At 40.6% G+C, this 143,581-nt stretch overlaps 7 protein-coding genes, 1 long non-coding RNA gene and 2 other non-coding genes across 15 annotated transcripts; 5 read left to right on the top strand and 5 right to left on the bottom strand.

The window, feature by feature from the left end:
- Positions 1–3,818: 3,818 nt before the first annotated feature.
- krcp (kelch repeat-containing protein) lies at positions 3,819–10,134 on the bottom strand. The gene is made up of 14 exons (XM_058623561.1): positions 9,988–10,134; positions 9,828–9,899; positions 9,495–9,656; positions 9,065–9,146; positions 8,161–8,220; positions 7,668–7,899; positions 7,356–7,454; positions 6,780–6,911; positions 6,504–6,691; positions 6,218–6,414; positions 6,025–6,119; positions 5,855–5,909; positions 5,138–5,235; positions 3,819–4,592 (listed from the first exon to the last, which is right to left on the bottom strand). Exons 2-14 carry the CDS (start codon positions 9,887–9,889, stop codon positions 4,360–4,362), a joined length of 1,695 nt encoding a protein of 564 aa, XP_058479544.1. The 5' UTR covers positions 9,890–9,899; positions 9,988–10,134; the 3' UTR covers positions 3,819–4,359.
- A 5,204-nt stretch (positions 10,135–15,338) lies between these two features.
- Positions 15,339–20,848, top strand: cct7 (chaperonin containing TCP1, subunit 7 (eta)). The gene is made up of 12 exons (XM_058624929.1): positions 15,339–15,478; positions 16,727–16,810; positions 16,906–16,975; positions 17,069–17,175; positions 17,334–17,512; positions 17,653–17,824; positions 17,948–18,112; positions 18,215–18,403; positions 18,758–18,855; positions 18,963–19,095; positions 19,704–19,910; positions 20,005–20,848. The coding sequence occupies exons 1-12, from the start codon at positions 15,473–15,475 to the stop codon at positions 20,233–20,235; spliced, it is 1,641 nt and encodes a 546-aa protein (XP_058480912.1). The 5' UTR covers positions 15,339–15,472; the 3' UTR covers positions 20,236–20,848.
- An 885-nt stretch (positions 20,849–21,733) lies between these two features.
- On the bottom strand, positions 21,734–35,033 carry hspa12b (heat shock protein 12B). Of its 2 annotated transcripts, XM_058624928.1 has the most exons (15): positions 34,690–35,033; positions 34,287–34,418; positions 33,409–33,472; positions 32,583–32,665; positions 31,882–32,006; positions 31,611–31,797; positions 31,355–31,459; positions 31,002–31,118; positions 29,499–29,676; positions 26,584–26,670; positions 25,510–25,614; positions 24,882–25,140; positions 24,679–24,782; positions 23,699–23,889; positions 21,734–22,854 (listed from the first exon to the last, which is right to left on the bottom strand). In XM_058624928.1, exons 3-15 carry the CDS (start codon positions 33,452–33,454, stop codon positions 22,378–22,380), a joined length of 2,064 nt encoding a protein of 687 aa, XP_058480911.1. In that variant the 5' UTR covers positions 33,455–33,472; positions 34,287–34,418; positions 34,690–35,033; the 3' UTR covers positions 21,734–22,377. The 2 variants fall into 2 exon arrangements, with proteins under 2 accessions (XP_058480911.1, XP_058480910.1); XM_058624927.1 differs by lacking the exon at positions 34,287–34,418.
- A 6,633-nt stretch (positions 35,034–41,666) lies between these two features.
- Positions 41,667–52,438, top strand: paip2b (poly(A) binding protein interacting protein 2B). Of its 2 annotated transcripts, none has more exons than XM_058625889.1 (4): positions 41,667–41,880; positions 49,838–50,004; positions 51,039–51,221; positions 51,369–52,438. In XM_058625889.1, exons 2-4 carry the CDS (start codon positions 49,849–49,851, stop codon positions 51,423–51,425), a joined length of 396 nt encoding a protein of 131 aa, XP_058481872.1. In that variant the 5' UTR covers positions 41,667–41,880; positions 49,838–49,848; the 3' UTR covers positions 51,426–52,438. The 2 variants fall into 2 exon arrangements, with proteins under 2 accessions (XP_058481872.1, XP_058481871.1); XM_058625888.1 differs by lacking the exon at positions 41,667–41,880 and adding an exon at positions 44,218–44,379.
- A 2,646-nt stretch (positions 52,439–55,084) lies between these two features.
- nagk (N-acetylglucosamine kinase) lies at positions 55,085–57,924 on the bottom strand. Its single transcript, XM_058625298.1, has 10 exons — positions 57,862–57,924; positions 57,429–57,513; positions 57,233–57,331; positions 56,830–56,971; positions 56,586–56,696; positions 56,374–56,486; positions 56,173–56,260; positions 55,986–56,083; positions 55,730–55,808; positions 55,085–55,623 (listed from the first exon to the last, which is right to left on the bottom strand). The coding sequence occupies exons 1-10, from the start codon at positions 57,888–57,890 to the stop codon at positions 55,421–55,423; spliced, it is 1,047 nt and encodes a 348-aa protein (XP_058481281.1). The 5' UTR covers positions 57,891–57,924; the 3' UTR covers positions 55,085–55,420.
- Positions 57,925–61,263: 3,339 nt separating this feature from the next.
- dok1b (docking protein 1b) lies at positions 61,264–77,989 on the top strand. Of its 2 annotated transcripts, XM_058623523.1 has the most exons (6): positions 61,264–61,632; positions 73,591–73,914; positions 74,488–74,587; positions 74,722–74,894; positions 75,616–75,985; positions 76,157–77,989. In XM_058623523.1, exons 1-6 carry the CDS (start codon positions 61,576–61,578, stop codon positions 76,981–76,983), a joined length of 1,851 nt encoding a protein of 616 aa, XP_058479506.1. In that variant the 5' UTR covers positions 61,264–61,575; the 3' UTR covers positions 76,984–77,989. The 2 variants fall into 2 exon arrangements, with proteins under 2 accessions (XP_058479506.1, XP_058479505.1); XM_058623522.1 differs by having other exon boundaries at positions 75,616–77,989.
- Positions 77,990–83,268: 5,279 nt separating this feature from the next.
- m1ap (meiosis 1 associated protein) lies at positions 83,269–111,464 on the bottom strand. Of its 3 annotated transcripts, none has more exons than XM_058623556.1 (12): positions 111,086–111,464; positions 108,044–108,307; positions 107,686–107,883; positions 104,399–104,570; positions 90,352–90,507; positions 89,742–89,901; positions 88,712–88,853; positions 88,565–88,628; positions 88,331–88,473; positions 87,326–87,441; positions 87,157–87,238; positions 83,269–85,645 (listed from the first exon to the last, which is right to left on the bottom strand). In XM_058623556.1, the coding sequence occupies exons 2-12, from the start codon at positions 108,299–108,301 to the stop codon at positions 85,442–85,444; spliced, it is 1,695 nt and encodes a 564-aa protein (XP_058479539.1). In that variant the 5' UTR covers positions 108,302–108,307; positions 111,086–111,464; the 3' UTR covers positions 83,269–85,441. The 3 variants fall into 3 exon arrangements, with proteins under 3 accessions (XP_058479539.1, XP_058479538.1, XP_058479540.1); XM_058623555.1 differs by having other exon boundaries at positions 111,093–111,464; XM_058623557.1 differs by having other exon boundaries at positions 107,686–107,880; positions 111,093–111,464.
- On the top strand, positions 90,968–94,424 carry LOC131455778 (uncharacterized). Its single transcript, XR_009239841.1, has 3 exons — positions 90,968–91,340; positions 92,557–92,678; positions 93,667–94,424. It is a non-coding gene; the product is annotated as an uncharacterized LOC131455778 (long non-coding RNA).
- trnaa-cgc (transfer RNA alanine (anticodon CGC)) lies at positions 99,984–100,055 on the top strand. The gene has a single exon. It is a non-coding gene; the product is annotated as a tRNA-Ala (tRNA).
- A 28,709-nt stretch (positions 111,465–140,173) lies between the features above and the next one.
- Positions 140,174–140,245, bottom strand: trnaa-cgc (transfer RNA alanine (anticodon CGC)). Its single transcript has one exon. It is a non-coding gene; the product is annotated as a tRNA-Ala (tRNA).
- Positions 140,246–143,581: the final 3,336 nt, after the last annotated feature.

Below are 143,581 nucleotides of genomic sequence, written 5' to 3'. Positions count from 1 at the left end.
AAAAAGTGCCCAAGAAAAGCTTCAGAATTGGATTTTACTGCTAAAATAAACCTGGACATACAGTAGAACTTCACAATTGTTTTGTTTTTTTGGTTTGTTTTTTTATCATTAACATAATTTTAGCATTCCATTCAGTTGGCTTCACCAACTGTTGCGCATCTGTCAGTTTCCACACTATACAGCTCCAGGTTTCCAGGATGCAGTCTCACTGGAGCACTGAAGAAACAGAATCTAATGTCTTCCACAGCAGACAGCTCAGCTTCAAGAGGCGACATGGCAATAATTTGGTAATTATTAAGAAGTCCACAGGGGGGCGACAGCAGTTCAGCACTGGAGCTTTAAATCTGAAGGTAAAATCCAAATATTTCCAATAAAACAATGTAATTTTCCTTGACTTTGATGGAAATGTCTCAAGGACAAGGAAAGATGGTGAGGTCATAAGGATCTTGGGAAATCTGCATTTACTCTTGACTTAATTGTGCGTCAATAATGCACATCATTGACATAGGTCAGCTGTTATAAAACTACAATACACTGGTGCGGGTAATAAAAATATGGACAAAACAAAAAAAAGAACATTATTATTTATCATGATTATATAAAAATAAATAAGTTTATGCAAGATAGGGAAGATATTTACATTTAAAAACATCATCTGACCAAAAGGGTCTCATATTTGTTATACTCTTTGATGTTATATGAATATGCTAATTATGATCTGACCAGCTGTCGCATTGGATTGTGGGTCGGCATTATCTCCTTTTCCTTTGTAAAGGACGGTCCAGCGTATCCTATGCATAGGGAGACAGGGGAGCGCTTGGAGAATTTGAACAGCTCTTGAAATGGCTGCCACCTCCAGGTCACGTGACTCAGTGAGGAACCTTCCTAAGCAAATGTGACGTTGCAGATGCATCCTGGGAGTTTGGGTTGCTGTTGCTGCAGGGCAGCATGCCAGATTATGGACAGATCACCACCAACACATGCAGAACCTACCAAATTCCACAAATGCGGAACAAGCGTTCTGAACTCTGTTTTCTTTTACTGTGGCATTTGCATCACAATTTCCATGCGTGTGATTAAATTGCAGTGTTTGCAGCTGTCAGGGTCACCACAGGCTGGAGCTCTGCCTAAACACAATGCCCAAACGTGTGTTTGCACTTGTTGAAAAATCTGGAGAAGGCGCCTGTCTTTTTCTCTTGCAACTGATCTTTGAGACAGGTGACGAATAAATGTTCAACCCTTGAATCCTTCTGAGCTAAGCCCCGCAAGACGTTGTATTCACTACCACACTTCTTACACAGAGCCTTCAATAGTGCCACTACGCTGATCTTACTTTTGAGGAAATCGGAGACTTTGACGTCCACCAACACCATGTCAACCAGACGATGAACGATGGACTCGTGTTGCCTGTGGTAGACATGGCGGATGTTTTCAAAGTCCAGTTTGGGTACTTTTCTCACTAGCGTCAGCAGAGCTATTAACACGATTGTCTTGATTGGCTCTTTCTTTTTCTCGTCTGCCGTCACCGATGCTACCTTTCTCATCACGGCCTTAAAGTGTAAATCAGCTTGTGTCTTCACCCACCATGATATCAGTGTCTGGAAATGGGTCAGGCTGTTCCGTATGTTCGTATACAAGTGCTGAAGTAAGCGAGAAGCTCTTGTTTCCTCTAGATGACGAGATGTTAGGTAATGGAAGATGAGAATACTGAGATCTTCCCTAAATTTGAACGATTTACCGTACTCCAAGAGAGAGTCAAGCCTGGTAAAGAATCGCCGCATTTTCTCAGTGCTTTGCACTTTGGTGACTGTGGGGTGTTCTTTCCTTAGTTGTGCTAGTGTTCGATGGATTGATGCTTTGGCCAAACCCTTGACAAAGCACTTCTGGATGTTGATTTTTTTAACACCCATCTGCACCGACTTGGATGGATCAATGCCCTGCGTGGCCTTTTTTGTGTCCTCAACAGTTAACCTTTGCATCACCTGATACTCTAAGACTGGCACTAAGTTCAAGAGCGGGTTTGTAAGATGACATGCCTCCTGCGAAATTACCCTCTGGACACATGTTTGCCTCACGCTGCCGTTTAAGGTGGGGGATCTTTGTTGATTCTTGCACATAAACGACCTCCTAGCCACTAACCTTTGCAACACCTCATGAACAGATAGCACCATTTTGTAGAGGTCAAAGGGACCAATGGTGCAGGGTAGTATGGACGCCGTATGAGCGTTTTTTTCTGTGGGAGGGCGATTTCTGAGAGTGTCTGTAACATGCTTGCCAATCAAGTGTGTGAGTAATTTGGAGTAGTAACACGGCACTTTGTTTTCAACACCCAGAACTCTAGCAAAACAATAAAAGAGCTTGTCGCCCAAAGTGAACTCAATGAGTTCCTCACTCACAAACACATCCTGTTTCAAAGACTTTGAGAAGATTCTGGACACCACTGATATGAGATCTTGAACAAGCACCGCAAACAGAGCCCTGGTGCTAAAATCAACTTTGCTGGTTTGCAGTTTCACCCACTGCTCCTTGGTCAAACTTTTTAAACAGGGCTTAATCACAGTATCAAAGGTTTTGTGTGTAATCTGCGGTACTGTTACAACTGTCGTCTTCTCATTCATAGCCACTTTTTGTCACGTGTTTTCCATGAACTCCCTACGATCTCCTGGTATTATAGTGTATCGTTACGAACTCTAGCGATACAGTTGTCGGATAACTTACAGTTGGTTGGATGGTAGTGGCGCTGAATGACAGTTGGCATCCTTTGCTGCCTCCTTCCTCTCTTTCCTTGGCACACCTTAGCTCTATTGAATGTGATGTCAGTCTGCTTCTGATGACTCATCTCATACCCCAGATATTCCTTTGATCTGTGTCTTTTATGTCTATTCAAAGTTTACAGAGACCAGGTGTCAAATATAAACAAAATATGTGCTGACTTTTTTCACAAGTGAGCAGACAGTTGAGATCAATATCTTCCTAGAAAGAATAAATAGAAGTCACAGTCATATTTCAGTCAGCGGTTTGTTAATGACTTTACTTACTTTCTCTAATGTCACCAGAACCATCTGTTGTCCATTTGACAAGAATGATGTAACACTGTATTCTTCTGTAAGGATTTAAATAAGCAATTCACCAGTGATTTCTGTCATAATGTCATTTTTTCAACTATTGAGATCTTGAACAAAGTCTCACACGTTGCAGGTAAATAAACATAAACATATAATTCTAAAAAAAGGGGGTTGATTGTTTTTGTTTTTGCATCATTAGATGCATTAGACGATGCAATACATCCCATGTATACATCACAATATCATCTAACCCAGAGGGGGTAGAACGTAAACTCAAATTTACGTTGCTTTTGGGTGTGTATCTGCGTCATTTCCTTGTCTATAAATCCCTAAAGTTTCACAAAAAACACACAATCCTGAGCCGATCTCAAAAGTGTCTGCTAGTTACGTAACTAGACAAACGTCTCGTTCCTTTCTGGACATATGAGCTGCAAATTAGCATTTTACATGCAACGTATTATATCCTATTCAGGTGTATATTCTTAACTTATTCAAACTATAAGTAACTGAACCTACAAAATAAGTTTATGGTCACATCATTAAAGTGAGGCCACAGAGATGAAAACATGAGAAACATGCCGAATACTGGGTGAAGCAAAACCAAACCTGCCTTCACTAATAACTGATCATCACGACCAATAACTGAATAAATAAGAAAGATCTTCACAGATGAGCAACAACATGAAAGTCAGTCATCTACTGGCTGATCTGGGGCTGATGTTCAAAAATAATTGATACATGAGAGCAACTGTGTAGATGTTTACATGTTTATTAAGTAAAGAGAGTGCGAACCCGGACAGCACAGAAACATGATCAAAAAGAAGAGATTCTTTGACTAAATCACACAGTAGTTTGCAGGTCATGAACTTTGAACATTATAAAAACAGGTAATACACCTGTTGCTACCCAGAGGCAACATCAGGGATAACGAAGGCCTCATTTATTCACAAGAAACAGAGGAAGACACAAATAAAAATATTTATTTTAACTGAGGAAAATCTTGAGGTGCTTTAAACTATGTACAATCAAGTGACTTAAATCTGAAAAGGGTTTAAGATCAAAACCTATTTAGTAGATAAATGTCTTCATCCTGTTTGACACTTGGACATATTTATACTGAATATCTCTTCTGAGATCTGTATTTAAAAAAAGGAAATGCCCAAAATGCACACGTACTAAACAAGTTCAAAACGTTTTTAAAGTATAACAGAGAGGAAAGGGGCACGTTGACAGAAAAATAATAAAAGACCAACTTTACGAATATAAATAATAAAGATCACCTAACTCTCTCTCTTTAAACAGAACTGAGCAGTTCCTCCACAGCAACAGTTGTCAGGTCCGAGTAGAAGTTGCCCTCGTTGTCACCGCCTCCAAACACCAGCAGAGTTTTGCCGACAAAGTCCATGTCGACGTCTTCATCGTCCTCCGAGAAACGGTGGTGACCGACTGTATCCATGGTGATGAGGCAATGACCCGCCCTGGGTACAGAGAGCTGAGGGAGCTTCACTTCTGTCCAGCTGTTGGTGTCTGAACAAAGAACCAAAACACACAGTTGTCGTCATATTGATTCTGTAACAAATACAACCGCTTTGTTTGTCTGTTATAAAAGCTCATTTTCACTCAGTTTACATCCATGCAAGTGTGTGGTTTAAGGCTGTGTTCAGACTGTAGGAGAGTCTTGATCCGACTGGTGTGTCCAGACATACAGTATCTGCCCTATTTTCATGGGTTGCTTTGGTAATGATGTAGGCGTACCCACATTTGTGACGTGGGTGCACCTACTGTGAAGTAAGAGTTCTACACCAACCCCCTTGAAGCAGAATGGTATAGGCTGCGACGGTCAGTGCTGTAGTCACAGCTGGCTTTGCAGGGCACTTCTATCACTGGTTTTGATGTTGCCAATGAGTTTGTTTTATGTGTTGCTGAGGTATTTTTGGGGACTGGTAAGAGGGAGTCATAATGTTGAATGTTTAACATGAACTGATCAGATTAACTGATGAGGGAAAATGCAAGCAGAGGTGTTGAGCAGTCTTCCCTGGGGTCCACACAGGTATGTGTGAGTAGCAGCTCACCTATGTCAAAGATGAAGGTGTCACTGAGAGCGTTGTTTCCGTTGTAACCTCCGTGGATGAGAAACCTTGTGTCTGAGAGCACAGCACTGCCATGCCAGCTGTAACACACACACACACACACACACACACACAAACTAATGTTAATTATACATTTTTTTAAAGTGCTACGACACTGTTTGAAATGTCTTCAAACTCATCTATTTGTTACCATTTTTTGTAATCAACACCACAACAACTAGATGTGCAACAATGAATTGAATAGAATTAATCTACTCAGTTAATCAGGAAGTTCTCCAATTTGAGGTTTTTCCAATATTTCTTTGCTCCTTTATTATAGAAAACCGAATATCTTTGGGTTGAGGACAAAACATTTGAAGTTAATGAAACATTAATTAAAGCTTTTTTTTACTAATTTCCAGAGATAAATGTGTTATTTGATTATCAGACAGTGGATCTGAGATAGGCGGCTCACTCCCACAGCAACAGAGGAAGGTTGGGATTGAGAAAAATAACAAAATAACAAAAAGTCGACATCAAAGTCACTCCTTCAAAGGAAAAAAAAGCCCTACTCTGCTCTTTACTGTGTTTCTGTTGTTTTATGAGTAAAAGAGCTGGAAAAAACAAAAAAACTGGTGAATTAACAATTGTTTATTCTTCATTTGACCAGGTGAGGAAATAAATGGGTGAAACTACCCTTTAACAGTTTAGATGATTTACCTCCGAGGAGACGGGGCTTTACCAGTTGTTTTCACAGCAGCAAACTCCATCAGACCTAAGAGAAAAATGTTGTATTTACTATATGTGAAATAAACCGGTAATCTTTTATTATAAGCAGCTGCTGTGTGTGTGTGTGTGTGTGTGTGTGTGTGTGTGTGTGTGTATCTTACCAAGGTCCAACATGTACATGTCATTGTAGCAGACAGGAGTGTCCCATCCACCAAACACATAGATCTTCCTCCCCTGCATCACACACGCAGAATGACTGAAAGATAAATGCATAAATAGAGAGGAAGGTCAAGAACTGGGGGAAAAAAATATGCCAAAGACTGCTGCAATGTCTTCTGGACCAGGAAGTCTTACCCTGAGCGGGGAGAAGGTTTGTCGCCCGTCACAATGGGTTCGTACCAGATGGAGAGGTGGGGATCGAAGATGTACAGTGAGTCGCTGCAGCCGTCTGGCTCCGGGTTTGGACGAGGAAAAACTCCTCCCAGTACGAAGAGTTCCCCCCGAAACATGCTGCAGCTGTGGTACGCCAGAGGTGGCACCTTACCTTGAGCCTGAAAAGGACAGAGGAGACGTGGAGGAGAACATGAGGAAAGAAGTAAATAAAACAAGTCCACACAGGCACACTTATACACACACACACCTCCACCATAGTCCACTTCCAGCTCTGTGTGTCCAGAATGTGAACATCGTTGAACCACTTCCTGTTTTTGGAGCCTCCGAACACAAAGATCCGCTTCGAGTCGGGGTCGTAGACGGCTGTGTGGCCAATCCTGGCCTCGGGGGTTGGACCTTCTGCGAGAGTCTCTGCGGCCATCCAGGACATGTCCTCTGTGGGACAGAGTTCACAGGCAGTGACAAACAGACCAACAGGGAACTGCAACCTCCTCTGGCTCCAGTTGTGTTTTTAATGACTGACCTGTGCACAGCTTCCACATAGGATCTTTACAGAACTGCATCCTGGCTCCCTGTCCTCCGATCAGAATCGCTGTCTGAGCATCGACGGGGCAAAGAGTCTGTCCCCATCGACCCGACGGGCTCACTGGAGCGACTGTAGGAGAACCATTGATTTTATTAATTAATTATTAATTATTTTATGCCTAGTCCATCCGAGCACTGTGGACTGATGCCACATGCTTGTGATGGACATGTTGAGGTCTGTCCTTTTAGGACAATTAAAGGTGAACATCCTGCATTTTGAAAGGTCAAAGTGTCTTATGCTGCTTGTTTTGTCGTGCCAATGAAGAGCATCACCTGAATGCTCCAGACATTCTCCTGCTGTTGAACACTTAAACCAAGTTTCCAAAATATTAACCCTACTCTTTAGAGTCTAGACTCAGCAGTGGTCTACAAGTATGTGAATCTGTGTGCAGCAAAGAGAGAAAGATGAACAAAAAAAACACACAAATGTGTGAACTCTAGTGAGTGCTGAGATAATAAGAAGTGAATAAATGCTCCAGAGTAAAGATTGAATATAAAGTGACTGCACACTCACCGGTCTGTGTGGGAGTCTTGGCCTGTTTACTCTTTGTCCTTGATGCGCTCTGAGGAGGCGTCCTACCCACAGTCCTCTGGGCCTCTTCTGCTCCATTAGCTGCAGAGAAATTTGATTTCAAAACAAAGAAATGTACTTCTCCAGACTGTTTTCTTCTTTGATTCAGGGTTCCCACACCTTGGATGACATCAAATTCAAGGACTATTCAATGACTTTCCAGGACCAATTCCCTCAAAATTGGTCCTGGAAGAGCGAAAACAATAGTGATTTGGCCCTAATTAGCATTACCAACACAGAATGTGTGTCCCTGACCTTTTCCCTTCATCTTTGCTGCGTCTGCTCCACCGCTGAACAGCTTCTGTCCCCCTCTGCTTTGCCCTCTGGGTTTTCGCACAGGTGTGGTCTTCTCCACTGTTCCATTTGGACACACATTCTCATCTTCGCCTGCCTCCGCCACCTTAGTCTGGTCATCACCGTCCTCTACTGTCCGTCCTCTTTTCCTCTTGCCGTTGGGCTCTCGCGAGGCGGGAGGAACCGTGGTGTCCTGGAAGAGCAGTGCTCATTTTTTACAATTATATGGTGGTGAGCTTTCAGGTATCATACTTACGTCATTCCCAGGTGCTGAGAGAGCAACACAACCACTCAGGGCTAATTAGGAAAACAGCAGGTCTTTCAAAAGAACAACTAAACACACAGTACTTAAAACCCTGTACTCAAAATGGCAAGTTTGAACGTTAGATCAGGCAGTTGATGGGAGGCTACACGACTTCTTGCTAATATTATCAATTAATGATTTGTACCGTACCTTTGGTGTGTATTCCTTCACTGCGAGGATGAGTTCTGGTTCTGACCGACCCGCTTTTGACTAAAAAACACACACACATATAGGGTATAATATATGCAACTCTGTCCATGAAAAAGCCATATACAGTTTTCTACATTTATTTTAATATACATGAATAGAGCTGAAACTAAGTTAATTGATTTATTGACAGTTTAGGCCTGGATGAAATGTTTGGATCTGCGTTTCCCAAAATGTGGAAATGACCGTCTCAAACCAAACTTATTCAGTTATAATGATTTCTTTCTTATATGGAGCAAAGACACTTGAAAATATTCACCTTTAAGAAGCGGAAAAATCTGAATCATCCCTACACATTAATAATATGACAACATCTGCGCTGGCTTCCCGTGAGTCAAAGGACACATTTCAAAATCTTACTCTTGGTCTACAAAGCACTGAATGGTCTTGGACCAAAATACATAGTACATTTAATACATTTAATGACTATTCTAATTTTAATGTCATTTCAATGTCTTGCTTTTATTCTGTGATTTACTTCATGTATTTCTATGCCCTTGTAAAGCACTTTGAGTTGCCCTGTGTATGAATAGGGCAATACAAATAAACATGCCTTAATGATTTGTCTACCACAACTAGGGCAGCTGTGGATCAGGGGGCAGAGCAACTTGTTGGGTCTGTGGTTTGATCACAGGCTCTTTCATTCCCACATTCAGACTATCTGAACCCCAAATTACTCCTTGAAACAAGTGATTGGGCAGAAAGGCTATAATGAATCACAGACACATAAATAAGGCGTGATCTATCATCAGACTTTCTTATGGACCGGCTATTTCTTGGCATGGCATCGTTACCACTTCATCCCCAGTATCCCGCTCCAGTGTGTGAGTGTTTGTTCCGTATTTACCATGTCTCCTCCCTCCAGAGTGACGTTCAGTGTGACACTTTCTGTCCACGTCTCCTCTTCCCACTGTTCCCATGACAGACACCTGGACCAGAACAGATCAAACCACACCAGTACTTAGTGGGAGTTCACCAGTAAATGTGTATATTTAGTGGTTCGGTAGCTTTGCTTTCAAAAACAATAAATAAATAATAAATCGACATGCAGTTAGGTACAATATATTGATTCAGATGTTCAACTGACAGAGGTCAACTGACATGATGTAGTGCATGTAGTGTAAAATCTTGACTCATCATGTGATTTCTGGGGTTTGAGGGTGACAAGATGTGTTGCTGTTATTAGTGACATTTAACTGACTTTAGTAGTGTCTTATATGCACAATAAAATATTTTGCGACAAAACCAAAGTGTTAAACTCTCTTTTGTCAGTTCACCTGTTGTAAGGAGTCAGTTTGCCGATGGTGATGGGGATCCGCTCAGCATCGTTGAGCTCCGCGTTTACGCACACCCTCTCACCCCAGGGCCCGCTGCTGAACAGCACCACCTGGTGGACAGTCGGCGGTACTGCGACACACACCCTGCGAGACCCGTCAGCGCTAACACGAACAAACAAAAGCAGAAAGTGAATATTTTGACTTTGGCTGTTCACAGAAACAACACGTGGACATTTCTTTTTACAAACAACTCACAGCAGCACAATTTAATTTCTATCTTTGTGAGAAAAACTAGATAAACAAGTGAGAAGAACTAGCTAATGCTTTTCTTACCTTAACAGCTTTTGAGGTGGAGCGTTTAATCCAAACACCGCATAAACCCCGAAATCATCCATTTTTGCGTTTCTGTCCAGCAAATACACATATACAAATACTCTGTCCACGCACTTTATTCTGATGGTGTTTTAAAAACACGACATTGTCTCTAACCTACTTCACTGAACGTCTCCCGCCACCGCTGTGTGTATTTTCCAAACTCCGCGCGAGTTCTCGCTAACACATTGTGGACGCGTGTTTTGTTGTTAAGCGTCTCTGCACAGGTGGCGTCTACACTGAAAGAGTACACGTTAGCCAGCCAGCTAGCAATAGCCCCGCTCGCACGATAGAGCCTGATCAACAAATCGAACTGACTGAGTTGCGACTCTCAAGCCTGCGCACAACAGCCAACAGAGTGACGTAACAGAAGCTGCGTTCAAGAACACTTTGCCACCTCGGTCTTGCGGGGTTAAAAATAATAAACTCACACCGCTTTTTTATGTTTTGTTAAATGTAAACACAATTTACATTGTTTTTATTCATACAAGCGCCTTATACATATTAATAATCATTCGTTTTAGCGCCTGTAGACCTTATATAAAAAAGTGGACATTCTTCTGGTTTAACAAACGATACCAACCCCACAGTGACAATATTTTGAATAGACACCAGGGGGCGACACTGCTGGTTGGAAAATGAGCCTACTTCTCACTTCACTTTACAACATCACTAAATAGTTAGTCCCTTTTTCAGTCTGCTGTTTGGAAAAAGAATAGAAGTCTATGGGGAAAATGTGTCCTATTAACAAGCAAACATTAATAAACAAAACAATATCTCAAATAAGTAAGAAAGAAATATGATGAAATAAATAAATAAAATAGTCTGGTCATGATAGTAACATCATTGAAATGCAATCACTTTCCAATTGACTGGGCAAAATGATGCATATACTGTAAACAAACAAACAAAAAACAAAAAAATGCAGAATTGAACAAACTCAAATACAGACGCCTTTGTTAATGTGTGCAGGCAGATCACATCACACACTGTAAGCACCTTTTGTATTTCATTCTGATGCAAATGTGTACAATGCCTGTCATGCTCGATGATTGTGAAGTGTGTGTTCAAACCCAAACACACAAACTCTCAGTACAGCAGCACTCTCTCTGCGCTCTGGAAGGTTGGTCTCAGCTCCTTCATTACAAAGATTGATAAAGATTATTTGTGGGATTGTCAAGGATATCCAGGCAGGATAACCCCAGCAGATTTCTCTCTCCTACCTTCACTGCACCTTTCCAATGTTTTTCTTTCTTTCTTTTTTCCCCCTCCTCAAGAACTTAACTCCTTGACTACGTTATGAACGGATCAGCTTTAAACTCTTCCTTCTCAGCTTCATCATATCTTTGGAAAGCATGTGACCCATATGATGATGACGTTGGAGGACCATCGACGGGCCTCATCATCCTCTTCACCACCGGCATCTTTGATTTCCTCCTCAGCACCCCAGCAAACGTTTGGCTCATCCAACATATCCTCAGAAATATGTAAATATTCACAAACTGGTGACATGTAACAGTAAATGTAATCATTCTGTGGGTGACACTGTTCTTTTGCTTGTTATTTATTTATTTTTTTCTTCACAACATAAAGGTCAAAGGTCTCTGGCATCCTGCCCGCAGACTTCTTCCCGCTTCACCTGGCCATCATCCAGCTGTGCTTCTACCTGTTCTTTCCTATAATGCTTGTCAATCACTACTTGTGGCAGAGTCACAGCGTGAAGGTCATCATCAGCCTCACACTCTGTCTGATGTACAGCACGAAGCCGCTGCTCCTCTGTCTGGTGTGCGTGGAGAGGTACATGGCTGTGGTGCGACCCCACGACTATCTACGGTAACAAGCCGTCAAATTCATTTTAATAAATTCATTTTTTGTACATACACACACCTGTTCTTTTCCTAAAGATACTTGTAAATAGTTGATGTCTCATGACGATGAAGATTTTGCATGTGATATGGCGTCTGTGATGTCTTTCTCCTTGTTTTAATGGGTTTTGCAGAACTAATACAGACACATGGAGACAACTATTATAATATTTATGATATTACATTCAATATCAGTTTGAAAGAAAAAAGAAAGAAAAGCATTTAAGAAGTCTTTTTATTCAGACATTTCTTACACACAACATTAAAGGTATAGTGTGTCAAATTTAGCAACATTTATTGGTTTAGTGTTGTAATAGTGTGTTGGAGAATCCATGTATAGTCTTTAATTAGTGTTAAACCTCAAAAGATGTTTAGTTTGTCCAGTGTGGGCTACTGTAAATACACAATGGTCCAAAATAGCATTCTCTGTAGAGCTGACCTGGCTCCTGATAGAAATACAAAACAATTCACACAATCAGGTGATCGTAAACTTACTAAAAAATGAAAAATAATTTCAGCTAAACTTTCCACACTTATAAGATGGATATAAAGAGGCTACAAGAATGTGCAATATAGAGTGACTTACAGTATATCTTATATTAACAACCTAGCCAATCTCATGAACTATATAAACACAACTGAGCAAGAAGTACTACATTTTCTCTTAAATCAGATTGAATTTGTGAAATTTGGAAATACGTCACAGTTCAAAGTTTGCTTGGTTCATTTTTATTAACAACAATAACAAAAGACGATAACAATAATAAAAGAAAAACGATCTATTTTGTGACTACTCTTTTTTTAAACAATTGAATTTGTGACATTTGGAAATACGTCAAAGTTTGCTTGGCTTGTTTTTATGAACTAAAATAAAATAAAAATTGTCTATTTTTGTGACTTTTGCGCAATTATCGCTACTACTAAAAAATAATAATATGTGACATAAAAATGAATCCTAACTTTGACTCAACAATACATAACTGAAGAGGTGCCCTATAAACACACATCCCAGGATGTCCATATAAGAAGTGGTTCATTATTCCTTTTCAATTTACCAAGGGTGCACCTGCGGCACTGATCTATGCCGTGTGAGTATTGGGTTAAATTGAGATATATCAATATATAATTTGCTGTATTAAATGCCTGATGTTTGAAAGGATAAAAGTCACACACCATGACAATGCAAATTAATTTGCCTGCAACCTCGTTTGACCCTCTCCTCTGTGTCCTCCCCCTTTTCTTCCAGGTACAAAGAAGGCTGCTACAGAGGGAGCAGTATGGCTGTGATATGGTGCATTTATATCCTAACCACTGTATGTGATGTTTTCAGTAGCGTGACCACCCTAGTGTGGGTCCTGTTTGTCTGTGTTTTTGTTGTAAACACCTGGTTGAGCGTGGCTACTCTCAAAGCACTGAAGAAGCCTCCACCTGGGGACAGAGCGATGGCAGAGAAGGACAAGAAAGGGGAACACAAAGGAAAGACAAGCACGTCAAGAGGAAAAGGAGGGACGGATTCTAAGAAGAGGAGGGCCTTCATCACCATCGTCATCATCCAGGCTGTCCTTACGCTCAATTACCTCCCCTCCGTCATGTGTGTGCCTCTGAGCTTAGTGGTTTCACCTCGTGTGTTGAATTGCCAGTATATGCCCATGGTAGTAGCTGCTTCAACCAGCTGTGGTTACCTGGAGCCTCTGCTCCACCTGCACAGGCTGGTCAAATAAAATGTAATAATACAAATTTGGAGATTAGGCAAATACGTTAAAGTTTGGTGTGAGTGTGAGAGTGGATGGTTGTTTGTCTCTGTATGTGGCCCTGTGATGGACCGGTGGGGGTCCAGGGGGTCAAAAGTGCTAACACTACACCGTGTGGCCCTACTTTTTAATGTAATTTTTAAAAATTTGTAATTTTAATTTTACTTGAGTAAGTTTATTTTTGGAAGTACTGTACTTTGTACTAATTAAGAGTGAGAAAGTTAAAGCATTTGTGACCTTTGACCCATTTTAACCTTGTTAAAAACGTTTACTCAGTACTCTTTCTACATCTACATCTGGGTCACATTTTTATATATTATTTGAGTTGTCATTCAGTCGATATTTCCTGTTTTTATTTCGGTAATCATTTTGTTGTTTGCATATGAGATTACTTAGGTCCTGTTCCTGTGTCAATTTTCTACATGTCCCACCCTAATTGTCCAGTTTTGCACTCTTTCATTCAGTATATACTCACCTTGTCATTTCACCTGTGTTGCCAGTTTGTCTTATTGTTTAGACTGAGCTCCAGTTTTTCCTTGAGCCAGTTTTTTTCCCCCAGTGTATGATCTTTTCTGCTCCCTGGCAGAGCCTTTGTACCAGAATTGTTGTAATCTTCTTGGTATTCTTTGGTATCCCATTTTCTCAGTGTATATTTCCTTAGTACAGAAACTGTTGTACCCTTTGAGTTTGAGTCTTGTTTTGGGTCTCACACGTGTGAGTTCAGATCCATGTTTGGATCACCACCAATGTTTAATCATTTCTTTGCATCCCCAGAAAATGTATCCATTGTCCATTGACATCTTCTTGACAGCAATAAACTTAGAATTATACTTTATTGTCATTTGGTGTTGTTCACTACAACAAAGGAAATTCTGTTTCAGTGGCTCTGAAAAAAAGTGCAATATAAATTGAAAAAAAGAGAGTACAATGAAATATTGAAATACATAAGAAATAACAAATGTGGGTTCATTTGGAACAAAGACATGTTTTAAGCAATAGTTTGGCTCCAAATAAACATACATTTGAATAATCTATGTCCCATTTGCCTTGACTACCATTATGTAGTTTAAAAGTTGTTCTAGTGGTTAAAGGTTATGAGCTGATAGCTCTCTGCTCCTGATGCAGAAAAAACAAGCATAAAAGATTTAAATCACAGAGTAAATAGCACACTGAAGGTGGTTCATTGCACCCATAATAATTGCAAATTTTCCAAATGTACCGTTTCATTTAAAGCACCTTATGTAAAAACTGCTGCTCAGCGTGACACGTTAATGGGCAGTGACATGAAAAACATTTCACATGATCTTTGTGCAGGTTCCAATGGCAATGTTCCATTACTGAAGCAACCTGATATGACCTACAATTATATAATCATACAGATATCGTTGGATTTGATTTAGAATTAGAATTTTACAATATGACATTTCATTTTTACAATATGACATTTCATTATTACCAGTAAAGTCTGATTTCATTGAGGATTGATCATAATATGCAGTTAATGATATAAATGATCACTTTATCTACTATAAACACAATATTGTTTCCTCAGTTTTACATTAAATAACCTTGCAGTCAATGCCTTCCTTTCCAATTTTAACATAGATTATTTATAAAACATTACATTTCATAATAATGTGTGGTATTATTATTTTTATCAAATTAATAGTTTACTAAGTGCTTTGACTGACAGAATACTTGAATACAAAAGCAACCAAAGCAAATAATATTTTTTTAAAACACAAACTATGTTCTATAAATATACATGTGTGGTTTCTGGGCCTTCGTTGTGAAAGCTTTGATTGCACCAGAAAAGCTGGTTCATCAATAAGTCTTTGTTTTGATACAGGAAAGTGGTGAGTAAAAGGATTTTTCAAATCGTTGACGAAAACTCGCGACGTGTTCTTGAACGCACACACAGCGCCTGTTGAGTGCGAAATGCATTGTGGGCAGAAAAGCCGGCTGAAAGCTTCTCGAAGATACTGCAAAGATGATGGTGAGTGAGTTAGCATCCATGCTCGAAACTCAAACCTTTAATCCACGTCCATCGTGCTCTTTGTCTGTCATCTGTCACATCCAAATTACCTGCAATGTGCTATCACGTTTCCTGACAGTCACTTGAAGCTGTTATTTAATTTAAACTATGGTTAAAATTGTTAATTTTATGCTAGTCTGTGTTAGCATCGTAGGGTTTCCCGGTGTCAATGGGCGTATACGATGCGAGCTAACATGTTAGCAGTCAGTGCGTATACAATAAAGTGTGCTCGACTCGTTATTTTTATTGAATTAAGATTTTAGGATGATTTTAATGTAGTTTAAAATCGTCGTCAACTTGCTCAGCGCTTTTATTTACATCAGTGTTTGTTAACTGTTGGGTGGGTTAGCTGTGTCATTGTAAGACTATTGTCTGAATGGCTGCACTGGAAACGTTAGCGCTTCCTCTGTAGAGCAAATTAATGCCCAATAACTTAAATGTGTTGCTGTGGTTATTTGAGCATTGTGATTTGTCTTCTTGGGACTGAGCATCTCTTGGCTAAGTTTGGTAAAATGCTGACTATTAGACAAAGGCCTCAATTTATCAACACTCAGTTTGATAATCAATGGAGTTGCCATTAGCCATAATCTCATAATCTGTCAATTTACAAGTGATGTCTATCTTCAGGCTTGTATTCAGGAGTTGTAATCTGGAGTCTGTTACAGTCATTCAGCAGTGGTTATTAATATTTTGATCATGGGCAAAGTAGTAGTAGCATCATGCCCATGAATGACATCTCCATGCATCTTTCACAGCTTGAGGAAGGGCTGGGCAGTCATGCAATATAAACATACGCTAGGTTTTTTTTTTTCTTCAGGTAGACGGATATCGTGATGTATCTCAATATGATTGTCGTACAATGTATTGATTATAACAGAATTGTATCGTGGTATTATTGGTATTGTGGGCCATGTATTGCATATTGGATAGTGAGGTACCCCTGTGATTCCCATCCCTAATATACATCCACCCATCGTCAACCACTTATCCGAGATCAGGTAGCAGCTCTAGCAAGGGGCCCCAGACTTCTCTTTCCCTGGCCACATCGTCCTCCTTGTAGTCAATGTCTTCCTTGCCAACTTAAACAATTCTGTTTTGTCAGATGTGCATGAAGAATTAAACTGTCTGCATGTGTGCAAGTATTTTTGATGGTTGAATCAACTTTCTTTCTCTCCCCTTTTTTCCCTGTCATTAATTTCTTCTCTCCAGCCTACACCGGTTATCCTGCTGAAGGAGGGGACAGACTCGTCTCAGGGCATTCCCCAACTCATCAGTAACATCAATGCCTGCCAGGTTACAAAATTGTCCTTTCTCTCAAAGAAATCTGGAGCTATTTCCATTCCAATTTGGTGTGTAAACATGGCTGTCTTTTTTTTTTTCCCCTTCAGGTGATTGCAGAGGCTGTCAGGACCACCCTGGGGCCAAGAGGGATGGACAAACTGATGGTCGATGGCAGAGGTCGGCAGAGATATTGGGCACTATATGGATAAAAGGGAAATTTGGTTTAAAAACGCCTTGTTGTCAATGTGGGACTGTTTTATTTTTTTCAAGGTAAGGCCACGATCTCTAATGATGGAGCCACCATCCTGAAACTGCTGGACGTGGTTCACCCTGCAGCCAAGACCTTGGTGGACATTGCTCGCTCCCAGGATGCTGAGGTGAGAAATGTGTGCATGTGTGTTTTTAAAATCCTTAATATCCAGTTGCCAATCTAGCAATTAGACCTTAAGCTGATAGCGGTTTTTTTCAATCGATATTTCTCTATCTAAAAATTTAAATCTTAAAACTGATACATTTTCTTATTTACAATCCTCAGGTTGGAGACGGCACTACCTCTGTCACCCTCCTGGCTGCCGAGTTCCTGAAGCAGTTGAAGCCATATGTGGAGGAGGGTCTCCACCCTCAGACCATCATCAGAGCGTTCCGCACCGCCACCCACCTCGCTGTGAGCAAGATCAAGGAGGTCGCTGTCCCCGTGAAGAAAGATGATAAGCAGTGAGTGCTCAGTGATAGTTTAATGTATTTAGATTGTTGATCTACTTGAAGTTGTACTCATCCATTGAGCATAATACTCTGTATCCCTAAGTTTGAGTAATATGTAGCTTTTATAAACTCTCCTTTTTTCCCCCTTACAGTGAGCAGAGGCAGTTATTGGAGAAATGTGCAGCCACAGCCCTGAACTCCAAGCTTATTGCTGGTCAGAAGGATTTCTTCTCCAAGATGGTGGTGGATGCTGTTATGTCTCTGGACGAGCTGCTGTCTCTGAAGATGATTGGCATCAAGAAGGTCCAGGGAGGAGCACTTGAGGTTGGTAAATAACCTGTCAACAAGCAGCAATAAATACAATCTCCCCTTTCCTCCCCTTGTTACCTTATTTTTTCACTTTGCTATGTAAGAGTAGTACTCAGTACTTTTCTGTACTCTTTTTAGGATTCCCAGTTGGTTTCTGGGGTTGCATTCAAGAAAACCTTCTCCTACGCTGGGTTTGAGATGCAGCCTAAGCGCTATGAGAGTCCCAAGATTGCTTTGCTCAATGTGGAGCTGGAGCTCAAAGCTGAGAAGGATAACGCCGAGGTTCGCGTGAAGTCTGTGGAGGTATGAAGACTGCGGCACTGCATCAGGATGTTGGCAGAAAGCAGTAGAAATCTACCAGAAAAGCTGTATGAAATGTCCCCCTTTTTTCTCTTGTTTCTGCAGGATTATCAGGCCATTGTGGACGCAGAGTGGAACATCCTCTACGACAAACTGGAGAAGATCCATCTCTCAGGAGCCAAGGTGGTTCTGTCAAAGTTGCCAATCGGTGACGTGGCCACCCAGTATTTTGCTGACAGAGACCTGTTCTGTGCTGGCAGAGTCCAGGAGGAGGACCTGAGGAGGACCATGATGGTATGACTTAGTCCATGCAGGCGTTTCCCAAACTCTAACTGTACAAAAAACAACAGGAAACTTTTCTTTATAATTGCGTGAAAAAGAAAACATTTTTGATGACCTATCACGGTCCAAGTTCAGTACCTTCAATCATCCACTAGGGGGCGACAGCCCACATTTTTGGCATGAACTGATCAATTAAGATCAGTTCATGCCAAATAATGGACTTGCCCAGGGTTACAACTAGATGACCACAGATGTGTTGCTAAAGATGTTCTTTTTGGTTCATTTTTATTAGTGTTTACTGAACGGAACGTTATTTTGAGTCATTTTGCATCATATTCATAAATGTGTGTGTAATTTGACCTCCAGGCTTGTGGTGGCTCCATTCAGACGTCAGTGGGAGCATTGACAGAAGACGTCCTGGGACTGTGTGAACTGTTTGAGGAAGTCCAGGTTGGAGGAGAGAGGTCAGAGAGACATGTTCTATTTTATGCCTCCTTTTTTTTTTTTTTTATTTAAACGTAAACCATAACTGCCGTCTCACAGCTCACACCCATCACGTTTGCATCTACAGGTATAATTTCTTCAGAGGCTGCCCGAAGGCAAAGACGTGCACCATCATCCTGAGAGGCGGAGCAGAACAGTTCACAGAGGAGACGGAGCGATCACTGCATGATGCCATCATGATCGTACGCAGAGCCATTAAGGTCAGTGAACTCTGCAACTGCCCACTCCACCTTTTTGTAAAGATTTTAGTCAAAATAAAATCATTTGATCAGTTTGATACAAAGGATTTCGGGTTCTTTAGTTTGAGATGTTGATATATTGTGAGACTCCTCCGCTCACCCCCTCCCTTTACCATGTGTGATAACTCAATGATTTTTATTTTAAAGTAATTACACACTTGTATACAAAATACTTAGGTGTACCTTATTTTTCTGCTGACAAACCTCCTAAATGGTATACACTGGACTCTAAATGCAGATATTCATTAGCCTCAAATCTGTTTGAAGGCATCTGTGTGTAAGGAGTTAATTATAATTGTCAAAAATCATAACATGTATCGTACAGACAGTTTATTCACAGCTTAAATATAATTTATAGCCTACAAGTTCTGTTTATGTGGAAAATGTGTACGAGTGTCTTTCAGTCCATGTGGAATTTATTCCTCAAACTGTGGCAACCTCTAGTCCATGGGGTTGAAGGAATGGGAGGCAGTGCTCTCCAATAAAAACAAATAAAAATGCTATTGATGGGTTTGTTGTCAACCCCTCTAAATACACTAAAACAATCTAACTATTGATCCTGTTTCCAGAATGACTCTATTGTAGCGGGTGGAGGAGCCATCGAGATGGAGCTGTCGAGATACCTGCGGGATTATTCCAGGACCATCCCTGGAAAGCAGCAGCTCTTGATCGGAGCGTACGCCAAGGCTCTGGAGATCATTCCCCGACAGCTGTGTGACAACGCCGGCTTCGATGCCACCAACATCCTGAACAAACTACGCGCCAAACACGCTCAGGTACGACATGAAAACATGCTCACATATTTCCGCGCAACACTGCCCACGGTCACCTCTTTTAAAACTGTGCTTCTCCCGTCTTACCTTACTGCAGGGCGGCATGTGGTACGGTGTGGACATCAACAGTGAGGACATTTCAGACAACTTTGTTGGCTGCGTCTGGGAGCCGTCCATAGTGCGAATCAACGCCCTGACTTCCGCTTCAGAGGCAGCCTGCCTCATCCTGTCGGTCGACGAGACGATCAAGAACCCCCGCAGCTCCATGGATGGTCCTCCAGGTGGCGCCGGCAGGGGCAGAGGACGCGGGAGACCCCATGCTCATTAAGAGGCAGAAGGAACAAAACCCCCATTTTAGACTGGAATTGAAATCTAACTTCAGAGTGATGATTGTGTCTTTATAAATGGTCATGTTACATTGAAACAAAGATGTTTGAGCTGAATTTAGATTTGAATTCTAGATAAAATGAGCTGTTGTGTCCAGTCATACACAATTACAAATGGCAGGTGTGGTCAAATAAACAAAAGGCGAAATGGCAAAGTTCATTGTGCGATCGTGAATCATGACATGTTTGAATGATTTCAAAGATGGCTGACATTTCTTTTGTAATGTTTTTTTTTTTTCACCAGTAGTTCTTTTGGTAATGAAGCTTTGGCTAACGTCTGTTAAACATTTTACACACTGTATTTTACTGAATGGAATGAGATCAGTCCCCCTTGGTTTTGAAGTAAACACTCCCTGTCACCTTCAGGTCAGGTCGTCTTCTCTGAGCTGAAGGAGCCGTTGTCATTTCTAATCCAGTTGTTTCTGTTCAAACTGTAACATGGAGAGTAAAGCACTGATGGGATTGTGAGCAGATGTGTGAACCATTCTTTGCTTAAGCTGTGTGAAACTATTTATTGGATCATTCTTCATCAATAAAGTCACAGCTGAGATCACACCGAGTGTGTATGGTGAGGTGATAACGTGTCTATGCACTTGATAAACGATCAGTTACAGTCGTCTGAACTGTTTGAAAGACACTGAGAACAACGTTCGCTCAACATTCTGGAGTGGTTCATAAGTTGCTTTATACATAACAATAATACAGATATTTAAAGCATTCATGTTGTGGAAAGGTCAGTCTGACTGGGATGCATCAGGCTTAGAAACCAACACCAGCTGACTGTTTCTACTAGAGCACTAGTTGTCACTAAAATTCCCCCCGAATGCCAGTCTTTATGTTGTGGTGTAAGACAATGTTTCCCAATCGTGGTCCTCAAGGAACACTGCCTTGCATGTGTTAGATGTTGCCCTGCTCCAACACACCTGATTCAGATGGTCAGCTCGTCAACAAGCTCTGCAGAAGCCTGGTCACGAGCTGTTCATCTGAATCAGGTGTGTTGGAGCAGGGCACATGCAGGGCAGTGTTCCCTGAGGACCAGGGTTGGGAAACACTGGTGTAAGATGTCATATTGTCTTATTGCATCCTTATGTAATCACAAATCCAACATTCTGCACTGAACTCCCACTTGAGGAGTCCACCTGTGAGAAATTTAGCTGATTGGATGTGGTTTACTGATTTTCTGCATATAAGAGTGAAAAAATCACTCCAGTATGCATCTCTTTTAACTTTCAACTTGCGGTGCTGCTCAGTGCTGATTTATGGGGATGAATATATATATATATATATATTCAGCATCTACGTGGCCGTCTCACTATGTGAACAAAGTGAGAGGGTGTGTCAGTGTTGTGTTTACAGCTTGACCCATTGCCCCCATAATATTGTTATAGCAGTTGTGGAAAGTTAAAGCCTTTAAAGAAAAATCAACATAAATACAGCATGTTCCGCTTCACAGCCTAATTACAGACTGCATTTCTTTTTAATACTGAAGAGACATATTTGACATTTACATTTTTTTAAAGACTGTACGGCACATTCAAATTATGCAGTGTCAGTCCTTCCTACCGTGTGACTCGTGGTTCAGTCTTTGTGCCACTAGGTGGTACGCAATCAAAGCAACAGTCCAGGTAGTATCATCAATGTTATGAACGCTTAAGTAGGATTTAAATGAGGTAATGTTAATTGTATGAGAGAAAAGATAATAGACTTTGAATATACATAAGTGAGTCTCACTCCAGGTAGTATGCTGTGTTGGTAAAGTTTCTCCAGATGTTCCTCAGGTAGGATTCTTTGATTCCTCTTCCTCACAATTCACAACAGTGATTTACAACCAGCTGTTATGTGACTTTACACTTGTATGAATCAGTTCATTAGTAACATATGTATTTGTTCTTTGATGGACTTTCCCCCCCTCATCATCACTTCCCTGCTCTAATGAATGAATGAGAAGTCTGAATGTCTTGAATCATAAGGTGTGAATATTCACATCCAATTAAAAGGTCCAGGCCTTTTCCACTCCCACAGTACCGCTTTTTTCTTCTATCTTTGGAATCAGTTATTTCCTCGCCCCCACTTCCTGCTCCTCCTCAGTTAGACAGGAAGTCTATGGAAGCCCGAACAGAGCGGTTAGACATGATGTCAACGGCTGTGACTTTGATCTCTGTGTCTCCAAACTGCATGGTCGCTCTGATCTCCCTTCTCTCCGGGACTCCTCCCCCGGCTCCTCCCACTGCTCCTGGTGGTTGCGGCAATGGCTCTGGTAGGTCTAAGTTTATCGTCCCACATTTCCTGACACCGGGGTCAGAGATGTACGTGACGTCGTCTGTCGCGCTGCAGTAGATGTTGATGATGATCTTGCGCTGGCCGACACGAGCAGGCGTGTAACTGCGCCTCACGACCTCGCCGAGAGCCACCGACTGGTCGACAGATACAAAGCGGTCGAGGATGTCCGTGCACCATTCACGTCCATCTTTGACCAGGAGTTTATCCCTAGGGTGGCGCCCCTCCACAAAGCGGTTCAACACACCAACGCCGTAGCTCAAGGGGCAGCGACGCACTCGAACCTGTGGGGGAAAGGTTGTGAAATGCAGGTCATATAAAAAGAAATGAAAATATTTAAAAATCAATCCGAAAAATGGGGCCACATGGTTCGTGTAGTGGTTAGCACTGTTGCTTTTGCAACAAGAAGGCCCGGGTTCGCGATACGGTCGGAACAAGGGCCTTTCTGCATAGAGTTTGCATGTTCTCCTCGTGTGTGTGTGGGTTTTCTTCCTCCCACAGTCCAAAGACATGCAATATGTTGTTGGCTCTGTGATGGACTGGTCTGGTGAACTGTCCAGGGTGTACCCAGCCTATCGCACAGCACCCCCCGCGACCCTCATGTGGAGGATAAAGCGGTAGAAAATGGATGAATGGATGGAAATTGAAAATGAACTGGGAGCCAATGAAATGATGCTGAAACTTATTTTTCATACCAGTTCACAGCCGAGCAGCGGCGCTTTGAACAAACTGTAGTCGAGCAAGTGACGCCTGGCTAAGCCCAAGAAAGAGCGCTTTACGTATTACATATGCCGAGTCTTAGCGAGTTGTCTTCAATTGAAAAAAGGTGGACCTGACCACTGAGCTAATCTGTGCATCAAGTTTACCAAAAGTCATTTTCTGGTAAGCTACTTGTACTTATACTCAAGTATTCCTCTTTGGTACTTTATACAAGACTGTCTGGGGGCACGTTGTGCAACAGAGAGCTTAACTTTAAATGTAATTTGATCAGGTGACACTCAGAAACCTGAGCAAAGCAAAGCACAAACCCACAGTCCACAGTTTGTTTGCTGCTGCTTGTTTCAAAGTGAATGAGCAGGTTTTTTTGTGCGTGGGAATGAAGTGTAACAGGTTCTCTTGAGTCCTCACCACAGTGGGATCAAGCCCGAAGAGCACTGCGCCCTTCAGTATGGTCAGCCCAACGTCGTGGGGGATGATGATGCGACATGTCCGTCCTAATGCCTTCTGGACTGCTTTCTGCAGCATGGGCGACTCTGCGAAACCTCCAACCAGGAAGAGGAAACGCACACCTCGCACCTCCGGCTTTGCCATCAGCTCCTCTGTCAAGAAAACAAAAAAAGAAGAGATTTCTTTCTTCTTTCACATTTGGTTTTCACTAGTATTTCTCAGTCTCGAATGCCTCAGAGCCCCTTCTTTGCCCCTCACTCTCTGTTGCATGTTTTGTCGCTCTGAGGTTCACCAGCGAGGCTGAACACTTTTCAATGCACCACTGGAATGTGACTGATTTAAAACAGACATTCGACATTTTTCTTCCCTCTGTCTTGACAAGGCTGAACAAATAAACAAATAAATGAGGTCACATCGACTGTAATCGGATACTGAATTATGCCCGAGGTCTACATGCTGTAGCTGAACGTTTGTGCAACTGACGCTGCTCGTTTGAGAGAACATCACGTTTCACCAAAGTGACATTTGATGCCACTGAAGAAGAAGGAAGAAAGAAATAGAGATAGAGAGATTTCTGTATTGCCACCATGATGAGGTGTCACTAATTCTTACACATTGAACCTTTGATGGACTTGTTTGTATCTCTGTAGCCCAAAGCTGCATTAACCAAACTCTACATTTATAATAAGTGTGTGATCACTCTCTCATAGTGTTGAATCCCCTCAGCTCGCCACAGTGTTCTCGCTCCTTTGAGCTAATTGTTTTGCTTTTATGGTCCACAGCTGTTTCTGGTCTGATCCACGCAGACTTACTGCAGATACAGTATATCCACCATCATGTACTTCCTGCCCAGTAAGTAGCTAGTGATTAGTGCAACTTAATGTCAGACGTCTAAACTCTGGATCCTGCGGCTGTTGTTCCTTCTTGTTGCGGTTTCTTACCGATGTGTTTGACAATGTTGAAAACGGTGGGCTGGAAGAGCTCATTCATGGCTTCCTGTGTGAGACGCAGCATTCCCTGGGACGACCATTTCACTATGTTCATACTGATATACGGAGAAGAGAGAGACAGATCAGTTCAGTGTTCACACATCATCTCTCTCTCACACACACACACACACACACTCCTTGACCCTGGTGCTCACTTGCTTCTCCTCAGCGCGGCCTCCACACTCTGCCCTCTGTGCCTTTTGTAGTAATCAATGAAAGAGAAGGGCAGGGAGATGTTGAGGGCGTTGGCTCTGCCTGGTGCTGCCGTCCGCTTCCTCGCCTCAAATGCGATAGTGAGGTCCACCCAGGCGGCCGGACGCTTGGCCTTGAAGCTCTGGATGAAGTCCTCGCCAAAGATCTGGCAGAGCATGGCCTCAAAGGCCAAGTCCACACCAACGGCCCCGTAAGGACCACCTGCACAGGGGCAGAGGAGGAGGAGTTTCAATCATCAAGATATACAGGTCTATATTATTAATTTTAACTTAAAATTTAAAATAAATAACTTTTTTTAACTTAAAGGCCTAGTGTAACATGTAGGAGGGTTTATTATCAGAAATGTAATATACTACCCACATGTATAAAATGCCCTAGACAAGACATTTACACCACCATGACAAACAAGCCCGATACATACACAAATAAAAAAGAAGAGAATATCCTTTCTGATATATGAAAGCCAGAGGACTCCCTACACGTGTTGCATTCTGCAGTTTCACACCATTAGATGTCACTGTTTCCTACACACTGGACTCTTAGTTCCTGGACAGAACAGAAAAGAATGACCTGAAGCCTTGTAGAGCTCTTTGAGTGTTCCCTGCGGCTGCTCGATCTGATGGACAGTCAGGTCAACTGTTCCTCCTCCGCAGTCTGCAACAATGTACCTGTCACCTGTACACAGAGAGCACAGACACATGTTTAATCCATGAAAGCTTTTGTTTTGTGCAAGATTTATCGGAACGAATCCACGTAGGAGGAGATTGCATGTTGATTTTTGTGAAATGTGCAGGGTGTGTGTGTGTGTTAGTGAACGTTTTCCCCCTTTAATCCATCAACCGGCCGACTTGGAAACATAAACAACTATCAGGCATCTGTGATTTTTCTGCGCTCCCTCTGTGAGAGTGTGATATGATCAGCACTGGTGTACAGTTGGCTGGTTCGGCCGAGCACGCCCTGACCTAAGCACGACAGCATAGACGCCGAATAAGAGTGAGATAATGAGAGAACGCAAAAAAATGAGAGAGAAGTACATTAAATCTCATTTTCTGTTCATTTGGTTTATTTACAGAGCAGAGGCAGAGTCCCGTGGGCTGGGTCCTTCCTCTCTCTCTCTCTCTCTCTCTCTCTCTCAGCAGAAGAGGTCAGCAGGGACACTCATCTGGCTCCTCAAATTTTTTCAGTCTGTGAGAAAAACCAGCAAACTTTATGAGCCCAATTGATCATATTTATGATTATACCCTCTCTGGGATTGAATTTTGTGATTGAGAATACATTTTTGTGTTGAGGCTGTGATGACTTTGCAGCTTTTTCTTGTGAAATATAACATTTAGACCTTTTCCACATGCCACAGAGTGAGAGCACCAGGTAAAGAGCCACATTTCAAATGCTGAGTTGCAGTTTCATCATTTTTTTGGCAAGTTCAGTCACATTTTATGCCACAATTAGAGATTAGACAAAAAAGAAGCTTAGTATAAATTGAGGGTCAAACGAATGTGAAAGTAAATGAGTCCAATTCTCAACGTCAGTCTGCAGGGGTTAAAGGTCAAAACCATCAATAGCACTGTCCGATATGTGGGGTCTTTCTGTCTGACTGTTTGTGTTGAGAGTGACTTAAACACACACACACACATATAGCCTTACCAGTCTGCAGCTCTGACCACAGCTCTCCGGTTCCACTCTCCACCAGGAAGGTCCTGCTGTGTCTGGATCGCCTCAGCTGCTCCCTCGCTACAATGTCACACACACAAACAAATAAACACACAGGTGCACAAACAACATACGTTTGATAAAATATAAACTCACTTAGGAGCCTTTAAACACAGATTTTCCTGGAGAGAACGTGAAACTGATCATTTTTGAAGTGTGCCCATCTTTTTGTGGTTCCCCCTCTTTCCCTGACGGCTTCAGGGGCACAGTTATTATTTCCAGGCCCCAGGGGCACAAGGAGGAATTCCTAACCCCCTGGAATATTGTATAAGCCCAACTTTCCAAAAAATAAAATCATGTTTATGGACCGTCTCCAGCTGCAGGTCCTCAGAGACATCGCCACCGTTCACTACCTCGCACTGCTTAGCCTTCATGAAAACATTTTTTTCCTTTCTGTCTTTCTATGTTCGTACAGTGGGGGGCAGACACTTAAGCTTGTGTTTCACTAATATCCAATGCAAATGAAAACAGAACTTATCCTTTACATAGTATGTTTTTAAGAACTGTCATAATATTGCAGCTCCCGTCAACATCTCAGTCCAAGGAAAACAAGAGCAACATACCTTACTCTGGGGAAATTTGTTGGAAATGGAGATCACGCTCACTTTTTAGCTTTAACTTCTCCCTGACTGGCAGATAAAGGGATATGGACGAAGGCCAACAAAAGCAGAACGCTCTCAAACACATGTGACACACATACAAAGTACCTGACAGCCTGTTTGACAGAGCAAGCGCATGAACATGCCTCTGTGCAGGCACGTGAAGTCATAAAATGAGACATAATGGCTTTATGATGAGGACTTATTGTAGATCAAAGACACGAGGGGAGGATGTGAGAATAAAATATACCTCCCTCTCCGTCTTTTGATGGAACGGGCTCTTTAGGAACCCTCGTAGAGAGAAGCTGTGGCCCCGATGTCAACGTGCCTCTGTGTGTGTGTGTGTGAGAGTGTGTCGTAAGTCATAGGTTTGACAGTCTGGAGTGAAGGGTTTGCATAATTTAGGGAAAAGCGGTTTCTCCTATGTTCCCACAAACCCCTGCGAGTATTTGCACCACAAAGAAAGAAAGAAAGAAAGAAAAAACAGATTGTCATTGTGATTATATGCCTATTGAGCAACAATAACTTACATTGTTAGAACCCTTAATGACGCAGGAGGTAATGTATGTGTATTTGTGTTTGTGTGTGTGTGTGCGTGTGTGTGCACATAGTAAATGAAGTTGAGCAAAGAACATCACAATCGAGAGAGAGAGAGAGAGAGCACAGGGGTGATAAATTGAACCCATGTCTGGAAACCATTTACATAAGACAACAACAAAAAATGTTTTATCTATGTGTGCATGTGGGTCTATGTGTGTAAATTACATTGTGTGTGTGTGTGTGTGTAATGACTCCATTTGGAAAAGAAATGAGGTGGAAGAAAAGCTAAAGATAGTAAAAACTGTGTGCATGATGCCAAATATGTGTGTGTGTGTGCGTGCCATCATGCATGTGTGTTTACTCGTGTGTGCGTGTCTCCTTGCAGAAAACACAGGACGAAGCTCCTACAACTTACAACAAAAGGCAGAGAAAGTGACTCACAAACAAGAAAGTCGGGGAAAAGTCTGAGAGGAAGAGAGCGAGAGCAAATACTATAGGAAGAAGGAGGGAAAAGAGAGAACATTGAGAACGAGGGAAGGAGAGAGAGAGAGAGAATGACAGACCATGCAGGAGGGGGTGAGATCATAGTCTCACTGCACCTTGTTCCAATTACAATATCCTGTGTTTAGTGTGTGTCTTTGCATGTGTGTGTGTGTGTGTGTGTGTGTGTGTGTGTGTGTCACTGGCTGCATATGTATGAGTGAGTCTGTGCAGGGGATTTTGAACAGCATGTTTGCTCGCTGGGTTATTCGTCAGTCCCATTTTTCCCTTGCAGCCTTGAATCGCTCTTTGTTCCTTTGCAGCGTTTTGCCTTTTCACTTTCACACGTTTTGAATGTTAAGAGGTTTGGTCAAGACGCTGTTTACACTCATGAGCTGCGAGACAAAAGAGTCGCCGCAGGCTCTCATGCTATTGTTTCCCTTTATGAAATCACCAGTTGTAAACCTTTTTTTTTTTTGTTAAATCAACAATAAACCCAGTGGCGAGTATATGAAGTCACACAGACTTATGAGCAGACTCTGCAGCTCCAGTCTGCTCTGTGAGTCGTTTCTTTCATCTCACTGTTTTGGTTTTACAGGCGACATCTGTAATGTTCTATCTATCTATCTATCTATCTATCTATCTATCTATCTATCTATCTATCTATCTATCTATCTATCTATCTATCTATCTATCTATCTATCTATCTATCCATCCATCCATCCATCTATCTATCTATCTATCTATCTATCTATCTATCTATCTATGTTGTGTCTTGCTCTGCTGAGTCAGTACTTTTATCGCACAGTGAATCATTTTTAAAACTGTGAATTCAGCTCTTTTTTCCTGTCTCCCAGTGCATGTTTCCCTCCATCCCTCCATCCCTCATCCATTCTTCATTATTTCTGTCTGTACATGACATGTTTGGCTGCTCCACACAGTTGTTTGTTTCTTTGTACAGCTCCACACACAAACACACACAACCACAAAGTCATCTGAGAGAAAACCACCAGCTGTATGTCTCTCTCTCTCTCTCTCTCTCTCTCTCTCTCTCTCTCTCTCGCTCTCTCTCTCTCTCGCTCTCTCTCTCACACACACACACACACACACACACACACACAAACCACAATCCTCAACTTAGGTCAAACATCAACATTTCCAGGAACACACTGTGGTTTCATGCTCATGCTAATGACAGACTCTCTCTCTCGCTCTCTCTCTCTCTCGTACCCTGTCTGAAGCTGGAGTCAAAGGGCCGAGGCCCGTCCAGGTTGAGGCCATTTGTCATCGGCTGCAAGCTGAGGTCAAGCACCTGGTGGAGGCGGAGCTTGCGGCAGTAAATGGATGCAGCCTCTGGTTCTAGAGCAATGAGGAGCTGCTCTGGACACTCGGGGGACACCAGGCCGCCCTGAAGCAGACAAGAGAGACACAGAGATGACAATTCCCAAGTCCTTAAGGGGTGTATACATTAACGTCAACATATTTATACAATAACGTCACTGTCTACCTTCAAGTCCCAACTCAAAGCTCACTTATTCAGATTAGCTTACCCCATGTGACCCCCCCCCCCCCCCCCCACTATCACCTCAGCCTTCTTTTTCAGTATGTGTGGAGAGAAAAAAGAGAAAAATAATGTTCTTAGCTATTTTTAGATGGTTGGATGAGTGCTTGATTAGGCCCCCCATGGGTTTCATTTTTTTTTAAATGAAATGAATTGACAGGTTATGACATGACATCTTTACAACATAGAGCCCCTCGTAGAAGACAAATGAAACGATCCAAAAAACAGATGAGCACAATAAAAACCACACGTGAGCTGAAGGACAGCTGTACAACATAAACATATGAAATAAACACATGGTGAGGGGAGTGAGAGGAGAGGAGAGGAGAGGAGAGGAGAGGAGAGGAGAGGAGAGGAGAAGAGAGGAGAGGAGCGGAGAGGAGAGGAGAGGAGGGGAGAGGAGAGGAGAGGAGAGGAGAGGAGAGGAGAGGAGAGGAGGGGTTTATTAGTCTTGATGTATTAGGAGTAAAGTTGAATGGCTGGACTCTGTGTGTGTGTGTGTGTGCAGGGTGGGGGTCTGGACTTCCTGTGTTTGTACGCCGCTCTCCCTCATTGTTCGCTCCTGATGACATCATCACCAGCAGGAAGCACACACGCCCCGACGGCATCAAGCCAGGAGCCAGCACAGGGTGTGTGTGTGGGCATATATGGCACTGTACATGCTGGGAAAGTGTGTATGCATTAGAACATTTATGTATGTAACCGAGGGCGAGTGGATGGAAGATTATGGTTATGTGGACGTGCACGGAAGAGATTAAGGAAAGCCCGACATTAGGAGCGAAAGATTGTGTGCAGGTTTTCCCATGGACACACACACACACACACTGGTCTATTCTCATTGATGTGCATTATAATAGGACCCCCTGCAATCCTGTCTACGCACATACACACTTCCTACAAGTCACTGCAACATGTACAGGACACTGAGGAGGTTTGCACGTGCGTGTGTGCGTGTGTGTGTGTGTGTGTGTGTCTGCCTCATACACACACACTACTTTCTTCCTCTAGGTGAGTGAACATGTGTAAATCTTAAATTTACTGTGCACCTTTAAAAAAAATAAAAAAATAACATTCATAACAATAAACATATATGGAAACTACGTAAGTCATTACAAGTCATATATTAACCCATGACGCAGTAGTAATTAAAGTATTATATTGTGTGTGTGTACCAGGTATGCAGCCTCTCTCATGAACTGTTTGGCAGGTTGTCTCCACACAGCGGGGACAGTGATGACCCATCTGATCTGCTCTCCTTCCAGCACTGATGAAGACTGGTCCTTCACCTCCTGGAACAGAGAAAAGAAAAAAGTCATCCATTTAAATGAATGATTTAATGATTCTGCCTCTGGTCTTTGTGAACTGAAACTACACAACATGTTTTGTGTGCAGCACGGAAATGTCACCGGGCGTCACCAGCGAAACGCTAACAAACTGCACAGTACAGATTCAGAGTTAGTTCTTAAGTGTAACCTTGTGCACTCTGGGGCAACTACACAGCAATCTTCACACATTTAAAGTGTACCTTTAGAGCGTGCTCCCTGAAGAAGCGCAGAGCGTGAGCAAACACCTCGATGGCCCTGACCTTCCGACCGTTTACCGCCTCCAGCTCTGTCTCCATGGTGAGGTCCTGCATACCAAAAACAGCCACAACTGATGCTTACTGACTAATGTTACATCACCGTAAAAAGGGAAAGCAGTAAAACCCTGCTTTTAAATGTTTAAACTCTTTCCATCTCTCTGTAGCGTCTGCCCTTTTATTATCTTGGTCTGTCTCTTACACTTGTGCTGTGAATCTTCATTTTAAATTTATCAAAGTAGAGCCAGTGCCGGGCCTCCTCTGGGTCCAGGTCATGGTAGAAGTCTCGGGCTGCAAACCCAAAACTATGGAACCGTAAATCAGGAGTGAGCAGCAGGCACGTTGGGCTCTTCTGATTGGCCACTCCGGGGTCGCCGCCCTCCCAGCGCCTGCATGGATTAAAGGACAAATATGCCAAGAACAGGAAAAGGTAGAGGAGAATACGAGTGAAGAAAATGTACACAAACTCGTACTTCATCATGTGAATGGCTTCTGAGTCCTGGGAGAAGCTGAACGCGTAGCCACTGGAGGTCGTCCCGAAATCTATCGCCACGACGACGGAGAACGGACAGGCCATCCTCGGTCGGACCTCCACCCTCTGCAACAAAGACGCAAACAGGAGGAAAGGAATTCCTCTGTGTTTACACAACTCATTTATTTTGTTTTGTCTCCTTTGATCAGTCATCTCCTCCCTTCTTCATCAAAGAAATAAAATATCCACACAGTATTTACTAATCATGGGTTGGATTTAAACCAAGGTCTTTCAAGGACTTTAATTAAAACTGACTTGTTTTAGCAACTAGAGGCGTCGCCCTCTGGTGGCTGTAATTCTTACTTCCTTGTTGGCCTCATCAAGCAAACCGGAAGACTATGTCAAAATGACGCTAAGAGGCTGCCTGTTTTTCTACTCTCAAGTGCTCTCATGTTTCCTTCTCCCTCAGTGACATGTATGTATATATTCCTTCACAGGGAACTTGTTTTAAGTCTACACTTCACTTTAAACTCAGAGTGTGAGCGTTTTATCATAAACCACTAATAACACTGCAGAGTGGATGTCGGTTTACAAGTCATGTTTAAAAGCTCTATATTAAGAAAGAAGTAGGAAGAGGAAGGGTGTGTAGGAACATCTGTGGTGAGTGTGTGTGTGTGTGTGTGTGTGTGTGTGTGTAGTTACAGGCGAGGGTGACGGTGTGACTGGTGTGATGCTGCAGTCATTTCTAGCTGTGGCCGGCGATGAAGGCGCCGATAGATCGTCACCTGTATGTTAATTGAATAGAGGAAGAGAAAAGAGAACATTTAAAACTTGTCAGCACAAAACGTAATCATGCAAAAATGCTAGTCTTGTATAAGGTACCTAAAAGGGATACGTATATGACCTTTACTGTACTTAGGTATCAAAATCAAAACTTTTCTGATGTAAAATGTACTTAAGAATTAAAAAAGTGAGTTAGGATTGCGCCATGGAGTTACCATGATGTGTGAATGTGTGAATGGCAAAACCTTAGTGTAAAGCAGCTCATCAAGGCAAGAAAAGCGCTTTATAAATACAGACCATAACCAACTCTTCTTCTTCTGATTTTATTTGGTAGTGTAGCGAGTATAGTGAGAGAAAATGTAGTGGAGTAAAAATGAAAGTTGCCAGAAATATAAATAACAAAGTGAAGTACAGATAAGTGAATTTTGTACAACACTGCAAAATGCAGCACCAGCAAACATTCTAAACATTCTAATCACAAGAGAAGCGCTGTCATCAAACACAAATATGCAGAAACACCTTTATTTTTCACTGTGGAGATTGGAACGTCAGGGTATAAACACACTTGACCTGAGAGAGTGAATGTTTGTGATGAACTGGAACGACTGGAATGTCGAGTGGGACACGGAGAGGGCAGTGTGTACACGCTTCCACAGATACAGAGACAGAAGTGAGTCACTTTGATCGTAGTTAAGTGTGTGTGTGTGTGTGTGTGTGTATACAGTGTGTTTACACTGTGTCTCACCCGGGATCTGCAGGCTGTTTGGGTCTGGCTGCACCACGTCAGCCATCTTTACAGGAGCCAGGGTCTGCAGACAGACACATCAACATCAACATGATGCTAAATGTGGGATTGATACAGATTAACCCTGCTTCATGACTTCATAAATCTGACTTCATCCGGTAATAATCAATTTGACACTTAAGTTATTAAAGATAAATGGTAAATGGTTGCAAACTACAATTTAAGGCACACACAGAAACACAATAAAAGGATGAGGGCAGCATTTTGGTAGTTAGAGAGACATTTTAAACATTTGCTCGGAGGTCAAAACTTAAAAATAACATTAATATGGCATGTAACATGTACTGACTATGTGTGTGCGTGCGTGTGTGTTAAAAAGATTTGTACTGTGGTTATAAAGGTTATGGTTAGGCACTGTGTGCAAACCTGTGTGTGTTTGCGTGTGTGTGTGTGTGTGTGTGTGTGTGTATTGGACTGCAGGAATCATTGGATCAGCCTGTGATTGGAGCCAGGAGGAAACTGAACAGATGAGTGCAATGAAACAAAGATGTGTTTGTTTAAGCCGCTTTGTGTGTTCAAGTGTGCGTGAGTATGTGTGTTTGAGAGAGTGTGAAAGAGACCATAAATTGATTTGACATCCTTTTCTTGCCTACATGCATGCAACATCTTTGCACGTTCAATCGAGCATATGCCCGAAATATTTGACTACATGTGTTTGTGCATGTGTTTGTGCGTCATATTCGCTTTTGTTTCCCGCCACTGTCCTTGCACTTTGATGATAAAACCATGCACGGAGAGGACAAAACTCAGCAACGTCTCCTCTGCTCCATCTTTGTCCCCCTCGAACATTTTTTCTTTTGGCTCCCTCACTCCCTCACCTCTTTAAACCTGACATGCAGTTGAGGGGTGACACCCCCTTTTTCGTGTCTTGTTTTGATTGTCTGCTTCTCTCAGACACACACGACTGGAGTCTTGCTGGGCATCAGCAGAACAAACAGCTCAGACTCCCCCTGAGATGTGGGATAAGGGAGAGATTTTGCAACACACTCCAATTTTATGCTCCATTAACAAAGGAGATCTCTCACTTTCATGTACGTGGAGAAAGAGTGTGAACTTTACTGGTAATTACTGGGGGGGGCTTTATCATTACCATGTGCATTTGTTTCTGACATTTTGAACCATTCATGCAAAAAGTAGTGAGACATTTTTAGTTTAAAAGTGAAGACATTCAGGCTGCAAAAATTACACTATATTAATTTTAATACATGCAATCAAACTCACCTCTTTGTAATCGGTTGCAGCTCTATGCTCTTGTCCTTCTTTTTTTTTACCTCTTCAATTATATTCCCAAACTCCAATCCAATCTGCCTCCAGGGAAGAGATTAAAAGAAAGAGGAAGAAAGTGTAACTGGGATACAAGAGGATGCTTTGTAGAGGTCTGTTGTTGAACATGAACTAATTCTCAGCTGAGTTACAGGCAAATTTCCCACAGTTGAACTTTAAAAATAAAAGGAGGTTGCAATGGAAAGAAAGACGAGCTGTAGGTTGTGTTCACTCTTCGCCTCCTTGTGTTTTTCCGAGTAGAGTTTGGTTTGTAGCTGTGTCTCGCTGCAGCCAAGCTCAGCGTCTCTCTGCTCTGCACAGGAATGCCAGAGAAAAGTGGTGACACACACTTACACTCAAGCATATATATACACACACACACACACACACACGCGCACACCAGTTGCAGGAGTGGGAGGGCTGTGACAGTGTATAGAGGGAATGCTGGGGGTTTACCTCACTGGGATATTGCTGTGTGTCTGAGAGTGGAGTAATCCTGAGCAGGCAGGTTATCCCAGTTAAGTCATCTTGCCCTGTCTCTCCACCTCACACTCCTCCACAGTTATTCTTCCTCTGGTTAATTAGCTCTTCCTCTTTGCTTCTCTTATCATTTTGTCCTCTCCTCGGTTCAGTTTCTCATGTTCCCTGTTTTAACTTTTTTGTTTCCTTGTCTTATTCTACTCGTCCTGTCTTAACTGGACTTCATGCTGTGGTAACTCCCATACATAACCTTTGCATGACATTAATGCACAACTTTCTTACGTTGCAGACAAAGGCAGGAAGCAACCAGTTGTTGTTTGGGTCAGGCTTACACAACACTGCAGCAGATCATTTTCTCTGATATGACAACACAGAGGGAGAGAACACAGGTGCAGCGCTTGGTTTTATTGATTTGACAGTCATAGTTTAGATCAGAGGTCTCAAACTCGTAGCCCACGTTCCACAAACGGCCCTTCCAATTGATTTAACTTGTCCCGCCGCATAATATAATAATTATAATGAGTTATTTCTGTATGTTTTTTTATGAGGAGATTTGTTTTGGTTCATAAATGAGTTTTTATTATGAGCTTTATATTGTTCCAACCAAAATAAACACTTTTTATTTTGAAATTCTGTGAAATGACTGTCCAGACTAGGTGCTCAGTGGGCCCCATGTCTGAGGGAGTGTTATTGTGTGTGTATACAGTGGCAGCACAGAGGAGGGCGGGGCCAAGAATCTGGTGAATTATCGTATTTTTCGAGCAGAATTCACTTTTCGTGGTCAAACTCCGAACCTGTTTGTGCTTTACTTGCACAATGTTGCTTTTGCCTCGCTCTGTCGTGACATGTAACAAGTCACTGATCGATTTAATAAGTATAGTGTGAACTCAATACGTGCAAATGTAATGGTTATGTTAATAGTATGCACTACGGTTTTAACATGAAGCAACATCAGGGAGCCTGTTTAGCTTTAAGTATAAGTCAAAAAGAGGGGCTAGTGTGGCTGCATCTATGTATAAGGAGATGCCAACACCAGCACTGAAAAAAGTGACCATATACTCAAGGATAGCTGGAAAGCAGATTTATTTTATGAAATGCTATTCTCTTCAGTTTAAAACTTAAGCCTTTGCTGCATTCTTTCCCATTAGCTGTAAGTGTTTTCTCCTGTGAATATGTGTGTGTGTGTGTGTGTGTGTATTTGTCTTGGAGTCCACATCAGCACTGCAGGGATCTGATTTCTCCCCAGTAGAGCAGTGATTGAAAGCATACATTAACCCCAATGCATGTAACACACACACACACACACACACACACACACTACTACCAATGCACAGAGGGACTTAGAACTCTTTAGTACATCGAAAAAGGGCCCCTGGTACACACACACACACATGTCCGCATACACTCCGTCTCCTCGCCTGTCAGATTTCCAAATCGAATTAGTGTGTGTGTGTGTGTGTGTGTGTGTCTGGAAGCCATTACTTGGCATGTCTCCCCTTGCTGCCCAAAAACCAAGAGGCCCCATATGGCTTCTGCCATCACCTCTCTTTCTTTCTCATTCTCCTTCTTCTTTCTTTCACATTATTGCCTCTTTTATTGTTCACACACCTCGGCCCCTTCCCTCTTTTAGGGGCCACTATTCTCTCTCTCAAATTGTTGTATTTAATACCTTACCCACAGTCCCTCGCTTCAGTTATTTGTCTTATGACTAACACTAGTGGTGTCCTTCTCTGCTCTCAATGGGAACCAAAAGGTAATGGATTTGGGGGGGCGGGGGTTGTCATTCATTTCTCATTCCTAACCTCTGAGACCGAATGACACAGGACTTGGGCTGCTGTCAAAGACTCGCCCTTCTCCTTGGAAGTCCAGACGCAGGAAGCCCAACGCAGGAAGTGATGGAGTCAGGTGACAGGAAGGAACCCCTGGACTGCATTCCTCCCATGAATTCTACATTATCTCTTGGACCTCGAGCAACGGAAACACACCCATACACGCACACTCACTCACACAGACGCACACATTGAGTGGAGGACAAAAAATTTCCTCCTGCTCCTCTATATACCCCACGGCCTGTGAAAAAACCCTGTAAATGTCCCCTCCCTACACTGATGCTGATATATATAAATATTTTGGGGATATAGCCATCCATCCACCCATCTTGTACCACTTTATCCTCCACATGAGGGTCGCAGGTGCCAATCCCAGCTGACATAGAGTGAAAGCACTGCCAAATTTCACCATTGAAACAGTGACTACTCGTTATTCTGTTGCAAGGATGATTATTTAAAGATATGAACATGATATGTTTCTATCATGTTTACTTAACATTTGTTAAATCAGCATGTAAAAAAATATCATTGTTAACAATAAAAGGATGGATTTGCAGGCTTTGTGATTTGTTAATTGTATTGTTGAAAATCCTGGTTTCGACTTGTTGAAACTTGGCTTAGTTGTGCGCCATTTTTCAAGCAAACATGTTAAACAAACAGGGACAATTGAGACAATTTAAAACATGCAAGTGGGAACCATTAGAGGTTGAGATGTCTGCATGTGCTGCTTTTTATGTTTAAAAAACAAACAAAAAAAATGTACATTTTGACAATTGAAGTTTCTCTTCCTCTTGTTCCAGATATTTATGTCAGGAGAAAGCCTCGAACAAACAAACGTGACACAGTCCTTCACCAGTTCTCCATCAGAATATGGCAGCATCTTTTCGGCTTGTAGCTTCCCTCCCACTGAAAGGGAAGTTTGTATGTTTAGCTTTGTGACATTACTTCAAATTTGACCTTTTAAACTGTACATTGTCACAAAGCAGACAACAAATTCCCATTCGTCTTAACATGCCCCTCATATTTACATCTTTTGCATTCTTCAGCTATTTTAGCTTCATGATAAAGAGACCTGAGATTGGTTTGTTATTACATTCGATTAAGGGATGGGGAATTAGAGTCAAATGGTGTTTTGTTTTTCAAGATGAAGTAAGGCTTAAGGAGCTGCCACTGACCCTTGATGAGCAGCTCACTAGTCATGGGGTGATTGTAACAGTCCCAGAGAAAGTTGAATATACTGTAGGTCTGTAGCTCATTACAGGCTGAGTGTTGACAGCACCTCACTTTTGACTGTTAATACCACCTTGCACCATGAGCACACATGTGAGCGTGTGAGAGTGTGTGTGTGTGTGCAGAAAATAATAAAGGCAACATTGTACCTTCGGGCGTGTATATGTGTGTGTTAACGTGCCACTTCCTCTTCATGTGCATGTGATGGTGTGTGTCAATGAATGTTAATACGTGTGCGTGTGTGTGTGTGTGTCTGTGTGTGTCTTTTACCCCAGCCTTTCCTGTGGCCCTGGGTCTCCACCCCATGCTGCACAACAGAGTTTGCCAAATGGATCACAGGCAAAATACACACACATGTGCACACATCCACAACTGCCCTCTGACATAAAGTCTGGGCTGTTGTGTAAGAGAAAGCGGAAAGGACTTTTGATTTAGGATTCAAAAGCAAAAATTAAAAAAAGGAGCGTGTAATTTAAAGCATAGGGAAAGGAAGAGAGAGAGACAGAGGGGAGGGAGGCCATTCGTTGAACAGTAGTAAGGAGGAAACAGTTCAAGTGGAGTGCGACTACAGTTGTGTCGGTGCATTACGTTGAGTGCAAATATTTCTGTGCACTCTATGACTTTATACAACACATGGGTGTGGGCTCCTTTCTTTGGAGACTGGTGATGACTGTCTCGGCCATGTGTGAACTGCAGACACAGCCTCCGACACTGCAGAGTTTGTGGAACGTATTTGACTCGTTTGTGTTTCTGTTTGTTTGGTTGCGTGTGAACCACAACGAAACAACCCACACCTGTAGCCTGTACTGAGTTTCCCCAAAGAGATGTATAACAGGTCAGAGTGAATAAATCACAAGCGTGCACGCAAACGGACTCTCTCGGGGATATCTGCTCTTCTTGAACATTGATTTAATGTCCGCCATCTCCCTCTGAACGATGCAGAATATGATGTAGCACGTTGGAAATGTGTTGCACTGATGATTTATGTTCTCTTTTTAAAGATGTATCAGCAGTATAATGCGTCTTACACGCATAAATTTGCAATCGAGTCATTTGCGGCCAGTTGCCATGGATTACAAGCAATCAAGTTGACCTGTTGACCTGAACACTTCACTGTACTGCACTTACTTCAATATGTCTACGCTACAACAGACAAGATGTTAGGAGGGTAGGATCATTATTTATATGCTTTGTTCCAGCTATACCACTTTGATCCACACCAGCAGTATAAACAACAACCACACTGTGACTTACAGTCGCCCTCTCCTGTAATTTTAAGGTAATGCACCCTCTCATTAAACCCTTTTTTAGGAGTGACTGACTTAGGAGTGTCTCCTCTTGTTTGGTTTTAAGCAGTGCATAAGGACCTTGAGAAAGGGTGGCTGGGTTAATGCAAGTGAAAACTGTCGTCACATATTGTTCATTTCACTGTAGTTAAGATAAGCAGGTGCAAACAACGTAACTTGTAAATGCCAGAAGAATAAGGAGGGGATTCTGTCAATAGTGACAAAACAAGTCTGCAATTTCACGATTCATTCCGTTTTTATTAAAAACAGCAGGATGTCACACCATGCCTATTTATGGGAGGTGGTATTTGATAACTAGGTGAGCAGCAGTTGCTGAAACCTTTGAACATAGTAGAGGGAAGCATGTGAAAACAAGTTTTTTGGCATTTAACCAGAAAAACTAAAAAACAGACAAAATAGTCATTGAAGCTATCAAAATCTCTGATGCAAATGTGGTGGCTAGACTGAAGAACTGGAATAAACAGCATGTTGCTCAACTATACACACCCACTATGCTCACGTCTACTGTCAGATCAGGTCTGTTTACAGGTAAACAGCTGGGTCAGGAACAGTGATATCATGCTGCCGGCATGAGCTGACTTTAACTGGATCAGTTAGACAGTTTGAAGCTGAAATGAAAAATAATTTGATAAATCACTAATTTAGTCTTTGTATTGTTTCTTCTGAATCATAACATGGGCATCAAACGTACGTGACACCACACGAGGAACACTGCATTTACAAATCCATCTTTTAAATGAATAACGAATAAAAAAAAACGAATAAGGTGCAAATAAGGATTTATTTTTGTCAAGATATTTGTACAACGCTCAGTGTTTCACTGTTCGGAGTGCATTTCGACAAGACTGTCCATTTTTCTAAATATGCAGTTGATAAATCAAACAGAGACATTTACACCAAGAGGTCCCAATTCACTGGGCCCCAATAGAGGGGTACCAAAGGTATGGGATCTTTTTGTATGTTTGTTTGTTTGTTTGGTACTTCAATATTCTTTAAATATGGCACAAATATGGCTTAATGCTACGTTACATTTACATCAAAACTCAGAACAGCGAATGACGTCAGATGAGAAGTCAGAAAGACTGACTCTACGTGGCATTTTGCGCACACAAACAGCAAAGCAACATTACATCTACAGTGCTATGTGTGCAACTGATTTACTGTGAAACAAATACAAAAGAACAGCAAATGTAGCATTGTTTGTATGGTGGCAGCCGTCTTATGGCGCTTTTCCATTACACAGTTCTGGCACTACTTGGTTCGGCACGGCTTGGCATGGGTCGACTCAACATGCAAGTAGTTTTCCCATTATTAGTGCCTCCTAAACATGGGTGGGGTCTTCATAGAACGGTTGCACGAGTGATGGGTGTATTGTCTTATTAGAATCAGTTCATTGAAAAGATTAATTCAGTACACAGTCACTCAGCTAAAATATGGCAGAAGGGGAAGTGATCAGGGCTCATTATTGCCAACTTTCAGCAGTGCTATCACTAAACAGAAATATTGAATATATATAATATTGAGATTTTAGAAATGTCCTTGCTAAATGTTGGAGGTTAATGCATGCTTTCAGAACTTTTAATTCTTTTTAACTGATCTACAGTTCGGGATTGTTCGGTTTGATTCTTGTGGCCTGCAGTCTTTTGACGTCACATTAATATATTAATATATATTAGCTCAGCTCCCTTGGAACCTTGCCAGGCCAGGTACTAAAAGAGCATAAATGAATTAACGGTAGGTTTTCCCCGCTGCTGAAAAGTATGTGCTCACCGCTGCCTACACTAACACGTATTCTTAAATTCACTTTTCATGTCACACAGGTTTTATAAAAACAAAAGTAGAGTTCTGTCTGCTGAGAAAAAGCTCAGTCACTGTCATACATTAACCGCTCATACTTGATACAAGAGGGGGGCAATGAAATATGGGTTATATTTTGTTTACTTATGTGAATGGAGAGTGGGGCGGGGCATATGGTCGCTTTGACCAATAGCATCGCGTATAGGCGTTGACTGACGTGGACGCCAACCAATAAGTGATTCCCCAGCTCGACAAACGCGACCACGACACAATGTTTTTCAGTCCCAACGTTTTGGCCGAAAAAGCAGCGGAACAACACGGTTTTTAGCCAAGAATACGAACAAGTTAACAAAGGAAACTAGTGTTTATTTACAGTATTGGGTATTAATAGAAACACATATTGACTGGGCGGTTTTCGTGCGATACCGGACCGGAAAGAGCTGTTTTCCTCCAGAAAAGACAGTTCGTTTGTGGATTTTACGACATCTGGCATTTGAACTTGTGTGGTGAGTGTTATGTGTGGACTACATGATAAATAGTAGTTTATCACTAAAATGGTCACAAAGGTAGCAGAAAAGCAATATACTCTGCCGTGAAACAAGTCAATCGTGAAGCAACTGTGCAAAGCAACTGACTTGTGTTATTTACCTTTATTACTGCTTAAAACAGGCAATCAAATGTACCTTTGAGAAACGCGCCACTCGCAATTACAAAATATGGAAAAACTATAATGCAAAGTGCCTATTTACACATACGAAATAAATGTGGTGCCTCAAACTCTGCAATGTCACTTATGAAAATCCCCACACAGTTATTATGGCTACTTCAACAGAATAACTTATCTTTAAATACAGTTCCTGCTGACCCAGCCTCCTAATTAAAGTCAGCCTGGGTGTGATTTGTTGGAATATTTCTAATTATTTGCTAGAAATGTTTTTATTTTTGAAGCCACGCAGGCATATATGTGTGTGTTTGCAGCAGAGGAAGTGGAGTGTGCTGTTGGGGTGGTGGAGCTTTGGGGGATGTTTGTTCTCGTGCTACATTCATGGACTCACTGTGAGCCTCTGATTTTTCCAAATTCATTGTTTCGTGTATCACTAGAGTAATTGTGTTATGTTAGAAAAGTAATTCCCAAGTATTTCGAATGAGGGTTAGTTAAAAAGATCACATAATCGTGACCCCCTTGGTCCTGTCACATGTCGTATGTCTTTGACCTGAAAAATACTTAAAGTATAAAATGTAAAAAAGAAGAAGAAGGTATTCAATAATGTCAGCGTTGAAAGATGCTTTGCCATGAACAGATATTAAGTCAAAGGTTTGATTTGAGACCAGATTGGTTGACTGAAAGACATGTACATTCTAAATATTATTGTATTGTGTAACAACAAGATAGTACTTCTCTACATTTCTGACTTCCTATTTAGCAGTTAATGACTGTAGCAATTTTTTTAACACTACACTGATTCACAGCAGTCTGTCAGTATGTCGTGGTAAATTGTGGGTGTGCTTTGTTGGCTTGAAAGAGCAAGGATCATGCCTCGTGTGCTGCTAGGCAACCAACGTGTCAGCTGCTGTCAGTCACTGTGATAGCTACCTAATGACACTGACCACTGGAACTCCTATTTGGAGAAGAAAAGAACACAATTTCTATTTCTGGTGGTGACACAGCAGTCATGGTGGTGGTTGTTTGTTGTGTGTTTGTAGGATTATAGGGTTAAAATATAACAAATCAGCCACAGTCACTCAGATTTATCAGCGGTGTCTCTTGTCCATCTGAGCAGACAGCACAGGAAGGAGGCCTAGTGATTTACAGTGTGTGAAGTGAATTGGAACTGGATCTTTTTCTGTCTGGGGATTTATCATCCCGCCATGCTCAATGAGATCCTAAGGGAATAGTAGAGGAAAGACTGTGGTGGAAGTTAAACAACTGTGGTATTGTAGCTTCTTGCATATGTGTACCATGTATATAGGTTTCTGTGCAATACAGAACACTTTTTATTATTCTGGGGGGAAATTTTGTTTGTTTTTCATTTGTTACATTCATGATTGTGCAGCTAAACAATCACTTACTAACATTTATCAGTGTTGATGTATTTTAATTTATCTGAATGTGTCATGTAAGTATTCATATTTGGATTATTATTACATGTCATTTAGCAGACGCTTTTATCCAAAGCGACTTACAATAAGTGAATATGGATAATGGATGAATATAAAATCAAAGGCAAGTTGGTATGGCTAAAAATATGATTTATATTTTCCAGTATCAGTACAGATCAGGATATAGTAGAAATTTTAACAGTTTTAACCGTTATATATAGGGCTGCCACAATTACTTATTACTTATTAAATGAATCACCTATATTTGACTATTTTGTGTTTTCAGGTTTTCCAGCTTGTTAAATGTGACTATCATCTGGTTTCTTTGCTCCATAAAACAAATAACTCATTACAACTGAATCATTTCGGTTTGTGGACAAAACCAGACATTTTGACAGGTGTGAGAAACAGTGATCAATATTTTTCAACATTTTATAGACCAAATCGAGAAAAGAATAGAGATTCATTGATGTTAGTGGCAGCCCTTGTTATATCATAATATGAATACACATAGTTATTATACTATTATAATTCGTCAATTATGTGTTTTCCTCTGTAAATCACTGTTAAAATATTTTCTTCATAATTAAACTTGAAGTGCAGATGCTTTTTTTAGAAGAACTGCAGAGTTGCAACTACATAAATGCTAAACCAGTCTGCCAAAGGTGACCGTTGAAATTCCCACGGTCCCGAAAGCCCCTCAACGCAGCACCAGCCCACGTGACCAGCTTCTAGGGTTAGCAAGGTGGCTAACAGGGTTTAGCTAAATTGAGCTACGTTGCAGCAGTAGGAGCACGAAGAAACCTCCCGCTGGAGAAACGACGGACGCGCACTCTTCGTGTTGGAGTTGCAATAACTTTGATTCGCGTTACACTTTGAGGTGAACACCGTTATCACAATGCCAGGTAATTCACGGCGGTCTGATTTAAACGGTTTGTCTTGTGTGTGAGTATTTGTGTGCGTGAGTGAGTGAGGGTGTCGTAATCCCCGGAGCGGAGGCTTGTTTTGTTGACCTGCTTCAGTGATGCTGCCATGCTTTAGCAGCGTGCTATAGCTAACAGCCCACTTTGTCTGGCCTCAAGCATCCAAACAGGAGCGAGGTTTGACCTCGGTGTACGATTTACGTGTGGGGTTACACGAACGTGTCCTCTCATTTGGGTGCCGTGTGTTGTGTGTGTCGTTTTCGCGTTGGCACACTTTGTGACTTTGATGAAAATCGTAGTATTTTCCGCCATTCAGCCCATCTACCCTTTGTTGTTACTGGGATAGGTTTCACCTTAGGCCCGTTTGTGACAGCTACGTGTCTCTCTCCGTTCGCAGCCACCGTGAGTTAGCCACTTAGCATTACCTCGACTAAAGGCGTCCTATCTATCACCAACTTTCCAGGTAGGCCCGGACACCTGGTGTAGCCCGTTAGCTTTGTGCAGACGTTAGCAGGCTGAGAGCCACGGCGACGCTCCCATTACATACTGTACACTAACTGTTGCGTTACATAATCTGTTACGGAACGACAATTCTGTGTAATTCAGAGCATATTTTACCAGTCGATTGAGTTGTAGGGGCTTGTATGTGCTTTAGCCTGCAGATGTTGTCCCCTTTTCACATTATTTTGTAGTTTTTCCCTCACGTGTGCGTACGCGAAGTAGCAAGGACTTTCCCTTGGATTTTATCTCAAGGGCCGTAAAACAGTGTTGTCAGCAGACCGACGCAACATTTTCATGTGTAAAGTTTAATATCTTGACGTTTTAAAACTCCTGCATTAGGTTCGAGGCTAGTTTTGAGTTCGGTTTCCGTTAGGGATGGTATGATATCACAAACACGAGTATCTACAGATACCGATATTAGTCCGATAGTCATTTTGGACCTTCTAACCTTAAACAAATACTTACATTTCTGCAATCTCATGCTATTTCAGTCACATCATTCTCCAACTATTTAACAAATATTTTTCTCCCATAAAGGAGAAATAAACAGATCACATTGGCTAACCCCTAGTTCAGCGTTTTTTGTACTTTTATTAGCCTGTTTGTATTCACATGTTAAATTTGTGCTTATAAATGACCATAACAAAATATTTGAGCAAATCCTAATGCATTGCATTAAACTAAATGCTCGGGGGAAGGCGAAAAGTTAACATTGCTTTAAAGAGAACCCAAATAAGTGTTGTTATAATTGAATCTTTGAACAAATGAAGTTCAGAAATTACATGACCTCAAATATCACTCGACTTTCCACATTTCACGACAGTGGAGAAATGTTAAACAGTGGAGATGGTGTGTGTGTGGACTAAGTAGAAAACAAATTTCTCAGTATTAGCAAATAGCAAGTGTTACTACAATAATAAATGAATCAACAAAATACAAAAAATATGAAATACAATTTGTTTATCAACAGCTACTGGCGCTCTTTTGTTTTCAAGCTGTGCTGATTTACACCTGTGGTGCTTATCTTGGGGATTTATCTCCTGGTATTTGCTTATCAGCAGTGGATTCTTGAATTGTCTTTGTAAGCACATTTTTGAAATTTAAGTCAACATTTACAAAACATTTTTATGATCTAAGCTATTGTCATCCCCTTTCATTTGAGCTGCTTTCACGTTTACAACTGTGAGGAGTGGGTTCGTTGGGAGTAATGTCACTAATATAAGTAAAAGTATGGTTTTGTACAGTCAACAAATGCTGAGATCACTGAATGAATTTCCTTCTATCTGAAATGTAGTTTTTTTTTTTAGAGACCGTTTTCACGAGTCCACATTTGTCACAATTCTTCAATCAACACTATATAACTAATGTACTAAATTTACTAATACATTAAACCGGGACACACACAATACTTAAAGTAAAACATTATTTAGTTGTCTGAATCAAAATGTTGCTGGTGTCCACATTTTAGCAGTAAATAGGGAAAGCTATCATCATGATTGCAAAGGGGAGCAGTCTTATTGTCCTCATTGTAAGTTTTGTCACGACTTTGATATTTTCTGTGTAGAAACATCACAGAACAGCATGTTTACCTTTGATCTGTGATTCTTATCAAAAATACTGTACTTGCATGCAAGCACGATGGGTCATGCAAGTACGATAGGTCATGCTAGGCTAGGCTCCACTAATAAATATTACATGGTGACCAACACATGGTTATGCAACATGAACATGTTAAGTGCTCTGTGCAGTACATTATGGTACAGTGCTCACTGTCTGTACTTTTATTATACCAGTTCACTCATCATTTGCCCTCATGTCTGGGCAGAACAGTCATGTTTGTATTTTTGGACCATTTGTGGCTGTGCAAAATGTATTGGTTGCCCAATTGAGACTTGGCTATTTGCCTTTCACAACTAGTTTCGAGATGATGTCTTGATTTACTCGGTGATGGATTAAAACCCAATATATAAAAAAAATAGAAATGCAGTCTATTCTTGCAATTGAGGGGCTGAGTAAGAAATCAGTTTGGTTTGTTTGGATCTGATGAATGTCATTTAAACATTTATCACATTTATCTCCCTTTCAAAGCCAGGGAACACTCACCCATAAAGCAATATGTCTTGAATGCTCAGTGCTGTGCATTCGTTTCCAGTAAACTCTAGTGTTGGAAATTAACACTTTACTGATGTCATACGTAACACTTCGAACACGCACCTCTCTCATCTAGTGCAGATTAAGATTGAGATCTGTCGTATTTTCTCACAAAATGTTGACCTTACTCTCAATCGTTCCTTTTTTTTTTAAAAGATGTTGTTCACAACGGTGAATAATCTGCCTCTAACCCACTTGGATTATCCACGTTTATTTGAACTGTGTCCATTAAACAGGTCCCTGGGTCACAATTTTTATAGTGTGTATGTGCATGAGCCTGACCCAGGAACCGTGTGTATGCCTCGTTTGAGATAATTCTCCCCCCCATCTACTGTGAGGCTGCATTTGAATCATGGCAAGTCTGTTGTTGGCACTGGCTGACAGTCTGAGGATTATGTCACCATGGTCATATTTCCCCCATAACAGTAGTTCTGTAGCACAGAACTGCTGATGGACATGCGCTGTCCAGTATATTTTTACATAATGAAAGATACCTCAAAATGGAAGTTTTTGTGTTGGCATATATTTGTGGTAGAAAGTGCAATTAAGTATTAATTTCACAATCAGTTTACCCACATACACTTGTGTTTGTTTTTGAAGACTTTCTTTCAGTACAAGTTGATCTGTCCTACTTTATGACAATTATGTTTCTGTGGTCATTGTTTACTCTTGTTAGAAAGTAATTATGAAGAGGCAGACCTGGCTGCACAAAATTACTGCTCTGCTGGATCTTCCACATCACACTCGCACTGGTTGTATTGTGTTGCTTTGTGATGAGAATTCCTTGTGGTGTGGAAGATGTCAAATTTTACTCTGTACAGAGAAATGATGCATGTAGTTGGGATGTGCAAGATTGTCAGCACTGGTGTGGATGTACTTGTCTCATACAAGTGTGATCAAGTCCTGTCTTAAGCAACGGATCATAAATCCAGATGGAAAGGTCATGTAGACAGTTACTATCCCACTGAAAGAAGTATTTGGACAAAAGCAACTTTGATTTTGTAGTTGCGATTGTTTACTGCTTTAAACGGATAAACAGAAGATAAAGCCCCCAGGAATTGACAAGCAGAAGTGTGGATCTCTTAAACTGCTGAGCTTGGAAACACATTGAAGTCGCTGTTGGCAGAGACATACTTAATTATGTTTTGATAACCTTGACATGTGCTTTGTCTATTTGCTATTTTTACACCAAGTGAAAAAATAGTAGCAGCATAAAAGTTGCTTAAAGGTACAGTGTGTAAAATTTAGCCACATTTATTGGTGAAGTCGCATGTTGCAGCTGAATGTCTCTCGCCCTTCGAAGTACGTTTAGAGAGTTTATGTCGCCTTCAGTTAACTTCAAAAACTCAAAAGATGTTTCGTTTTTTCCAATGTGGGCTATTGTAAAAACATGGTGGTTCAAAATGGCCGCCTCTGTAGAGCTGACCCAGACTCATTCTGGGACAATGAAAAACAAACATCACGTGATTGTACCCTTGTGAAAAATTTAGTATATTGTGTTTATCTTCAGTATCTTTAAATTTTACACACCGGATGTTTAAATGTAAATAATTTAGAAAATTAAAAGATAGAATATGCTCTGTTTCCTGTTAGCCCTGTAATTCTGTTATTCCTCTCAAAATTGCACTCATACTAACTACAGTTATGCACATCAGTACCAGTAACTATGGTGGGCAGTATGTATTCTGCCGGTATTCCAGGGGTGGGACTTTATTTTTGATGAGCACACCATGTGGCCAATCACATGACTGGACGGACTAGGGTCATACCATCATGTGAAAGAAGGAAGGGGGGCAGGCACTCTTTTATCTAAAGTGTCATAATGTTCAGACCCCTTGATTCATTTGCTGCAGTTCTTTTGTTCAGTTAACTTAAGATTTAATGTGTTTTTGTATAATGCAGGACTGCCTCTGATTATTTTCATAATATATTTTTCTTTGAACAATCCTGTGTGGAAAATGTCATTCATTTAAGATCATCATGAAAAAAAAAGACCCTTATTTCTTCCCCGTTGTGGTAGCTCTACAGCACATTTAAGCTTGTTAAAGATTGTGTCTCATTTATCTGAGCAAGATAATGAAACTTATCTTCTTAAATGTCATGTTAGCAGGATTTTTAGCAGCTGACGCGGTCGTCTTAGGAAGCTCTGTTTGAGCAGCAGTCACATTATCCTTGTGTATTTATTCTAGATTTAATCCCATTAAACATGACCTTTTTAGAAAAATAATAGTTTGAGTCTGTAACTACACTGCACATTTATTTTGTTTCCACAAAAGTACATTCTTTGTGATGACAAAGTATAGTTCTAAAATATGGAATCTTTTTTGTGATGCACCACAGATTAATGTATGCTTGGTGGAGACTGGCTGTAATGGACAATGATTGATGATTTATACATGTCACAACCATCTTGTGCAAAGTGTTCTATGTTTTTAGTGCCGGATGGTAAATAAATTTTTTTTTGGCTCTATTTATTTGAACTTTTCTTTCGAAACAAAATTGTTCTCATACACATTCTTTAACTTGAATATTAAAGTCCTTTAACAGAATTATTGTTGAAGCAGTTTTTCAGCTATGGCTGAAATCTAAATAGGAACGTTGCTAATTAATTTTTATTTTGATCCTCAATTTTGAAAGGATGAAACAGATTATTCCAAGAATAGACACTAAAGTGCGGTTTAATTTGGTATTGTGTCTGCTTTCAAACATGTTTTCATCATGGTTTTGTCTAGACCTTTTACCACAGTACATTAAAGGTGGATTCTTGTGTGTGTGTTTTTGCATGCAGAGCCGGCTGAGATGAGTGGTCCAGAAGTGGCCAAGACACCAGGAGGAGGCGCTCCAGGCAAAGAGGGAAAGGAGCCAGTGGCCAATGGGCATGCAGGAGAGGGCAGTGATGCCAACCCATTTGCCGAGTACATGTGGATGGAGAACGAGGAGGAGTATAACAGACAGGTATGTTGTGTGTGTGTGTGTGTGTACGTGTATTTGTTGCCCTCTTTAGGAAACTGTCTGGCATAAATAGCGACCTCTTCAGGACCAGTAGTCCCCATGGAGACCGAATCCTGGTCTTAACGAGACAGAATCTCTTTTCTGAGGAACTGGTTAAGTTAAGGGCAAATATTGCAAACCTGTGTGTGCTCCTGCTCCATTTATCATGGGACATGGCACACATCAGGAGAGTTCTTAATGTGCTCATCCTTTTTTGACTCTTGAACCCTCATCCATTCTGCCCCTTTTATCCTTTGCCTTTTGAATAGCTTTGTCTTTTTGTTATTTTGATCCAAATAGTTCCTTACGCATATTCACAATCATTACTCATTATTTTTAAAAGTAGAGCCTGCTGCTAAATTGTTATTAACTGTGTTCTTCCTACACCAACCATCCTGTGCTGTGACCTTTTATCAGATTCTGCTAAAGACAGAATTTAAAAAGCTTTCCCATGATGCCATTTGAACTTAAACATCTTAATGCCACCTTCATTGCCCCTTTTTGCCAACCTCTCCTACTCTTTCCTCCTTTGCTCTACACTTTCTTACAACCACCAGTACTTAAAACTGCCATTTCCCATAGTATGTGCTGCCCCCGACCCTCTGTCATCATCTCGTCATCTACTCTCATTTTCTTTTTTCCCATCATGGAGGTTCTCAGGGCAGCTAATGGCTGACGTGTTAATCGCTCTTGTTCCACCGTACTGATCGGGACGTTTTTCCTTCCTTGTGTATTGAAGAATATTTGGACCTGACCTTATTTGACCTTTGGGTCACATTTAGTCTGTTTAAAATGTGACTTTTCAAATCTGTTCATTTTTAATCTTGAGTCCCTTTTTTCAGTTCGATCCACCTCAGGTTTTTTCCTTCTCTCTCTCTGTTTGATGAGTCTACCTGCTGGCCATGCACATACTGATATAATCCCATCCCTGCCGTCATCTCTGCCCCCTTGATTTCATGTCCACTCATGTTTGTTTTCCCTCCCTCATCGCTTCCCAGGTGGAGGAGGAGCTGCTGGAGCAGGAATTCTTGGAGCGCTGCTTCCAGGAAATGTTGGAGGAAGAGGACCAGGATTGGTTCATCCCTTCGCGTGACCTCAACAACCAGGGAGTGGGGCAGCTGCAGCAGCAGCTCAACTGCCTGTCTGTAAGCGATCACCACGGCAACCTGGAGGAAGTGGCGGTGAGTCACAAGTGCACCTTCTTACAAAATTGTTTACCCCTCCCCCCAAGTCACTTGCATATTGATTAATTGGTTGAACTGTATTTTTATTTTTATTTATTTTTAAAGAGGTATGTGCTCTCATACCTAGTTTCTCTTTTTCTACAGAGGAAGAGCATCTTGAATCCTGAAGCGAAGGAGTTTGTCCCGGGGAAGAAATACTAGGAGTCCCCCTCACCCCCATGGAGCCTTCACACGTACACATGCGCACACACACACACACACACCAGTCCTCGCGTATTCTCAGAGACTCTGGTGGCCACTATTGTGGACACACTGATTCTAACGCATACACACACACACACACACACACACACACACACACACCTCTACTCATGTATACCCACTTGAAGTCAGTGGCGTGCTGGCAGGCCCAGTTGGGGGGTGGGGGGATTTATTTTTCTTTCTCTTTTCTTTGTTTCTTTAATCTTTTTATTTCCTGTTTGTTTCTTGTAAACTGAGGGATGTTGGGAACAGTGGTGGGGGAGGGGTGTAATACCAGAACCGCTCGACCGCGGGTGCTTGCTCATCATTGCATTTCAGACGCCGCCGTTGATGTTTGCAGAGCGTGCGGTGCTCGTCAAAGTCCCCTTTCAAACCGAGGCAGCTACTCAGGAGTGATGCCAGGGTGAAAATTAAAATCCAGAACATCTAATGAATTTTCTTCACATACTCTTCTTCTATTGGTTTGCTGTCGACTTGGGAAAAGTACACCTTCCACAAACTTGAGGGTTTCCATAAGGGTGAGGTCGGAGAACGACAAATACTTGATGGGGACTTGATGAGTGTCTGCTGCTCTGCGCAGTCATCGCGGTCATTCACGTACGTTAATGTTTGCTCCTATGATGTCATAAGCTCCCTGTGACTTCACAGTGCTTGTGCGTCAAGACATGCAGGTTATTTGTATCTGCAGCGGCTCCACTCCAAACCAAATACAGCCCCCACCCTCCCTGAGCACTCATGTGATCAGTGGTCAGAAGAAACAAGGATGGGTGTAATCATGGATGAATTATTTTTCCCAATTTATGTGGAAGTCCATGTTTGTATCTTTTGTCCAGTTTAAGAACAGAATTGTGGGTTTCCCAATTGTGCATCAAGTTGAGTTAAGCAAGAGAAATGTTAATATAGAGAAAAGGTCAAAGCTTTTGAACCTCAATAAAAAAAAATCAGTTATTGTCTTTTTCGTGTTCACTGCCTCAGTCGTTTGTTCAGTTGTGGATTCATGAATTATATAAAACAACCTTTTGATGGGAGTGTTTGGTCTGGAACAGAGCCACTGCCTCTTTCTGCCAGAACAACTTAGTGTGTCCAGCATCAAATCAAGTGTCCATTATCCAAATCAGGTCTTTTTTTTTTTTTTCTCTTCATGTTTTTGAGGAAGAGGCGTTTTGTGTCTCTCTGGTCACAGTAGCCTGTGGTGTCCATTCAGGGATGTGAGGAGACCGTATTGTCACAGCCAGTCAGAGTAAAGCAGTATGGGACATGCAGTCGACAGCATGGCCTCCTTGCTGTTCTTTTAGTAGGTTGACTTTTTCGTGGTTCAATTTAACCATGGATTTCTGGTCTGGTTTCCCTCTCACTTTCCTCTCACTGTAAGTGTAACCTCAGTTAAGTTGTGAATGAGAAGATAGTTGACAGGAAAGCTGTAATCATATATTGGATCAAATTTCAGTGCTCCTTTTTATGCAGCTGTTAATTTTTTTACCACCTCTATTATTATTAATAGAGATGGTAATGTCTTCTGTGGTTAAATAGACACTTGTGCACTTGTACTGCGGTAAGCACGTCAGTCCATCCATGCAGCTTTCAGAATTTTCAGCATGTCAAGTACTCCAGTGATTATTGAGCCACGCAACAGTGACTGTGTGGTGAAAAGGGAACTTCCTCACGCAGTGTTGGACCACAGCTGTCGAATGGCACCCTGGTGAAGCCTGTAGGAAATGTCCGCCAGGTGGATCGTACAACATGAAATCATTTTTGGTGATTTTGTTTTGAGTTAGAGGACGACAGAAGCCGTTAAAGAAAAAGAGGTCCACAAGACACAGAGTATGAATTTCAATACAAACAAAAATAATGAAAAAAGATAAATAAAGATCATAAAGACAAGTGCCTTGTTGTCAATCCTTTGTCACATTTAAAATAAACCCAGGATAGTTGTATTTGTAAGTTCAACAATGACAGGGAACACAAAGCTGTTTCATCCACTGTCACATAATGGTTTGGATTAACAACTAAAGTGCAGAAACACTAACAAGCAGGTCTACATAAGTCGACGTGGAGTCTACAGCAGATAACCGCAGCTTTGTCAAAATTGCCTAACGTGACCTTTCCAGTGTCTGCTTAGTATCAAATTAAATATGCCTTATTGTCCCCGCAGGGAAATCTTTCCTTGGGCTAAAGTATGACATCTACACAGAATATAAGACCACAAAAACCAGCACATGAGGGCATACAGTACAAAAACTGTATATGTATGAGCTGTCATTTATAACAATATATATTGGTCTACTCAATGGTTCCATTCATGAAGCACAGGCACTTTTACCCTAGCTTCTGGTCCTGCATTTTATTCTGCACATTGCACTTACTGATAAATGAACTCGGGCCACTTCTGCTTCAAAAGAAGCCCTGAAATACTAAAGGTTTATATAAAAATGGATGAGTGTGATTTTTTTCCCCCTTCTTTATCTACTGTAACTTCCTCGTGTCAGACTCGTATGCAGGTTTTGACTGGACGAAGGATGTGGTCCAAGCATTTGGAATGGAATAGAGTGGCTTTCTACCGGGTTGTTTTCCCCTGTCTGAAGTCCTGCAGAAACTCGGGTAAAGCACTGGTTCATGTTTTTCTGCTTCCTTCTCACTGGCAAAGAGGAGAGGATGAAACAGGAGGAGCTTCCACACCAGCATCTAGAAGCTTTGATGTGAAAGAGCATCCTGAACTTTGACAGAGAGGTGTCACACTTTACCACAAGCAAACCTGCCAGTTACTGCTCAGTGTGTTTGTATATAAATGTACAATAGATTACACCTGTTGTTCAGCTGCAGCAGCTAAGACATGTTGAAAAAAATGTACATAAAAAATTAAACAGAAACTCACAAAGTTTTAAATTGCAGGTCATTAACTACAGTTATTGCAGTAGTTTAGGTGAATTAACAATGTTAAAATGCAGGATACAGTTAAATGCAACACATTTTATGTAGTCTTTCACCTCTGCTCTGCTGCATGCACATGAAAACAAAACAAGCGTGCACACATTTTTTAATTATTTCCCCTTTGTGGCTGCTAGTGGACAGTTTACTGCTGTGTTATGACTCATCTTCTGCTTCTGTATCCTGAGGCGACAGAACCAAGAATCACAAGCACAAGTGAAGTCTGACCGCGGCCTAGTGCAGAAAAGGACTGCTCACGTAAGTGCATGTGGGTGTGTGAAAGAAGACGCTCTGCTGGTTTGTCAAACTTTGGGTTGTTGTAGCTAGAGCAATCATTAAATGTCAGGTTTGACCCGACTATATAAAGTCAACTGGCTTTTGTCTACATTCATCAGTATATATCAACCCAATAGAGTGATTCAATAAGTGATGCAGTGAGATTTGTAGCTCCACGAACTTGTCATATTATTCTTTTTAGTGCTACTATATGTCTTCATAAAGCACAATGCATTGTCCTGGGTATAAAATAAAGGTTAATTGGATTTTTTTTAAATTTAATTGTAATAGCTGGGTAGAAGATAAGGCAGTAGAAGATGAGTGAGTGAGTGTAATAGCAACACCTACTGGTCAAACACAAAAGTGTCCAAAAGCCATTGAAAGAATGAATGACATGCTGATGTTCAATCTTACTTTAATTATAATGGTAATCAGAGACTAACAACACTGAACTGTCATTTTCTGTCAAGTAAACATTGTTGATTCTTATAAAAGTCAGATGTAAACAATTTTACAAAAGTAAAAAAGTGAAGTGATAGTATAATGAAAGTAAAAAAGGTTTCTTTGGTCGGGAAAACCACCACGCTGCCTTCAGAACCTCCATTATGTGGATTATTTTCAACCACTGTCTTTTTTTATCATGTACTGAGAATGATTTAGGTGTTTCACCATAGTTACACAATTGTCTGTATCATCAATGACACTAATGATTACAAACTCGACCGCACACATTCTCATTGACTGCTGCTGAAGGTGTGTCTGTAGAAGACGTTGGCATTGGCTGAGTAATCCATGGTTAGTGTGGCGCCCAAACTCTGAGCCCCAAGACTGGCACCGCCGAGCGCTGAAGACTGCTGCAAAATCAGAAGACTGTAGCCATGGAAGTGGCCATTGAAATTGCCAGACGATGCAAAGTCGTCCAAGACTTCAGTGAAACCTGGTGAGACACAGAGAGAAACAGGAGCTGAGAACAAGAACTCTTAACTGTGTTTCCTTCACTTCTTTCAGTCAACCTGTGAGATGTGAGATCATGAAACACTGACCAGGCTTCAGAAGCTCCCAGCTCTTCCACACTGAACCAACACACAGGATGGGCAGGCCGTGGTCACCGGTCAACAGAGGCTGTCAAAAGAAGTCAGTATCAGGGTTCATACACCTGATCTAGGGTCAGATTCAAGCACTTTTTAAGCACTTTCAATGTCCATTTTTAAGTTTTGTCAGCCCCTTACATCTGTGGTAAATTACACATTACAATACATACTCAAAATGATTTTGTGTGTGTGTGTGTCAGGACTTTACCGCTTGTGCAGCAGGTAACACGGCTACCACATGTTTCCCCAGGACTCTCCCAGCCCGAGTGAACATGTACCGACACAGAGCGTCTCCTGCCTCTGCACCTAAACACAGGTTTTTTTCATTTTACTTTACTCACTTGCTTTTCATTTTCTCTTCCAAAAAACAGAGCAGGCAGTGATGCACCACTGACCTTCAGCCAGCTTCTTGCAGAAACCAGCAAAGTGCGACTTCTGGAAGTTTCTGTAGAGATGTGGCAGCATGCCCATGAGATCTGACACCTGGGATGAATTTGAATTTTTTTACGCAGTCAGGCTAAATGTTTGTGATTATGCTTCCTCAGCACTTTACTGCTCAATCTTGATTTAATATCATCTGTTGTTAAATGTCTGACCTGGAAATATTCCTCCATGGCTTTTCTGACGTAGTTTACGTCATGAGGAGGAGGGACCAGGTGGTCCTTGGCATCAAACACCGTCTTCACTGCCAGGTGAGCGATCCAGAACGCTGACAGTCAGAAAGATAAATTAAACCCAACATTTTCCAACCCTCTAAATATGCAGCTCGTCTATGTTTTGGGTGCTGTTTGTCTGCTGCCATGGTTACCTGATCCCTCATCACCCATCAGGTGACCCCAGCCTCCACAGCCGATCTGTGAGCTATCAGGATTGACTAACTTGCAGTTCGAGCCGGTTCCAGATATCAATACGATGCCTCCTGCAGAAGAAAAACAGGCAGTTTGAGAATTCTTATGTATACACACTGTATGTTCAGTGTGAATGCAGCCATCACCTCCACCACCAATACCAACAACTTTGGCACTTTGTAGTTAAACAAAATGGTTTGTTACCACAATTGCTGGCTGTTGCCACGGCACCGATGGCATCAGTGGTGATGAAGTAGTGTTGACTGAGACTGGGGAAGCGTTCCTTCATTTGAGCGATGAGTTTGTCAATGGCCTCCTTTTGCTCCCCTCCACTCAGAGACATGCCCTGTGTATACACACACACACACACACACATTGAGAACAGGTATTTATTGCCTGTGTCAAGCATACTATGTTAAAAGCAGATCTGGATGAAACATTCTGGTTTTGTCCAGGTGGTGGTGATCTAGTTACAGATTCAGTATTTAAAACAACAATAACAACAAAACAATTTTAACCATGTGGTCAGAGATTCTTTATTAAATACTCTTGTTGTGCATTATTAAAATTGCATACATGTATTGTACTTGACATTAGTGTGACTGACCAGTGAGCACAGTGGTGTGTTTGGATCCAGTCCTGCCTCCACCTTGGCTCTCTGGACCATATCGTTGATGGTTTCAATACATGTGTCCACCCCCACCAACTTCAAAAACACACACACACACACAAATGTCTTGGAATAATCAGTTTTTGTACTTTTAAAATGAAATGTCCACTCCTCCAAACTACCTCCATCTCACCCAGTGATTGGTAGATGGCCCCTGTGTCTCTGCCAGGATTTTCCCATCACCTGACACCACAACCGCCTTAGAATGAGTCCCTCCACTTGAAAGAGAGCAGGGATACAAACAGAAAACCATTCATACAAGGCATACATGAACGATGGAGACATGAAGGAAAGGCACAGATGGACATCAAGTGTAAAAACAAAGCTTCAGAGATACAAAAATGCCACTTTCATGATCTTATTTAAAATGCACATAATTCCCGAAAGCCTTCCTGAAAGTGATAATGATCACGAGACACACTAACCCTCAGACTGGGACAGTATGACAACTGCATAAATACGAATGTAATAGTACAATGTGTGTTACACTAGATGTGATAAGTTGTCATAATATAATAATACATAAATATTTGCACACCATATGTCATATTTCCACTGTTTCTCACCCTTCTACTCCGCCGAACACGGATGCCATGACGCCACGGTTCCTGTTTATGTCCACTCCAGAGTTTTGAACTGCGCAAATATCGCGAGAACTCGAACGAGAAAATATGAACTCCCATATGCAATATAGTTAGATGCCAGTAGATGGCAGTAATTTGTCTGTTTTACTAAGGACCAACGTTCAAATCTCAACAATGATCACGTTTTGGTTCCAAATTAGGGAAAAAAGCTTTTAGCCACAGTAAATTAACTGATTATTTCATACATGAAGTTTAATCAACACAATTTAAAAGTGTTAAAAATAAAAGGCATTCTGTCGGAAAATGACATATTATTAGAAAATGTATTTTTTTTATTGCAAGTATACTTTTAATGCATGTGATGCATCACTGCTTTTTATATGTTTTAAATGTCAAAATATCATCAAACTTATCAGTAACTATTAACTGTAGGTTAGAGATATTACAACTGTATTTGACTAAATATATGATTGCTTTTCATGCAGCCATTCTAAAAAAAAAATCATCTGACGTCCACACCCAAACCTTAAATCTCAACTGTGAGCAACACACAAGAGTAGATCAATAATTTACTGTTTTCATACAAAACAATCATAAATCAGTCCACTTCACTTTATTTCTGAACTTGCAGATATTTCAACACATGCATGTGGTTATTACATCTGGGCTCCATGTCATATTTAAAAGGTTCCGCCTCACTTTCAAATTACATAATTATCCATCAACCTAAATAACAGTTTTATGAATTAAAATTAACAGATTAACATTGAGTATAAATACTGAAATGTTAGGCCTGTACATGCTGAGCGCCTGACTAATTTAAATGCCATGGATTTGTTTTATTCCTTTTTTTATTTTTTTTAAATCTATCCTACATATTTTACAGCAATTTAAAAGTTAATTACAAAACATATTTATTATTCATACTTTATTTCACATTTTGTTTAACAGAACTGACAAAGGAGAAACAAACAAAGGAGAGACAGGACGAGAACGCACACTTTCGGTCTCGAGGAAACTTGGCCAATTACAAACATATTTAGTGCCTTGACTCATGTTCTAAAAACCCATTCTCACTGTCAAGAGCAATACTGATAGAGCTTCAGCACCATCTGGAAACAAGGACAACTTCAAGTGGATCTATGAGCCAGCAGGAGGCATCTGCAACGCATTAATTTGTAGGCCAGCTTCATTTGCCAATGCAAGCTGTTTAAAAAATAACTATCATTCTTTTTCCTTTGGCGACTCACAAATGTGTCTGTTATTGAACTACATCTGTGTATTAATAGTTAGTCCACACAAAACTGTTCACGTTGGAAATGAAAGCTGGTTTGTGTGATGTTTAAAACTCACTTTGTGTACCGATTAGTCGATTAATCATCAACTATTTTGATCAACGATTCATCAGTTTGAGTGTTTTTTCAATGATTAAAAAAAGTTTTCTGATTCCCTCCAGCTTCTTAAATGTGAGTATTTTCTGGTTTCTTTGCTTCATAGAACAAAGAAATTATTTCAACCGAATCATTTTGATTTGTCAACAAAACAAGACATTTGAGAACATCATCATTTCCGAGTTTTAAAAACAGTGATCGAGATTTTTCAAACATTTTCTGACATTTTACGGACCAGACAAGCACTCGATTAATCGAGATTAATTGATCGATTATGGGAATAATTAGTTGCAGCCCTAATTTACATGTATAATTTATATTTGAGTTAGAAACTGTGTGCGAGTCAGAGCTGGAGCTAACAGCGAGGTTACACAAGAGCAAGGAGGAGGAGAGGGTGAGGAGGAGCGGCTCCGTGCGCTCAGCACGCGCTGCTCACTCCTCCTGCAGGGCATGGGTCAGCTGAGTCAAACCTCACACATTTACCACATTTACCATCAACGGATATCGTCATTTCAAAATATAGGTGCACAACTGTAAACTCCAGAAACAATAAATGACAACCATAAACAGCCCAATATTTAATTTTAACAAAAAAATTTATGATATTGAGTAAAATCAATAAAAACACAAGTAAAACAGTAAAAATAGTGACATAATGAAGTAGGTAAAATAGTAAAAGCTACATAGAAGTAGCTGGGTCGGCTATTTCTGAAGTGAAGGCCAAAGAGAAGAGGTGGGTCTATAAAAGTGATTTAAAATAAAAAATAAACAGTGGTGGCAGATTTAATTTCCATGGGTAACTCATTCTAAAGTTTGGGGGCAGCTACAGAAAAGACCTGATCGCCTCAGGTTTTTAGTCTGGATTTTGGCATTTGACCTCAGAGCTCAGAGATACAAGGAAAAGCTAAACATTTTTCTTTTTCCTCCCACCATTTTAATATGATTATCAACTCTGACTAAATGCAAGTGATGTGAGGAAAAATATACATATAAAATTTGTAGAGATGTGTTGAATAAACACATCTCTACATTTAAAAAAAAAATCTATGTCTATATCTATATCTATATCTATATCTATATGTACCAAAGAGAATGTATCTTGCACTTCATCTGCTGAAGATTTAACTGCAAACTAAAGAAACAGTACGCACATTTTGTTGGCAAACACCATAATGACAGCAGGTATTTGATGATTGACCTAATTTCAGTATTATTGATTGTGGCAGTGTGGCTTTCTGACAGTTACTGAGTTACATATTCTCACAGTGTCACTACTGTACATGCTCACCTAACCTAAAAAGTGCAGAGAAGGAATGAAAACTTTAATTTCTAGGAATAAGAGACATCTGACAGAGAAGTGGGGGAGAGAGAGAGTCTTACTGATGGAGATGCACAAGAGATGAATTCTGTTTCTGAATTCATTATTGAATCAATGATTTTTGCTTACTTCTTAAAAGTAGGTGTCTGTCTAAACCTCTTTGACAAGTGGAAATGTACACTTTATGGATTGCACTGCATTCCAACAGGTACATAGGAATGAGTGAGGTATAATTTGCCAAATATTACAAATGACATCAAGTGAAAATAAACCTTAAGATTACAAGGAAGGAGCTGCATTCACATTTACGCAAATGCACAAAGAGCACAAAAAGACATTTTTTGCTGCTAGGAACAAAAGTTTCAGGTTTTGGGGAAAGATGACAATTCTACATTATTCCAAAAATGAATATCCTCTAGCAGATTTGAGCTATATTCATTCAACACAGCCAGATTGGCTAAGGGAATGTCACACAGTGTCCTTAAGATCTTTTAAGGGTTAAGTGTAGTCCACCAAGTAAGAAGGAGAGGGTCCCCCACATGTGTCTGACGCCCATGTACTTTAAAATATTGTTTTTCAACCCTGGGATAACTTCACGTTGACTGCGGTCACTGCAGCTTTTATTGTGAAAGTCACAATCGGAAGCAGTAATATTAGCGTTGATGCTAGTGATAGGTGATTTTCGGTGCCGCTGCAGCACAGCAGATGAGTGAGGGACCAGGCAGGCGACAACGTTCAAACTTCCCCTAACTTAGTCGGGACCACCCAGCGACTGTTTGGACTTTCTTCACCCCCAAACATGGCATCGTTAATTGTCCGCCACCGTCACTAGTTTCAACGGCTTAGGAGCGGAAGTGAGGGAAGGGGGAAGTTGTGAGTAGTTAGAGTAGAAAATTAAGCCCCTGTAAAGTTATCTTTCCTCAGCCAAGTTCAGGTAACAAAATCCCGCCTTTGTGGAGGTAGCGTGTCCGTGGAGTGGTAGTGGGCATGGACACCCACGTCAAAGAAGGACAACTGTATGTACAGCATCAAAAGTTTGGAAAGGTAAGTCCAAGATAATACAGTTATTTCTCTGGTGCAGTTGTGGCGTTGACAGAATTGAACTAAAAGGAACAAATAAGTGTAGCCAGTGACCATTTACATGATTAGTTTATTGTTATTATTATTATTGTTATTAATTGATTTGGCATGGACAGTATATGTTAATAAAAACTTTCTGTTCGGCCATAGACTATAGCATTTGGTTTTACAACGAGCTGTATGAAAAGAATAAACACAATTACTAGACTAATGTTGCAACCAGTAACTTTGAACATTTAAGACATTTGCCATGTTTAGATGAACGATATTACAATTCAAATAATTTTTGAAACACTGAAACAAAAGCCAAAGACAACAAGAAATTTCCAAAGAGAATGCAGGCAATAACACACAAAGTACATGACAGCCAATAATAACAGACTTCACAACATTACATGTACAAGAATGCACAGCAGTGCGGCGTTGCTTTAATTGTTAGTAATATGTGAGGGACTGAAATGTTCCAGAAAGCCATGAAAGGTCAATAAAAACAAGTGAAACTACTTGTCAGACCTATGAAAGGTCTCTCCAGGATAAAGTGTGACGAAGCTGCTTTGCTGGTCACAGCATCTGTTATAGTCATTTCATGATTTTTCTTTAGGTCAAGCAAACTTTAGTGTCCCGTCAAACTCTTGCAGTCTCAAAAAAACACATGTGAATCCCAGCTCTTAAGCAGAAAGTAGCATTTTGCGTCACAGAAGACAAATAGAGCACATATTGGTGCAATTAGAGAACAGCACTGTGCCCAGTGTCTTCAAAGTGAAATGCTACAGTGCATGCAGAGAGAGAAAAGGAGAGAGAGAGGGAGAGGTTCAGGAGAATTTCACTGGCACTTGTTATGATGTGGTGCTTTGGAGTGTGAGTGTGTGTGCTGATAAAACCCTGGTGCACTGCATGCAAAAATGCATTCAAAGGAAAATGAACAGTTTATATTATAAGTGGTTTATTTTAGTAAATGAAGGCAGGGAGATAGTTTGAACGTTGGTCTTTGGCTGCTGTGTGTGACTTAGTGGCTTTTCACAACACCTGGTAGAGCTGTAGTCTCTTATTTATCTCAATAGACAGACAGACAGACAGACAGACAGACAGATAGCCTGACCATTACACCAACAGGGACTGTAATGATGTATTAAGTTGGTCCCTTTTTTGCAGCTTTAACAGCTTCCACACTTCTTGGAAGTTTTTCCTCAAGATTTTGAAGTGTTCCTATGGGACAGTCTTTATAGTCCTTGGGGCTTGACTGACTGACTGACCTATGGCGCTTTCCACTATACAAGTCTAGCCCGACTTGGCTGGGCTTGGCTCGGCTCAGTTCTACTTGGTTTAGTATCAGGCACGTATATAGTACCTCCTGAACGTGGGCCGGTTCGTCATAGCACGGCTGCACAAGAACTGCGACACACACAAACTAGTGACGTGGAAAGCAGTTGTCTGCGGTGAACTGACTCATGAGAATCAGTCAATTCAAAATATTAGTTATACTATATTTTAACTATTTCCTGCATGACCTCCATCTGACACAGTTACTGAACTAAAATAGAACAGGTAGAACAGGTTTTGATTTGGCTCACGATAGTTTGCTAAATTCCTCTGTTAAATATTGAGATTTTAGACGTTTCCTTGCTAAATTTTGGAGATTGACACATGTTTTCAGGATTTTAAGTCTTTTTAACTGATCTACAATTTGGCATTGTTTGGTTTGATTCCTGTGTCGGACGTCATGCTCATGACTCTTCCAGTGACGACACTCTCTGCCAGTCTGTGCACGTCACATTTTAGTATCAGCTCAGCTCCCTTGGAACCTCATCAGAGCAGTTACTAAAAAAAGCACCAGGTACCAGGTGCTTTCCCTGATAGACAGTACGAGCTGAGTTATGTTAGAACTGTATAGTGGAAAAGCACCATTACTTACTGACTTAATTACTTACTTCCCATAAATGGAAAAGTCTTGTGATACAGCAACATGGTATTAATAACATAACAAACTTCTCTAGTATGAAATATGGAGATGAAAAATAAGAATAAAAATACAATAATAAAATACACAATTTAAGAATATTCTCCAATGTAGGACTTAACAGTTTATTGTTTTCAAATGAAATCAATTTGCAATCAAAATATTGTTCTGATTTTTCGATTCTTCTTTTTAAACAATTCATAGCTTTAAGCTCTCATCTTTGCACTAAAATATAATATATAGTAGTTAACATTTTGATGTAATGCTCCCTCTTGTGTTGAATCTATAGCACCGAAATTATTGACGAGGAAGTTGTCTTGAAAAGTAATATTGCAAATCAAATGGCAGTAGCAGTAATTGCCTTTTTTGTAATCAGCATTGACTGATTAATTATTTATTACTCGGGCAATAATTACAAATGACACACATTTTTGCTCTCAGAAATACATGCTGCTTAGTCATTAAGACTTAATGTGTTTAATATTTATTTTTGCATGTAATTGCACTGCATTGAAACTTGCAATTTTGTTATCATTTAACGGTTTAATTTGATCACATGAAGGAAATGGAACGCCGGCTTAATATAGGGGCCAAAAAATGATTTAGCATAATTTATTGGCCATCAGTTTCCCTGATTTCTAAATATCGTGATTCACAATAGAAAAACCCATATTGGACACCCTCTACTCCATAGCTATACCAAAATATGACTTAAACTTTAGAAGGCAGCGTGATTTTATCCAGTTCCTATCAACAATGTGTAAACAGTGCAAGTGTGCTGCCAGAGCAGTTAATAAACATAACTGAAAGCAACCAAAACCAGAACAGTAGGGACTGATCGAGCTGTAAGTTGAGTTGAGTTCAGTTTTATGAACGTGCATTATCTAAACTCTGTGGTCACTCTTTTTAATATTATAGGACACATGTTTAAATGACGGTGGGAGTGTCAGTCCGTAGCCTTAATGTAGCCTTGCCTCTGGTTTCCGAGCATTGCTGGACTCTTTTAATCTTTTTCAGATTTGTAAATAGAGAGTCTTTGTCTCTCGGTCGCTCTGTCTGGTCATATGACATGGACCAACAAAACATTCTGCCCCTGTTTCCTGTCCTGAAATCACCACTGCACAATACATATTCATTCTCACAACACACCGTTTCACTGCAGTGTTTTCAGTAGAAAGTCAGCAAAATTAAAATAAAATGTTGTGCATGATAGTAAAAAAAGAGATAGAGCTAGATTTGAAAAATGAGTTGATGGAGAAATGCATAGAACAGGAAGCTGTGTGTTGCTGGCTGATATGAAAGTGTTGAAACTGGAGTGAGGGTAGTATGGTGAATTATGCAATCGTCAGTAGATGTACACAGTCATATATAGGCTCGCTCCCACGTGTATGGTCGGAAAGTGTGACTCAAGAGAGAAGCGGCAAACTCTGAACAAAGATTCTGCTTCAGTCTCTCTAACTGCTGTTTTATGACATGCCATTCTTGCAGAAAACTGAACGCTTCATTTGTTGTTCACGTAACATTGTTTTGGAACTGGTACTCAAAGTGATTGATTAATAAAAGTCAACAACAATATGAACATTTAAATAACCTACTAAAAAAGAGATTCCAGCTTCTGTCGCCTCCTATTAGTATTAACTGAAGACGTTTTTTTATTATCTCATGTTCTTGGCAGCATTTGTCTGTCTGTGTGTGAGCAGCATAAATCACAAAGAAAAGGAGGGATTATGATGAGATATTCTAGGGATTTATGGCCCCAGGATGAACTGATTCAGTTTAAGTGGTGAGTGAGTTAACTCTGTGTGGCCTTGGTGGAGGTTTGTGTTCTCCTCCTGCTTTCTATAGTGCATCAATGAAAATGATGGGATGACCCAAAAAAAAGTTGGCCACTAATTGATGTTCCAGCCTGTCAATTAATCGAGTGATCGTTTGATAGTGATAAAATGTCACTGGAAATAATGATGTTCTCAAATGTCTTTTTTTTGTCCTCATGCCAATATGATTCCGATTTGATGATTTCTTTGTTATAAAGAAGCCAGAAAAAAAAATCACATTTAAGAAGCAATCATAAATCTTGTTTCAATTATGAAAAAAGCTTCAAACCGATTAATTGATTATCAAAATAGTTGATGATTAATTTAGTGATCGATTAATAATCGAGTAATCGCAGTGCATGTAAAGCAATAAAAAATCTCTTCTCACTTTGTAACCCCACAGGAAAAAACATGTTACTAACCACCTTGCCACAAAAAAAGTTGCAAAATATTTAAAATTAGGTTTAAAATCATGTAAAATTCGGCAACTTCAGCACTTTTGTGGGGGCCAAAGCTGGTGAATTTCTTTTTCCGTTTTTTTCACTTTTTTGTGTCCGATTCCGAAATCAAAAACTCTACCGATACCGATAGTATTCCGATACAGTCATTTAAACAATTTATGAACTATCAAGCTGTTTGTAACACATTTGTGCTGAGTCATTTCAAAGAAATAACTCTCCGAATGTGGAATAGATACAGGTCTCACAAAAAGAAGAAATAAACAGCTCAAACATGACTCATGGTTAAAATGCTGATTTTTATTTACAGTCTGTGCATAGTGAAGCGTGCGACATATACAGTATAGGATTTTCGGACTCCGATACTGATTCTCATCCCTATCCCTGAAAAAACCTTAGAGATAATTAAACACATTTGAACCTCCTCTCTATGAAACATATGTATCATATTGGCTGCTTCCTCTGAAGTGTGATGCTCATACAGAATACAGAGGCATTCAAAACATGCATCTCTCCACTCTTGACCAATCTGGATTATCTGAGCTACGCTGTTGTTATTCTGGTTTTCACATTGGTAGCCGTCATGCGATTCATGTAGTGGCTGAAAGACGCACAGCAGAGTAACAACAATATGTGTGAGATTTAGTAAGAAAGCCACTTCGCCTTCGCCAAGGAGATTATGTTTAATCTGTATGTTTATCCTCCTGTTAGCAAAATCCTGTCTATAGTTTTTGACCGATCAGTCTCTATTTTTTTTTGTGATGAGCAGGTGATCACCCAAGTATGTAGATTTTTGCCTTTTGTAGATTTAGCTAAGAATCTACCCACTGGTGACGTCTCAAATAAATAAACAATGAATACAATTTTAAAGAAACCTTTTCACCAGACTAAGTTTCATCCAGATTAGGGATGGGCATGACAATTTGATTAAACAATTTTAACAAATCAGGATACATTTTGCCTGCTATTAGCCAAGGGTTCTCAAACTCAAATGACCGGGGGCCACTGAGCATCTAGGCTGGTCAAATGGAAAAAAGCCCAACTTTTTGGGGAAAAAGTAACTGTTCAGTACGGGTGGGGCGATGTGAGTTTAAAATGATAGAACATGGTATTGCAAAAACAACATTTGTCACAGCATTTTTGTATTTTTTTTTAGTATTTGCATCGTGTGAGCTTGTATGTCTTTTAAATCTTGTGTCTATTATTCTGTCCAGCACTTTGGTCCACTGTGGTTGTTTCGAAGGGTTAAAAGTATTTGTTTTAAAATGCAACACATATTTAGTTCACAAAAAATCAAACAAACAAATAAAAAAAGGAAAAATAAAAACAACAACCACATAAATATACATTACAACTCAGATTTTATTTGGAGGGCCACATTCTTCTTTTAGTAGTTTTCAGTTATATAGAGATCCAGAAAGTCTGGATCCAGTGGATCAAAATATAAAAGGATGGTGTCGGAATGTAAAATGCAGGTGACATTAATGTTCGTGCTCTCTGCGAGCTCTTGTGTGTACAAGCATCTGCTACACACATTTACAGCCAACTTTATAGTTTAGTCCTGCATCTCACAGCTACAACAATCTGTCAGTCTGAGGCTGACGTTGGCACTGATTCTTTCTGTGTGCTCGCCTAATGGTTTTGAATCCACACTTGAATCCACACTGAAGTAGTATTACACACCCTGCTGGTTTTATATGACGGAGAGTTACAACTCCTTAATGGATTCATGTAATCATAATTTTTTTTTTTAAAGTAACACCCCGTCATCTTTAGAACAAAGACATGCAGGGAAGTTGTTAAGAGGAGTGGAGTGATTTTGTAATTTGATGATTATGTTACATGTCAATGATGCAGTAATTACTATTAATTATTACTCATTTTCAGTTGTCGTTCTCTTTGTATAACCAGAGCTTATTCTCAATTGAGAGTCATTATGACTTTCTTTAAACAAAGGTCTTTAATAGAATGTGTGGCAAAGATAAAAAAAGATCTTTGACTCATTTGACTTTACGTTTTTCACAACTACCTAATTTCCACTTGCAATTGTACTGATATGAAACAAATTTGTCACTGCAGCCTTGATAACTGTTTAGTTAGTGTGGTGTCGGTGATGTCATTCTAAGAAAACTGAAGCTATTGTTGGTGGACACGTAGGACAGTTGAGTCTATCGTGAGGACACAATGAACCATTTCTTATTTTCACATGCTAATCTTTTTGATGCTGACTTGACCTCTGTCCTCCATGTCAGTGCAGGAACGTTTCATTACTGTTGTTGCTTATCACTTATGTTTTGTTTGCTCACTTTCCCACAATCATTTCCCCTTCTTATCAAAATTGATTATTACATTTCTGGCACATTATTCTACAAAGAAAAGAAACAGAATATATGCCACAAATTAAATCATAAGAAGACTTTTTTAACACAAGTTATATATTGGAATCAGCTGATTGTGACCACGACATCAGGCTTTCTTTGTTATTTCCAACTTTTTGTTGATGTGCGATAATATTGGCCCGATATTAGCCTATTATTGTGATATTGGTTCGCATCGGTATCTGGTTTTCTGTCGATACTGAAAACCCGACATAACAATGCCTGTATTTCCCATAAATAAGAGAGTAAATGCTTGGTAAACATTGGGGCGCACTTGAGTTGCAGTAAGCGATAACGAGAAGAGGGAAGTCAGTAGAACAGGAAGTGACTTTTATTTTGGTAGTCATAGCATTGCGCAAGATACTACGCCCAGTGAATACCGAGAGCGTCATTAACTGCATGAACACTCTAACTGGTGCAGACACAAAAACTTGGGAAAGCCGTCTCTCCCAGAATGCATTTTCCCGGGACATAGCGCCAGAGAAAAGAAATATGCACCTGAAATAAATATCTTTCTGTGTCCCGGAACACAGTTTTAAGATCACTTGAGCCTTAATGAGGCTTTTAAGTGTTGTGGGAAAAAAGCCTGTATATATCAGTATCGGGTTGATATCGGAATCGAAAATTAAGCGTTGGACAATATCGGCATATCGAATATATATATATACATACATATATATCGATTGATGTCTACCTTGGGTCATCACCTACATCCCCAGAAAATGTAATTAAAATCCATCTTTATATTTTTGAGCTATGCTGTGTCAAAGCCGCCTTTGTGAAGGCATCCGATGCTGCCTGTCATCTCCTCACGCAACACTACCTTGTTACTATGAGTAGCACAGTAGCCGTCTGTGTTGATGTCACTTGTGACATGTTACCAGTTGGCCGCAGAGCGAGGCGGCTGCGCACACACACACACACACACACACACACACACACACACACACACTCATGCAGCTATCCTTTTTAGGACTGTTATTAACTTACATTCATTTGGACAGCCTAAAATGAATTAGCCATCCCTAACCATAACCAAATCTTTATCTTTAATTCTTAACCAGTTTGTCAGAAATGAGGTTCTGCCTCATTAGGACCAGGCTTTCCATGACAAAGTCTTGTGTGACCAGTGGAACATGGTTGAGCAGTTTAGATTAGAATCAGCGTCATATGACAGATAAAGAAGATACATGTGTGCATTTGTCAGACATGCTGCACACAAACTCATAGATAGTGTCATATGTAATGCTATCTAGGCTACCTCCACAATGAAATCATAATAGCTGAAATTACAGACAGTGGAATGACTTTAAGAACTTGAACTTCCATCAACAGCTGCTAAAGATGAGATGAGATTCAACTTTATTGTCATTACTCAAGTACAAGTTACGGGTAAAGGGTGAATTCACAAAGATCTCCTGCTGCACATACAGTCATGCTCTGTACTAAGCATTTGAAACCCAAATACAATTTGTTTGTGATGTAAATCTTTAAACAAATGAACTCGGCTAGTGAAAAATAACTGTAGGCATCACAGAGTCTATCAACAGATGACTCTGTCACCTCCATTGTTGACTGCCGGGATGAACAAATGCAGCACGCCTAAAGGAAAGTAGGTTTAGGAAAATTATGTTGATATTTACAAACCAATGTGTTTGGCATCGCTTGATTTCAGTGGAAGGATGGTTTTATTCTTCTTTTTATTCCAAAATTTACAGGGATTGTGTTTGACATTCTACATAAATGTTTAAATTTAGAATGGTAAAATATGTATTTCCTTTCCAAAGTCAAAGATTTGCTTTTGGTTTTCATCTTGGTAACACTCTGGGTAATTATTTTTGGTCCAACAAGACCGGGCTCCTGTTAAGATAAATGAAGTGAGAGTAACAACTGCAGCAAGTACTGAAAACCAGCTACCAAAAACTATTAAAAAATATTAAGCGTTTTAATCAATGTAAAGCTGTGTTGATCCTCCTTCTTTTGGCCTTTTAGCTTTCACAGTCACTTGTATGTCAGAATGGCCGTGTATTGTTTTGAAAAAGCAGAGACACAAGCGCACACATGTGTGTGTATCACAGCTAATTCTGTTGTGTTCTCATGAACAGGCAGGACATCAGAGAGGAAGTCTCCCTCCCTCTGCATGCCTGTCATCCTTTTTGCATAATTTTCCACTCAGTGTATTAGTGGATGATAACGGCCTGTTGCCTTATATGGAGTTACACGCACACACACAGGTTTGAGCAGCTATTCTTCTCAGGACACTGCGTTGACTTCCTTTCATTTGGACAGCCTAAAAATGGCATTAACCATCACCATTTAATGCTTAAATCTAACCAGAACCACAATTCAAATAAATGTGAACCGGTTTTACAGAAATGAGGTTCTGCCTCATTTGGACCAGGTTTTGATCCTGTCAAGGTCCTAAAGAGGTAACAATTACAATTGTACACACACACACACACACTCACAGGGACCGTATTGCAACAGCGGGTGGTGTGTGTGTGTGTGTATACTGCACAATTACACAAGTGAATGGACTAAATAGTGTCTATTTGTATGTTTACGTGCATTTGTGCTCAGCAGCAGATGGTCTTGAACGTAGCAGGGGGAAAATGAAAGACAATACAAACAGATGCACACACACACACACACACACACACACACACACACCTGGCTGCAGAAAAAAGGAAGCAAAATGAATCCCGGGTGATGACAATCCCACACATTTCCTGTCCTTTCTGGCAGTTGGTGCATGTGTGAGTTAGACATTAATGCATGCATTTATGAACCTCTGCTCTTACAGACAGTTTTTAAAGCTTAGAGCGTATGTGCAGCGTGTAGGTTTTGGAGGGACAGTTGTATCAGGAAAGAACGATCATGCAAATACAGTAATCACATGTTAAAATGGATTCGCACGACTCCTGTTGTGTCATGCGGTCAAATGCGGTCGTAATGGCAGCTGTTTTCTACAAAGAAAACCGAATATCACCTGCTGTACCTGTTTGTTGTTTAAACATGACACAATACATCATTTTTTGCTATAGGCTCCGTGTTTTTTTAAATGCTGACAAACTATTACAACCCGATTCCAACTATAAACACGAAACAAATGTGTGCACAATATACAGTTTATGACTATTTTTTACTGCCATTTCACTAAACTATGCATTCACTAAATGATGAGACAAATGCTGGAAACATTCAGCAGGTTTAGCTGCTAACCATCTCTCTTTTCACTGTGTAAAAGCATATTTTACTGCAAGGATGACAGCGTAAAAATAGTATCCAGCATATACAAGTTATTGAATTTTGTCAAATGTGATCTTAAATTTATAACGCATTAAATTCTCCACACCCAGTTTCTGTGTATGACTCATTTAGAGTTATTATGTAATATTTAATTGAGAATCTCATATGTCGTCCCACCTAAGACATTTTGTAACAGATCTGTTTGTCAGTCGCCGCTGTATTGACATCTGTTTGGCTTTTTAGAGGCCATGTTGGATTTTTAGATGAACCGTCTTCTTTGGATTTTATCTGACAACCAAAACAACAGAGGGTCACTGATCAGAGAGCATTTAGTTGGAGTTGTTCTTCTCTGTTTGGCTGGACTTTCCCTTCTGGTTTGAATAATTTTTAAACTGCTGACCTTCCTGTCACAAGCCCGCTCACTGAATGTAGGGGGAAAGACACACACACACACACACACACACACATATCCAGAGGGTATAAGGGATGGCGGGGACTTCCCAAATGTTTTCATTTCTTGTATCTTGACCACATTTTGCATTATCATATGCATGTCACTTTCTGCGATGACTGTACGTAAGCTTATATTCAGTGTGTCATCATCATGTCCAGAGTGAGCACTGAACGTAGTCTGGAGTGTGTAACGCCTCTGTGCGTCAGGTTGTTCAGCGTTGTGTGTCATGTTGTTTGGTTGTGTTGCTTTTTTGTTTGCTGTGGAGGAAGAGCTCATTGTTTTGCTGTTCCTCCTCACAGCTGTGTCCTCAGGGAAAGACGAGTCGAACAAAAAAAACCATTTCACAATGTGATATTTACAGGATCATAAGACTTGCGGTCAGTTAAATTAAAAATCCAGTTTATTGATTGGCACATGTTATGTTTGTCTAAGTGTATATTTGCTTAATGTCTTTATATATTGTACAAACTTAACTACACAAATGAAGCAGATTCACCCACGTAAATCTGATGCATAAACCAGTGCAGGAAAAACAAGAAATAGCAGAGCGTGTCGTGAAAGAGTATATATATCATTTTTGGTGAAGGCCACCGTAGTTCCCTGGAGTATTTAGGAAAGGGAGGGGAGAACAGAGGTGTCCTTTGTTTGTTGCAGTCAGCATTGTCATCATTAGATGTCACGTATTCTTACACACACATATTGTATTTATGGTATTTAGTGTAGTGTAGTGACACTCTTGAGAATAACAAGAGTTTAGTAGTTGCATTAAACTTTACTCATGTGGCTCGAGTAAAAAAAAAAAACCCCAAAACAAACCAGATTTTTTTTGGTGGGGAAAAGGATCTTTTCACTGTGAGCGATGGTGACTAATGCTGTAACTGTGATTCGCTGCTGGCGATTAAATGGAGAGGAAACAATGGCGTGTGTGTGTGTCTGTGTGTGTGTGTGTGTGTCACTGATCTGAGTCAAATTTCAGCAGATTTATCACCACACGCCTCTAACATTATGCACCAGTCAGCAGAGTAGAGCAGAGGCAAGAGAAAGACCCGGAAACAGTTTTGACTCACTTCCTCTACAGAATTTAAACATTAAAGTTTTATTTTCTCCCTTTGTCCATTTTTTATTGATTATTTCAGGCCAGTTCTACATCCATAGTATTCCCTATTCTGCTGTCTGTTTAGCGAGTGTTTCAAAAAAACAAAGAATCCCGTTTTTCTTTTTATAATGTCATTTCTTTGGTAACCTGATATTGATTAATACGGCTAACGATACTAGATACATGTTCACGATACCAATAATATCACGATACAGCCATACTGTGATAATCAGTATATTGCGAGACAATCATATAGCGATACGTCATATTTATCTGTCTAACTGAAGAAAACTAAATGTCAGTGCAAAGTTAAAAAGTGCAGGATTTCTCAACATAGAGAACAAAGTGCATAAAGTTTATGAATTGAATGTGGATGGAGCATCTCTTAATGTAGCTTGCTCCGCCATTATCCCGCTGTGGACTCCCACAGTTGAAGGGTGGGCATTGGGAGGGTATGAGGGTTATTGTTGGGGTTTTCTTTTCTTTCTTGACACTGCGTTATTTTTTGCCTCTCAGAAATGGAAGAAGAATTGGTTTGTCCTGTACCCCGCCAGCCAAAATGGCATCGCCCGCCTGGAATTCTACGACGCGCCCTCGGGCGGAGGGGGCGGAGGGGGCGGAGGCTCGGCCAGCGGAACCAACGAGAAAACAAGAAAGCTGGACAAGAAGATAATCCGCCTGTCTGAGTGCATTTCCATCCTGCCCGCGCTGACAGAGAGCTGTCCCAAAGAGAACATGGCAGCCTTCTGCGTGGAAACCAACGACAAGAACCACGTGTTTGCTGCGGAGAAGAACGCAGCCAAGGACTGGATGGATACCATGTGTGACATCGCATTTCAGGTAGCGCTCCATTTTCTAACTTCTCCTTCTGCTTTCAGGTTGTTTTAGGAAACAGTGTTTGCAGGAAATGGGTGCATATCCATACAAAAAAACTCAATGAATTCCATTTAGAAGGAACAAACTGAATAGCTGTTGCTTTATATTTGGTTTTAACATTGTTTGCATATGAATAAATGGCCCTCACGTGTCGAAGCAGGCCCCAACTTCTATTGCATTTGCCTTACATACAAATGTCTGCAGAGAGGAAGCAAAAAGGATTTTCCAGAAGAAAAGATTCCTTTTCCTTTTCTTGATTTCCTTTCTTTTCTCTCACTTCAGGTCTTTGTTGCCCTTTTAGAGTTTACGCCGACTCATCACAGTCCCTCAATCTCTCCTTTAATCTGAAGAGCAGACTTCTCCAAATCAAAATCGCATTTTGCATTCACACACAATGAGCAAATGGCAAAGGCTGCAATTGAATCTTTGTTTGTATTTCATTGTTTTATGCCAGTTAAAAACAATGCAATAAATACAGAGAAAATTGATAGAAAGAATGGATATGTTTTTTAACTTCTCATCTCTGTATGTCCTCAGGGAGGAAGTGGCAGCAGCAGCAGCACTGCTGCTGACTCTAATGAAGGACTCCAGGACATGCAAATGTCAGAAAACCTCATCTACTACTCCAGAGAGGAAGGTAAAAACAAAGACAACACTTACAGTAGGTCTTACATCACCTGATCACCTCTAAAAGTATTTCAGTGTCAGAGGTGATTTGGAATTGACAGAATTGAAGTTAACATCAGCGATATGCCAATACTCTCCTCACAGTGAATGAGTTCTGGGTGAACATTCAGCGCACTGAGGCGTCCGAGCGCTGTGGGCTGGCAGGAAGCTACTGGCTGAAAGCAGAAAGTGACATTTTGATCTTGAAGGAGCCCAAGACCAAGAGGAAGATTCTGGTGTGGCCCTACAAGCTGCTGCGGAGATACGGCAGAGACCGGGTTAGTGCCTGCACAGTGCACACAAACACCACGACCTAATGTCTCCAGATGTGATTGAACTTTGACAAACTTTGACAAAGTATAGGCTGAGAATGTTAACTGTGTTCAATTCACGTGTGGTTATAGATAGGAAGTGCATGAAAGCACTTTTAAAAGGTATTAATGGTGAATGTGGTCAGAGGCTTGATGTGTTTGTGTCACTTTGATGCGTCAGAGAAGGAGAACTGGACCTAAAATTGGCTGATGAACTTTTAAAGAGCACCTGTTTATGCACCATGTTTATTTGTGTGTCAACACTGACACCAATTGTGACACAGTTGAACTGTGTATACGTGTATACACATATATATGTATATATATATATATATATATATATACATGTATATTCATACATGTGTGTATATATATATATATATATATATATATATATATATATATATATATGCTCAAAATAGAATTCAGCAAGTGAAAACAGTGAAGTATTAAAATATTTACTGAGAAAAATGAGAAATGAAAATCCAGTGGAAAAAAAGGAGTGCCAAGAAAAATGATAAATGAGCGATGACTGGGAACAAGTGCAACTGTGACTAGCTTCCATTACTTCAGCCCTGTTTTGGCATTTCAAACACATCTGTAGGTATTTATTAAGTCACAGACTTGGACACCTCTTCATCGCTAACTTTCCTTACTTTTCTTTTTCTGTCTTGGTCTCTTTTCTTAGGTGATGTTTTCATTCGAGGCGGGTCGGCGCTGCGACTCAGGTCCCGGCAATTTCACCTTCGAGACCAAGCAGGGCAACGAGATCTTCATGCTGGTGGACCAGGCCATCCAGTCACAGAAGGCACTGGCTGAGGATCACCACCTCAACTCCGACCCAGAATGCCCTCCGTCGCTGCTGTACATACGCAACGCCGGTGCCATTACGGGAAGCGGCGACAGCAGCAGCTCCAGCAGTCGAGAGGCAGACGGAGATTCGGGTGGCAGCAAACCGGGGTCTGCTGATGGAGTGCTGGGGAAGAGAGAGGTGGGAGATGGAGGAGGAGGAGGAGGAGGAAGAGGGCAAGGAAGTGGGGCAGCAGGAGGACTGAAAGGTAGATGTTTACCTGAACCACCAGCTATGTTGGGAGTTTTGGCAGGAGGTGTGACTCCTCCACGATCGCCCAGAGGGCAGGCGGCAGCGAAAGGTCAATCCTCAGCTGATGAGCACGCACATCTTTATTCTGAACCAGCTGACTCGGTCCGTCTGCCTCTGTACTCCGCAGACTGCCTCTACTCTGACCCGGTGGACAGCATCAAGGGGCAAAACCCAACCAGTAATTCATCCAACCCTCCGGTGCCAACCCCGCGGCTCCGGCCGGTAGGAGACGAGGCCAGTGCAGGGGGTGTTCAAGGGGATCAGCCCAACCACAGGAAGCCACCAGACCTGTACTCACATGTGTATGACCAGATCAACATGGAGCTCAACCAGAAAACCAGTGTTCTGAGTTTGAATGGGGGAGGAAAAGGGGTAAAAAGTAAAAAGCGACCACCAGGGGGACAAGCAGAGGGAGTGTCTCTTGCCCTTCTTCCAGATCACATATACGATGAACCGGAGGGCTGCGCAAGTTTGCCCGCTACTTTAGGGATGACTATTTACAGTGAGTCGCGTTTGGAGCCTCACAGCCAGAGAAAGCAGGAGGAGGCTGTAGCCTCGTCAGGCTCAGAGGGGTATTACAACACCGCGGCCCAAGCAAAGTCCCCCGAGCCCCACAGGCTGTCCCCACCACAGCTCGGCCCGAGACCCGGCACGCAGCATCCGCCAGCGCCCAAGGGACGCAAACCGGTCACCGCTCCCAAACCGGGAAGGGACATGTTTGGGCGGAAGGAGCCGGTGCCACTGCCACCCGGCAAACATGGAGCACCGGGCAGCAATGTGAATAACAACAACAACAACAACATTTGGGGAGGAAGTGGTGAAGCAGAGGGGAGGGAGCTGTACAGCAAAGTGTCAAAACAGAAACGTCTGCCTGTGAACTCATGGTATAGCCAGCACCACGAGGCACCACTCAGATCGCCAGATATCATTTATGATAACTTGGGAGATATTTGACATTTTTAATTCTACATGAAATCAATCATCTATCCTCCTTTTTTTTTTTCAGAAAGAAAGAAAAAGAGGAGAGATTCTGCTCTTTGTTCTTGCAGGTTTTTGTTTTGCAGGAAGAACGCACATTTTCTGATTTCCATCTTTGGACTGGAATATTTTTTGGAGATAGTCGATCCAGTTTGAGTGGATTGAGGGAAAACCACATTATGGCTGAAATTCATGCAACTATTGTAGGCCCACCCTGTGTGTGTGTGTGTGTGTGCGCGTGTGTGTGTGTGACTGAAAGAAAGAAAGGGGGAGAGTGTTTGCATGGTGAAACCCATAATTGGTGTACAAAGCCACAGTGTGGTTGAAGCCTTGCGCCTCTGTCTCTCTCTCGCACACACACACACACACAGAATTTGGCAAAAGGAGTTTGGCCTACAGGCTTCACTTTAACAAGCTGAGAGTTTTTTCCTCTATGAAAAGTCTGCCATGGTTATGAAGTGACTGGGAAAAACATATATTAAAACTAAACAAATGATTATAATTTTTGCTTTTCTGTTTCACGGCAGATTGAGACAATGTGACAATAACGAGTCATTGTTTTGGTGGCTGTGACTTCACCGTATGTTTTCTCAATTGATGACTTTTTTAACAATCCCATCTCGGGGATATTGATGTACAATATTCTAATCGGATCTACTCGATGGAAAGACGTTGTTGCTATAGTTACAGGAAGAATGGGAAGTTGGACTTAAAGACCTCCTCTGGGTCTTGGAATCAGACGACATACTGTACGTGGCTCATAAAGTGTCTATCACATGGACCCACGGGACAACGTCCTGCACAAGATAATATTATTTGAGTCCTTTATGTATGTCTTTATGTACAGAAATCTAATTAACCAGTCCCCTGTAATGTGTCCGTACACATGTATGTGTCAAAAACAGCTGTGCTGTCTGTAAATGGAGCTAAAAATAAAGAAATGGCTCTGAAAATATAAAGTAAAGAACTGGGCTAAATGCTGCATCACTGCTTCCTCTGTGTGTGTTATGTAAACATGAGCCAGTTGTATGTTGTTGTTTTTTTTGGTGTGTGTTCAGAAAGACTTTTCTGTTCTGGACCAAACAGGACAGTCAAACAGATCTGACCTCATCCTCCACTTCCCTCCCTCTGCCACACTCTGTTTTTGTTGTTTCAGGCGGTTTCCAACCTCTTAATCACACCGTTAAAGTCGAGCCTCGAAAAAAAGCGAAACAAAGACTTTCTTTCTTACTTTCCTGTCCTTCTTACTTCCTTTCCTCCCACTCTGCCTTAATGCTGTTGTTTGGTTGCCGTGGAGACGGCTAATTGTGGCTGGTTTGTGTCGGACATGCTGTGCATTCTAAGCGCAGAGATGCAGTGAGAGGAAAAACAGAGCGGTGGAATGATGAGGAGTGCAGCAGATTCAGGGGAAGCTTTAACCTGAGCTTTAACCTGAGCTGAGGATGACGAAGGAGAAAAGAAAGGGGACACAAATGAGCAGAAAACAGATGCTGACATGATGAATGCTGGCGAGATGAACACGTCTGTGTCTGGTTGGCTTGCAAACAGGTACAAACTGTTCCCTCCATTGCTGCTGCTCTTTATCCTCGTCATCCCTATTTATCCCTTCTCTTTTATTCCTTCTTATGTCTCCACCTGCTGCTGGAGTCGTTTCTGGACAGGAAACTTCTTTCAAAGCAACTGAATCACAGAATCAGGGAGGAAAAACAAAACTTCTGTCTTTCTCGTTAAACTCTTGGTGAACCAGGAGAAGTAAAAAAAGAGAAAGGCTCACACAGTGACAGTCCATGGTACAGTTTTCATGTTGTCATGATTTATTTCTTTATTATGGTCCATTACATCCTTGTTGGCATTTCTGAAACAAGTTGTTAACACTTTTACAATCAGTACCTGTGTATTTGTGTGTGTGTGTGTGTGTGTGTGCGCTGAGACTGAACACAGACGGGTCTGACCCAGAGGCCGTATATAAAAAGTAGACATTGTCCTGAAGTTTGCTTGTTAAGGCCAACCAGGAAGCAATAATATATTAAATAGCCACCAGGGTGCAAAGTCCATTTGATAATAGAGTGTCTGATTGGGATGCACAAATATAATTTTATTAACCTCACAAACTCAGAGCAGTCCCCCCCCCCAATGTGATCTCTGACAACAATATTATCTCGTCTGTCTAATCCAATGTCTGTTACATTCAGACCATTCAGTCTCATTCCCATGCTGCACACGTGAAGTGATGGATGGAGGCAACAGGGAAATGGTGCTAGTAAAGTGAGACGACTGCAAACTGAAAACAAAAACTACTGGTCGTTCAGTAGTTTGACGCCATAAACACTTTTTTACCTCCACCCACCACTGAATACACACACCTGCTCCCTGTCAGGTCTGATTGTGTTGCTTGACCGAGCCAATTCCATCATTTGTGTTCATGAAGACCAAATGTAGATATTTTAATAATATGAATGCTAACCTTGGATTGTTCTTTTTTTTTTAATGTCAAGGCTAGATGCTCTTACTTCCTGTTTCCCACAGTAATGACCAGGCTTTGCACAAAGTAACATCTCACATAGCCATCTTCTTGTTGCGACGTCACATTTAACCGACATTTATCAGTCTCTTTCTTTTCTTTAAAGACTCTTGGCGTGACGCGAGTTTTGTCTCATAATAGTTAAAATAATATCCGAGCGGTTCCAGATTTAAATATAAACACAACAATGAAATACTGTACATAGAGGTTCATGAAAACAAGCCTTTTCAAAGTCAGCTGCTCTTTGCTGTCTCTCACCTCCTCTCCTTCCTTCCTCACACTTCACTCCTCATCTGCAGTGACCTTTATCACATGTGTAGAACAACTGCCTGGTGTGTGTGTGTGTGTGTGTGTGTGCGACAGTTATTGTTAAGTCTGTGTGCCTGCAAGTGCCCAGTTTGTCCAACTTGTTCACCACTGTTGCCATGTCGCCCTCTGTGTGTGTGTGTGTGTGTGTAGCTTCATAGTGAAAGCATGTCACACACCTCACTTCATAGTTTCACATCAACCTCAGTGGGTTCTCACAGGATCTGGAAAATCAGCAGAGCACAAAGTGCTACCAACAGTGGGTTTCTTTTCAAAGAACCAGTATCAATAGATACCGTGACCTTAAAAAGACAGGTCTGGTCACATGTGTGAGTGTGTGAATGCATGCTATTTTTGGCCACATGACTGTGTTTGGCCAGACACCCCAGACTGTGTTTGAGGTTTCTGCATTTCTGCATGTTGACACACACACACACACACACAACATTTGACCATTAAGTCCTCCTACCCATCAGTGTCTCACTTTTTTTAAAGACCACATCAGACACCAATTAAAAATAGCACTGAAACTAGACATCTTAAGTGCGTTTATTGTGGAAACTATATGTATGATGCATGTATCCATGCATCAGTGAGACAAATAATAATAATAACAATAACAATAACAATAATAATAGAAAACACATCCTGGAATATCCACGTAAGTACAGGAAAACCTAGAGGAAGTGGGGAGGGTGTATGCACCTGTAGACCTGACCACTTTGGTGCAGTTCCACCAGCTGTTAACACACCACTTATCCACATATCCACACATCCACCACTTAATAAAGCTATAGTATGTCAAATGTGACGAGCACTCAACTTCTTTCAACTGCAGACACACCTGAAACCACCTGCTTTTATTTTTATCTCCGCATAGGCAAACCCCAGTCAGTCATGTGTCTGAACGAGAGTTTCATTCAGAAAGGAGAGCACTGCCGTGTCTAAAAATGTGCACACAAATGTTGACGGGTTAATAACAAGAAGAAACCTTTCAAAAATCAACAAAACTCTAGATAATATTAGTGCTTAAGTTCTGCATCAGCTTTGTGGACCTATCGATCTCAGATGATTTATGCTTCCGCGATGCTAAAATCAGACTTTTACTAGACGTGTGTAAGAAAAGGAGACCTTTCAGGTTTCTGGTAGATGTACAGGGTCATAATTCAGGTCCTGTAGCCGCTCGACTTCACCTCCTCACTTCCTCCTCACAAAGATGCACTTCCTCTTTCTGTTCTTACTCAGAGAGTAAGTTGTGTATGAACTGGGACTCTTGTTCTACTGTCTTCTTGTTCTCGTCCTTCTCCGTGTGTGTGTGTACAGTGCTGGAGACCTGTGGCCAGTGATGACAATCACAGGAAAGAGACAGTGTATTTCCGTTTATGAGCTAGATAGAGAGTTTGGCAACAGTTTTTTTTTTCTTCTTTCTGTTATGGAGATTGCACCAAAGTAGGAAATGGAACAGAACACATTAAGCAGGAAGTGGCAGCACTAATATTATCCTGAGTCAGATAGACGCTGGTGAGACACAGAAGAAATATTATTGCACTTTTGAGGCCGGCAGACTACAGGGATGGAAATAAGAACGTAAAAAAGGGAAACTATTTTCGTAAAATACATCAGTTTTTTTTTTTTTAGAAACCTGTGTATTAATACACAAAGCTTAACACACAGACATGCAGTGTCTGCTAAACCAACAAAATGTCGCTGTGTAAGACCATTTCTATGCCCCCGGACAACAATGAATCAAACGTCAGGAGACAGGTTGTCTCCTGTGCCGTTGTAACTCATTGCTTTGTCTACACTCAGCGATAATGAGACACTTGGTGATAACAAACATTGTGCTGGGTTAAAGGTCCAGTGCATGACATTTACTCTACGTGGAATCATTTCCATTTGGCTGAAGTCTAAGATGAAATAATATTTATAATCAATTTGATTGTGTGAATATTTGTTTTCGTTATCCCAGCGTGAGTTGTCATTTTGGACCACTGTGTTTTGACAGTAGCCCACAATGGACAAACTTAACATCCTTTGAGTTTTGCTACACAGATTCCAACAACACACTTTGGAAGGGAAGAGTGAGGAGAAGGATATTCGTACAGTAAGGGTTGCTAATTTGAGATAGTATCAATAACTTTGGTGAGACGTGGTTTGGTTTATGTGGTCATTTGACCTGGTTTTGTCAGTGGTGATGTTACCTCCTGTGGAAGTGGGGGTTTGTCAATGATGTGCTGGTGCTTTGCTGTGTTTTCAAAAAGGTGCATTTGACCGAACATACTTATTTAAATGCAGAGAGGAAGTCGCATGTTTGCAATACTCTGCACTACTCTTGTCTGTGAAACTATGTGTCTCATTTTGTTTGCTGGCATTTTCATTAGGTTTGACAAGTGGTTTTGTTGGCCAGAGTGTGAAAGTAAGTGCCAGTCGGTAACACTTAATCATGAAACACTATAGTGTACTTCAGTACTTAAAAGATAACTTTTATATTAAGATTATCATTAATATTTCCTAGAATGATTCAAACTTCAAGCTCACAGTCCATTTTTATTTGGTGTCCTGTTGTTATGTTGTTGTTATGTTGTCCTCCAGGACACAAATGTGGCAAGAAGTCAGTGAATATAATCCTAATAACACTAGAAACAAACACTAGACTGGAAGTGCAGCCATGGAAATGACTGTTCTGGACCATAATCCTGAATCGGTCAGATTACAAAAACAGAGTGCTATTATGTCGGCGTGAGCTGGACACTGTCACTGATCCGAGGAGTCTCTTACCCACTGCAGTGCTTATTATTCTGTTGTTGAACAGTTGGACAAACCCAATCATGATGGGAGGAGTTTGGTCGTCAGGATAAATCATCTCACCTGGTCTCAGCTGCAGTTTAAAAGCCGCTGATGCGCAGCTGTTCTCTCCCCTCTCGGCTCCCACAGCACTTGGTAATGATTGTTTTGATTGTCGATAAACTTAATCTCTGTAAATAGAGTTTGTTAAATGAATTTATGTGATAAATGTTTTTTGATCTACCTTTCCCGGTTCAGTCTTGAGCAGAGTTGTGTTTTTGTCCCGTCTGTCTCTACCGCACTTCCCTCATGTCCTCTCTCTCTCCCCCCATTTTTCCTTTCACCCCAACCTGTCAAGGCAGATGACTGCACATCTTTGAGTCTGGTTCTGTCAGATATGTTTCATACTATTCAAACTGTTCGTGTACACCTCCGGTGTTTTTTCTTCATTTTAAATAGTTAAAATGGCATTTTAACATAGAAGTTATTCTGGAAAAATGGGCAAAAGCACTCAGGACATACAGGACATTCTATCAAGCAAAAAAAAGTCCAGATGGGCATTTTGAGGGTTAGGTGTTAAAGGGTTAATGTAGACTAGGGTGTAAATGTGACATCTGTGTGTTCCTTTCAATGACTTGGATAAGATAGAGTCTACTTTTATCTTTTATTAAAGTACACTTCAACGGTTCATTTAGTCAAAACATCACAACAGAAAGAAGTCTGAGGCAACACTGCAATAAGGCTGTGTGTCCCACAACACGACAGTGAACAACAGAATTGGCTGCGACGCTCCAAAAACTTGCAAACGAACAACGCTGAGTAACACAACGTTCGGCTCTGAATGCATTTTCTACCACAAAGAATCACACTTTTGTCTCCACGGGCCACGTCCAGTTTCGTCCTTCACAGCCGTGACATTTAACGCGCCGTGTGTTCGATAGTGTTTGGGTCAAGCGGAGGAACTCTGGCTTTGACCTTTCTCGGGGGACAGAGAAGCTTGTGTGGGTCTATATGAACAAATCTATGAAATTCAAACACGTTGACTCAACTAAAAAGAGAGTACAGAGCGAGACGGAGAGTGGAAAGAACAGACGGAGAGCGAGAGAGAGAGAGAGAAGGAGAAGTGGGTAAAATGTCAGTGGGTAGTTTTGGACGTCCACTTGAATAATTCTCCGTGGAGACAAAAGCGTCGTTGTGGTTTTAATTCATGAATGCGGAAGTCCTGCAACATCACAGCGTCGTGAAGTCATTTGCCACTGGGTAGACCCTAATGTTATAAGGTTTAACAAGGGGGTGGAATGGCGGGAAGCTGATTAAGCCTATATGTGTGTGCATGAGTGTGAAAGACATTCTTTGATGAGGAATAAATTAATAATAGCAATGACAGATATTTGTAACGGCCAATATCTACGAACAAGCATGAGTCACTGACAATATGCTGGGAATGAAGCTAATGATGTTACGGCATGTTCTTGAATTAACCCCTAATCGCTCTCTCACACACACACACACACACACAGTCTGGTTTCCATGACGTCCATTACACTGACTTGCTTTAAGGCAGAAAGTCCACATATCAACAGATTTAGGTCCTCACAACATGAGTAAAGCCTAGGTTTGACAAAATCAGTGTTTATGCCAGAAAAGTCCTAAAGAGGAAAACAAATACAAGAACAAACACACGATAACATCATGTTCACTTCTTTTTTAGAACATGCTGTTGTTATTTTTTTCCCATAAGTTTTATCTTTTCTCTGTTCTCCTTCCATCCACCCCCACCTCACTGGCTTTCAACCCCCAGAGAGAGAGTCTTCTGTGGGGGTGCTGGAGAGCAGAGAGGCCCCTCTGTCTGCGGTCCTTGCTCTCATTAAAACAGTGAAGCTGTGTTCAGACTGGGACTTAAGGGCAAAATGGACAAAGAATTTGCAAATGTGTGTGTGTGTGTGTGTGTGTTTCTCTATAATTCACTGTGGTATTAAAGCTGCTGTTCGCCTACTTTTATTATGTCTCAGTTGTAGTTTATTCACGATTCTGCATAAAATATAAATCTAGCAGCGTTTTAATCTCCCTCTCATATTCCAACACCACTCACCCTTTCCTCTTATATCTATCTTCCTTTTCATCTGTACTTCCAGGCTTTGTCCTACTGTTCTCCTTCTTTTCATCTTTTATTGTTTACTGGTGTGTTGTTTTTATATTTTTCTGCCTCAGCAAACTAAAGATGGCAGTGATTTGAAACTTCGCAGACAGACGCGCGCGTACACACGCACACACACACACACACACACACACACGCGCACACACTTGGCTAGTCACTGGTCTCTGTTGTGAAGTTTGTGAGCAATCGGGCAACTCACAAAAACACACGGTAATTTAATTTGCACATAAATGTTCACAACACACACACAGTCAACATGCTGTGAACACACACACACACTGTTCTGTGTTGCTCTCTGGGCGGCTGCAGCTTTTTCATTCTTTTGTCTCAAGTTATTTGCACAGCATGAACATTTGGTAGTTAGAATTTAACAAGTGTGTGTGTGTGTGTACTTGTATTTGTTACCTCTTTAGGAAATTTTCTGGCATAAACACTAATCTTGCCAGGACCAGTAGTTCTCATGGAGAACAAAACCTGGTCTCAATGAGGCGGAACCTAATTTCTGGTTACATTTAGGGCTCAGATTTGAATTGTGGTTGGGTTAAGGTTAAACACAAACCTTTGTGAGTGTGTGTGCGGAATTAACTAGAGTGTCACTCTCTCTCTCCTGTTATTGTAAAGCTCTCTTGGCCCACTTTCTTCCACTCACCCTTCTATTGTTCTCACTAGATAGCCATGGAGTCGTCATCACCATCATCATCATCATCTTGTGGGGCCCAGCGTCTTAGTCTGAGGAACGTCAGTGCTGGACGAGAGGCCTTAGCAGCAGGAGGAGGTATCATAGAAGAAGAGGAGGAGGAAGACGGCATCGGGGCCACGGTAGCTCTGATCTTACTGTTTGTTCCCAGTTGACGACTCTGGTTTTGGGGCTAAATGGAGACACAAACATGCCCATTACATTTCAAGAGAATAAGTACATCAGTAAGTTTTTGAGCTTGTTTAATGCTACCAATAATGTCATTGAACATCAAGTTAGAAGCATCAAAACTGTAGTGCGTCACATTTTGACCTAAACAAAATGTCCATTACATGAGTTCACACAATGTTCATTCATCAGCTCCACGTGTTTCTTAGTCGTGTTTAGATCCCGCATCGCATGGTGACATTTTCACGCTGCCCACAGGAAGTGATTCATTTCATATCAAAACAGACGATGGTAATGGCAACATTGTGTTAGTAAAGCAAGAAGACTGCAAACAGTATGACCTGTAAAAAAAAATAAAAAATCGCCCAGGGGAAAATACCCGACAGTAGAAATGCACCATTTCCTGCTCAATGCTTCAACACGCCATGAGACACGATACGATATTTAGGTCCCGATACGATATATCACGATATTTAAGGCAAATCTGTACATGAAGTTAACATTTACACAAAGAGAGAGAACGGAACACAGTGTGCCATCCTTCAGCACAGAAGAACATTTTCTCTCTGTGCTTTGCCGCTGTCGTGAACTATTTGCATGTTACCAGTCTTATCACCGTTGATGAGTCATCGTGCCAACAGCAACACACTCACAGGTCACAATAGGTTTCAGTAAATGTAGAGGAAAGGACACTGACGGATGAGATCTTTCACAGTAAGACGCCCCAAAAGCACGCTCACTCAACCAAAATGATCAAACCAATGTTGCTTTACACTTTGAACAATTTACCAATCACAACACCTAAACTGCAAGATTTTGATATGTAGTGAAGTACACGGCTGAAAAAGAAAATGACATTTGCATCTCAGTCAGAATCCAGCCCTCAACAGGTTGGTGATGTTGGTTTCCTTTGGTTCATGTTGTATTATTTTGTTTCTTTGTCAAATAATTATACTTTATTGTTTATATACCTAAAGATTTTCGGCTAAAATGTCTGATTTACATGTTCCCTTGACATTTTTTTTTACTGTGGCTGTATTACTTTACTCAGGGGCTGCTGTGTTTTTCCACCACTGCTAGTCATGTTCTGGCAGCTCATGGGGAGGAGGACATGTGTGATTATCTTGACTCATCCCAGAGGTCACATAAAGATAACAGGTGATAAAAGACAAGTGTTAAAAGACTCTTTGAAGTGGGATGCCTATCAGCTGTCTCTCTGCTTGTCTGCTTCACCTGAGTTACACCACAGGAGTTTCCTGCAAAGCTTCCCTAAATCATTTAAAGTCAACATGTATTCATTAAGAGCAGTCTTGTACTTGTCCCTGTGTATTTATTGCAAGCTATCAACTACATGTTGCAGGAGCAATGTCAGAATGATGATATATACATAAATAAACCTGGTAAACAGAGGAGCATGAAATTAGTGACACTGGTTTTCTGATCATGTTGCTACGTCACATACATGAGCAGCACTTCATGACCTTCACACTGTTGTAAAAAGATGTGTGGTTTTACCTGCCGGGGCTGTCTGCTGCCTGTGGTTTTTGCCCCCTCTGGTGGTTGAGACTGGTCTCTGAGCACAGCTGCTGGCTGGAGCCTGGATGAAGGAGGTGATAATGATGATATTGATGATGGTGAGGGGGGTAGGAGGAGAATGATGATGGTGATGTTGTGGTGTGCAGACCTGTATGGGTATCTAGGCTGTGAGATTAGGCCTCTGCTCTTTAGGTGCTGGTAGAGGTTGCTGGTCAGAGACAGGGGGTTGAAGACAAACTCCTCGTCCAGCTGAGTTAGACAACGCTGAAGGAGACAGAAAAAAAAACACATGGTCATCAATCAGACCACGACGTCTAAATGTTGAGATTGCTGTTGTGCCGTGGAGCGAGTGCCTGACAAGTGATAAGTAATAAGATAAGATATTCCTTTATTTGCAGTGTTACAGCAGCCATATCACAAAATAAGAGTATTAATACTCTTTAAAAACACGTTAAATACTAGTGTTGTCAACGGAAATACTATTATTGGTTCATTTGATGGCATAGAGCTGCAGTGGATAGCATTGCTAATCGTGTCTGGGTTTGAACGTGTCAGCCCACAGAGATCGTTATGTGGAATTTGCACAATTTGTGTCTGTGTATTTGTTCCCTGGTGCTCTGTTCTTCCAGGGCGTAACTTTCTGTCATTTTTTATTGTTGTTTTTGGGATTACTCTGCCTCAGTTCGGTCTTACTTTTATGCTGCGGCTCTGTCAGGCAATACTATCAGACGTGACTGAGTGAGCATTTGTGTGTATACAGCGGCAGCAAAGGGGTGGACGTTTGTCTTGACACTGAAGGCTGGAGAGTAAGCAACACAGCACAATGTCCAACACCGACAGTTTTGTCATCATAAGGTAATAGTTGTGGATCAGAAAATGCTGATGAAGTCAAAATACATATATATCACTCACATTTGTCCAGACACTTAACTGATATTTCTGTACTAATTAATGACGTATCCGTACAAATTGCAGTACCTGAATTATTTATACCCATCTCTAGTGATATGCTGGTGACTTGTCCAGTGTGTATTTGCCTTTGGTTATAGCTCCCCATGACCCTCAACAAAGCATAAGCACTATGGCAAATGAGAATGACTTGATCTATATCTGCTTTCTGAATGTGTTCATAACTAAAAACCTGACACTTCACCTGTACGGTCTGCATGGCGTCAGGTACAGGGTCCTGAGGTGAGACGGGCATTGAGCAGGGCAGCAGCAGCTCTCTGGACACCACAGGCTTCAGGAGGAGCGAGAGAGACGTGGATGACTGGAGGACATAGTGAGAGTACACACCTGTGTTGTACAAGTACAAACACACAAACATACACATACTGAACGAGTGTTTACTCAGTATACATTGAAATCTCCTTCTGTGCAAACACACCTGAACCTCCAGCAGCAAACCTCTGCACAGGCTCCACCTGCAGCAGCAGGAACAAGTCACGACCCTGAAAACACAGGAGCAGTGATGTGATCTGGACTAGTTTTAGGGATAGTTTCTAAAGCACTGAGAGGAAACATATCCACACACCCTGAGTGTGTGACAGAGAGCATGGAATAAATTGTTGTTGGTCTCCATTTCTTCCCAGTCCAGCTGCCAGCAGGTGGTGGGGCGGATCACTAGTGGCAGGCCATACAGCACACTCTCACACAATCCATCTGCACGCAGAACCCTGCAATACACAAATGCATGCACACACACATACTGTATGTACAGACATTTATCAGCGTAAGCTTTACCTCTAAGCTGTAAAAATGTCAAAGACACAACTTCCTGATTCTTGTAGCTCCCAAAATCTGACTGTCCGCCATCTAAATTGTATGTCTGTGTGTGTGTGTGTGACTGAACCTCAGGCCTTAATGTATAAAGCACTCATTTCTAACCCAGCAGTTTGGTTTCTAATAATGTCGATTCTCTGCAAAAATCTTTCTAGAAAGTAGAGAGGAAATGAAAAACCTAAATGCAGCAAACAGGATATGGTTTTGCTCAACACATATGGTAACTGGTATTCACCCAAAATCATATTAATAAGGATGATACTGGTGCACATATAGACATGCTCTTGTGAGACTATATGTCGAGGAGTTTTAACATTACTCTGCGGACTCACAACGTCAGTTTTCCATAATTCTAAGGTGTTCATGTGAAAATTCTGCCGTGGAGCTTTTAAGGGGCATTTTGTCTGCTCAACATCACATGACAACTTCAGCAGAACAAAGCAGCCTCTGATGTGATGGCAGAGTTTCATCTAAGAATGGCAGAATGGCACCATTCATAGACTTAGTGTCTGTTTCACACATGATCAGTCTCCCTCTGACAGTCTAAAGTACAAGGAGGGATGGATGTGAATGGAAAACGTGTGCAAAACAATAGTTATGAAGACATTACAATTTTAGTTGAAATTTGAACACATGCAGAGGGCGTGAAAAGTACAAATCTGCATTTCTATTTATGCTTTTCTTTGTGTTATTCACAAAGAAAAACCCTTCTCAGCATCTTCATCTTCAACTAGTAGTTGTGGCAGTAAATAAAAGAAAAATAATGGAAAAGTCAGCCTTACTTGATTACTTTCAGTTTCTGTGGTGGCTGGTTCTGATTGGCCGAGGCCTTAGTGACAGGCAGGAAGTCCCGGACACTCTCAGTCTTCACTCCCAGGTTGGGCGTGAGAGGGATAAGTGCAGGGCTGATCAGACGCTCCTGCATATCACACTTCACACACACTGCACGGGAAACATAGTTAGTTGTGTTGTTAGTGCTGAATGTGCAGTATAATTGGTGCATTAAACAAGCAGGTCAGACTGTTTTTTTGTGCCTTTTTGTGTGTTTGCATGTTCTCCTGACGTGTGAGTGGCTTTTGTCTAGGTATTCCTTCATTCCAAAGTAGAGACATTGTCCCTGCCTGTGAGAGGCTGGTGACCTGTCCACATGGATTGGCTCCAGCTCCTCCCGTCACAACCCTCTGACATTAAGTCGTATAGACAACAGATTACAGAATCATACATTCTTTAGTATGCTCTTCTTGGCTTTAGCAGCACTTTTGTTATTCTAGTGATATGTGAAAACAGCGCTGAAATATTGTCATATTACAACTGTGGATGAGTAAATTGTATGCTCTCATTGCACGAGTCTCAAAACATCCATAGATGTGAGCGTGGGTTGTAGTGGTTAACCTGGATTGGGGCTGTCTGTTGGGCTTGGCAGCAGCAGGTGCAGGTGCTCTCTGTCCCCTCCCTGCTCTTGAAGCCACGCCTTCAACATTGTCTCCAGGGCAAACACGCTGTTCTCCACTCGCAGCAGCTCAACCTCCGTCCCCAACATCAGACTCTCTGCAGACAGACACACAAAGACATCGATATTTAAATATAGGTAGCGTTAGAAAGAAGACGAGGTCCAAGTAATACATTTATTACTCTGACATTTTTGTGCTGAATATAGTATTTATCCTTTAATTTGTTAGCTTAAAGCTTTTATATGTCAGAAAGACCCCCTAAAATAAAATGACCTTTAATAAAATTTGCTCTCTGGCCACTAGATGGAAGCAACATCTAATAAATTGTCCTCAGCAGCAGGACTTGAATGTGAATGTGTTGACACTTGAGTCTTTGGATCATAAACACTTCTTAAAGTTGTCTGGATGACAGGGTCTGACACTGATTTCCTGAAGAAAATAAGCAGGACTATATTTTGGCAAAAGCAGCCAACTACGGCTCTGCTGTGGTTTATTTTAGTAAATGAATGTAAATCTCTGCCTGTTTTCTTTCATTGTCTCTGCCAGTGCTTAATCCCAGAGGACAGGATGAACTGTGCCTGCTCTCCTCTCTTCTTCCACTGATTTACACTTCATCACAAACTGAAAATGACCCAGTGGACCTGCTCTAGCCTCTTCTTCTTCTCTCCCTCTGGTCTAGTCTTCCAGTGTCCATTTATTACATGTGGACTGCACACTGACCTTAAGAACTCCCCTTATCTCCTATTCCCCCTGGCTGGTGTTTAATAGTTAATGACCCATCATGAGAAAACTAATGAGACTAAAAGCAGAGGAGAGGAGAGGAGCAGGAGGCACCGCAGGAAGTGAGAGAGGACACAGATGGAGGAGAGGCGGACAGAAACGGTGATATTTCGAAGACAGCGCGGATGAGATGGATGGAGAGTTGGCAAAGTATTTAAACACTCCAAGTCAGAAACTTTAAATTCTTCGAATTTAGTGATTCTGTCAGAGGGAGATACTGAAGTAAAGCTATTTTTTGATTCTGGGCAAAAGTTCTCATCTAGAAATATGCATAGTTCATCTGAGGGGAAAGCGTTATGATTGCCTCATTTTTGCTGATGGATGTTTATGGTGTGACCCTGCTGGGTGACTGCAAGAAGGATGAACGCTGAGAACATGTAGTAATGACCCTTTAGCTGAACAACGTCCTCAATAATGGATCCAAAAATGTCAATTCTGACACGTCACACCGCTGCATTTCATAGTTCTCACAGAGCTATGGAATAAAGAACAGCTGAAGCAGTCTCATACTTGGGGTTGGCTCAATGCTGTGGTCCTGAGGATGTACAACATGATTGCAAGGAAATACTGGAAACATGAAAGGAAGGAAGAGGAGAGAAAAGCCTGCATTAATTCACATTATCCCAAAAAAGAATGAGAAAGAAAGAGAGAGAGAGAAAAAAAGAAAAGCTAATGTCACAAAAAGAAGGGGAGAGGAAGTTATCTCTACATGACTATTTCCATCAAGAGAAGAAAAGAGACAACTCCCTGATATGGACAAAGATGGAGGAAAAAGGCTCTGGCAAATCGATAGCTTTTTTCTTCAATAATGCCTGTCTGGGGAATAGGAATAGTGAGAGCCAGAGACAGAGGGAGAGTGTATGTGTGTGAGAGAGGGAGAATCATGGAAACTGGTTAGTAGAGAAAAGAGGAGAAGAAAGCATAAATTATAGAAAGAGCAAGAGGAGGAGAGAGAAAGAGAGTGGAGGAGGGTTGGAGGCAGGATGAGATAGAAAAAGGAGATGGATGGGAGTAAAGGACGGTGGACCACACTGTCAGAGAGGCTTGTACTGAGACCACATTTTGTGTGTGTGTGTGTGAGAAAGAGCAGTTAACCCTGACATGAACTGAAGTAATGATGCTGTCTCCTTCCAGAAAGCTTATCTGTGTTCAGGAGGGATTTGTTTACTGTGTTAAATCCTCCTGCCTCCTCCTGCTCAGTCTTTGCTGAGTTCATTAAGTTTGTGTTTGCTGTAGGTATGTGAGATTTAACCCCCCCCCCCCTAAAAAAAACCCCTATCAATTATGCTTTATCATTGCTCCCTCCCAACTTTATTTCTTCATGCTCTGATTCCTTTCTTTCTGCTCTGTGAATCTGTTAAATTAGGAGCCCGATCTGGTAACTCTGCCCACTCGTCTAAAAGTCTGGCTGTGCACCTGCATCTTATTGGCATTGACATGTCCTTCCCATAGGTGGATATGTCGGAAGATAGTGTGACACATGCTGAGGTAAGGAAACATGGTCGAATGACAATAACACATGCTGATGGTGTCAATGGAGTCAAAGATGAAGATTACAGGTCAAATATCTCAATGAATAGATACAAGAGCGACCGCTCGACTAGTGTCAGCTATTTCAGAAGTTTAAAAAAAAAGATAGATTTTACTGCAGCCTCACAGTATGACAGTGTGGATTTTAACTGCAGGACTATGTAGTTGCTGTTGCTGAATCATCACATCCTCGGAAACACACACACACACACTGATGTAAAGAATAGCTGTTTAATGTCTGTTTACTTTTGCAAACCTCCTGGCTCCAGTTTAATGATCTAAAACCTTTTTCCCATCCGGAAGATTCACTTACATTTCCAGATGTTGATGCACAATTAAGAGACATTTCCATCAACATAGTGGTGCTGCCACACACACACACACACACACACAGGTTTACACAGCTAGTCTTCTTAGGACACTGCATTGACTTTTATTTATTTAGACAACCCTAAACAACGGCTTTATCCATAACCTTAACCATAACCAGTTAATGACAAATCTTAATCTTAACTCAACCACAATTTAAATGTTAGCCCTAAACTTAACCGGTTCCTCAGAGATGAGGTTCTGTCTCTTTAGGACCAGGTTTTGGTCTCCATGAGGATCAAACAAGGCCCTGCATGGTCAGTATTTCTGCCAGATAGTTCCTACATACATGCACGCGTGTGCACGCACACACACACACAACTGAAACTACTTGATTAGATGAAAAAATGTAATGACTTCACTTCAGCTCTGATTTCCCTGGAGACACATCTTTTCTTTTTGTTAAATGCATGATATAATCTTTCACCAAAGGCTGAGTTGGTTAGTTAACACCTTTGACACAGGGGTAGAGCTGCTACTTTTAGATTAATAATTTGCATTCAAATGAATTTTTTATTTTAGTTTCCAAACTTAAAAAATGTTACAACTTCTTCTTGTTTTTTTTTTTTAAATACAGTGAGAGCCGCGACCCTCCTGTGGAAGATAAAGCGGTAGAAAATGGATGGATGGATGGAACTAAGAGGAAAACTAACTTAATTATCTCTCTGTGGATCTGTTTGTTTCTGTCTCTGTGACCAGATAGAAATCATCTTTGCAAAATAGGTATTACCTAACAGATACAAACATCTAGATTTCTGTAACTCTATACTGTTTAGGTCCTCTTATTGACCGTCTCTGCTCTAGTTCTCCCTCTGGGCCACAACTGTCTGTGTCCCACCCTGGCCCACGCCCAGTAATGGTTCCTCTTGGTAAATGGTTGCATTAGGAAGAGTGCATCATCCTCATGACCATCGACCAAAGTAACATTAGCTTGGGTAGGGAAGCCAGTGACTCTGCGAGCTAATGCACTTCTAAAAGAGGAAGCAGAGCAACTGCACTGAAACCCTATTTTCATTCAGATACAGCTCAGCTTTAACCAGACTCACATAATGGATGCTGCACACAGTAATGGTGGGAATCCTCATGAAAGCCTCTGACGATTAGTCTAATTCCAGAACGATCAAGCTAATGTAGGAGTACTTTTAAGTTTCTATGTCACACCATGAATACTTAAGACCGCTCTTCTGTTTTAAATCTTTTTCATGGGTTAGAAGTACTCAATCTGAGTTTAAGCCCTTTAAAATCTGTATGAACATATTTCTAAGAACCGGATTTTTCTTTTTAAAAATGTGCGGGTTAATTTATTTTACTGTATTGTATCCGTCAGATACACAAATAGAGACATTAGACACGTAACTGAGCTCTCTAAATTACGTGAATACAATGGATACTTGGATTATGATGATGATTATGAAGATAGTTCCATTTTATTACAACTTGGATCATATTGTTTTGGTTGGGACATCATTTTTGATAGTACAGTACTGACAGAGTCTTTGCATATAGTTAGCATATAACAGGGGTGTCAAACTCAAATGACACAGGGGGCCAATGAGAGGACAAGAGGGGGCCGGACTAATTGTTCAGTAGCAAGAACTTGAAATTAAAACACAATATTCCATCACGATATCACAGTTAAGATATTCTTGATGATGTTTGACAGAATTTCAAAGTAAAAGTGCTTGTTTTGCTGCGGAACGATATTTACGTCACAATAAAAACATATATAGGATGCAAAATAAATCTATAACGTCAAAAATGACAATAAAAGAAGGTGAGGTCGTGGGCCATGTTTTTATTATAACTTGATATCAAGTGGGGGGCTGAAATAAATGAATACATGATCTATTAATCTTCAGGCAAAGTAATGCAGCTGATGTAGAACAAACAGAAATAACGCAACTTGGCACCAATCTGTCATTTTTGTATGGTGATGAGGGAAAAACTGTAGTGACAACCTAAAGCAGCCTCCTGACACAAACTTCACAGAGTGCACTTATATAAATGATGTAAACACAGTCTGTGGAATTTCCCACTCACGTATTGAGCGACACCGATAACACTCACTGTCCTTGTCAGTCAGTGTGTCTGTGTGTGCATTAATGATGAATAGAGCATTGATGTAGTTTCAGACTGGGACAAATAGGACATTGATCATCTGGTCTGAAACACAGGACCCCGACACACTAGCAACTGTGTGACCTAATTGCCTTGCAGCCTCTTGGGTTAAAGCCGTGTGGTCATGGAGGCTATTAAAGCAGATGGACACTTAAAAAAAGGACAAAAGGACAAGGGAGGCGAGGAGGGGCAGCAATCACACAGTTATCTGTCTGTAATTGCTGGGGATGATAAAGAGAGAAGAGACAGAACAAGCTGTGAGTCAAATAGGTAAGAGGAGGTCATAAAAGTAGACATCCTTTAGTTCTTCAAGAGCATTTCATTCTATAATTGTGCAGAGTCAGAGATGGTACATAAAAAATTAATTGAATAACAACTAGGCACAGCTGTGCTGGTTGGCAAAATAACTATTTTTAGTTTTTTGGGAAAATGAGCCTTCTCACTTAAGTCTGACACATGAGTGTATGGCGACACCTCTCAACTTGGATCTAATAAACTGGGCTGGTTTTAATTAAATGAACGAATTACAGGTCATTATACGGTAAATTAGAATAAACTTAATTTTTGGAAAAACTGACAGTCCTAATAGGTCTATACAGTATAGTTAGTAAGAAAGTAAATTTTCTATATGACTTTTTATATCTTTTACAGTTTATGTTTAAATACAATAAATGAGAGTTGTGTCCTTTAATGTTTATTATTATTTTTTGCCAATATCGCCCAACTTTTGTGGGACAGCTCTGCTGCACAACATTAACAATGCAGAAAGTGGCAGCAGCACCTCACCAAGATAGATGATGAAAGGATTGATAGAAAAAAAATATTCTTCTATTTAATCTCTGCGCCTTAGTGAAGTCTGTGCTGTCAGAGGATAGGCTTCACTGGTCAACCACAACACCCACAATTCAGATACAATTCCCAGCCTTCCATGCCGACTTCTTTGCAGAGGGAGGTGATGAAAGCAGAGGAGGGATATGAATGAGCTCAATAGTGGCAGGTAGTCAAAGAAGGAGAGAGCAAAACAATACTCACTGGGAGTTTAATAGCTGTGAATTTCTCCAAGGAGTACCCACCCCTCCTTTTTTGTTTTTTCTTTTCTTTGCTTACCACCTGTTGTACTCTGCAGCCTGAAAAGACTTAAAATGAAGAAAAGCTGCAACTACAGGTTACACCTAACTATAAAGTTTAATCAGGTTGCAATGAAGAACTATGGTGTTTGTTTACTGGTTGAACACTTAAACAGAGAGGAATTAAAATTTGGTATGGATACAGATATGACAAATATGTTGTCCTGAGGGTTTAAAGATGAGGAAAGTTACAGACAGCATCTCCATCATTAACTTTCCATAGTAAGTTAATACTAGGTGCCAATACTAGGTGCCAATTTGCTCCCCTTCAGCATGATAGTACCAGGCAAATTCGAGTTTTAGCTTACGGCTAGAGTGTGGGACTGACAGTTTTCATGTCCTGGTGTGATGAGTGATGTTATAGTCTCTATCTGTATGATCACCTGCTGCTCTGCTGACGTAAAAACACAGATGTGTGAACAGCTCGACCTTGGCAACGTCTGTGTCCGTGGGCAACGTGCTACACGACTGCCTGACTTTCATGTCATTCTCAATCATGTAATCTTCCATATTTGTTAAAAAAAATAAACCAACAAAAAAATAAATACAATTCAAGGGAAACTCTACCCCAATGTGTGTGAGTGAGAGAGAGCTCTAAAGTCGCTGTCGTTGGATTGGGTGTGCACTCGTGTCAGCAATCTGGGTGGGGTTTCCTCACACTCACTTTCACTAACCGCACACTAAACTGAACAAGCTGAGTGTGATGGAAAATGAAGCCTCTGAAAGAGACAGAAGGAGATAGTGAGAGGCAGAGGGCGACCCTGGGTTAAATGGCTGCAGGTGTGCGGTATAAATAAATGTTTTTTATTGACTTTAAGCAAGGTGATACAGTATATTGTTATTTTATTCCACCCCAAATAGTAAACTTTAGTAAATCTTGTGGATAGAGACTTAGATCCAATACAAAACTACTGTCAAAAAAACTGCAGTTTGTGCTATGCAATTTTAGTGAAGTGATACAATAAATACCCCCAGTGTTCACCCAAAAGAGCACAACACAGGCTCCTGTTTGAGTCAGTCATCATCACCATTCAAACTCATTTAACAATAGTGTTCATTTTAAGCCAAGAGACCATAATAGTGAAACAAAGGCTTATTGGAAACTACAGACAGTGTTTAACCCTCTAATGTCAGTGTTAAGCCACAACTAGCAGCAAGCTAACTCTGGTGCAATTATATGTAATTGTGCACTGACTGTCCCTGCACAACTAAACCCAAAAAAAGGGAGTAAAATTATGTTTTTCCAGTTTTAAATAAAAGGCTACAGCCAGTATTCAATTCACTTAGCTTGGCATAAAGACAGTAAATAGTGGGAAACTGCCAGTCTGGCTTTGTCCAAAACTCACAAAATCAACCTACTAGCACCTCTAAAACTCATGAATACATGATTGCTTTACTACATAACAGCTACAGTACAATTGCCCATTGTCAAGGGGAAATGTGCTGCACTATTTTCTATAAATTTTCATGAAATCTTTTTCTCTCTAACAAAAACCAGTGTGTATAAATTTCTTTTGAAGGCTGAGCAGTTCAAGGCTTTAACTGCATTTGACATTAGGTAGCATGGGGACACTATTCCACACTGTTTATTCATTTGTGAGCAATTACTCTGTCAAACAATCTTTGGAAAAAGCTACAAGGTCTTTGCATTTAGAATAAGTTTACAAGCTTTGTGGAGAGGATGAAAAGGACGCCTATGAGACGTGATGGAAGTTTCACATTATTTTTGTAATACACGTGAAGTTAGGCTCAGTCAGAGTCTTCAGGATGGACTTGTCCTACCCTTTCATATTTCTGGGCTGTTGGCCAGTGTATTATAATCCTCTCAAGCGCGGCACACAATTTCAGAGTCATTATTCTCATGGTTCAAAAATTGGCTATTGATATGTATACTAATCCAAGTGCAGCTGTGTGTGGGGTGTCACAACAGTTTAAGTGTTCTGAAGGAGGCAAATAGGCAGAGTGAGAAAAATGAAACAAAAAAGAGCATTACATATTCCGACGGTGGCAGACACCGATGAAAAGGAATGCAGTGCACACTGCAGGCAGATACGATTACACAATTACAGAACACCCACAATTTTGGCAACATGAACTATAGATATTCAGCTGTGACCTGCTGCAGAGTCTGAAGCCTGACAACAGGCTGTCTTCGGTGTGCCAATGTATTGTTTACTGTTTATGCATTGTCATCTATACGACCTAAACATACTAATTTAACATAATATTTAATTCCAGGTTAACAGTGTGTGTGTTAAACAATATAAACATTTGAAAGCGATCCAGTGTGCAGTTTTCCCAGACTGCTGTGAAAGTACATCTTCATGAATGGAGTTTAGTTTTAAAAGCAGACCTACTTTATGAAAAAAAGTCACAGAGTGGATAAGGCTGAGGAGTCGAATAAATCTAGTGTAACACATCATAAATCTAAGGTTATACAAAAGAGACGCGGCGAGAGCGAGATAAAAGCAGAGAGGAAATTGGATAGTTTACTGGAAGAGAGAAGAGAGACAGAAAGAAATCCAGAAACAAAAACATACAGGAGTTTCTTTTCATTCTTCTCCTTTTTCTGTCCTTCTTAGAGGACAGCAAACGAGAAAGAAAATAAGTAATTAAGGAAGTGCAGAGAGAAGAGAAGAAGAGGGGCAAAAGTCCTCACATCTCTCTGCTACGCTTTGATGAGGTTCATCTGTGAAGTTGAGTATGATTAAAAGAAGATTGAAATGTATGTGGGGACTCTGTGGGGTCGCTCTCACACAGACACACACAGAGGAGACATAGTGGTGAGTCAGTAGTTTGCAGAGTATACTCAGACGCTTAAACACACAAGTTCTTCATGAGAATTGTTCATAGGTAACGAAAATAACTGACGAAAAACAAAAACCAAATAAAACCAAGTATGGAATACTTTATTGTTTTTAACTAGTAGGGATGCTTTAAGGAGTTTAATTGTGATACATTGTCATATATAATATTGTGCAACATCCTCAACCTGTGATATTATTCCCTCCGCTACTGGTGATGTTGACATCCTTTATAAAATTGTAATAGCTTTATGTTCTGACGCGGCATTCCTATTCACTTATATATTAAGATTTGTAATTTTACATTAAAATCTAATTCAGCTGTAGTAGATTGATGGTAAAATCATAAAAAGAGGAAATAGAGGAGATGCGCTTTTCACACAATTTATGAATCTTCCTTCATAAATAAGGGATTTAAATCTCTGTCAAAGATGCACAATAGCTGTATAAAGACGTGGTTCAGTGGGCTGCCTTCAGCATGTTTCTTCACTGACTGTAAGAACCGCAAACCTCTTAAAGGAGCAAAGAAGAAGGAGAGGAAATAATATTTACCTCCCAGCTCAGGGCTAAACGAGTGAAGCAGTGAAGGAGAAGGAGGTTATTGGTGTGAGACAGACAGGTGGAGGATGGAGGAATAATACACCACCTCTGTAAAACTGTACAGAGACCATCACTTGAAAACTGGATTCAGGAGCAAAAATGTGTGGAAGAAATGGCTGCTTTGACCCATTGAGATTATTATTATGCAACAACTCTGACAAAGAAAAAAAAAAATTCTGGCTACAGGTATATCAGTACATCATAAAGAATTTAACCATATCAAGGTAAATTGTGCAGAATCCACAGGGGATGTAGCTCAGTGGTAGAGCGCGTGCTTCGCATGTATGAGGTCCTGGGTTCAATCCCCAGCATCTCCATTTGTTATAACTTTACAGTGGAGCAAACTATACACAGTTCTAATTCATAGTGCTAAGAAGATTATTGATAGTGCTTTTGGGATTACACAACGTGAAGCCTCTTCCAGCTCACTGTCATACAGTTTGGGTTTAAGCCGGCTCAGAGAGATGACAAGACCCAGGTGTTTACAGGAGACAGTGAGACACCATTAATCTTCCAGTGTTGCAGCTTCAGCTGCAGTGTGTGTCTGTATATCATCATAGCTATATTTCATAGGCATCCTGACCACTGACACTGACAAAGAAAGATGCTTATATTTAAACTCCGTCTATGCCCAGGATGGAAAAGTACACGTAGGTCACCGGGATTTTAAAGAATGATTTGAAAATGAGACATGAATCGGATTTCAAATAGGAAATTCAGACAGGAAGCAGATTACTTAGCTAATCTTTGTGCAGCAGATTGCACAGGCGCACGCAGACCATAACTTCAATATGGACACAAAGATTGATGCTTTGCCTCCATGCTTTGTGAATTCTCATCGCACACAGGCACACAGCAACAGCAGATGGAGAGACTCGGACAGAAGGACAAAGTCATATTTCTCTAGTCTGGAGGGATGGAAGCATTAAACTGTTAAGACTGGCTGGAGCTTCCTTTGGCCCAGAGAAATCATGGTGGATCCAATTCATCCAACAAAATGTCTGCTGCTTACGTTCAGCTGGCAGCTCCCCATTGTCAGACTCTTAGATTTTTCTATGTCACAGAGTTTAAGTCCTTCAGCAACCGACACCAAACTCACTTGCCGTTCATAACAAAGTTGGGTAACTGCTAAGGTCTTTCTTTGAAGAATGTTATTGTGGTTTTCTCCAAGGAAAATGTAATTGTCTATTAACTTACTCCCTGAAATGAAAGAACCAGAATGTGCGATAATAAGTCTGTGTATATAAAGAGAAGTTTAGTAATGAAAATACAAACAAACATAATTATTTGGGAGAGGGATGAAGTGTGTAAAGTGTTTTTATTTAACTACATTTGTAGAGGGAGTGGCTCAGTGGAAGAGTGCATGCTTGGCATAAATGGACAATGGATCAATCCCCACCATCTCTAAATGATACCAGCCTCTCAAATGTCCTGGTAAAATATCACTGTTTCCTCTCCCCTCTGTGACCACACGCTCCTTCACTAAATGCAGGGCCACTGAACTCAGTTTCCCATGATCCTCCACTTTTCCCAACATGTGTGAGTCCACCTGGACCCAACCCCCAAAAGCTATTGGCCACCATGTGCCCATGTGACCAGACCAGTAACTCACCCCTTCACCCTTCACTGCAGCAGGAGCTAATGATCTCCATGTGCTCCCACTTGAGCCTAGCTAAAAGGAGAAGGAACTTTAAGCAGCAGAAGCTGCACAGAGCCAGGGCATCTACAGCTAACTGGAGCAAAGCAGCATGACAGATCACGTCTTCCTCTCCTGCATGGTAATGATTTGATTCGACGTATTCACTTCACCTTATTGTCATGTCTCATATATCTTCTATATATAAGCAGCAACAACCAACACACGCAGCGGCTATGCGGACAAACTGTCACCTTTCCTTTTGTTTGGGTTCTTTAAATTTGAAATCAGTTATTGTGTTTTGCCTGCATGTTTCCCACACACATGAGGCACTGAGTGGAAGTGAAGTCAGTGTGGGAATGAAAATGGCTTCTTGGGTTAGTGCCAGCAGTACTGTCAGATTCAGGTGATGTCACCCACTCTCCTTGTCCTTAATCAGGCAGAGGACATCTGATACTGATACCCTTATCGAAATATGTCCGCTACTGTTTGGTCCTCTTTGTTTTTGTTATCCACCCGTGTCAACATCTTTTTGTATTCATCTGTATCTCTTTCCCTCTGTTTCTGTTCCTTATGTCCCTCCCTTCTCTGCCTCTACCCTTTCATCCTTCTGCCTTCATGTTGAAACACTTAATTTCCTCTGAATCAAGCTTTGACTCAGTTTCATCACAAAGAATAATGAAAGTAAGGCTCTTCTGCACTAGGGTGTAGGAGGCACATCTTGGCCAGATGCCCATTGTGAAGTAAGGAACCATTTTTTAGATTTTGTGATTTGTCTACAAAAGATATGCTTTGTCTGGCTTTTATGACCCATGTTGGTCATAAGGAAAATGAAAGAAGGAAAGAAAATCATACTGAGAATAGAGGGTTTTTCTTTTTAAAAAAAAATATGTTTCTCTCAAGAAAAATTATGATTGTCTCATCAATCAAACAATATAAATAAATATTTGTTTAAGGAACTACTGCGTCTAGTGTAGGACTGACTCTGTTTTAGTCAACAACCCTGTTAGAGTAACCAAAACCACTGGAGCCATAATCATCCTTCTCTGTTACCATTCTGCTCCTCACCCTCTGTGTTCTCCCTCTTGCTCTGTGACCTTTCTGGATCTTCTCCCTGGTGCTCAGTGGTACAATTACAGACCATAACCCTAACCATCACAACTGCTTAACCTCAAACCATATCCTCACTTTGACCTAAACCTAGTTCTCTGCCACTATAATCAAGCCTTAACTTTTAACAATCTCTTTGCACAAGTGTAGACTAACCAAAATATCCACACAATGCATGTCTTGAGTGTGCTGCTCAATTTGACACAGACTTCCCTGACTATAAAATGTGCAGTGTGAAAACAGTTATGACTTTTGCATTTTCTCAGTTTTGTAGAGCACAAAAACAAAATAGATACTCCGCCCAATTCCTATGATATACTGCACTCCATGGACTCAGTGAGTGAGACACACACACATGTCTAAAATAAATAGTCTGGTGTTAAGTAAGATGTATTTGCCTCTCTCTCTCTCACACAGAACATTCCCACCCAGTCTCTTAAACACACGGATGACATTAAGATTCCACAACGCGCCCAGATTCCGGAGTATTCCCAGAGTCAACACTGCTTCCTAAATTTTATGCATGAGGGTTGATGAATCAGTTACACATTTCTTTTTTACAACTAAAGCTACCTTCAAAACTGAAAGAATAAAGTGTATTATAGGTCGTTCATTCAGGAAATCTGAGTAGAATTCATACTGGCCAGACAGTTAAACTCCTTTTCTTTTGATTTAAGCCTGCTTCAGCTTTCATCCAAATGAACTCTGAGGTCACTGTAGTTCTTGGATGCAGTTCTGACCCCATTCTCTTTTCTGTCTCACAGGCTCTCGTCCAAAATCACGAGATTTACTGTTAGAAATGTCACAGACTAATTGTCAAAGAGTGCATTCATGACTCTGGTTTTAATACAAAAAAACATCAGTGGGCCTATTTTAGGCCTGATTGTTCTTTTGTCAGCTCTTTTTAAATGAGCATTTATACAGGCAAATAAGTAAAGAAGAATTACAATTATTATATTTAAATTGTTCAGTTAATGATGTTATATTTAGAGGGGAAAACATCCATAATTGCTGTAAAACTTACATGATAGAGCCCAAAACTGTATGGATCTGTAGCATCATTCTTGTTTTCTCCACTTCCGACAGAACTTTTAATGAAACGGTTTTATGTGGGATATTTTTAGTGGTTTGTGTGAGTGTTAAAGTGATCAAGCACTCATGCTGTAAACACTTTTGCAAACATGAGTTCCAAACATTCCAAACATGTCTTTGCTTTAATGGCATTGCTTCTCTGTTGGTCACTGGAAATGCAACTCTGTTCGATCGACTAATATAGTAAATATGTGGCTACTGCTGCCGAGACACATGAATGAGTCATCTACATTTATACACACACACAAATTACCCAAGTAGAAGATTATGATGTGGGAAACAGGGATACAGGTTGGATTACACAACTGACACGATTGTGTCAGGTGATTTCAGACTCACACAAATGTTAGTATCATTGTTTCCAACACTTCTGAGTAAACGAGTTGCCGCCATTTTCTCCACTGATGCAGTAACTACTCATCCGTGTGAAATGACACATTCCATTGGTGCATAAACACCCTCCTCTCTTGAACTTTTTCCTCCTCTCTGTGTCTTGCTTTCTCACTTCCCATTTCTCCCTTTTTCATTTCCATCCAGTCGTCACATCACTCTCTACTTACTCTGACGACACCGCTCACCACTTGACTTCATATAATTACAAAGAATTGTATGTCATTATGAAGTTCCTGTGAGGATTGGCAGACATGACATATGTCTCCAGTGTTGACAGTAGATATGTGGCAACCGGTAGCAGAAATACAGTGCAATAAATGGGTCAAAGCTGCACAGCTCAACAGAAGCTGATTTAGAAGTGTGTGGAAGGAAGTTGGAAATATTTTTGTGTCTGCATACACTGTCATGTATGTACAGTATGTCTACTACCTTCAGCCTCAGTGTATGTGGTTTCAGGTGATGGAGTGTCCTGTCCCCAGTCTCCTACGCTGTTGATCTGTACGACCAGGAGTCGCTTGAGTGACACCAGGTCAGCATCTTTGAGCCCCATCTCCAGCTGGCGGACAATCCCAGGCCCTGACTGGCTGGTCACCACAGTAATCTGGGAATAAGGTAAATGAAAATGTTTCTATACACAAGACACAAAACAGACCCCAGATAAATCCAATTAGTCGAGTAACCCAGGGAAATTGATCTATAAATTTCCTAAAGCAGCACCTCTGGAAATACTGAATATTAAAATTCGGCCAGTCTCTGCTCTTCAACCTCCATTCATCTCCACACTGTTTTGAAGAAAAACCAACATGAACAACTGCACTAAACAACATCTATCACTTTTAATTGTGTTATTATTGGGCCTCAATGCTGTTCATGCCCACATCTTTTCCCAAGAAGCCAATGTTTGAGTTGTTCCAGCTGGTGATGAAAAGTTATAATAGATGTTGTCATATCTGCAAAAGTACAGGCCACGGAATCACCACAACAAAGCATACTTCTGGTCTGACTGTTATGTCGCTGTGTTTAGATCCATGGCATGCACTAAATTATACCAACTAAATTAAATACAGTGTCAGATTTGCAGTCCTGGGCCAGAAGATAGTGGTGTACTCATAAGGTGCAGGGACACCACTCTGCACTAACTCACTTCATGAGGAAATACACCTCAGCAAACAGTTGAAGACCGCATCATTTTTTTGCCAGACTTGTATAACATGCAAATGGACTATATGCAAGAGTGGTACATTAATTAAGTCATAAAATTATCATAATGTATCTTCAGATATTAAGGAAACACATTAAATTGCAATACTGGCTTCACTAATCATAATAATGCAGCTATTCTATTCACAGTTTTAATAGCACAGCTTTCGGCATACTCAACCAGTGATCTGCACAGCTATGCACCGGGAATGCCAACCTGTTACCAAACCTAAAGAGCTTCACTACTATGTGAAATGAGGATTTACAGTGGGGATGCTATAGAATACACACTGCTGAAAATGGAAAGGTTGTTGAAGGCTGCTGCTGTTATTATATAATAATTTTCTCCCAGAAAGGGAAACAAAACATTGATTTTCAGCCAGGGTGAGCTAATGTGCTCTCTCTCGCTCCCCATTTAATGATATTTTTCAATTCTAATGTTTTTTAAATTACTGTCGCCTTCTCATCTTTTATCATGATAATTCTCTGCAGCTGTTTGCTGACATGCAAAAAGTAACCAAAAGCAATGCTAATAAAACTTAAACAGACAGTGGGACAGTTATGTATGTGCAGGTGCTTGAATTCTGTGTAACCCTGGGTATAAATGCAGCTCATTATTTCTGTCTTCAATCAACAACTGCTCTATGTTTTGAATTGGGATTACAGCAACAGTTTTAAAGGCTTAACATTTGGGCCCCCTAAATCTAAGCACTTAATCCATGAGTCTCAGTGAATATTTGTGCCAAACTGAAAGGATTCACTTGAGACATTCTTGAGATAATGCACCATCAAATCTTGCAATCACTGTAGCATTCTCAAAAATGGGACAGAGACAGACAACCCAAAAACCCCTTCTTTACCTGCCTTCTTGCTATATTAACTGTAATTATATCTCTATCTGAGCTGTAATTACCCAACAAGTCATGACACAAATGAGCTGTAAAACATTTCTTTACCAATTTACCATTGCTAATGAAGGGTTTTGTGCAGCGCATCTATGCAAAATACTTAAAATAAGCACTGCTTATAGCTGAGGAAGGACAAGGAAGGAAAGAGATTCAATTAGTTATGGTAGAAAACAGATACAGAGAACACAAGTACTGAACCAAATGTGATTATTGATGGGCTCTGCTCTCTGCTTCCTGCTGTTTAGCCAAAAGTGGAAAAATGTTAAACTACTGCTGTTTTGCAGAAAAAATGTGTTGCCGAGGGCTGACCCTCATCATCAAGGCATGCACACACACACACAATGTGTATATGAATGAAAAGCAACACACACACACGCACACACAGTGCCATGTCTCTGTTTTGTGTCTCTGTAGCTTCTATTGAGGCTATTCATATCTGCTGCTGTCGAAAACAGTGGGTCTTGGTATTATCATCTGCCCAGAGCTTCTAATAAAGCTGGCTGGATTTGACAGATCCTTGTCAACAAACCAGTGCCTTATATCCAGAGGACAAATTGTTCAAATTCAACAAAAAGGCCAGTGAGTGTCTCATTTCTCAGCTGTCCAATTTTCAAATTTAACATGAGATGCTTTCGGTAATGTCAGCTAATAGTCCTCTTTATTGTCATTTCCTGAAACAAAATTGTCCGTGTGCCCCATGATTTCAGCCTGGAACTGGAGTATTTGCCTACACGTGGCTCTGTATTACATAACAAGCTGCTGCAATTAACTGGGAACTATGATCTTTAATTTATAATGAAACAATGTACATTAGTAGACTGTGTCAAAACAGGTGCAACATAAAAAGGAATACAAGTTAAATAAAACAACTTGCCACTTCCTAATGACAGCTGATTGGATGTTTTATCAAAAATTATCCAGCAGGTATTGAAGCTTATCTGGTGTCAGTTCTACAACTATATCGAGACAGAAGGCTTGGCAGCAGATGAGTAGAGCTCATTTCCTGCATTTGAAATGTACATGAGCTGGTTTTAATTGGACATTGTGATCATTGTGAAGAGTTGTCACACACGCGAATGAACTGTTAAAGCTTTTGAAAACATGCTAATGGGTTTCGTAATTCAATGTGTTGCTTTTAGCTGCTGGATAAAGTGAATTGCACATGAAGAGAGCTATTGAACAGGAATTAATGGAGCCTGCCTATATCGTATGAAAAGAGATATTATCAATTGAAGCTAGTCTGCGGCTGATGAGGTGCTTCGTCATAATGAAAATAAAGCGATGCAAATTAAATATTTACAGGACATTCATTCATGATCAACTTTTGCCTTAGATGTTATAATCATGCAAGACCATGTTCAGGCAGATGCCGTTTTTGTCTCTGCTGTTTCTGACTGTAGCTCAGTGGTTTATATAGTATATTGTGGTTCAATCCCCAGTGTCTCCACATTGTATGACAAACTGCTGCTATTGTATGTAGATGCTTTATGACATTTTTGTATCTGCTAAGTCACTCGTGTATCTCCTCTCTATTTGTGTGCAACGATTTTGATTAAGATCATGCTTTTTTGTGACTGTAGGGCACAAACAACTTCTGTTGATGCTCACCTCAACAGATAAGTTATTGTTGGTCTGGTTTCCAGTACTGATGTGTCTGATGTACTGTTTAAACTGCTGCAGACTGTCCAGCACTGCCTGTCGCAGCAGCTCGCCTCCTCTGGCTGCTCCTTTGATACAGCCTTCTCCTGGAATAGACCTCAGCTCTTCAACACAGGAATGTAGCCTGGCCAAGTTGCCACGAACCTGCTAAAAAGAGGGACGAGAAGAGGGAATAAAAGTGAGAGATAAGGGTGGGTGACAGAAACAACAAAGGGAGGAAGATACAAGAGAAAGCAATACAAGGAAAGTGACAAAATGTTTTCCATTGCTTTAAAATGTACTTTATCTATGGCTGTCTCTGTCTCACCACAAATGGCAATATGCATTCCTGCTGCCTGCTGACAGCATACAGGCTGAGGAGTGGAATCCTACAGGGTCCATCCAGATTACAGGCAAGGGACAAGAAGTTATCCAGAGCATCACAGAGCACATTGCAAGTGTCTGACCACCATGGTGGCAGTGCCTCCACAATCAGGACCCTGGCTGGTTGCCTCTGGAATGAGGAGGACCAGAAGACAAAGCTGCCAGAGTTGGGCGAAGCAGCTGGTCTCTTTCTGTTGTCCATGCTGTCCTGAAAACAGAAATACAATAACTGTAACACTCTGAAAAAAAAAGTGGGGAATGAGATACTGAAAACATCTAAATCAGTTTGAGAAAGTTAAGGAAACTAGTCAAATATTCTCATTATTTGAAATAATAATTTGTTGCCAAAAATGACTTCAAATAGTTTGTTTTGTCTGGTGATTTAAGGTCGGCTTTTTTTAATTTTTTTACATTATTGGGGAAAAAAGACTTCTACCGAACCCTTCACCTTTCAAAATGTGTACTTATTTTCCCTTTTACAGCTTGAAATGTGTCATCAGATGGAAAAGTCATCAGTGTAGCTGTCAAAAGGCAACACTTACTCAGAGGAACACAGAGGATGTGGCCAGAGGGATGGCGAAGGTAAAACCCCACACTCTTCACTGAGTCAGTCACTCCATTTTACACCCTGTAATTATTAATCTGCCTCTTTTTGTCTGGTCACCAGCATCATAATTACAGAGAGGGGAAAGTCCATATTAAACATAACGGCCCACCTACTGTGACACACATCAGTACTACTAGTCATTTCCACACCTAAATGAGCAAGAACAGACATGGGGTGGAGTGGCTCAGTGGTTAAGACCGGTACCCTGTGTGCAAAAGACTTCATGGTCGCAGGTTCAACTTCACCTGTAAGTCTATGTAACCACAGAGTATGACAAAACTACTGAGACAGGAAACACGGCAACATACCATGATGCAAGTTTTGGGGGGTTTTTTTCCACTAAAGCTGACACAAATAATAGATGCCGACCAGTGTACTTGGAAATCCCTCAAATGTCAAAAAGGACAGTTTAACAATAATTGATTGGGGCAACATTGCAAAAAATTGCTGCTTAGATTTACTTACATCTGATTTTATATATAATTTTATAAAAATATACAGCCTGAAGAGGTCACATTAGCCTCGTGATAATGGAAATCTCATACCTAAACATAACTATGTATTTTTGTGCATGTATATTTTCCCTGGTCCCAACTTACTTTCCAACAGGAAAGTGTTTTCAAACAGTTTGGATGGAACTTGAGTGGAACTAGAATAAACAAGTGAAAGGCTTTAATCAGCCAGTGTCTAAGGTCTGAGTTCTGAAACCTAAGGGCTTACGCAGGACAATTTTGTTTATAATTCTGCTCCCATATTTGAAAGACAAATTTAGTTAAATGCAGATGGAATGTTTCAGCTTTCTGTCATCATAATGCCAGGAGGCCTGCGTCACTTGTCAGGGATTAAACGCACACAATACTGCCACACACTTATAGACAGACACTTTCACAATATCAACATAATGGTCTCTGATGTCTACAATTTACACAATAATCCAGTTTCATAGAAAACACCTGAAAGCCTGGGTTGCTCCAGTTAAAAGGCCATTGAAAAATCACAACTTTAAAGACTCCATCCATGATCTGAAATCCACTCTTCTGAAACCCTGCTCTCTTTGGATCTTCACAGACGAGGGCTATTTTACCTAACAACCAATATGAAGGGCATGGTGATCTGATCTCATGCCCTTATAATCTGTCTTTGGTTCTGTTCCTTTTCAATCCTCAGATCACACACCTTTCACATCCACTCCTTTGTTCCGACTCCATCTCTTACATCACCATCCATTTAAACATGTAAACATTTAGTAATACTGAGTAACAAATGTGATGCCACACTATTGGGTTGGTATACAGTCAAGTCTTACAAATTTGTGAATTGTTTCCATTTATATACGAGCACACACTCTTGTGTATGCCTGATCAATTTCCTGCAACTTGTGAGATGAGAGTTTCTATGATTAAGGTTGATGAACATTTTGTTCCACAAGTTACTGAAATGATAATGTAATGTATATGTAACATGGTGTATGTGTTGCGCTGTTGTGCACTATTAGAGTACTATAGAGTACTAAATATTTAATTATTTCTTTTTTTTTTATTATTTTATTTGTCTATTCCCACTGCCCGTAGAATTGACGTGTGTTACGCAGGAGACGCCGTGTTGCGTTCAATGTACGCCGTTTATTCTACAGGTAGGTCATGGTGGAATGTTGCTCCTTAAACTTAATTATTCTTTTGTGTGGAATGCTGCTTAAAACTCTGCGAGGGAGATTTTACGTTCTCTGTGTCGTAGTAGTGTGATAGGTTTTGTGTGTGATATATTTTAATTACGTTATCCTGAGCAAGCTCTTTGTGTTTTGTTTTGATTTGTGGTTGCTAATTATGTTAGCTCCCGGGCGCTAGCGGATGTTGACGTGCCCGGTGTACTGTACTGTTGCGTTCAATGTACGCCGTTTATTCTACAGGCTGTCGTGGTTACTGTGGTGGTGCTACGAATAATAAACGGTCTCGTCACCATAAATGATCGACTCTGCCTCCCGTGATTCTTTCGGGAGACACACTTCCCCTCGCCGGCAACATCAAAACCTAAACACAACGCAGAGTATCGGCGGGCGGAGTGGCTGCGGCAGAGTGTGGGTTACATATACAGCAATGTATTTTCTACATAACTGAAGAGCCTGTGTGTGTGTGTGTGTGTGTGTGTGCGTGCGTGTGCGTGTGTGTGTGTACCAAATCTATTAACATTAAATGAAATACTACACATGTTTAAAACATAGCAGTGAACATAATTACAGGGGAATGGGTGTCAAAATTCAGAATTAGTACACATGAAGTGGCAAGAAAAAGGGTTAAAATGTCCAACTGTTTTTGCTTGTGTTATTTTCATTTTGTAGCTGACTTTTGCTAGCTAAAAATGACACTTAGCCAACATAGCTACCTGTTACCTTCGCTGAAGTTCCTCTTCTTTAGTTGGCCTCCCCTGGAACAATGATGGAAATGTACTAAATACTTTTACTATTTTTGAAAGTATCAGAGAGATTAAAAAAAAAAAGTATAGGTAATCTGTAAATCAAGAGGAGTTGCTCAGCTTCCATCTGCTGCTGCTCTGTTAGCTGTGTACCACCAGGACAAAACAACAGATTATACTGTCAAAGATTGTCTATCAGAAAGATGATTCACAGAGTACTTTTACGAATGCAGATATTTAGAGTCAAAGCTAAGTAAGTAGTGCAAGTTTAGTTTATTGTTTATTTAACAGGGACAACGGACAAATTGTTCCAGAGATAGCTAATAGCTCATTTGCATCTGGGCGTCTTATAGAGCACTGCATCACTTTTCTCGAGAAAATCTCTGCTTTAGAAACAGTTTTATTTATATTTTACTTTAGAGGTCACGTAAATGACAGCCAGTAGAGGGTACATGTTTCTACCACTCTAGAGGGAACTAGTGTGCACACCACTGTGTCTGTGTGCATGAGGCTCACATGAACTTTCACATCTGCTTATGAGAGATAAGATGAGGTGTGTGTATTCTAAGCATGGAAATATAACTTCTGCCAACTCTCTGAACATCGCAAAACCATTTCCAGATCAATTTGCGGAAGGTCCTGAGTTAGTGACATGCGTGTGTGTGTGTTTGTCTCTTTCTCTCTCACAGTTTAAAATACATGTGTATAAAATAAATGAAATGCACAAATGCTCTCTAATTCGGTTGCAATAAGCACACATACTTCTAGGTCAACAGGAGCTTTGCCACAGTGCACTAATCCCCAATGCCCCTTTAATTTATTCAGGGGGGATTTGGTGAAAACTTTGCCCAGAAGTTTCTGCACACTAGTTGCTTTTTCAGTCATGTGAGGTTCTTAAACCTTTTGGGATTTTGAGTTGAGTTACACACTGTGTGATTGGGGGATAAGTTGGTTGCTGCCTTTAGACGTTTCAGATTAATGCTCTTGTGTTAAATGTTTCAGTTGGAAGATGTGAACAGTGGCATGAAATTAAGAAATGTCCTTCGTACATCGTGACACTTTTAGTTGAAGTTGCGTGAAAGTAGAATATTGAATAATCCAATTGTTGTTTTTTTTGGGAAACCCACTCATCCTTTCTGTTATGGTTCTGCATTAAGTCAAGCCGATGAGTAGTATTGCACCTCTGCATCAACAGCTCCACACATTGTTTTGTGGTTTTACAAAAAAATAAAATACAACATGCTAGTTTGTTCCACATTGAGATGTTAGTGTGCTTGTTATTATTATTATTATTATTATATTATCTAGTTTTGGTGCTACAGATAACCGAAACAGCTGCTGGTGTTAGTTTGCTATACTGACCTTCTTGCCGAACTTTCTTGAAGAAAACCAGTGTTTTACTGTTCCATATGTTAGTGGGAAATCTTAAAATTTTATTTTATTTTTCCTTTGTTTAGCCAGGAAGGTCCCATTGAGATACAAGATATCTTCTTCCAGGGAGTCCTGGAAATCTGAGTAAGAATTCTATGTAAAACCAAAGGCGTGCTTCAGCATGTTAACAACTGTCAACAGTGTGATGATTTGCGTAACAAGCTGGTTTAGAGGTAAACACGATTGTGAAAATTGCTCGTTTCCAGTATTGGCACATCATGGTTGTCACACATGTGACTTCCACTGAACTGCTGACGGTATGTGCTTGATTGTGAGGTATTATTTGCAGTCAGGCACAGAGAAGGTGATTCTGCTGTGACTCAGGGCAAAACAAAATCCATGCAGTTCTTTTATCCACATGAGACCCAGTTCAGAGACAGTGCTCTATGATGACGTGTATTGTGATTATGGGAATTGTTCCTCTCGGACACACACACACACACACACACACACATATTTAGCACTGGTAATAAGTTCATAAGTTAAATTTTTCTTCTAATTTCGATGGAAAAACTGCAACTTAACCAAATGGATCTCTCTCTTTCTCTGTCTATCTCTCTCTCTCTCTCTCTCTCTGAGGTCTTGCAGGTATCGTGCCTATATATACACACAGTACAGTGTATATATGTATACTGCTTTCAGCTAAATCATTTATATCTTGCACACACTTTGCAGTTATCCTTTTGACCACATCATTTCCATGCCCTATATTTCCTGATCCAGTTTGTTTTTAGTAAAATGCAGTTTTTCAGTAATTGCTGCTTCTACCCAGTGATTGAAAATTTGTTGCTGCCTTAAAATTACTTGTATTAGTACATGAGGCAAAATCAACACATTTCTTGCGAGGTAAGACCAACACTTACTTTAAGGCAAGTAAAAAGCTGCAAATATTGGTTGTCTTGGCCCATTACAGGCATTTCAGCAAGTGAAAATGACTCAAATCTGTGAAATATTACCCTCCTGTGAATTAAATCAAGGCAGAAATGTTTTCAGTCTCGAGGTATGTGCAGTCATATGTAATCAGTTTTTGACAAGTGAAAAACTGATTACATGCGACCAAAAAAGACTGAGTGGGTTACAGTGTGTGAAATACAACCTTCATGATTGAAATGAAGTCACTTTCAGGTAGAAGCAACCTTTCATTGACAAGGTAGGAGGCATAATCAGGTATATTTCAACAGCTAATATAGGACCTGAGTGTGAGCCCTTTGCACAGGTGTTACTAACACTGGTTCTATTCAGTTCATGTAAGTCAGGACAGTGTGGCAATGAATGTGCATGCACCGTGAAACCGAGGAAGCCAAATGGAACTCGGCCATCGTTAATGTGATTTTTTTTTTACACCTGTAATTTTTCCTACCAAGACCTTTCAGAATGGCTGCTGTGCAAAAGGCCCAAAAGCAGCTGTAGCAGCTCTTCATTATCACGGATGCTACATGCACTGTGCCTTTCATCAACAGGTGAATTTATAAAGTGAATTATCTGGATTATCCGCAGCTGTTTCAATCAACTTGAGAAAAATGACAAGAGATTTTTGTGACCGTGTGTAAATTAATGTCAATTTTTCCAAATGACATTCAACTGTGTCAAAGGTGCCAACAGTAATAGACTAGTCTGGATCTGTTCCGTGACATTTAAATAAATTGAGCCTTGAGTACCTCTCAAGGCTTTTATGGCATCATGGTCTAATGTCTGGGTTCTAGGGAGGAAATGTCTTGGTCACTGCTGATATAAATCAGCTCTGATGTTTTACAGATAACAGTAAAAGCTTCCCTCATCTTGTTTGCTCGTCAGAGGCCATTCATATCCTTGCCCTTCTGGTTGATGCTCATTTCCCTTATTTATCCATATTTCCTGATTTATACGTACTTTAAGTGAGGCCGGTGTGTCCTGTCCATATTGAGCAAATGATATTACAAAGATAAACATTTCTGTATAAGTAAATCTAAAAAATAATCTAAATAAATGATGATACTTACACTTTACTAATACAAGATAAAAAGGAGAGAATCACTGGGATGTCATGGTGCTGTAGTCGAAAACATAAAACACAAAAGCTCCCAGGTGCTTAATATTTTTATATTTTATAATATTTTATAATCACTTTCTGGTCGTCTTTTTTATCTTCTAACTGTTTGCATCAAGGGTTCTCCCACTGCTCAGCATCACGTGGCACGGATACTGTAATTTCAATCTCATTTAGTTGGGATTAAGTCATTTTTACATTTTCTTTTCTGTCTTTTCTTCTAGTGAGATAGTTCTATAAGAGCAATTAACTCTGCTGGTCTCCACCTGTCCTATCTCTTGTGTAACTAATACCATTCAAGCTCGGCTAAATATAATTATACATCACATATCAATCTGTAATCTAATTTGTTATTGAAAGCCTGGGGACATTTCCCTCTCTAATGAGATGATGTATGAGCAGATTAAGCCTGTCTGCTCTGCCATGGAGTCAGGAGTCTGCACAGCATCACCATAACCTTTGTCATCAGTCACTTCCCAGTGTTGTTTTAGCTTCGCTTAGCCAGAGCGCTATCAAAGTTTTACACTCTTTGCGTCAGCTGCGTGAGGAAATGGCAGAGGAAACAGATTGTCTGCCAAGTAATAGAAGCCTCGGATGATCTTGTGACTGCAGCCTCATCAATAAGTCAGTGTTTCTAATGGACCACATGTACATCAGTGATGTTCTCTGGAAGAAGACTGTGCAGAGTGTCCTCATAAACACGGATGACTCATCTTTAACTGAAAACCAACATCTCCAGGGTTAATGTCACGAGCTACATGACGTAATTCTGGTCGGGTCATATCCTGGTAGTCATTTGATCTCATCAATCATTTCAGTTTATAGCGATGTTGTATCTTTCAAGCTCAAATGTTATTTCAGCATTTTATGAGTGATCTATTAAAAGAAATGCATCACAATTTGCAAAATCAAGTGCCATGGGTGTTTTTACACAAAAACGCTAAAATTCGTCATTTGAAACGAAGCTATCTAATTATGTGAAATCTGAATAAGTGAAGCCATGATGCCAGTGTCACTAAATAATATATGAATAAATTATGTAATTCATAGTAGTTTCTGTTCATGATTGATTATGATTTGAATTCATATTAGTTTAACAATATATAGATTAATATTAGTGTTGATCAGCTGATATACTGTATGTATGCTTTTCCTTTTGTGTTTTTTGTCGAATAAATCTAAAAACATGAGCTACTGTGGAGGACACACTATTTTGGGAACACACGTCAGCCATAGATTCTGGATGGGTTTTATTGGAAAACTGACAATAATAATGCATATTATTTAAAGGTGCCTTAAACTTATGACTTCAGCTCAAAATGTCAACTTTAAACATTAGGCACTGATAAAAGCAAAGAGGCCACTCTTTCTCTCTGAACCTATGTATAATGTTGTGATGTCATTAAGCTCTTCCTGCTCATCTCTGCTGAGGGACAGTATAGACAGTATAGCTCTGTGCGCTGCATCTGCCGATGGACCATGTGCCTCTCCAACAATCCACGCCATTGTTGCTCTTTGTTCCCATGACTCAGACAGTGAACAAGCATCAGCCTATAGATGGTGCCAGCTGTGGTGGTCTCACACTATACTAACGACCGTGACACTCTTTTGTGGTTCACAATGATCTTCATCTGGATTTCTATATTTAGCTTTCATGGTGGGATATTATTGCCTGACCTGAAGCCTTTTTCATTTGACGTTTTCATCAGAAGCGCTGCAGCTCTTGCCTTAATATTACACTTTGTGTACAGGGGGCAGATTTTATGGCATACATTATAGGTACACGTGTTCCATGCTGTATAAGCAGACAGCCATTGCTCGCTCTCTCTCCTTCCCTCATGTAAATGAGGTGAAGGGTTGACAGCGGGGCCCTGTACATCATGGTAACGATGTCACTGCTCTCCCTCTGACTTTCCTCCAGCCTGTACAACGATCAGGTCACTGTCTATTTATGTAGACTGTTTTTCGTTCATGTTCATCTAATTCAAGTTCTCCCTTTAATTCCTCAAAACTCTGCAGCTTACCTCATTCAACCATTGTACATATTTAAGTGAGGTTCATGTTCAAAGTTAAAGCCATCCCATTATTTTGGAGTTTTTCTGTGACGTGACATGTACACCGGGGAAAAAAAGGGATTTTTGTAACATAGTAACAGGTCTTTGGAAACCAAACATGGTCCAATATGCTAAGCACATCTGGACTTGATAAACTACAACTTGTAGTAGGAAATGAATTGTATTATCGCCTATTATCTTTCAAAGCAAGGTAAGAGATGATCTGTTTTCTTACTCTAAACCTCCTTTAATATATATTTTGAATGAAAGGCCATATCCATCTGTCCATTTCTATGGCTTTATCCTCCACATGAGGGTTGCAGGGAGCAGGAGCCAAACACTATGAACAATTTACAGCAGTGTCTTTTTCTATACCACATCACCATACATTTAAGGCTTTTACCTCCAGTCACTGAAATGTGGAGTGATGTTGAGCAGGATCATTATCCCTTTCTCCCTTCATCCCTCCAAGTGACCTGATTTCCTTCATTTCCACCCCCGTCCTCTGCTCCTTCCCTTCACTCTTAAGAACTCTTATGAATCAAGGTGCTCTGACAGTTGCTCTGGAATGACAGGTTTTTTTACCCTAATCCTCAGACTTGTTGTCATGGAAATTAGGTTCTCCACACAGCACCATTCAGTGCCCCACACATGAAAGATGAATTTGAGTTTGTGCGTGTATCACTCAGTGTGTGTGTGTGCGCGTGTGTGGGTGTGTGAGGGGGGCCAGCAGGCTGATTTCAGCAGTTAATCACTCTTTCTGTCTTTTCACCACAAGAGGAAAAGAAGAATGAGGTAAAAGGAGAGAGAGGTAGGAGATGTGCCCAGTTGTTAATTTATCGTGGCAGGATTGCATTCAATGACAGGGCCTGTGAGTTTGTCTAATTGCTTTGGGCTAAAAACTCCTCAATCCACAAAGAAAAACTAGGCTAAGAGCTTAGACGTCTTAAAATAGACAGAGCTGAATGCCTTTTTCTCCTTGGTTTGGATGTGAATTGGCCAGTTTTGATAATCCTGCTGGAAAATATGGTGAGTGAGTGCATGGAGATAAGGAGTAATTCTCCAGATCTGTTCTTCATTTCCATCAACAGTTTGGGATGTGTTGTTTTTCCCTTGGGTGGTTTTCCACAATAAAGTGTTACAGACTATATTCAAATGAAAGAAGTCGTGCTCTACTCCAATGACAGAGCTTGACAGGGACATGCATGTGTCCTGTCTGTCACAACTTTAATAACAAGGAGAGGTGGACGTGGAACCAAGTTTGGGAGGTTTTATTGCCTGACATGTAATGACAGAGGACTGATGACTGAGGAAGATCACAGTGCACGACAACTATGTTGAAAGTTATTCTTTTGAATTATATCACATTCCATGTTATAGGTCTTTAATATAGTAGCTTACATCTGTTCATAGAGATTGAGAGTTTTCTGTCTAATCATTTTCAGGTTTGGGTTGAAGTAAATTAGCAGTTGTAATGGCTCTCGAGTTTGCTTTTCATTACCATTCATTAGTTTATGATTAATGTAAATATGATTGTCATTCTGATTGCTTTCAGGCTGTTACGTTTCATTTACAGTATACCTACTGTTTAGTGTCATATTTCTTCTTTCCTATGTGCAACAAGAGCAGGCATTTATCAAAAATCTGTGTAGCGTTTACATGGCACAGTATCCCGGTCATATCTTTGATATTGTTGTTTATTCCACCTTTTAGTAAAGAGAACTAAACCACTGAACTGTGGTTCTTTCAGAAGAAAGAACTGAATGGATTTACATATTTTTATTATTCTGTTGATGTTGGTTTTGCTCTTGATTAATAATGGAGTATGTTATAATAGAGTACATTATGTAGCAGACTCCTCATTGTTAATCCAGCTTTGAGAGGTTCAAAAGGTCTGTTTCTATAGAAACCAAACAAAAATGAAGCGTGCACTAAATCACTTGATTGGATGTGAAGTTGTTCCATTCATTAAGCAAGAACCAATATGGCACTTTGTCTTACTATGAAGAACATGGGAATCAGTTTGTGTGTGTGTGTGTGTTTCTTTTTTTGTACCACAGAGCACAACTACAGAAACCAGAATACTCCAATATAAAACATCAACATGAGTAAAGGGCGGAAAACATATACAATCTCATAATAGTCTCATAATACACAAAATACTGTTTAATCTCCGGTTAAGGGCTTTTTAACCAGTGGGAATGTCTTTAATCAGAATTCCTGTGATGAACATCCACCGGCTATGAGAATGGTGTTAATCAACTTATTTTAATGGCTTCACTCTGATTTAAAAAGCCACAGCATTCACACTCATTTTTGTGAGGAATACTGGAGGCTTCAATCTGACATATTGACTGCCATTATGCTGTAAATGGTACATTTAACTACTGTGTGAGAGCTAAGAGTCTGTGTCCATGCATTTAAGGGCCTTAATCAAACACTCCTGTGATGTATTATTGACTCGAACTGAACTTCCCCCGAGCAACCACAATCACGTGGCGCTGAACCATGGAACAATTCTGATAAATCAGACAGTGTTGTCTTGTCTGGGTGAACGTACTGATGCTCGAGGCTCAACTCAAATATGTGCTTCATATCACGGACTCCTGCTTCTCTTCCTGATGTTCTTAAGATTATGATGCAGCTGTGTGAACTCTACCTCCGTCATGTGATGATGTTTTTAACCTCGCAGCCTTTGCTCTCTGTCGAGCGGAGACGTGCACTTGAACCCTGGCTCTGCTTTTTCAGTGTAATTGTATTTGCTTGTTGCTGGATAACAGATGAGAGACCATGTGATGTAAGGGTGAGGTAGAAAATGATTTTTTTTGTTAAAAACAATGTTCTTTTTGCTTTTTTTTTTTTTAAATGAGCATCTCGTCAACTTTAACCTGATAAAGTCAGGGAAGATGGAGATAATGGAAGATGAAGTTCTAATCAGTGCTGTTATCTCAGTAACACTTAATCAGCCAGGCCTATAATCAGGGTGCAGTGACATGAGGTTTCCAGCTCATGTTTTATGTAACGTCTTGATTGAAGAATGCTCACAGAGAGATATGACCTTCTAATGAGGTGATTGTGAAATAAATAATCATTTCATTAGGAGTGCAGTGCAGCTAACTGATTTCAAGATGGAAATTTGCTGCAATTAACATTTTCTGTTGCAGGTTTTTTTATGGAACTAGATTAAAATCTGCTTCACATTTGAGTGGCTGCACACACACGCACACACACACACACCAAATCTTTACTATTTCACAAGTCATCAGTGAAAAGCATAACTGACGTTCACTCAGGTTTGCCCTTGTCTTCTCTCCAGACTGTTTTTGTACAAAGCTGTTCCAATTGTCTCTCTTTTCTGGTTTGGTTTCACACCAGAGGTTGAAGGAACTGTAAATTCTGGCTATAGTTCCTCTGCCATTTTCCATGACTCACTGTCTGGCTGTCCATGCTTCTGTGTTTCAGGTGTAATGTCAGTTTGAGGCATGGCACTCGTGGGCAGGCAGGTCTGGTTAAGATCGGTAAATATGCCAGCCAATCCCTAAACTATAATTTTCTTTAGTCTGAAGTTCATGGCAGTTTGTGGTTCTTGCATTATCACAAGGGCTACAGACAAAAGATTTGACTTTATTCCAGGATATATCCAGGACATTTTCTGCCATAAACCCTGTCAGAACCAGTAGTCTTCATGGGAACCAAAACCTGATCCTCCTAATGAGACAGAAACTAATTTCTGAGGCACTGGTTAGGTTTAGGACTAAGATTTTAATTGTGGTTCGGTTACGGTTAGGGTTAAGTGTTAAATAATTATGGTTAAGTTTAGGGATAATGGTTTGTTTAGGCTGGCCAAATGAATGGAAGTCAATGCAGAGACCTTAAAAGAGTAGGTGCACAAACCTGTGTGTGTGAAATTTAAAGGCTTCTGACAGTGCTCTCTGCTCCCTGTATTATCTCATCCTCTCTCCACATGCTCAAAACACCCAATGCAATAATTAACAATCAGTCTCGCCCTGCTGGCTCCATTCAGTGACATAGTACACAGAGTGTCTCACACAGCAGAATGAACCATCGCCATAAATGATGGTTTCTTATCGACTTTGTGTGTGTGTGTGTGTGTGTGTGTGTGTGTGTGTGTGTGCCTGGGTGTGAATGTTCTTATCTGCTGTGAGGAATCCCTCTAGGCCTCCACTACGGGACAATAAAGCACAACATTATGTTGTATTTCCATCGCGAAAACAGTAGAAATACAAGATAACGGCATGACGGTGAGCAAGGATGTGATAGCACAGAAACTGAGGACAAAAAGTCACTATTCCGACTGGAAAACAAGGTCATTAGAATAAATCAGGATTATACAAAGGTGGGAGCATGCACACATCAGAACAAAAAAAAGATAAGAAATATGAGGCACTTTTGGTACCGAGGTTTCCATTCAGACTCACTTCCACTCACAATCGGCTTTCCCTATCATTTGTGCAATTTAGAAAGTAGTGAACAAATCATAAAAGCCTCTCAGTCTCATTTAGTGCAGAAGATACAGAAGTATTTCTTTGGGATTTTATTATTTACTTTTAGTAAGATCAGCATGCCAGTGGGAAATGTCTTCTGACTAGAGAGGTTTTCAGACCGACAGTAGGGAGAGAGAATCTCACAGACGTGAATATCGTGTGAAAAGGGCATCCATCCCCGCAGAGCCAGGAGAACACAATAAAACACTCCTCGGAGTCAAGTAGTCAAAGGAACCTCTGCTGTGAGTGTGATGCAGCACTTTTCTTTCAAGTCAAATGCATTTAAGCTCCAAACCTGTACAACACGTTCAATTATATATTAGATCATGCAAAAGATTTATGATTTAAGATTTATCTCCCCGGCACAAATGACTGCAGTCCTGATTAAATAAGCAGACTTGGGGGAAGATGGTTACGTAAAATACATTCAAATATTCATAACACTGCTTTGGTTTGCAAGCTGTTTTGGTGAAAATTGAAAGATGAATATGATGGGATGTGGACCCCTGAAACAAATGAACTTTTAGCCATCGCCGTCTCTTTTACTTTACTGGAACAAATGCTGTGGCCTCTCCTGCTGTGAAATACTCTCCCAGCTGCTTAAATCAGCTCCACTCTTCATGAACAGTGAAAGACCTAGCCTCAACTTCTGTGGCTGCCCGCTGTTGAGTTGAAAGAGAGGGTGGCAGAGAATGAGAGGCTGAGCCAGAGTGCACCTGATGAAAAGTATGAAACCAGTGAGGGAGTGAAAAGAAAAAAAGCAGACAAGGACAAGCTGCACCCTCTGGTGCTTTTGTCCTATTGGCCAAGGGTACGACCACTGCCGGCGGCAACCGATGACATCATTGTGTGAAGCACGGCAGGGGAGGGTGGGGTCTATGCTGCCTCTTGTCACCCTAGCAACAAGTCCACTTTTGTGTGTGCGTGCGTGCGCGTGCGCTCGTTAAAGAGTTATGCTGCGACTGCTTCACCTCTGGCAACGAGCCTGACGACAATTTTCTTTTATGCTTTCTTTGCTTCTCGCCGTCTCGTCGTTTCATTAATTTCTCCACTGAAGTACGTTTTGTCATTGAGGATTATTCTTGTCAGAATCACTGTTTCAATGACCTGAACCCCCTTCATTTAGTCCACATTAATATCCACCTTACATACCTTCTTCCTGCTTGTGTAATTCCGTCCTTTTTCATCACCACCCTCTTCTCTCTGTTTTGTGTGGTCCATCATAAATGGACTGGTGGTCTGCCAACTTAAAGCGAGTGGTAGGACTCCACACCAATAAGCCCATTGTAAGAGATCAAGAGCTGTGGCAGGCCAATCTATGCATGTGTGTGTGTGTGTGTGGGCACAATGGAGAGGGAGAGTGAGTGACGTTATTTCTGTCTGTAGAAAATCTGTTTTAAAAAGGGAGAGGGAGGGATATCCTATAGAGGGGAAAGACAGAGAGATGGAGGTCTTTGTGCGAGTGCCCTGTTAAATCAAGCATACAATACCAGCTTTTATAAGAAAGCCTCTCAAGACCCCTGTGATAAGTGGCACACTTCTGTCATCTGAACATGAAAGACCACAAAGAAAGAAAGCAGAAGAAAAGAAGAGGAGGGTGGAGAAATGTGTGTGAATATGGTCTTAGGATAATTTATTTTTTTAATTTGCTGCTGAGCTTCATGTGCTCGACAGGGGACATGTGGGACAAAATGACTTGACTTTTACTTTCTTGACTTGCACACTTTGATTATCAGAGCTGGACAACCTGCTTAACAGCACTTCACTTCAGTGCTCATGCATGGCTTTGCATATTAATATTTCTTCTGATTCTACATGCAACTTTTCCACAGAGGGTGATAAGGAAACTAACAAGTCCAATCTGACACTGAGCTTCAGGCTTTCAACATATTCTAGCGTTCTTGCTCTGAGGAACACATACTTTTTAATTACTTCCAAAATTGCTGCAAATGACTGTTAGAAAAATGCAGTTTAAACATAAAAAGTACTTGAGATTGGCTACATTTTTTTTAAAATTAACATTTTGTCAGTCCACAACACTAACTGGAAAATGTGTGTTTTTTTTATGAACCCTCCAATTAATTTTGAGATACATTTTGAACATAATAATAATAATATATTGTCCATCTTTACAATATACAGTATAGGAACAATTTTGTATGATGTATTAGCAAGCTACACTCTGACCCTCTTGCATCCACATAGTTTTTCCATTTTTGGTTGAAAACTGGATAAAACAGTGGTTAGTTAATGTCAAAGTACAAATTTGAAAACAAAATGACCATCGCTGATAGAAAGAACGACACTGAAAAGAAAGAAAGACAGCAAAAACACCCTGATCCCCTGTGAGACATCACAGGAAGCCTCTGTCTCCTCTGATATGTGTTGTCTAATAAAGTCTCTTCTGTCCTTTTCAACCTTGATTTACTTGCTTACACGCTGCCAACAACAGCATATCTTTCCTGTCCTCCTTTCTTCTCCTCTTTACTCCCTTCACACACTCTCCAACCACCAGGGACAAACAGCCTTCTCTTTCATGCCTGACACTCCTGTTTTCTTCTCGGTGCTCCCACCACTCCTCGCCCCGTGGGAGGTAGAAAGAGATTTACAGAGGATGAAGTGATATCATTGTTGGTGGTTGTCCTCTGAGCGGCCCCTTTGAAATACACACGCGCACACACGCACACACACATAAAAGGAGAAATGATGAGCTATCGAATGCATGCAGGTGACTGAACAAACAACAAAGGGACACACATGCAGGCTACACACACACGTAAACACAGACACACACAGTTGGACATTAAATTTGACACTCTCTTAGCTTTCCCCTGCCTGCTGTCAGGAGAGTTTGTTCCCACGCCATAGGGAGTATGTCCCATGACTGGTCAGCTGTGTGTTTGCGTGTGTGCGCTGTGTTGAAGTGTTGTATCGTAGGAACACCAGGTCTCCTCCTTGGGGCTTAAACCCGTGTTTTGAGGTCATGAAGTCGTGCTGGCGACTGTGAGGATTTGCAACCCCCCCCCCCCAACTCCCTACACACACACATACAGACACTCTCTCACTGTCATTTATCTCAGGCATTGTTGGTAAATGGGTTGAATTAGTTCAGTGGTTCTCAAACTTTTGATACCAAGTACCACTCGAGAGAGCATTGAGCTCTGGAAGTAACCCCATTATCGGCCAAAGTTAAAATACAGTAAATACGCCAAGCAAAGTCAGGTACAGACTTTTCACAGGAGGCAGATTTATTCCCAATAAGATCATTTTTTCTCTCATCATCCTCCTCCTCTTCCTCACATATACCTCATACACTGGTATAGTGAAATTAGCGAGTGATAAGGTGGTTCTAATTATTTTTATAATCGTTTCATCGGTTTGAGGGTTTTTTCATTATGAAAACAAGTTGTTTTTAATTGTTTCAGCTTCTTAAGTGTGAATATTTTCTGGTTTCTTTGCTCCACATAACAAAGAAACCATTACAACTCAATCATTTGACATTTACCTTTCTTGAAAATCAGTTTTTGCTGTGTAATATCTTGTTAGGAACAACGTTTCTTATTAAAATTAGATATTTCTTTTAACACAGTTTAACAGTATAGGTCCCAAAGTCTCTCTCTCTCTTCAGGTGAAAAAATGTGTTTTGTTTGTTGAAAAACTTTGTTACAATCTATTGTTACAATCATGAATCATATCGCACTTGCTATATCTGGCCAAAATAATAGCAATAATACTTTTTTTGACCATATCATGCACCACACAAGTCTAAGTTATACTGTTTCTTTCCATGTTCTGTGTCCTCAGAGAGCTGCTCCTATATGAGTAGTGTCTGCATGGTTCAGTGTACTCGATCTCAAATTCGGCAGAGTGGAAAATTCTTGCCAGTTCTCCCTCATTTGTATGCCCTTGTATTATTTGACCTGGTTATCGCCTTCGTTGTGTTTGTTGACCAAACACAAGAGTATCACCTTGTGGTTTAGAGGTCTTTACTGTGTCCATACACCCTGAAGTCATGATTTGATGATCTTTCTCTAAATGTGGTCAACAGCTTCATAACAGAAAGTAAATACTTTTTTTTTTTTTTTTTAAAGGAGGTAATTATGTGATTATGTATTTACAAGTCCCTCTCATTTTTTTCCCTCTGGGACAATAAAGTTCATCTTGAATCTTGTATATTCTAATGATGGCATTATTTTTGAGCCCTAAGAATAGAATTTAAGAACTCTGACTCTTGAATGTTTTCTTCATATCAAAAAGCATTTCAGGATTGTTATGTGTGTGCTGTTAGATTTAACCTAATTAATACCTACATTGTTCCACATTATCCACATGTTACTTTTAGTGTTGTTTCCCTGTTGGTCCACCGTTGCCCTGTTTCCAGGGCAACAGCCCTTTGTCCTCACATGACCTTGACTATACGTGTGTAATTTATATGGTTTAATTTTCATTTACACTGGCTGAGGATAAAACCAGAGCCATTGATCCAATTTGAACCAATAAGAATACGATTAAGACTGAAGGACGGATGAAAGTGATTCTGTTCAAAGTTAAAAACAACAACAAATACGGTTATAGGTTTGGATGGATTGCAAGAGAATTTTTAGAATCATTACAAAGAACTTTTAAGCCAGTGTGACATTATTCTGGCAGATTTGTGTAAAAACAATGAAGCCTTTATTGTGGATGATGAAGTGAAAAACAAATGGAGCTTATATCAAAACAAATCCAACTTCTAACAATCAATTAGTTTTATTATTATCATTATTATTGTTATGTATTATTGCTATGAACAGGGATCACAGCAGTTTAAATATTGAATCTCACTTGCCCTAGTCCTGTCTCTTAATCTGATTATTCTGAAGTGTTTTTTTGGGTGAATCGAGGACAAGGATTAAAGAATTGGATCAAAGGGTTGTTTTTCAAAAACGAGTATTAATTCTGTTACGATCTCATTGTTATGCAGCATTATGGCTTCAGTGCGGTACTGAGCTCCACTTGACTGGTTCTGGTTGGTGTTGTTTTGGTGCAGTCAGACACATGATGAAATGTGCTTATACTACATGTGTTTGATGCATACCTGAAGAGCCAGCTGTGATATGTCTGATAGCACAGCTCACAGCTGTGCATTCTTAATAGTATTAGGTTGTGTTTTATGTTAAACTTTACCTCCAGATACAGTCAAATGTCTTTTCAAAGCAGTAATTCGCACAATTACAGCAAAGGCCGCCGAGGTCGATCACTTGTTGTGCTGCTCGTTTTTGATGCCGCTTCAGCCGTTTTACTTGGGTGGAGCTAACAGCTAAGTTAACAGGTGTTAAATTGTACAAGTGTTCCTTACTTTGTCATCTACAGTGTAGAACCTAAAATACTTGAAGAAGACCCCACGTTAAGTAATAGATCAGAGAACAATTGGTGTCACTGTCTTATTTTTCTGATGATTGAAGACCAAGCTTTGCTCACAGCGCCTCCTACTGAACAATACCGTAATTTTACTGTATAGTTGTTGAGCTAAACTTGAACTCATTGATGGGAATTGTTGTTTGTCAGTGAATCAAAGTTTTCCGTTTGATCCAGTTTCCAGATGGAGAGCTCAGTCTATGTTCACGCCATGATCTTTTGAAGACTTAAATCAAATTATATCTTATTATGAGAGATTGTCTTTGTGGAGCTAGCAGCAGTCTCTTTATTACATAGAGCGCTTCAGGGGCCATTATTGCAGACAGTTTGGTGACCTCACACTTTTTACAGGCTGCAAAACTGCAGAGAACTTTGTTCGTAGAGAGCTTCGTCATTCCTTTAAATGTGTTTCTGATCTATGACACACTAATGAAAACAAAATATTGAACATTATTTAAAAAAGAAGAAGAAATGAATTTAAATAAATAATTAAATAATTATTATAAAATCTCACCTCGAGCTAGTCTTAGTCGGACTAACATACCTGGATAATGCGGTTCATAGTCCGATTACCCCTGCATGTATACGCTTAGTCGGACTGGAGTTGGACGCGCATGCACCAACATTTCCTCCCGGGTCTTATCATACGGCGGCAGCGGTGTCTTTCTACGGACAACGCGGCAACCACGAGTGCCACGCTCTAATTTGTACAGCAGATATGAAACATACAGAACCACAGCGTGAGCCATCTCACAGTCCATCTCGCTGTTTGTTTTTCTGCGACGTATACGTCACCAGGAAACAATCCGTCAATACACACTAGCTTGTATAGACGGATACAGCGCCACCTACTGAGGCGGAGTTAGACGTACACGGTCAATAAATCGATTTTCTCCTCTGCAAGTTTTTCCAGTTGCCTGTCTTAGTCGGACTACGGCCTCAGCTCCATTAAACTGTGCATGTGTGCGTACTGAGTGCTAATCCTGTCAAGATACTTGCAGCTTTCATCTCCCTCCTGATGAGAAACAATCATGGTGTGTCATATGTCTGCCCTTGACACGGCATGTGAGGCCACACGGAGAGATCCTTGAGTTTGAGCCTCTGAAACTGTACATGCTGTCAAAATCAACAGACTTATCAGACACAGACGGTCACATCTGGAGGGCACCTTCATCCTCACCATCTCCTTGATTAGTCTGACACTTTCGAGCAACAATAACTGTCACTGTTGACAACCCGTTGTTCTGCACCCCACGGACAAGGGATGACGACCCTGTTGACTGCTCAGTCAAGTGGTATTTATAGTTCTGCACTCAGACAAATATTCAGTCATTCCGGTATGTAATCAGAAACAAGTGTGTCCAATGTTTTCTGTGAGGCACACTCGGAAATGAAACGACAGGTTATTGGCGTGCACACAAAAGAGAGGCAAGATGTGCGCACACTGTGCTTAGATACACACTCAACCCGACAGGACACCATAGAATTGCCTTAGCTTGTCAATTTGTGTCTCTGCATGAGTTTGTGGATGCAGGGCAACCCGTTGCTGATACCTACAGTGTTTCTCTGCAGCGTTTTACTCTATATTGAATATTCAAAATGCCTTGTCAATTTTCCAATAGGTTTTTGGAAATGTCCATGCCAGGCTGACGGCAAAGGATTCAGAAGCGGTTTCATTTTTTTTATTTATTTATCTTTAGAAGACATTGATTTCAGACATTGATCAGTATATGAGTCAAATGTTGTTTCTCTTAAAAGTACTCTGATAATACTTCCTCAATAGGTCGTAAATACTAAATTGCAGCTTGAGTTTGACAAAAATATCCACATGTAATCACCAAGAATCAATCTCATGCACACACACACACACACACACACAGACAGACACAGACACACACTCACCCCCAACCTCCCAAAAAAAGACAAATGTCAGAAAGCATTGATTGCAACACTGTGAAGAGTAGCCCACAGGCAATTACAGGTTTTGTTTGTGTCTCGACGAAAATAAAAACTGACATTGTATTTAAAGGTCAAAATGTGTGCATGTGTGAGCGTGCTTGTGGCAAAGTATGACAGAAAAAAATACAGCAATGCAGGAGAAAGTAAGGTACTTTAATTATTAGTTATACTTCTTATTTAACTTTTTCTTTTGTTGTGCAACCATGTAAAATGTGTGCTTTGATTACAGTAACAATGAGCCTCATCAAAGAAGAACCATGCAGTTTTATAATAGACAGATTAATGAATATAAAGGTCACTAGAGGTCCCAAATTCTTACACATTTGCCCTTAAAGTGGGACAAGGATCTTTGTGGCGTTCATGAATGTTCTCAACCTTCATATGATCACAAACATGCACCTCATGAACAGGTGGAGCTCATCCATCTGAAAGGATGGATGACGGCTCACTTGTGCAGTGAAGGCAGCGTGTGTAGTGTGAAGTGAAGTGGCCCAAAATCCACTATTAGGCAAGGGCAATTTGGGATTAAATGCTGTGTTTTATAAAGGAACAATGGAAAATGGAAATGTTCTTTTTTCCTGCATAAAGGCCTGTACAAGAACAGAAAAATAAGTTCTCTATCTAAGACTACTGGCCAGAAATTTGAAGTGGGCGTGGTTAGTGTGGAAATGTTGCACTTCCCTACTAGCACTTCCCAGGAGTTCTGCATTTGAGTTTCTCATGAAGTATGACATTTTCTGGCCAGAATTAACTTTATTCCTGTTCTTGCCACCTTGAGATTATGGACAGGCTTTTAGATGTTCAGTATGACATCATCCCACAGTTTGATCTTTCAATTTCAATTACTGAAGTGAAATCCTTTCTTTGTTTCCTCTACTTATATACTGTATATTGACTTTCCATTTTAATAGGCTCTTTACTGACGTGCTTGCTATTAGTGTCTATTTTATTAAATTCAAACCAACTGATGTTGGTCTGTGGCATTAGCAAAAGGTACAGGAGGAGCTCTGACATTGTGGGGAATTTAATCACAGTCTTAATCTGCCGATTACAGTCCCCTCCAGTGCATGTGCACACACACACACTTTATCAACAGCATCTTTATTATTATGTGACAATCCCCTCTGAGTGAACCTGCCCCCCTCAGCCTTTTCTCACACGTCACCAGCTGAAATCTGCAGACACATACAGTATTGCACTGTGTGCACTCTGTAGTCCCATGTGTAATCTGTGATGCAAAATCTCCTCACATAATCATATGTGCACTTACACGTGTGCATGCATGACGACACACAGCTTTTGACCCAAGGCTGACCCTGTTTAACATATCATCGATTTTAACGTTAAAATACAGCTTCAGTCGCACACACACACACACACACACACACACACACAATGACGTACGTGCATTCATACAAATTATTAAGATGATTAAGTATTAATCTGTCTCAGTGTCCCTGATAAGACAACTGGAATATGCTGACTTTAATCACATGTCAAATGAATGATACTAGGATTACACAGCTCAACAAATGTGTGTGTGTGTTGTGTAATCACATGTAATCTGCAATTAAACAAACACTATGTCAGAGGGACTTGTATAATCCCTCTGACATAGTATAGACAAAGACAGGTAATGTAGTGAAGACTTGACATTATCAGTGAGAAGGGTTAGGGTTAAAATCCTCCAGATTTTATAGAACCAAAATTAAAACTATATATATATACAGTATATATGTGTGTGTGTATATATATATATATATATATATATATATATATATATATATATATATATATATATATATATATATATATATATATGTGTGTGTACATACAGGTAGATATAAAACAGTTTTGATTTCTTTTGTGACGTTTTATTCTGGTCTCCTCTCAGCATGGTGTACATGCACAGAAGGGAATTGTGATTATAATGGAGAATTGGGAAATGAACTGAAGCCAGTGAGTCTGGATGGTGCAGCATTCGCTTGAGATCGGATCACTATGTCATGATCCTCCTACAGTTCTCTCTCTCTCTCTCTCTCTCTCTCTCTCTCTCTCTCTCTCTCTCTCTCTCTGTGTGTGAACACTTGCCATAGTTAATCCCTGTGAAACTGATCGCTTCTCTATCTCTCTCCCATCTCTCCCTCCTGCCACTATTCATCATTGCTTTATCAGCTTTCAGTTCAGCCTCAGTCTTCATATAAGCAGGTCACCAGCCTCGAATACACACATCCACAAACCTGTGTCTGCACAGAAACGTCAGCGAGTGTTCTTTGTTTCGTCCAAAACTCTCATGCTGTCGGCTGCTTGTGTTAAGTTTGACTTATCCTGTTTAACCTCCCAAACCTGCCCAAAGAAATGTGTCTCTTCTGTTTTTTGAAGCGCTTCAGTAATAATGTTTTGTTTGGTTGTTTGCTTGATTGCATGTCTACCTTCGTGTGAAGATGTGTCTGTGTTATTCCCGTAACATTGGCTTTTCCTATAACGAGGCTTTTCATCAATAACAAACATGTCTTGAGTGAGTTTAGTTATATGATACATTTGAATGTGTGTGTGATTGGACGCCATCTTGGCTCCAAAGAGCAGCGTTGGACTGGAGCCAGGATGGCAGATGGTTGCTTGTCTGCAGGGTTTGGATTCCTACAGGGTCTCTAATACAGCAAACAGACAACTGGGAGGAGGGAAATGCTGATATTTATTGTCTCTCTGTCTTTCCTTGTTTTATCTTTCTTCATCACTCCTTATTTGACTTTCGAGTCTCTCACTCATTCCCGATTCACAATCATTTAAGCTTTTCCTGCTCATGCTGTCCGTCTTATTTTGTATTATCTCTATGTTCTCATTTTTAAATGATGGAATAATAATGTTATACAGCTTGAAACTTAGACTTAAATGATTTCTGAAATGATTTGTTTCTGACCTAAAAAAAACAACCATATATGATCACTGCTCTCGTTCATGCATTCATTTCTGTATCCCTTTGTCCTTTTTTTCTCTTCTTTTGTTCTTGTATTCACCCCTTTTTACTATAACTTTTTGCCTTTGCGGTATTTCTCTGTCTCTCTCAATATCATCCCTCTCATCCTCTCCATCTATCTCTCATCTTGCTGCATCCCATTCTCCTTTCCATCTAGTTTTTCCCTCTCCTGGAGCAACAGTATGTGTACACCCGGTTGCCGTGGCAACCGGAGGAGGCCACATGAGCGGGTGGATGAACAAAAGACCCAGAGAGACCCTTTTCCAAAGAGAGAGAGGGAGAGAGCGAGAAAAGGAAAATCAGATTTCATTTTTAGGCAAGGGGTTTGTTGTGTGTGTGTGTGTGTGTGTGTGTGTGTAATATGAAATGGAGGAGGGGAGGATGGATGGATAGCGTAGGTGAGGTGAGTTCATAAATGAACGACATACAGAGAGAGAGAGAGAAGAGGGGGAAGGGAGATGTGGTTAACAAAGCAAAAAAAAAGAAGAAGAATTAGAAAAAGAAAAGCCTAACAATGCAACAGAGCAGCACATGTAAACCTGCAGCTGTTGCATCATCATCACGGCCAGAGGAGGTGAAAAATCACAGTCTGACATCATTTCCATGAACTGAGGTGCAGACAGTTTTCATGTAGATCACGCTAATGAAACCACGTTGTTTCATTGTAAAGCTAAGATCATGGCAGTAGTTTGAAATGTACGACTGCAGTGATTTGTGTTGAGGGATCCTGAAGAATTGCACTGCATTAGGAGGATCTGCTTAAGCAAAGGTTACCAACCTACACGTCTGGTTGTATGATAAATGTGAGGTCCATGGAATGAGGAACCAATCCAGAAAGATAAGGAGTATGAAAATGTGTGCATATACGTGTTAAAAGTGCACGGTTGTAGTGAACGCGGCCTGGTGATTTATTCATTCATCAGCAATCTCCTCGAAGTCAGATTCAAAGATGTTCGGCTTAGAATATTAATCTTAAAGACAATTTAACTTCACATACTTGAAGAAAGAAATCCAATTAAATCTGAGATGTAAAATGGACCTGTCCCTGCATAATTGTGAAAACAATCACTCATAGTGAAAGTGTGACATCTGAAGTGACAATCAGAAAAACACACAAGTGACTGGGAGAGGAAAGTGTGTGTCAGGGAAGCAGAAGGCGTGAGTAACATTTGGTGAGTTACTTACACAAAGTGCCCGTTTTGATAACTTTTAATAGCCACCATATATGATATACAGCAGCCACTGGCAGTACATTCACATGTTAACATCGCTGTGAGCGTATACAGTATAATTACCCTTTGAATTAATTTGTTTCCTTCAACTATTGTATCTGTAGAGAAAACAACCTAATGCATATATAACTACTTTAATCAGCATCTTCAGCCGCATATCTAGGCTGGTAATTATGTTGCCCTAGATACTGCTCATTTAGTTTCGCTTGTTCGGCTGTAACCTTATATAATTATAGGAGGAAAGATATTACACTTGGGGAAAATGTCAGATTGACTTCTACTTCAAGCCTTGCCTTCATTATTTGGGCTTGTTGTTTAGATTCATGCATAGAAGAAGGCAAAACAACAACAGAGGAGAATCTTCTAGTTTCAGTTTCTATGACACAGACTCTTCGTCTCTCTCTCTCTCTCTCTGTCTCTCAACCATCCATACAGTCATGACCCTAATTGCTCCCGTCAAGTTCATTACACTTTAAAATCTGATTAACATTCTCACGAGTGGCAAATGTGCTCATGCACTCCTGTTTGTCTAAGTAAACATATGGAGTCCTGATCCTTCTCACAATATACAGATAGGCCCTTCAGGCACTCGTGGAAGAACCATATTCAATTATCCTGCCTATTAAAAGTTGTCAGGGGCGTGTGTGTGTGTGTGTGTGTGTGTGTGTGTGTGTGTGTGTGTGTGTGTTAGCTGAAACAGGACAGCCTTATGCAAATATAATTACACCGATTAAACCACAGAGACACCTCAAGGGGGGTGGGGGGGGTTGCCTGGAAAGACTGGCAGCAGTTATGAACGCTGGTGTGTGTGTGTGTGCCATAGGGTAGAGCTGGTTCCACACACACACACGTGGGTATGTAGATTTTATGTGCGCATGTGTGGGTGTTGACATTCTGGGAACACTGTTCTCTTTGCACCCTCTCCTCCATCCTCCTCCCCCCATTAGCACCACCACCATCACCCCATCCCCCAAAGCCTGCCTGCCTCCCTGTCTGTCTGTCTTCAGGGAGTTGAAGGAGCTCAAAGAAGAAGCTTGGGAGTGTTTTTTTTTCTTGGGGGGGGGGGGGGGGAGAGATGGAGGAAGGGATGAGGGCATGAGCAGGAATGGCAGCTGAATTTGAAGGAGTGTACAGATGAAAGAGAGACTGACTGAGTGGTGCTCAGGAGCGAATTAACTGCCACTTACACACACATACCTGCAGGAATAAAGAGGGAGGTTTTTGTAGTGTGTGTGTGTGTGTGTGTGTGTGTGTGAGTGACCGACCAGTGTCATGAATAAAAGCTGTGAAGTGTCAGATTAATAGGATGTCTTTCTTTTCCTCTTCATAGGTAAATTGCTGCCCTGATGAGATTGATCTTGTTGAACTTGGTTTGTGACAATGTTTTAGGGAGTCAACAACTTGATGATTTATGATTCTATATGACACTTATCCTTGGATTCATCAATTGCATCAGTATATAAAATGGTCAGCATCAGTTGTCATATTGCATAATATTTGTTGGCGCAGTATAGGTAAAAGTATGACCTATTATGTTAAGTATATGCTAATTATTGTCGAAGACTTACAAATGAACAGTAAATTATTGTTTTAAGTATTTTAAAATGGTATCAATCAACCTCCATGCCATATTTACAGCCACTTTTTAATTTAAATGATTGATAATCATTATATATCACTCAATTTAATTGTGCCTACAGAGTACAATGACAATAAAGGCTATTCTATTCTATTCTAGTCTAGTCTAGTCTAGTCTAGTCTGGTCTAGTCTGGTCTATATTATTATATAACCTGCCATTTCAAACATGGCTGTTTGCATAGTTAAAGCAGTGCAACATTTTAATAGTTATTCTTCACCATCTTCCCTAAAAATCCAGATTAAAGTTACCTACAGAAGTCGATGTGATGGACATGTTCAGAAGAGAGAACGCGTGACTCAACTGATTTAATATTTTCTGACCTTTCCTAGTGATCGCCCCCCCCCCCCCCCCCCCCCCCCCCGATCTCCTAAACAGATTGACAGCCACTAGTTTTTTCCCCACGGGCTAACACCAGCTGTGAAGTCTGTCAGACTACGTTTACCCTTGAGAAACTCTAGCTGCTCATCCAGTCAGAAGAAAAAGAACCAACATTTTTGGGACACTTTCTTCAAAAACTTCTCTCCCTGTCACACGAGATAAACTGTTCTCAGAGTCCAAGTGTATCTCAAACATTAGTGGCGACTGGATTTGGTTTTCCTTCAGGACAGTGACATCATACACTCTAAAGAGTCATGCATGTACAGGCCCACTATTTCTGTTCATACGTATTCCATTTAAGAGGTGTTGATTTCTCATTAGGAAATTGTGTTTGTGTCAGTTGTGCTTCCTTGTATTCTTTGAACACTGAGTTGCACATGTGTAGATACCAGTGGGCTGCAACTGTCCGTGTCTAGCATCTGCAAGGAATAATTAAATCTACGCCATGCAGACCATAATCGACCTCGCAAAGTATGACCCACTCTGTGTTTGTTGTTTTTTTTGCTTTGCTTTTTAGAATGGGTCGTTTTTGCACACACACACACCAATTAGTGATAGTGAATTTGTCCTCTGCATTTAACCCATCTTTATTACACACCAGTAGTAAACACACAAACAGCTGGGTGCAGCAGTGGGCAGCACTTATCTTTGCCCAGGGAGAAATGGGGGATTGGGGACCTTGCTTAGGGGCACCCCAGCCCTTGACCTGTGCCAGGATTGAATCAGCGACCTTCCAGTTACAATTCCTTTCCTTTTGGCCATGGGCTGAACAATTTGGGTAAATATCAAATTAAGTACAGCCTCTCTCCAGCCACAGTCTGACTGATGGCAAACCTTATCTGACCTCTACTAACTTTGCCACGTGTGGGTTTATATCTCAGCAAACTTTAGGTACTCTCTCCTCTCCTCTCCTCTCCTGATAGTCAGTAAGCAGATGCTTGGGAGGGGAAAATGCCACTCTTCTTCTCCTCCCTCCCGTGCGTCTGTCACTCCATTTCTCTCCCCTTTAAATTCCCTCTGATTTTCCTTCCCTCTGTTCCCAGTCGTGAAGTCTCCAAGTGAAGAAAATGCTGTCAAGTGTGCAGACGTCCAGCCTGCATTCATCCTTCTCTCCCTTCCTCCACAAACCTGTTCTCCCTCCTGATGAGATTATTAATCCATATTCATGCGCTGATTATTGAACCGTGCCCTTTATTAACTGACATGATGTGAGTGTGTTCCCAACTCAACATTTCATTCATCTTCCATTCAAGCATTTTCCCTTTTCCATGACCCTATAACCATGAACTAGTTTACCCCTTTCCTTTATTCCTCCACCTAATTCCACCCCCACTCCATGCTCCCTGCTTTCTTCAATCTCAACCCCCTTCTCTTCACCTCCTTCATTTCATCTCCTCCTCCTATTTTCTGTTTGCTTAAGGACAGGACTTGTGGGGACACAAAGAGGAGAGACGGATTGATGGAGGTAAAACAGGAGAGAGAGCGAAATATGATATAAAATACAGTACATAAAACCTGTGTTTCTTTTTATTATTATGTGCCTTTAAACCACCATGCATCCAGTCAACATATATATTTGAGATGGATTTAGAGGATCCATGTGCATGTAATGTTGTCATTTTTCTGAGGAGACTTGCATGCATTATTTCCACGAGTATAAGGAGATTTCGTGAATTTCGCTGTACCTCCTCTTCTCTAGCTTAAGTTAAGTTAATGTGGAGGAAATGCAAAGTTCTTTTGAAGACTTTCTTTGTATAACACGTTTGATACAAAGGGCTTTGCAGGATCAAAACAAAACAAGCGCAAATAAAACGCATAAAATCGTACATAAATCACAAATGTAGCAAAAGAACAAAAACGAGGGAATTAGAGAGTGAGGATCGTAGATCTCCTTTACACACAGACTATAAAATACATTTTAATTTAAATGAGTAATAATACATCAAACAACGTTCATCGAATGACTGGAATATAAATCAAGCAAATCTAACTTTGATTTTATCTCTCACCATACAGATTGTTACTAACTGCAAAAAAAATAAAACTTTATTAATGCAATTATCAGCCAATCATAGGAGAATTATGCATTTTTTAATATGACAAACACAGTAACTGATGATCGGGTGAAAAACCGAAAACAGCAAAGAAAATGCCTTGTTGCTTGGAGAAGTCAGACTGTGTGGAGTTGTCAGAAAGGCTCCGATAACTCCGATTACCGACCTTTCATGACGGAGCAGAACGGACAACGCATTCAGCCTGGAGGTGCGGAGGCTGCGAAAGCTGAAGGCCACATCTGCTCCAGACTCAAATCAGCTACACACATGAACCAAACCTGACCAGGTGAAGACCGGAAAAACAGTCTGATGCACGTGATGCAGTCAGAATTCAGCATAGCAAAAACCTATGGATCCAAACAGTTAAAACTGCACAACAGAGAAAAAAACTCCATCCTCAGGTGAAATAATATTCTACATCTATTCTATGAGTTAACACAATAATATTTGTGATTTTGTCAATTGGCATATTTCTTCTTTTTTTATTTTTTTACAAAAATAACATTTCTTTTACATATTTCCAGTCATTTCCATCAAATAATACCATTGTTGCCAATTTCCAATTCTACACAGTCCAACTGTTTTTCAAGCCTGGATGCTATGGTTCATATTCTGTGAAGTTAAAGAAAAGGTGTCCATGGGAGTAGTTTGTAAGGGAAGGTCATATAAAGTCCAGGTGTGTGATTTTTTAATTTGAGACCATTGTTTGAATATACTTGCAATCTTACGACTATAGATCCTAATAAAACCTGTCTAGTGATGATTGATTATACGTACATAGTAAACCTGGTAGTTTTGCAAATTGGCTCAATTTAGAGACAAAATGTACAATATTGTCTTCTAAATTCATTTTATTCTACGATTCTGTGTATGATTTTATAATTGACACATTTTTTCATCATGGGTGTATTTGTAAGCCAATTCAGTTGCATTCAAGTTATTATTTCGTTGGCATAGTAAAGTATATCGTTATGATTATCGCCTCAAAAATTTTTTAAATGTTGTTTAAATAAATCAGTCACCACATTACTAAGATTTACCACAATACATTGATAGATTTATAGTACCTTTTTTTTCCCTGATGCTAATTTTGTTCATGTTAATCTTCTCACTGCTGTGTGAACACTGACGGTATATTTGGTTTCATCTTTAGCTTGTTGTTTGGGGGCAGATACATTTACAAATGTCCCATATAAGTGAAAACATCTACTTGACAATGACAATGTAAATGTACTGACACCTAAAGATGCACATCTTTAGGAATAATACTGGGTCTAAGTAAGAAGTTGTGGCAGTTGTGGGGAGAGTGTATAAAGAAAGGCAATGGAAGTGCATTGATTGTCGTCAAGCAGCGGGAGCTGGACTTTGACAGCTGACTTTTTGTGCAGCCAGAGTTGCCTTCTTTAAATAATAAATGCTTTGATCATAAAAGACCTTGAACGTGTTCGGCAAAGCAGCTATTCCATCTGAAATGGGAATATTTCATTGCAGCAGAGTGATAAAGCAAACAGAGGCAAACGCAGCCGGTGTCAAAAGCTGTGGTGGCGTTTACTGTAAAGGATTTTTAATCTCTGCGCTATCAGCCACCCACAGCAGTTTATCATCAACGCTGGGAACAAAAATCTGCAGCAGAATCTGCCACTGTGATATAACTTGAATGTCATGCCTCCTTGAAAATGACGTCCCGACTATCCACTCATTCCTTTTCCATATAGACTCACTTTCTTTCTCACTGGATGATAATCAAAACAGGTGGTCTCATCCTTTCAGAGGTCAAGGTTTATCATTAAGAAACTACTAATTGCCTCATAGGATACAGCTTTATAACACATTATCATCCATTGACCCAACACTTCTCTCATAACAGTGACTGTTGTAATTCAGTGTGATCGAATGAGGTTAATTACTTACAGTTAGAATGAGAAGCACATAATGTTGAAGCCTGTGGACAAACAGTGAAAACGTAGGAAAATGGCATGATAACATGAGCTACTCAATGTACTGTACTGGACATGATCCTAAATAGAAAAGCCTGCTTAAATTGTGTTTTTTTTTAACTTAAACGAGTAGTGCATAACATTTCAAATCACAATGCGGATCCAGGTTTCTCAGTATAGCACTGTTCAGATCATGTGACTTGTGTTACATCAGACGGAGGCAAAAGCAACAACCAAACACTTCTTGTCCCCACCCATCCCTGCACTGCTGGTGTGTACACATGAACACTCACTCCCACAATCAGGGTTAATGTTACAACAGAGGCAAAACAATAACATCAACAACAACAACAACAACAACAACAAAATCACCAAAGGTTACACAGTGCAGCTTTAATTCTCTAGTTAACAAAAGAGCCACTGCCTTGACTTTTTTTTATTATTATTAATTTGAAGTTCTAAACATGCAGCTTTAAACCTGTATAAGCTCATGTTTAAATGTGTTTCCTCTTTACACAGTAGACACGTATTAATGTCACAGTGAGCCAAAAAGCTTCACTTTGTACTGAGCACTTGTTTCTTCATTTAGATCTCAGTGGGGTGTGGGTGGACATAGTCATACGTGCCCCGGTCTCCTCTTCTCTCGCAGCTTCACCGCACAGTTGGAGTGGGTTAACAGGATTATGGAGACATTTTACATGGGGTCAGGAGGAGAGCCAAATGCACTGACAGTGACTATATTATGGTATGTAGCGGGATAATGCTCAACGTGCCGTTTATTTAGGTCAGATTGGAATTTTCTTTGATATGAAAGTTCACGCAGGCAGGGGAGGGAAATGTGCTTTGTTGTGCGAGATGGATGGATGGATGGATGGATGGGGGTGATGTTGGGAGTGTGTTTCTTGATGTTGAATGGTGATCTAAGAAACTGAGTCTGGATCATAAGGGAGTTGATGATGCCATAATCTACTTAATCTGATTGAGGCCATGGTTGTCTTTACAGACTCAATAATTGATAGCACCATCTGCTGTGGAATCAGTCTGCCACACATAAGGAATTAGGTTAGAGCAACACTGGATAATAACATTTTACCTTCCTTTGCCATAAGAGGATCATATTAGAAATTATATTTTACACTTCATCCATCACAGTCACAATTGTATGAGTGTGAACATTTGTTATTTATTTTGAATTTGCAGAAATTCAGATTCATCTGCAAATATTGTCTCAAATGCAATGGATATTGGACTTTTTTTTTTAACAGAATGGAACTTCCCTTGTTTAATTAATTTAGTTAACCTCACTTTGAATGTCAACTCTGATTGGTTAGAGGGATGAGGATCATTTAAAAAGTGCAGTATAAGATGGATACAAAGGCAACATTGAGACACTGACCACTGTAGACAAATTCTCCCTCATAAATAGCAACCTAAATTTTGCATCCTTTCATTTCCTGCAGGTAAGAAGTGGAGATGCTGGGGATTGAACCCAGGACCTTGTACATGCGAAGCACACGCTCTACCACTGAGCTACATCCCCTCCTGTTACCACTACTGAAGGCACAGTGAGTGTAATTATATGTGTGTGACTGCTGAGGGAAGCTAAAAGTTTCATTAACCCCAACATGACATGGCAGATATGTGATACACAGCACTTTCATGTCTGTGCATTAGAGCGTGGCCATGTAAGGTTTTAGTGGCCACAATTGAATTAATTATATTGTGCTCTGTTGCTGAAGTTGGCTTGAGTGCTTCTCATTGGTGAGGCGTCTGATTTCTTTCATGATGATGATGATGATGATGATGATGATGCCACTACACATAGTTAGTTTTTAGTCAAAATTGCTTCTCTAAGCTTCACAGCTGCTCTCTCAACATTCTCATATACAAACACTATCAGGAAACACATTAATAAAAGCAAGTGTGAGCGGTTGACCTATTATATCAGATACTAAAACAACTTTAGCATTATCAAGTAGACACACCCCTGTGATAACACACCCGCTTAATGCTTAATGCTGACAGAAGAGACTACATCTGTGATGTTAGTGATTGTGATTAGGGTTACGGTTTGTTGGTATTTTTTCTCCTTCTCGCCACAAGTCATGATAGAGCAATCATTTAGTCTCCCCATCAGTCCAACAATCAACCAACTTGGATTTTGCCCTGTTTTTCTTGTTGTTGTCTTCTTCATCTTTTGTTTTTTCATTAGATTTATTTTTTTTTTTATTAGTTTTAGTGTCAGTTTAGTTTTTTTGTATTATGGAGTATTTGCCAGTTGCAAGATGCAAAAAGGTGATCAGATCTTAAGTATTGTGTCTCACATACAACCTTTCAATATTGTCGGCAGAGAAAAAATAAACACACTTCAAAGGAACCCAAAAGGATTATATATGTAATTAATTCACAACGATGAAAACTAAGCACATTTTCTCTACAATTATAGTTTTATTTCAGTTAACCATAAGGCTCTTTTCAATTTTAATTTTCATTATTTCATTAGTTTTCATTAACCAAAATAACCTTGGTACCAGCTTCTTCTATTATTCCAGGGTCAACACTTGGGCCGTGGTAGTTTGACTTCCAATCGTATCACATGGATATGTTATTCCATCTTTGAGAAGTTACATTGAGCACAATTTCAGGCCAACTACTTTCCTGTAAGCGCAGGTTTGGTCGTCTGGTTGTCATGTAAACATACTGAGTGAGACTCCTTCATTGACTCACCTTCTGTGTGGGGTTTCACCCTCTCAGAGCTTTCCCGATGCTTCTACGACGACGTGGCCGGATTAAAGTCGAGCACACGGCCCCATACGCTGAGCATATGTTCCCTCATATGTCGTATGTTTCATAAAATTGCTCGAGCACTGCAGTATTTTCACCATATCCCTGCGGAACAGACGCACCATAGGTGATTAGATTTCGCAGCGTGTCTTACAAAGCTCTTTGTGATCCTTATGATGAAGCTAATGATTTCTGCTTTCACTCGCACTAAAGAAGAAGCTGCACCACAGATATGCAGGCTAATTATAGGTCAAATGTCCCCTTTAATCAGACAAGGCTTCTTAATCAAATATGATGTGTGTCACTGTCGATGTGTGTGTGTGTGTGGCATATAAATAATTGATTGTTTACCATCATGCCCGGGCTTTCGTCCTATCATGTGCTAAGTGATCAGTGAAAACAGCACGTATGTAACATATATGATGATGACTGTCTTGTCTTTTATGTAAACCCTGTCGTGTTACTATCACAACACAAACAGTTTATTGCCACAGCTCAGGACGGCTGGGACTTTTTAAGCCATGAATTCAAGAACATAATAAGTGTTTTTTAATGAGTTTCCCCATGATACACCTATGACATGCATGTGACGTACACTAACTTTAATACAGCCTGAAGGGATTTAAATAATCACTGCATTCTGGGATCAGTCTTGTGTTTTTTTTATGTCGTCCTGAGAGAAAACCCTTCTATTCTTTCTGTTTATTTCTTTTTTTCAGCTCCTGTGTGGAATCTGCTGCCTATGGGTTTCCTTTGCTCCACCTCTTATGCTCCTTTTATGACATTGATCCACCTCTGCTGTCTCTTGGGATCTTTGGAGAGCCAGTAAAATGCTCTCCCCCTTTGCTTGCCCTGTATGTTTCCATCATACAGGACTTTTTATGGATACAGCCAACTGAAAAGATGAGTTGCCTGGTATATACAGTATGTCTCTGGATGATTTGACCAGTGTAGATTCCTGCCAAAACAGCATTGTTTCAATTGCACAATGTTAGACGGTGTAGCTTTGTTGAGTTTGCTGCTCTGATTCACTGCAGATAAACAATCAGGTTGGTGGGGATTGAACCCAGGACCTCATCTATGCAAAGCATTGGTATACTTCCCCACACATGCCGCGCACACTGAAGTGTGTGTCACATATCGCAGATCCTGGTATACTCACGCATCATGGTCCTGTAGTAACTGACTTCACCATTGGGTGGCGGTACAAGTCTGGACGCAGGGAATAAGACGCATTCCTACCAAAGAAGAAGAGAACGATGCTACCGCTCCCTCGGACACATCTGGTTCGAGCGGCTCACAGCTGAAAGGTCCGTCAGGCAGGAGAGTCGGAGTCTCTGCCTGTTCGGGGGTTCCCAGGTCGAGGCTCAGATGACTTTCCTTGGCGACTACGTCTTCTGTTGTCGAAATGTTTTTTCTGCTTGGTGAGCGGGGCGTAGTAGTCCACCTCCACCACTGGAACTGCTACTCTTTGTGAGGTGAGGTGAGGGTAGAAGTATAATAAGTATCCTAGACAACTCCGTCTCCTCAGGTTAAGAGGTTTCAGTCTCTTATCTGCTCTTAGCTTGCTCACATGCTTGCATAACATATTATTCCCTGTAAGGACGTGGTCTGGGGAAAGACGTACAATTTGTGAAATATGTTTGTGTTCTTGTCATTCACTTCATGAATCATTTATCTATGACTTTATAAACTTGAGAGCAGATCAAAATATGGAATGGACCTGGAACAATGCGCACACTGGATTATTTAGATGGAACGGAGCAAATTAAATGGTTTAACTGAGTGTTGATGCAAATCTTCAGTCTTACCTGGGGTCAGAGAAGGAGCTCAGACCACCTGCCTCAGTCCTTTCCAGTTCCACCCTCCATAACACAGCAGAGTCCATACTTTGGGGATTAGTGGTAAAGGGTTAGGCCTGTTTGTTCCATTTCCTCCTCAGCAGAGGTGAGGGATTGTGGGTTAAATCAGCTGGAAACGAGCCAAACTGTGGTACGATAACAAGGAGCACAGTATATCACACAAGGGTGTGGAATCATTTCTAAGTCTGCTCTGTTTTAGACAAACATTGTAAGTCAAATGCACATAGTCT

Source organism: Solea solea, chromosome 3, assembly GCF_958295425.1.
Source record: "Solea solea chromosome 3, fSolSol10.1, whole genome shotgun sequence".
NCBI classification, from domain to species: domain Eukaryota; kingdom Metazoa; phylum Chordata; class Actinopteri; order Pleuronectiformes; family Soleidae; genus Solea; species Solea solea.
This window is presented reverse-complemented; position numbering and strand designations above follow the sequence as displayed.

Excerpts from the sequence above, each read along its gene's own strand:
- krcp (XM_058623561.1), bottom strand. The coding sequence starts at position 9,889 with ATGGATGATTTCGGGGTTTATGCGGTGTTTGGATTAAACGCTCCACCT. Across the intron at positions 9,657-9,827 it reads CCACCTCAAAAGCTGTTAAG|CGCTGACGGGTCTCGCAGGG; the intron begins GTAAGAAAAGCA and ends TGTTCGTGTTAG. Across the intron at positions 8,221-9,064 it reads CTCTGGAGGGAGGAGACATG|TCAAAAGCGGGTCGGTCAGA; the intron begins GTAAATACGGAA and ends TGTGTTTTTTAG.
- cct7 (XM_058624929.1), top strand. Across the intron at positions 17,825-17,947 it reads TCCAGGGAGGAGCACTTGAG|GATTCCCAGTTGGTTTCTGG; the intron begins GTTGGTAAATAA and ends TACTCTTTTTAG. Across the intron at positions 19,096-19,703 it reads TCGTACGCAGAGCCATTAAG|AATGACTCTATTGTAGCGGG; the intron begins GTCAGTGAACTC and ends TCCTGTTTCCAG.
- hspa12b (XM_058624928.1), bottom strand. The coding sequence starts at position 33,454 with ATGGCTGACGTGGTGCAGCCAGACCCAAACAGCCTGCAGATCCCGG. Across the intron at positions 32,007-32,582 it reads TCACACCGTCACCCTCGCCT|AGGGTGGAGGTCCGACCGAG; the intron begins GTAACTACACAC and ends TCTTTGTTGCAG. Across the intron at positions 31,119-31,354 it reads TCAGGGAGCACGCTCTAAAG|GAGGTGAAGGACCAGTCTTC; the intron begins GTACACTTTAAA and ends TCTCTGTTCCAG.
- paip2b (XM_058625888.1), top strand. Across the intron at positions 50,005-51,038 it reads AGGAGGAGTATAACAGACAG|GTGGAGGAGGAGCTGCTGGA; the intron begins GTATGTTGTGTG and ends ATCGCTTCCCAG. Across the intron at positions 51,222-51,368 it reads GCAACCTGGAGGAAGTGGCG|AGGAAGAGCATCTTGAATCC; the intron begins GTGAGTCACAAG and ends CTTTTTCTACAG.
- nagk (XM_058625298.1), bottom strand. The coding sequence starts at position 57,890 with ATGGCATCCGTGTTCGGCGGAGTAGAAGG. Across the intron at positions 56,261-56,373 it reads CCATGGAGGAATATTTCCAG|GTGTCAGATCTCATGGGCAT; the intron begins GTCAGACATTTA and ends AATTCATCCCAG. Across the intron at positions 55,809-55,985 it reads TGTTACCTGCTGCACAAGCG|CCTCTGTTGACCGGTGACCA; the intron begins GTAAAGTCCTGA and ends TTCTTTTGACAG.
- dok1b (XM_058623522.1), top strand. The coding sequence starts at position 61,576 with ATGGACACCCACGTCAAAGAAGGACAACTGTATGTACAGCATCAAAAG. Across the intron at positions 73,915-74,487 it reads TGTGTGACATCGCATTTCAG|GGAGGAAGTGGCAGCAGCAG; the intron begins GTAGCGCTCCAT and ends GTATGTCCTCAG. Across the intron at positions 74,588-74,721 it reads CTACTACTCCAGAGAGGAAG|TGAATGAGTTCTGGGTGAAC; the intron begins GTAAAAACAAAG and ends CTCTCCTCACAG.
- m1ap (XM_058623556.1), bottom strand. The coding sequence starts at position 108,301 with ATGGACAACAGAAAGAGACCAGCTGCTTCGCCCAACTCTGGCAGCTTT. Across the intron at positions 90,508-104,398 it reads CACATACACTGAGGCTGAAG|AGAGTCTGATGTTGGGGACG; the intron begins GTAGTAGACATA and ends GTCTGTCTGCAG. Across the intron at positions 89,902-90,351 it reads AACAGACAGCCCCAATCCAG|TGTGTGTGAAGTGTGATATG; the intron begins GTTAACCACTAC and ends TTTCCCGTGCAG.